The 123,481-nt window shown below is 39.8% G+C and overlaps 4 protein-coding genes and 1 non-coding gene across 7 annotated transcripts; 3 read left to right on the top strand and 2 right to left on the bottom strand.

Annotated features, from left to right (window-relative positions):
• The first annotated feature begins 2,305 nt into the window (after nt 1-2,305).
• col2a1a (collagen, type II, alpha 1a) lies at nt 2,306-23,055 on the top strand. The gene is made up of 53 exons (XM_055223311.1): nt 2,306-2,638; nt 4,469-4,686; nt 5,454-5,492; nt 5,940-5,972; nt 6,069-6,122; nt 6,242-6,343; nt 7,056-7,133; nt 7,509-7,553; nt 7,644-7,697; nt 7,778-7,831; nt 8,582-8,635; nt 8,716-8,769; nt 8,859-8,912; nt 9,012-9,056; nt 9,830-9,883; nt 9,975-10,019; nt 10,109-10,162; nt 10,662-10,760; nt 11,302-11,346; nt 11,432-11,530; nt 12,870-12,923; nt 13,001-13,108; nt 13,195-13,248; nt 13,877-13,975; nt 14,062-14,115; nt 14,398-14,496; nt 14,737-14,790; nt 14,896-14,949; nt 15,058-15,111; nt 15,221-15,274; nt 15,362-15,406; nt 15,526-15,624; nt 15,727-15,834; nt 15,969-16,022; nt 16,113-16,166; nt 16,251-16,304; nt 16,409-16,462; nt 16,726-16,833; nt 17,216-17,269; nt 17,816-17,869; nt 18,449-18,610; nt 19,015-19,122; nt 19,375-19,482; nt 19,619-19,672; nt 19,775-19,882; nt 19,952-20,005; nt 20,082-20,189; nt 20,279-20,332; nt 20,490-20,597; nt 20,681-20,969; nt 21,122-21,306; nt 21,379-21,612; nt 21,696-23,055. The coding sequence occupies exons 1-53, from the start codon at nt 2,548-2,550 to the stop codon at nt 21,840-21,842; spliced, it is 4,458 nt and encodes a 1,485-aa protein (XP_055079286.1). The 5' UTR covers nt 2,306-2,547; the 3' UTR covers nt 21,843-23,055.
• Nucleotides 23,056-24,164: 1,109 nt separating this feature from the next.
• aaas (achalasia, adrenocortical insufficiency, alacrimia) lies at nt 24,165-29,836 on the bottom strand. Of its 2 annotated transcripts, XM_033969059.2 has the most exons (18): nt 29,727-29,836; nt 29,350-29,408; nt 29,110-29,237; nt 28,623-28,750; nt 28,490-28,545; nt 28,254-28,345; nt 28,111-28,157; nt 27,946-28,044; nt 27,280-27,423; nt 26,794-26,914; nt 26,593-26,717; nt 26,020-26,080; nt 25,851-25,941; nt 25,377-25,473; nt 25,222-25,289; nt 24,702-24,783; nt 24,520-24,604; nt 24,165-24,384 (listed from the first exon to the last, which is right to left on the bottom strand). In XM_033969059.2, the coding sequence occupies exons 3-18, from the start codon at nt 29,215-29,217 to the stop codon at nt 24,229-24,231; spliced, it is 1,560 nt and encodes a 519-aa protein (XP_033824950.1). In that variant the 5' UTR covers nt 29,218-29,237; nt 29,350-29,408; nt 29,727-29,836; the 3' UTR covers nt 24,165-24,228. The 2 variants fall into 2 exon arrangements, with proteins under 2 accessions (XP_033824950.1, XP_055079285.1); XM_055223310.1 differs by lacking the exon at nt 29,350-29,408 and having other exon boundaries at nt 29,727-29,808.
• A 2,110-nt stretch (nt 29,837-31,946) lies between these two features.
• Nucleotides 31,947-41,232, top strand: map3k12 (mitogen-activated protein kinase kinase kinase 12). The gene is made up of 13 exons (XM_055223309.1): nt 31,947-32,397; nt 33,293-33,476; nt 33,899-34,090; nt 34,631-34,789; nt 34,896-35,054; nt 35,702-35,810; nt 36,063-36,172; nt 36,758-36,874; nt 37,491-37,622; nt 37,756-38,470; nt 38,540-38,607; nt 39,430-39,715; nt 41,083-41,232. Exons 1-13 carry the CDS (start codon nt 31,947-31,949, stop codon nt 41,230-41,232), a joined length of 2,832 nt encoding a protein of 943 aa, XP_055079284.1.
• Nucleotides 40,719-40,791, top strand: trnak-cuu (transfer RNA lysine (anticodon CUU)). The gene has a single exon. It is a non-coding gene; the product is annotated as a tRNA-Lys (tRNA).
• A 1,941-nt stretch (nt 41,233-43,173) lies between the features above and the next one.
• On the bottom strand, nt 43,174-49,994 carry pcbp2 (poly(rC) binding protein 2). Of its 2 annotated transcripts, none has more exons than XM_033969132.1 (12): nt 49,832-49,994; nt 48,928-49,067; nt 48,817-48,849; nt 48,266-48,382; nt 47,570-47,701; nt 46,773-46,901; nt 45,450-45,524; nt 45,198-45,257; nt 44,848-44,920; nt 44,709-44,764; nt 44,457-44,626; nt 43,174-44,318 (listed from the first exon to the last, which is right to left on the bottom strand). In XM_033969132.1, exons 2-12 carry the CDS (start codon nt 49,018-49,020, stop codon nt 44,282-44,284), a joined length of 975 nt encoding a protein of 324 aa, XP_033825023.1. In that variant the 5' UTR covers nt 49,021-49,067; nt 49,832-49,994; the 3' UTR covers nt 43,174-44,281. The 2 variants fall into 2 exon arrangements, with proteins under 2 accessions (XP_033825023.1, XP_033825021.1); XM_033969130.2 differs by having other exon boundaries at nt 45,216-45,257.
• Between the last annotated feature and the right edge of the window lie 73,487 nt (nt 49,995-123,481).

The following is a 123,481-nucleotide window of genomic DNA, read 5'->3' as shown; positions in this document are numbered from 1 at the left end:
CAGAGTTCAGATTTTAGATAATCTTTTAAATAGACTTTTTAATTGGTTTCCTAATACTTGGACGGGAGAGAGCTGGGAACACCAGTGCACAGTCAGGTGGAAGGGGCTCTATAATGTACACTGTTGTTGTGTCCTTAGGCAAGACACTTCTGGTGAATCTGGTGATTGTGATTGGTGCTTGTTAGAGGTGGCCGATGGTGCAGATTGGCAGCATCACATCCATCATTCTTCCTCAGGGCAGCTGTGGCTACAGTAGCTGACCACCACTGAGTGAATGAAAAAAGCTATTTATAGCACTTTGGGTGATATATACATTTCCTATATAAATACACTGCATTATTAGTTTTACTATAGTTACTAATAGTCGTAGCAGTGGTACTACTAGTACTACTACTTACCTGCAATTTCTTTACCCCACTGGTATATTTTTACTTTAAAACTCTTTGAAAGTTCCCCCTTTGGATCTATTACAATCAAGATGGATATTGTAAATTCAGATCATGTAAATAATATTACAGATATTACACTTACATCTGAAGACATCACAGGTGTTACTTGCTAATTTGCGTCTAGATAGGTTAATGAACTCTACAGCAAAGGCCAAAAGTTAAGATAGCGTCTGGAATGGTTGAGTTCTGTATGTGGAATGAGGGGGGCTCGGGAAAAGGTCATGACCCTGGAATTACTTTGCCTCAGCGAATGACAAAGACCCCCTTTCAGCCATAGTCACCTGGGCCTTGATCTGCTAAAGAGGTACAAGAGTCATCACGTGTTTAATTATCCCTTAGCCCAGGTACAGTTAATGCACACTGAGATGACAACACGTGGGTGGCAAAGAAATACAATTACTTAAGAAAATGCACTGTATAAAAATATATAGATATCATATTAGAGATAATAATTAATTCATTCATTATTTTTTCAACGTATTCTACTTGAATATCATTGCAAATGACCAACTCTTACATGACATTGGTTACATAGTTTGTCTAGTATGTCTAGAGGCAGATAAACATGTTGAATAGAGACTAGCTGAAACTGGTATCCAATATTTGTCTTACTGTTGTGGCCAGTATTTGCCAATATTAAAAGTTGAATATCCACAGCAAAGCCCACAAATGTGTCAGAAATGTAACTTTTCATTTTTGTAAAAATCACAAATTTGATCAAAATATTTTTGCATGATTGAAAAAAATATTTATCCTTAAAAATATTTATCAGTCCCATTACAGGACCAACCCAAGTCTCTAAACTGGACTCAAACCAGGGCCAAGGTAGAAAAACACCCTCAGGATTTAGGACCAAATATTTACTTCAGTATTTTTGCCACATACTTTTTCATTCTTAAATATTTATTTGGTGTGCTACCTTTATTTTGAAGTAATGATACAACCCACCATGTGCATGCAAGTTAATCATATCATACAACTGACTGTACTGCACTGACAAAACCCACTTCCTACGTGATGAGCTATCCCACTGGTTCTTTGGTTTAAGTGTTTTTCTCCAGTATGTGTCAGTTGCTTTTGTTCAAACACATTGTTAATTTAAGGGCTTTTAAACAGAATGACCAGCCATCAAAAGTTCAGCTAATTATCAGTGTTCAAGTATGGTACGATAAGCTGTGAAGAACACTAAAATCCCCCAATTGTTTTATATTTGAGTTCTTTTAACATTGTTTAATCTCTTTGTTCTCAAGTGTGGGCCTAATACTATGCTAAAAACCTTGGCAGGAATGTGACAGGTCAGTATAAAGCTGTTTTACCAATAGAAGAAAAGGTTTTTTTATATCTCGCTTAATTCACATTACAATGAAAGGAACCCAGTTGGTGTAACATCCATATACATAAAACTGAAAGAAACATAAAATATAATATACAATAATAGTTATCAGTAAGTCTGAAATACATGAATAGTCAATATTTTGGGGGAATTTTGACCTTTCAAGTGATGGAATATTGTGTTTTGAATTGTTAATTGGTATGTCAACATTGCTGATTATGTATCGCTCTGAAATGATAGCTAAAACCACACTGACGCTAACATATGAGTTGATATTGTTATTGTTACCATATATCTGACTGTCATGTTTGCTTGTATCTGTGTTGAGGCCCAGTATGTCCCTGGAGGCAGTAGTCATTCTAATGTAAAAGTGAAGGTGCATCCAATGGGCAGCCCAGGCCACGCAGGTCAGAGGAGGAACCTAAAAAAGTGCCTGGGAGAGTGATGCTGCTGCTGGACGAAGGGGAGGGGAGGGCATCAGGTTTCAGCCTCACAGGGGGTCAGGGGGAAGGACTGGCATCTCTGAATATACCAAGATCCATAGAAGGCACAGTGGACATAAAACCGCGGTGCTTGCCCTGACGCGGTGGGTGCAGAGTGCCAGCCGGGGCCCCTTTTCTTTTTGGATTCGTCTTAGGTTTGGGAGGTCGGTCCATGGTCCCTTAAGTCTCTGGATCGCCCACCATACTCCACTGACTGACTATCACCTGGGCTCAGCTCCCCTCCGATTCTTACCCTGAGCTATTGCATGTCTAATATTTAGACATGTTTGGCTTTGTGGATTCACGGACTCTCCTGCTACTTGTAGCATCCCAAGTCTTTTTACTATCTGTGGTGAGATGTCAAGATGTCGATCGTAAGTCTGATTTTATTCTTGATTTCATGTTTTTGGACTGTCACATGTTTTTCATTGTCATATGTGTCGCATTTTTTTATGTTGCTTTCTCTGTCCTTATTGTGATGGCGAAGTTTAAGGGGGGGTCCGAACTTGCGAAACTAAACTGGGACTAAAACTAGATAAGATTAGTACTAAACCGAGAGTAGAACAGGACCAAACCAAGGCTACATCAGGACAAAGCTCAACGCTTAAATCATGAAAACTGTGAGCACAGCGTAGTCTAATAGCCACCTGTTGCTGCAGATTGACAGCTGTAATAGGATTTTTCCAGACATTTTAAGCTATTCGCATTATAAAATCTGTTTGTCTCCAAATCTAAACAACCTCATTACATATATGCCACAGGTGTCCTATGTGCACTCTATAGTAGTTTTATCTGGTCATATAGCAGGAATAGCGATTTCAAGGACAATGAGAGTAAAAATAAAATAAAATCTAAGTGGAGTATTATATTATTATAATTTTCCTTGGAAAGGTGAGGATATCAGAGCACTGAGGAGGTGAACAACAGTCTATATTCACCTTATTTAGCCTTATCAATCATCGGTCATCTGGTCAAAATTCTTAACCCTAATCTTTTCGGAAATAGTTAAGCACAGATTGTAGGAAGTGATCTTCACCGTGAACAGTGAGTTTATTGTTACAGTTTGGAGCAGTGAAATTGGCTCTCTTTGGGTGTGACTGCAGCTGATGTGAAGTGATGAGGTCAGGCCAGGCTTGACCTCAAGTCCTACAGGCTCACAGGGAGCAGAGACACAAGACTCACTCAGCAGGGGGTCAACAGATGAACGCCTTATTATAGCAGCACGGACAACAATACCTGCCTTACATTTACTCCTAAATCAGAGCACCTGGCTTGTGGTCATAAAAGTACATAGACCTGTGTACTGGGATTTATTTGGTCTATGGGGGATCCAATTAACAATAAGCACATAGAATAAAACAACCTTTACTTGGAGCACAGTGGGGAAATGTCACTGTTGCAATGCACTCAACAAAAACAGAAATGAATCAAAAATACGCTATCACAAAAACACTTTTAAGTACTAGAAGCAGGACTAAGTTAGGATTAAAATATGAGTAAAACATGCATATTGTAGCTGATAGAGGAAGGTATTAGTAACAGTCCATACATTAAACAAATCAGCCAGTCTCATTAATTCCCTGGTGTGTTTGAACTGGCACTTCACACCAGCCTGACTTCCAGATAGAGAATTTTCGAAGGACCCCATGTTTACTTAAGGCAGCAGCTTGTCAATTGGGCACAGTATCTGGATGAGAGGGCTTCATTCATACTCAGCACAGGGTAACATTTACTCAGGCAAGACATGGAATAACTGCCCACAGCACAAGAAACAGACGCTAACTGTTCTTAACCTAATATTTATCCATTAAAAAAAATATTCTGTATACAAGTGTACGTTTAAAGCTATGATTGGATAATTTGGATGCGCATTTTGGCTTGCTTTGCTTTGAGTGTCCTGCTTCATATTTTGTTTACATTAACTGCTGTTTAATGCTGCTTTCTTGATATGTTCATTTAAAACAGGATTTAACCTCAAACCTAAATTCTTACATATCTTGACCACCTTCTTAGTGGCTCCTCCCTTTTTGCTTTAACCCCTCCCCACCTGCCCTCTGACCCCATTTTGTGCTTCTCTCATCTCCTCTTCATAATTGGCCCTAAATACCCCCCACTACCCCCACCCTTTGCACATATTTTAACATGCTCTGCTATTATTCTGCCTCCCTCTGTGCCTCTCTTGCTCCCTCTGCTGGTCGGTGCAGAGTTGCCATTTGGCTGCATTCAGGACGGACAGCAGTACAATGATAAAGATGTGTGGAAGCCGGAGCCGTGTCGCATTTGCGTGTGCGACAGCGGAGCGGTGCTTTGCGATGAGATTATCTGTGAAGACGTCAAAGAGTGCGCCAACCCTATCATCCCGCCTGGAGAGTGCTGCCCCATCTGCCCTGCTGATGCAACTACACCCATTGGTTGTAATTTATTTATTCACAAACCTATAAATAAATTACTGACGCTTTAAACTCAAAAGAAAACATCAAATGGCATGAAATGTGCAGAGTGACCATTTCGTTTGTATTATGTCACATTTTTATACAGCACTCTTTGCCAAGTTGTAATGCTTTCTATTTGGGTGTGTGGTTTGGATGGCTACCAGAGCACCATCAGTGGAAGTGCATTTCATTACAATGGAAGTAGCCCATGCGATGCGTTCACTGGTCCCCATTCAAACTAATACAAAAGCTTTTACTCAATTTAACAAGCTGCGATCTACACAATGTTTGCACTTATGTGTGTTGTTATATTTATGAATGAATGAATTTGAATGAGACAGGTCTGCAACTGCAACGCTTCCAGCATTACGTATTCTATATAGGCTTGGTGCATTGCAGGGATTGGGAATACATAGAGACTTCATCCAAAAATACATACTGTTTTTGTTTTTATTTACTAAACTGCATTGCTGGGTTGCTTGACATAAACCTTTTCAATTACATGTCACCACTGAAATATTGTATGTGGGCTCTATTTGATGTGGTGAAAGGTTTTGTAAGCATTGTCTACTACTTAACTACAAATATCATTTACATGTTTAATTTATTTATTTTTTCTTTTTTGTCATCTACCTGCAGTAACTGCAACACTTATTGCTAAGGTAGGTTGTTACCTTACACATAAGTACTCAGGTGTCAGTCATAATGATACACTATAGCAATTCATTTATGTGTGTGTGTGTGTTTGTTTTTTTTTTTGAAGGGCCAAAAGGGTGAACCAGGAGACATCTTAGATGTAAGTAGTCATCAGTCAAAAGTTCACAAATCATACCTACAATAATAAGACAAAAGGAAAAAAATTGTACCTCTTTCCAAGTTGTATCTGCTTTATTTATGTCTACACTTCACTGCTGCATAATAGGACATTGCATTCCCAACTTTATGTCCTGGTGCAATGTTTTGACCCTCATCTTGTATTAGGAAGTTAATTAAGTATGATAGGCCTTTAATTTGATATCTCATTAGGGGGACATTCAACATTCCTTCAACATAATGAACCAGGTTAAATCCTCTTAGATCTGCTCAGCACCTGTCTCACAAAAGCACATGTCAAAATAACAATGTCTGCCAAAGCAGAGGTTAAGCCTGCCCTGCCAATTCACATTCATATTACACAGTGTGATCGCTTATCCCCAATATCAAAACAAGAAAGTATTTAGGGTTTTTATTTTTATTTTTATAGGTTATAGGACCAAGAGGACCACCAGGCCCTCAGGTAAGAAGACATAATAATGATTTGTATTTATTTAATGACATTAGCAATACTTGATTTGAAATGAATCATTTAAATTAAACCTAATATAACTTTCAGGGCCCATTAGGTGAACAAGGATCAAGAGGCGAACGTGGACCAAAAGGTGATCAGGTAAATAAAAAAATTAGCTCAACAATTTACCATTTATTTCAATTTATAATGTGAATCAACACTAGCTCCAGTGATATTGATGATCCTAATACAGTCTGTCTCTTCCTTTTTGGTCTCAGGGAATTCCCGGACCCCGAGGAAGAGATGGAGAGCCTGGCACCCCAGGAGACCCCGGCCCCGCTGGCCCCCCCGGACCACCCGGACCACCAGGACTTGGAGGGGTGAGGCTGAGCACAGGAGTAAAAATAGGATCAGGACCCTCTGTAGCACTTATTATATAGACTCAAAACAGTATGTGGTTGTACGAATTGTCAAAAGATCAACACCCAGATACTAATTGATAATAAGACGAGTATTGAAATAGATACTAGTAGGTGATTGATACTGGACAAAAATCATATAGGACCAAATTGGACCTTCTTTGAAATAGTATTGTGACATAAGTGGTAATGCTCTTGAATGCCATGGGGGGACTGTCAGGTGTGCCACTATAGCCATTTTTACTCAGCTTTTATGTTTCACACTGTAATTGTATTAGTCAGATCAAGTGGTTGTAATAAACATAACTATCACAGTCAAATAATGCCCCAAACACAGAAGCACAGGTCATGTATTGGTACAAGCAGTAGCACTAAGGAACCTTTTCAGAGGATGTTGTACTGCAGCTATTTAAGACCAAATGTGCCACAACTCAAAAAAGGTTGAACAAAGTTCTACAAAATGTAATTACATTTCATTTTTATAAGATAATCCATACATATACCTCTTGCACGTTCCCTCATGTTTAATTAATTTCTAATACAATACATCACAATATGACACCTAAAATTACATATGAGTTAGGCTTGCTAGTTGTTTAAGTGTTGTGCAGTTTAATCTATCACAAAATAGCCTCCATAGTTCCTTGTCTCATCTGAGTTTTGTCTTTTACAGAACTTTGGTGCTCAGATGGCTGGAGGATTTGATGAGAAGGCCGGAGGTGCTCAGATGGGCGTGATGCAAGGACCAATGGTAAGAACCACAGGGCGTTCTTAAAACTGTCTGAACACACTATAAATATATTCACTTTGATTGGCAAAAAGGATGTATTTTTAAAAATATTTCTCAGTGCTGCCCCCTTGAGGCATTGCATTTCCTCACCTCACAGATGGTTGAAAAGAATAAACATATAATTTGTAAGTCAAGAAATGTGAAGCTTAAGAAAATAATTGCATTATAGTAGACCATGCATTTTAATTTTATATAAATAAAGCTATCTTATATATGTGAGCAAAAATTTGCTGGTATTCACATTATAAAAGTTCTGATAAATAAACTGAATGATTAAATAAATAAAAATGAAAATGCAATAATACTTTATAATAATCATTATGTTGTTTTCTACAGGGACCTATGGGACCACGTGGACCCCCTGGACCAACTGGTGCTCCTGTAAGAATCTAACTTACAAACTGTCAAATAATATATATATATTTTTTTACTAAATTTACTAAATATTTTTTGTTTTGTTATTATCTTCAGGGACCTCAGGGTTTCCAAGGTGCCCCTGGTGAGACTGGAGAGCCCGGACCTGCTGTAAGTACCAGTACATCTCCTTGAATGCTCATGGTTTATATTTCTTATATTAATTCACTCTTTATTTGATCTAATAACAGGGACCAATGGGACCCCGTGGAGCACCTGGGCCATCTGGAAAACCAGGAAGTGATGTAAGTGTTTTCTCTGTCAACCTCAACATGGGCAGTACAACACTGATGCTTTAAAGGGACGGTACCTAGAATTTGTAATTAAAATTTAGTTAATATGTGTCCCCAGATACAAGGTAAACATGTTCAAATTAAATATTGCTTTTACAGAAAATAATAGTTACGTTGATTATCTTTATTTCAAAACATTGGACATGATTGTCATGTTATTATGTTATTGTTTAGTGTTTTGGTTCTTAAGACAATTCTCCAATCAGAAGCAGAATGATGCTCAGACGAGTGAGTCTCTCATTTGGGTTGCCAATTTCAATGCTGAACTCCATTTGGTTTAAGCCTATAAGGACTCTCTGATCTGAATCCTGTCTACATGAACCCCAGCACTTGCAGACAATCATTAATCAGTGCTAGTGCAGCCTTTGCACCTCATTGAGATAGGATCTGAGGTTTCACATGAGACATTGCCTGTCCCTATACTGAGAATGAGAAAAAACAAACTTGTATTAGTCCTCAACATAAAGGTTAAGACACTGGCAACATAAGTTCAACTGTGATTATATTACCTCTTTAAACCAGTTAGAGCACAAGCTACACACCCCACCTTTAAAATGAATGAATTTATGGTTTATGTGCTGATTATATGAATGAATGTTCTAACATATAAATAATAAAGTTGCTTTTTCACATATCTTGTAGATGTGTAATGCTTTTCACACACAAATTTACAGATCGACATATTGATTTGATTGTTTTCAGGGTGAGGCTGGAAAACCTGGCAAGGCTGGTGAGCGTGGACCTGCAGGACCTCAGGTGAGGACCCAAATGTTCAAATACACTTATCATAAATTTTGAGCTGGACTGAAATATTGACCTAAACATTTATTTCACAGGGAGCTCGTGGATTCCCTGGAACTCCTGGACTTCCTGGAATTAAAGGGCACAGAGTAAATTACCTCATTCTTTCTATATTTTTATTCTAGTTTTATGTGATAAATGATGAGTCTTATTGAGTCCATTGTGATTTTTTGTGTAGGGACATCCTGGTTTGGACGGAGCAAAGGGAGAAGATGGTGCTGCTGGAGCCAAGGTAGAAAACAGGAACCATTCAAACCAGTATAGTTTTGTTTTTAGTATTAAATTGTATTGTATCATATCTCATCATTTGTCATTGTTTCTTCCATTTTAGGGAGAGACTGGTTCTGCTGGAGAGAATGGAGCCCCTGGACCAATGGTAAGATCGAATTAAATAAAACAGATGCTTTCCTATTGAAAACATACAAGATAATTCCATTGTAGCTGTGTCACAGGGTCAAATGTCTGTGCAATGTTTACTGTGAGAAGAAACTGTGTAATTTTATGACATTGAGTATACTGACACCAGGGCATAAACACTTGCACAAAGATTACATCAAAACTGGAACTAAACCCTGAAATAAAATTGGACTTGACCAGGACTAAACAGAAACTGGAAAAGGGCCAAACCAAGTCTACATCAGGACTAAACTGGGCTGAAAGCAGCATAATAATGACAGTATTTTTTCAGTTTCTTTGTCACACGGTGTAATAGAATACCCTGCTCCTTATGACAATAATGCTTTCTGAAAGTGATCTACAGATGTAAATGTAAATAGAATACATATCATATTGCTGGTGATATACTGCGATATATTACAGCTTTTCCTCTCAGTTGTGAGGGGACGCAGATAGAAATGGTGGCTAATTGCTAACGCTAAAGCCTAGAACAACACTGACTGTAGCAGAGGCTAAAAACTATAGTACAGTACAAATATAATAAAAGCAGCCTTAGGTTCAATCATCAATTATTGCAAATCTTCATGATAAAATTGCCCTGCCCTAATTATAAACTGTTCCAAAATGCTTATATTAATTTCGTGACATCTCTAAATAAATTAAACCATAACATGGCTACACAGCTTATGTCTATCTCTGAAGTAACTGTAGTGAAGTTAATTTACTGAAGTTAAGTTTATGTGTTCTGTTTAGGGCCCTCGTGGTCTGCCCGGTGAGAGAGGACGTCCTGGAGCTGCTGGAGCTGCTGTGAGTAAAACAATTTAAAAATATTTCTTTTAATATTCACCTGTTTCAGAAAAATTCTAAACTTAAGACTTATTACATTTTGTCATCTTAGGGTGCCCGTGGAAATGATGGCTTGCCTGGTCCTGCTGGCCCACCTGTAAGTGCCCAAATCAAACAATATCTGCGTAAATAAATCATAAGTAATACAGTATTTTTGAATCTAACCAATGACTCTTTTGTGTTCAGGGCCCTGTTGGTCCTGCTGGAGCACCCGGTTTCCCAGGATCCCCAGGAGCTAAGGTTTGTTAAATTAATGGATATTTGTCAGATTTGAAAGATGTTGCTCATATCCAAAAATGTTAGACCTGATTAATTAAATCAGTGTCAAGCCCCAATTTGACACATTTATCAAATCACAGCACAAAATCAGCATATTCTACTATAGACCACAATATCAATAGTCAGATTATTTTAGCCACATATTAGTTTTATGTAACGTGCTCTTGATTGTAGCAAACAACAGCATGACCAGAAAACATGAATTTGTGGCTTAAGCTCTTTGATTGTTTTATTTCCTTTCATCTCATTGATAGATTTTGTATATTTAAGCTGTTAACATATTATAGGAATGTTCTGTCTTGTTTTTGATGCTGTGATTGGCACATTTCAGGATTAGCATGTAATGATGTCTTCTTACAGGTTAATCGTCAATAAATCGAAATCTTATCTAAATATTCAGGTTTAGTCTGGTATAATAATGAAGTGTATGATTTATAAACTGTGTCTGTTTTGTTTTTAGGGTGAAGCTGGCCCCACCGGTCTCCGTGGAGCTGAAGGAGCACAGGGACCAAGAGGAGAGGCTGGCACCCCCGGATCTCCAGGACCTGCTGGAGCATCTGTAAGTTACTGCTGTCACCTATCTTTGACTTCAAACCCAAATATAAATTATTGTCCACTGTTCAGTTTCAGTAATAAGATTAGAGACTAGACTGTGTGCCCAAGAGCTATTCTCAGGCACCGCATAACCCACCATCGCAACTAATCACTAAACATGTTCTGTGCAGATAAACCCTCTTTAGAAATGATTATTTATCATATATCAAGTTGGGATTGTAAGTCATCCTCATCATATTTATCATTATTTCTGGTAACAACAACCAGTCAACTGTTGGTGGTTTTCAAATTCAAGAATGGAAATAAGAGCTAGTTCTCATATTGATTACATTCTACTTTCTGATGAAATATCCAGAAGGTAAATTCACAAATATTGAACCTGACCATTTCTGTTTGTGGCTGAGCTCTAGGATTAGCTATAACTAAAATCTCCACTGTTCATTTTAGCTCCTATCTATTAAATATTATTATTATGTCATCAGAAACCCAGCAATGTCTTGACTAAATCTGAATTTCATTGTATTTCTTCTCCTCTTGTGTTATAGGGAAACCCTGGTACTGATGGTATTCCTGGAGCTAAAGGATCTGCTGTAAGTAGTAACTTTTTGTCTGGTGATATTTTCTTTTTGTTTTAAATTTTGCCTGATGTTTTATGTTATTTTCTTTTTTTTTAAGGGTGCCCCTGGTATCGCTGGAGCTCCCGGTTTCCCTGGCCCTCGTGGCCCACCCGGACCTCAGGGAGCCACTGGACCTCTGGGACCAAAGGGACAGTCTGTGAGTCTTTATATGTAACCTTTTGCACCAAGGAACATCTTAGATTCGATTCAACTTTGTCATTACACTTGTACAAGTACCATGCAACAAACTGTGGTTTAGCACCTAACCAGAAGTTCGGTGAAGTAAGCCCTCTCGGCTTGTGGAGATCCAAAATGAGCATTCAATAGATCTAAGAGAGCTAAAAAGCAGGACAACGGAGAATCTGAACCTAAGAGAAAAGGTTTAACTATTTACTACACAGCTGGTGTGTTTGAAAGGCTTCAGAGGAGTTTCAAACAGAATGAAACCCTGGTCTATTTCAAACCTACGAACACTTTAAGAGAGAAACTGGTTCACCCAAAAAACCCCGAGCCACAAACAAAGCAATGTGATCTACTCCATCCAGTGTAGTGAAAACTGTAGTGAGCATTATATTGGAGAAACAAAACACTCCATGAGAGAATGTACCAACATTGTTGCGAGACCATATTGGAACACCAGTGTGCTGTACATCTGCATCTCAAATCCACTAACCACTCCTTTCAAGAAAGTGAGGTACAGATCTTAGTCAAAGAAAATAAATGGTTTGAGAAGGGAGTTAAAGAGGCAATTTTTGTTAAGAAAGACCATCCATCTTTGAACAGGAATGGGGACTTAGGCATCATCTATCTGCTATTTATAACTCCATCCTCCTAAACCAAAACAAGGAAAACAATAGTGGCCATTAGGGGCCTGAACGATTGTGCAAAATATGACTCAGACGCAGTTTAGACTTCGTGCAATTTAATAGACCAAGCCAACAAACAACAAACTGTAAACAAATAGGTCTTTTAATTTTAGTGTAGTTAGCTCCTCCCTTCACTCTAAAACTCTTCCATTATTTTTGTTTTTGCAATGAAGTAAGCTCTAGATACAAATTAGCATATTGTGGGAATGTGCACTATGTAAGTTTGTCATGCTATGTACATATGAGTTAGTGCTATAACATTTTTACTGTTATAGTTCAGTGTTAAAGTGCATTAAGTGAATGTTCAAGGATGTGACAGCCCTGCGAAAGAAATTATATATTATATGTTTTTCATATCTACATTAGGACTAAACCAGGCTAAAGGACTATTAAATCTAACTAAATGAAAACTAACTAAATCTAAACCACTGAATCAGGAGAAAACCAATAGTAGATCAGGATTAAACAAGGACTAAACGAGGTCAAAACCAATCTCATGCCTCATCTAGCCAAAGGATTATCACTAGACGTAGCAGTAACAGCAACATTAGAACCACAGCGTCAGATAATTATTTGGTATAATTAGTTTCTTGTATGGCTTTAAACTGATCATGCTCCTTCTCTTTCTAGGGAGAGCCTGGTCTTGCTGGATTGAAAGGTGAAGCTGGTCCCAAAGGAGAACTTGTAAGTGTCTTTTAGGATTTTAAATGTTATTTTTTCTATTTTATTATCAATATTTACCTTAATCTTGTTCTTTTCAGGGCCCAGCTGGTCCTCAAGGCCCCCCTGGTCCCGCTGGTGAAGAGGGAAAGAGAGGAGCCAGAGGAGAGCCTGGTGCTGCTGGACCCCTTGGACCTCCAGGAGAGAGAGTAAGACATTAAGATTTTACATGTATTTTTATGTATATTTATTTGATGACTGACAACATATTAATAATTTCTATATTGTGTTTTAGGGAGCTCCTGGTAACCGTGGTTTCCCAGGTCAGGATGGTCTTGCTGGTGCTAAGGTCCGTCTTATCGCATTTCATAGACATAAATTATAGATTATTTTCAAGATTTAAACACATGAAGGCATGGGCCAATATTACTATACCGAGGAGACAACATTTTTTTAGACTGAACAAAATGCATCTAAAATGTTAATCATTTTGGGAAATGGCTCTATTCATGCCTTAATAAATTGCTTACAATCACACTTGTATGTCTGAACCAGGCCAAAACTATAGAGCTCAAGATTCAAGAGATGCATTTGCAAAAAAATATATAAAAGCCACAGAACAGCCTGATAAACTGCTGCGTCACCACTGCGTTTATTACTCTATAGAGTCAGACTGAATGAATTTTGAATGAACACTAAATCTAGTATATAGCATCTTAAAATCTGCATTGGTTGAAGATTAGGCTAAATGAAAATTCTATGAGGTGTGATGACACAAGCTCAAGCTCTATAGGCTTTTATACACTTTATACATTACGTCAGGATCTACCATATAATTCTGATCTGTACAACAGCTTTAACTTGTAATTTCTTTAAGTAGTGATGACTTCACATTAACACAAATCATACTTTACCTTTTATTCAGATCATATGTCCCTGTGTCATGATTAGTAACTCACCTTGTCTCACTGGATTAGGGTGCCCCTGGTGACCGTGGTGTTGCTGGAGCAGCTGGACCCAAGGGTGCTACCGGAGACCCCGGCCGCACAGGAGAGCCTGGTCTCCCTGGAGCCAGAGTGAGTGGGGGATTCAAACATCTCTACTGTGCTCATGTTAAGTTATAATGAAGGAAAATATAGTTAAAACTAATATCTTTTTTTAGGGTCTCACTGGACGTCCTGGAGATGCTGGTCCTCAGGGCAAAGTTGGACCTGCTGTAAGTTCACTCCCTGTATTTGGAATAATACAATATATATAATAACAATATATTTTATAGTTATTATTAGCTTTTAGCAGGGTAAGGTAAGATAATCATGTATCAAATACAGGGCGCAACCTACTTAGAAAACAATATATTCTGGGTAAAATATGCAAACATTAGGCTATATACAAACAGAGTGGTTAAAGAATAAAGATAGTCAGTAGTCAGTTCTAAGTGTATAAACTCATACAGTACCTTATTTTAGGTGATTACCTGATAGTGTTCTTTTTCCTTCAGGGAGCTCCTGGTGATGATGGCCGCCCTGGTCCTCCTGGTCCTTTGGGAGCTCGTGGACAGCCTGGAGTCATGGGATTCCCTGGGCCCAAAGGAGCCAATGTAAGTGCTAAGGAGAATATGGGGTTAAACTGTAACTTTTTCTGACAGAAGACCATAAGGTATATTTAGATTTGAGCTATGTCAGACTCTGTCCTTTAGGGATGGTTACTCAGCCATTCCTTCTTTAGACATCTATAATTTATATCCATTTAGCAAAAGCAACTTATAAATCATACAGACAGTTGTAATGTGACAGCTCATACTTTGCACTTTGTAATTATTGTACATTTTCTTTTCAAGGGTGAACCTGGAAAACCTGGTGAGAAGGGTCTTGTGGGTCGTCCTGGTCTGAGAGTGAGTACAACTAACATTTTATATTTTAAAACTACTCTATCTCTTTTTATTATAGAAATGATAAATACTTTCAATTTGTAACTGAAGGAAATCTCTGTCTAACAGGGTCTGGCTGGAAAAGATGGAGAGACTGGCCCCAGTGGACCTCCTGGCCCCGCTGTGAGTCTTTTAAACTGCCTTTTGGAAAACTGCATTAAGCTTTTTTATTTGTTAATTGTCAATTGGAAACCAAACAACTGCCATTAACTGGTGATATGCTTATTATAGGGACCTGCTGGAGAGAGAGGAGAGCAAGGACAGCCTGGACCCCCTGGCTTCCAGGTACAAGTCTAACCTGGGAAGAGACAGAAATATATTGTGTTATATGTGTGATATGTATTATTTTTGATATATCTGTGATAGTATCAGTACTCACTGTTTTTTTGAGTAGGGTCTGCCCGGACCAACCGGTGCTCCTGGAGAGAGTGGGAAACCCGGAGACCAGGTGAGTTTATAATGATTTCCCAATATCTTTACTATCCATAGAGGTGTACAGAACATGCAATGTCTAAATTCTAAATGGTCTTTTTAGGGTCTTCCTGGAGAGGGCGGAGTTCCTGGTGCTGTTGGACCTAGAGTAAGTAGACACATTATCAATAACCATATTCAGTCCTATATATTATTGTATTCAAACAATTGACAAACACACTGATATTAAATGACTGCACCTGACGCTGACTTCATGATATCTCTCAGGGTGAGCGTGGTTTCCCTGGTGAAAGGGGTGGAGCAGGACCTCAGGGTCTGCAGGGACCACGTGGACTTCCTGGAACTCCTGGAACTGATGGACCCAAGGTCAGAGGGGGATTATTTTTAATATATCTAATTTTTTTATGATACTCTTCTAAGGAAAATTTCCAAGAAAGTCAAACATAACTGATGTTTCCTGTTCTTCAGGGAGCTATTGGACCAGCTGGTGCTCAGGGCACCCAAGGCCCCCCTGGTCTGCAAGGCATGCCTGGAGAGAGAGGAGCTGGTGGCATCCCAGGACCTAAAGGAGACAGAGTGAGTTCAAATGTGACTGTGTAAGACACTGGGAAGCACAGATGTGTTGGAAGGAGCGGGCTGAAGGCCTGTACCTGTAGTATAAACTGAGTTTTGAATCATACATGGGATTAACAGCTGTTCTATTTCAACAGGGAGACAATGGAGCAAAGGGACCTGAGGGAGCTCCTGGAAAGGATGGTTCTAGAGTAAGTGTCCAAATCTTTGGCCATTTTCACAGTGATGTCGGTATCTCATTTTATCATCCATCTTAAACCCTTAATCTGTGATCTCTCCAGGGGTTGACTGGTCCTATTGGTCCTCCTGGTCCATCTGGTCCTAATGGCGCTAAGGTAAGATTCTGCTACAGTATATTACATGTAAAGGTTTACCATTGCCTGTTTTCTTATATGGATTAACTCTTTTCCTGTAAACAGGGCGAGACTGGACCTAGTGGCCCGAATGGTGCTCCTGGAGCTCGTGGTGCCCCTGTAAGTACTTTCTCATCACAATATGAAACAAAATCACTGAAATCATAATCTTAACCTGAATAATACAGTGAACTGAAAACTCAAACTGTGCTGATGTCCTTTAGGGTGATCGTGGTGAGGTTGGTCCTCCTGGTCCTGCTGGCTTTGCTGGACCTCCTGTAAGTAAAATGTTGTATGTAATGTATATGATCAGTATTATCATTGATTTCATATAGTAAACTGTATTATCAGTATTATCAGAATCAGAAGACTTTTATTGCCATCGTCTGTGAACACAGTTCACAAACTAGGAACTTGCTGTGGTGATAAAGTGCAACATAAAAACACACTGAATAAATACAAATAAGGGCATGCACAAAGTTAAAAAAGATTAAAAGTTATCATTGCTTTCATGTATTAAACTGTATTTTGTACCTCACAGGGTGCAGATGGTCAGCCCGGAGCCAAGGGAGAGGTGGGAGAGGGCGGACAGAAGGGAGATGCTGGTGCCCCTGGACCTCAGGGACCCTCTGGAGCTCCTGGACCTGTTGTAAGTAGTGGAAATTTATGTATTTGTCTGAGGCACTGCGCAGAAACATTGAACATTGACGGCACAATTGCCAAGTTGCGACTGTAATAAACAGGTCTACTCACAACAAGCCAGACCTACACAAAGTTCAATGTTGTCCAAAATGAGTAAAGTAATTTTGTCATAATTGGCATCTGAAGCAGGGATATTATTCAATAACACCATATTGTGTAGCTGCCAAAAATTGCTGTTATCAACATATAATTGGGTTCAAAACTGCAGATTCAGATGGGTTCAAAACTGTTCAAAACTTGTCCTTTATAAATTATAGCCCCTGTGCATCCAGCATGCAGCAGAGAGGAAATCCTAAATGATAATGTGATTTTTTATTTCACTGTTCTAGGGACCCACGGGTGTATCTGGACCAAAAGGAGCTCGCGGTGCTCAGGGCGCTCCTGTAAGTAACAATTCATTTAGTTAAATCACACCTTTGTCTTTGTTGCTTTAATCTTTAGGATTATGACTCAAAAGCTTCATAACTCACCTTGTAAATTATAGACAGAAACTGTTATGCCATTAAAAACTGAAAGATTTCTGAAATGTCAAACTATATACTACAGAATATATATTGCAAAAGACTATTTCAAGAAAGTGAGTCCTAAACAGATCCAAACAAATGAGTGGAGTGAGAGTAATAGTTTACTAAATAAATAATCATTATTGAGTTGGGGGCTTTGTTAGGGAAAATATTTCCTTAGGACTAAGACAATAGTTTAGAGCCAGGCTGTGGAGGCTGTGGAGATGTGGTGGAAGTGGGTTATAGCTGAAAATCAGGAAGGAGTGATGCAAGGGGGCATTTAAGTCAACTTAAAAGGTGCAAAGATAGTGACAAGTGACACAAAATGCTAACTATGATTATTGGGAAATAAGTCAATGTGGTAAAATGTACACTTAATTTAAAAGTAAGTGAAAACAGTGATTTCTAAAAATGTTTTCCTTACAGGGTGCGACTGGTTTCCCTGGTGCTGCTGGCAGAGTTGGAGCTCCTGGACCTAATGTAAGTACACCAATGCTGTAATTATTATTGTATAGTAGTGTAAATAGTGTAATTATTATTGTATACTTCTATGCTAAAAACAATCCATTAGCTAAAATAAATACAAACACAAAATGCCAAATCAACAATAGGTTGTGTTGATCTGACATCCCTAGAATCCCTAGAAACTGAGCTGAAGGAAAGGTTAGACTTTGCTGACCTGGTTTATGGTTAATATCTCTGGGTCTAATTACTAGGTCTATCCATATGAAACAAAAACTGGCACAAAGTTCAATATCTTCTATAGCAAATGAACCAAATTAAAATTATTTTTAAATTTACAATACAATAGTTTCAGAAAGTGGTGCCATTATTCAACCCCAAAGACTTTGTCCTGAACAAATAATAAGGTTCAGCATTTGCAGATTATAAATTAGTTTTCGTGCAAAAACAGTACATGTCCCATAGAGATGTATAGGCCTCTGCTCTTGATCTGAAATTATGAAATCATCAAATTCGTGATTGCAATCTATTAAAGCTTGCAGTTACAGGCTCAGTTGTACTACAGTGGTGTTCCTAAATTCAACTTCTCCATTTCAGGGCAACCCTGGACCTGTTGGGCCTCCTGGCCCTGGTGGTAAAGATGGACCTAAAGGTGCTCGTGGTGATGCTGGACCTCCAGGGCGACAGGGAGATGCTGGTCTGCGCGGCCCACCCGGAGCTCAGGGAGAGAAGGGAGAGGCAGGAGAGGATGGACCCCCTGTAAGTGCAAAATAAGCTCATCTTAGTTACAGCAGTTAGTTAGTTAGACTTAGTCCCCCTGTATAAATAAAGAAAGAAAGAGCACATGAACTACAGTACTTTACTTCAGCATTCTCCTCTAGCACTCAGCAGCAGCTTCATTACTGCATGAGGACATGTAGAGGATATGTAAATAATAACAGCAATATGACCTTTATGGTGTCTCAAATAGTATCAGTAGTATCAATATGGGGTATTATTATCCTCTGCAGAGTTTACTGGATGTTATAAGGAGGCTCTGATAGTTCTTGTTAAATCCCTGATCAAATCTATTATAAAAATGACAAGTGTTGATCAGTGTTTGTGAAATTATGCTTTAGTTCATTTGTAAAAATTATAAGATACTGATTGTTTGACCTGTGTAGGGAGCTGATGGACCTGCAGGACCCCAGGGTTTGGCTGGATCTCGTGGTATTGTGGGTTTGCCAGGACAGCGTGGAGAGAGAGGCTTCCCTGGTCTGCCCGGACCCTCTGTAAGTGTCTCAGTCTCTACATGTTAGCTTAAACTTTTGTTTTAAACCACATCCTCCTTAAATGTGACTGTGTAACTCTCAGTGATTGTATATGTAGGTGGTAGTGCAAAAAGTGAGAAAGAAATCTTTGTCTTGAACTTGTCATAACCACACATTTTACAAATGCAGCAATAACAATTCTATGCTGTGAATGAATGAATTGTACTTTTGATATTTTGCTTATGCATTACTAATATCTGCTGTTGTATTCAGGGTGAGCCTGGTAAACAGGGAGCCACAGGAAGTGCTGGAGACCGTGGACCCCCTGGACCTGTCGGACCCCCTGGACTCACTGGACCTGCTGGAGAGACTGGCAGAGAGGTCAGTATCAGTATCAGTATCAGAGGTAGTATCACATTATCCAAACATAAACTTTATACACAAGATACAGGAAAGGAATCTCCAAACTCTCTTATTGTGATAATTGAGTTATTCAATGTTGGTTTGTCAATCTTAGGGAAATCCGGGATCAGATGGGCCTCCTGGCAGAGACGGAGCTGCAGGAGTCAAGGTGGGTGTCACTGTTGTTATCAAGCACTATTATTGCATTATTCTGATTATTGGATTATTGATTAGGATCTTTATCATTGACATTGATTTTGCTGTACTTCAGGGAGAGCGTGGTAACACTGGACCTGCTGGAGCTCCTGGTGCCCCCGGAGCCCCCGGTGCCCCAGGACCTGTGGGACCTTTGGGCAAACAGGGAGACAGAGGAGAGGCTGTAAGTAGCACACTAAAAGTCTGAGGAAAGAATAAAACATGGCAAAGCTAACTGTTAATCCTCATACAGGGAGCTCAAGGACCTGCTGGACCCCCTGGACCTGCTGGAGCTAGAGGCATGGCTGTAAGTATCATGTAATTACCAATGATTTCTTTAAATGTTACAAATGGCGCTTTAATAATGGTCACCCATCCTGCAGGGACCCCAAGGACCCCGTGGAGACAAGGGTGAGGCTGGAGAGGCTGGAGAGAGAGGACAGAAGGGCCACCGTGGGTTCACTGGTCTGCAGGGTCTGCCTGGACCTCCTGTGAGTCATTCAGGCTTATATCTACATTCACTCTGCTGTCTTTATTCTGTTATGTATCAGACAATATTAATATTATCTGTTTAATACAGGGCCCCGCTGGAGATGCTGGATCTGCTGGACCTGCCGGACCAAGTGGAGCTAAGGTGAGACAAGGAAACAACATATAATGTAACTAAAATCAATGATAAAATATCAAAACAAAATCACTTCACAAATCACACAAAAAATACCTGAACAAACACTTTTGTCCTTTCCTATGCTCTATATATAATAAGATAAATCTGTACTTTTGGTGCTTAGGGCCCTGCCGGACCTACTGGACCTGCTGGTAAAGATGGAGCTAATGGACAGCCGGGTCCCATCGGACCCCCTGGACCTCGTGGTCGCTCTGGAGAGTCTGGTCCTGCTGTAAGCAACAGCCATTTTTGTGGCTTTTATAAAGATAATTTCACCCACACTTGTTTTGTGCTAATCTGCTCCTCTGCTCTTAGGGTCCTCCTGGTAACCCCGGCCCCCCTGGACCTCCCGGACCCCCTGGCCCTGGGATTGACATGTCTGCTTTTGCTGGACTGGGTCAGACTGAGAAGTCTCCTGACCCTCTGAGGTACATGAGGGCTGATGAGGCCTCTACCTCCCTCCGGCAGCACGACATCGAGGTGGACTCCACTCTTAAGTCCCTCAACAACCAGATCGAGAACTTGCGCAGCCCTGATGGTTCCCAGAAGAACCCATCCCGCTCCTGTAGAGACCTGAAGCTGTGCCACCCTGATTGGAAGAGCGGTGAGTGCTGGATACACTAGTGCTGCTTAGGGCGTGAGTGTTACCTGTTTACCTTATGGATACTTTCTGTACAAAGTGCCATCTAATATCAGAAAAAGAGGTTTATAACTGCTTTGTACAGAATGAAAGGTTCATTGTACAATTATCCTCAGGTGAATACTGGATCGACCCTAACCTGGGCAGCACAGCTGATGCCATCAAGGCCTTCTGCAACATGGAGACTGGAGAGACCTGTGTCTACCCAACTATCGCCAGTCTACCAAAGAAGAACTGGTGGACTGCCAAGAGCAAGGACCGCAAGCACATCTGGTTTGGAGATATGAATGGAGGATTCCAGGTACATAAATACAATATTATTCATGTAACAGTGGATATTTATCAAGCAACTAATATGACTGTGCTCCTACAGTTCAGCTACGCTCAGAACAGCCCCTTCGCCACCGTGCAGCTCAACTTCTTGAGGCTGTTGTCGACTGAAGCATCTCAGAACGTCACGTACCACTGCAAGAACAGCATCGCCTACATGGACCAGGCCGCAGGAAACCTGAAGAAGGCTCTGCTGCTCGGAGGCTCCAACGAGGTGGAGATCCGTGCAGAGGGCAACAGCCGCTTCACCTACAGCGTACTGGAGGACGGCTGCAAGGTACGGGACAATAACCAATAACAGCAGTATTGCACTTATTATTGTAACCTAGTTTTAACTTGTGCTTTTGTCTCTACTTACAGAAACACACAGGCCGGTGGGGCAAGACTGTCTTTGAGTACAAAACAACAAAGACCTCTCGTCTGCCAATTCTGGACATTGCTCCTCGAGACATCGGAGGAGCCGATCAGGAGTTTGGAGTAGATCTAGGCGCAGTCTGCTTCTTGTAAAGTGAAAGATCACAAGCCCCTCCCCAGACAAAAATACAGGAAATAGATAAGCTCCACCATGAACTATTAAACCACATTTCGACAATAAACAAGACTGGAAACTCTAAAGAAAATTGATACTTTTTCTGTCAAAACGAAGTGCTCTCCAAGTTGTACTCCCTGGATGTTAGCACTGAAGGGCACCGGCAATATCTGTACATTAAACACCATTCTCTGTCAACCTACTTCCTGAGATCCAGTCATGTTTCCCATGGCAACTGTTGACGGGAATGAGCCAGAGGAAGAAGAGGGACCAGGAGGAGTCACTGATTGGAGAAACATGACTCGATGTCACTTATTTATTGTCTATCATGAACAGGCAGAGTTGAGGTAGGACTGGACAGGTACATTTTGTAAGTAAGCCACGCCCCTTTTCCACTACAAGACCGCAGCACCGCCTCTGAGCCTGTCCTACCCCAGCTCCCTTCCTCCCTGTGTTGCTCCTCACATAAAAATGGCAGAAATCCAAAAGAAAGCCTTAAATGTGTATGATAAACCCTGTTGTTGTAAAGGTGCGTGTTTATAAGCAGCCAGATTGTTATTTGTGTCTATATGCACACCAACACTTTTTTATGAAAGTGAGGTCTCATTGGGATGTATGTTTCAACTGCTTAGAATAAGACATTTTTACCCAATTCCCAAACAAATTTAGATTGTAAAATAATTAGAGACATTTTGCTGTTTTAATCCTGATTCCTTTTAATGCTACCTCACGCTTAAAATCAAAGTGAATTCCATCCAAAAAAATTTGCCTTATAGTGAATTCGGCGGCTGCTATGCCAACTTTGCTTTGGGTTGCTCACTTTCGCATTTCTAAAGGTGCTATGAGTTCATTTTCCCTCCTCAACCCTTCTCCCCTGTGTTCCATTACCCTCACATTTTACACGGACACTCCACTCTAGACCAGGAGGGGGCGCACTTTGCTAACTAAGAGGGAGGGGTATGTTAAATTGCATTACTTATGCTGTCCAAATCTGGTTATGGGAATTGGAGCAAACTAGGGTGGGGTGTCTGTGTTTGTGTGAGGGCGTGTACATTTTTTAATTAATTTTATTATGGTATTTTTGTTTTTATTTTGTTACACTTCTATTTGATGTAAATTGGAAATAAAAGGAAAACACAACTAAGCAGGATGTTGATTTTTTGAATAAAACAGATTTGGCGTGGGGACATATTGCTTTTGTCTATAGATTTATTCATGTTTCATAGCTGTGATTGCCTGAGTGTGTGTGTGTGTGTGTGTGTGTGTTAGTCACCATACGTCTGGTGTAAGTGTGCTCTCCTCCTAGCATTTATCTAAAGTACTGTATATCTCCAAAGATGAATGAAAACAAATACTATCACAACAATTCTGTAGACTGACGTAACATCTATAACAGATAAATTGTGCATCACTACTTTTCTGTTCTGAGCAATAAAAGTCTGACTAAAGCCTCAAAGGACCATACTTTTATTTACTCGATATTAAAGGGAGTGCACTTAGTGCTTTAAAAAAAGGAACTATAATGGCAATGGAGCGCCTTAACCTGCAGATAGAGGACATATGCAACGCCTTATGGGAAAAGTCCAAACCTCTGGAATTCACTCACTGAGCTGCAGAGGCTGCACTAGCACTGATTCATGATTGACAGCAGTTGCTTAGGTATGTTTATTTGGTATGTTTAGGTCATGTTTGTAAAACTTTAAACAAAAATCTAAATACCTCCCATTAACATGTTGCAAATCGTTTATGACATTGTATAGCAGTTCACTCAAGGTATTTGAAAAATTATGCTTAAATAAATTTTTAGATTATATAAATTATACTTGAAGGTGATAATTACAGTCACATTTAAAAAGAAAGCACTTTGCTTTGCTTTGTTTGCTGCTGGAGGCAACAGCAGAAATCAAAATAACAGCAACGGCAGAAAATTGCATCTTTGGCCCAAATAGCCATTTGATGTATTAGAAAAAAGTCCAGAAATGTTTAAGACTTTATTGTGCAATATCAACACTGTCCATCTCTAACTAAACACCCTACCAAGCTTCAACCATACTGTTGTGTCCTTAGGCAAGACACATCACCTGAGTTGCCTGAATTGTCTAGTGATTTGTAAAGCATGTAAATTACAATATAAATCCAACTTATTTTTGTTATATTATTATACAAATGTGTATTTTGCCAACAATGTAAAAAAAATTGAGAGTTGTGTGATTGTTAGAGGAGCAACTTTATGCAGCAAAGAACCATAAGTTAAGTCTCACCTAGAAGACAAGGCAAATAAAACAATTGACAAAACCTAGTATATGTAACGGTTTATTTAGAAAATTTACAGTGCAAAATAAGACATTTGTTGCAGTGAATATTTTATGAGAGCATTTCTGTAAAAAGTGATTGGTTGGCAAAGTCAGCTGGTCTTTCTTGGGGGCGTGGCAGTGACGGACTTCCATTGAGGCCAAAATGGGGAACACCGGCGCTCAAAAAGTAGAAAGGAACATGAGTGATTTTTCCACTGGACCAACACTGAAAGAATAATGAAACAACTGTGCTTAAGGTGGCAGAAAAGAAAATCTAATCAATTATTTATAAAGACTTCATGATTTAGTAATACATAAAAGAAAGGGGATTTTATTTAAAACAAAAAAAAAAGCGACAAACCACAGTGAGGAGGGCTCCATGCTGGAAATTTGGGTGAAATTGTATGAGCCTTGGTTCAGCTCCAGGCTCCCCCTGAACAAATCCACTACAAAAGAAAAAAGGAGGGAGAAGGAAGAGATTATAAATTAAATATAGCTCACTTGGATTGGGAAAGAAAAGGAAAAGTCGACAAAATTACAAACCAAGGCAAAAGCTCAAAGATGGGGCTGGTTCTGGTCTTGAATACTGCAATCATGGCAGGACGGTCTGCAGCCTGTGGATCTCCTAAAACCAATCACAAGGAATCATCAAGAGATGAAATTTCTCTGACATATTTTCAGACACAAAACTTTATTTTCCTGCACTATACTAAGTTAAAGTTGGGTTTTAAATGAAAATAACATTTTAAATAATTATTACAACAAGTAAATGTAATTAAATTTCAAATTTTATGCATACAAAATGCCAGCAGAGGGCACAAGGATTTGCATGAGGTGTGGAGAAGGCTAAAAAAGTCAGATAGCATTGGAGTTAAAATCAGTTCAAATGCTGAGTATATGGACCACTCAATTATTACCAACTCTTTATGTAGATTGAGGCCTACTTTATGCAAAAAATACAAAAATGTATAGTTTGTAGTGTTGTTTTCAAGTGTTACAGCAGCAGTTTTAATACTGAAGTACAAACCAAATACGCCAGACAAAAATAAGAAACACACAGTACCTTTTAGAAGCACTGCAAGTCTTTCTCCTTTAGGGTCCCAGACTAAACACTGAATCTCACCACCAACACTAAATACGATGAAGCATACATTTATACATTCTTACAACATTCTTATAGCAAATCAATTTTTTTTTGTTGAGAATTAGAAACCTTACACTATGCATCCATCTTGGGTGTTGAAAGTTGTCTCTGAAAGATCAGCCACTACAGTCGCTGCCTGAGGTCCAGTGACAGGAGAGTTTGAAGACAGGCCTGAGGAATTATAAAAATTTTCAATGTATCTAGGCTTGGGTGAGAACTAGGGATGCACGTTTATTGATAAAAAAAATTTTTTTAAAAGACTGAAATTGTGATTAGATTTGTAGCATACATTTAAAAAGTAGGATTCTGTTTAGAGTGCACATAGTAAACAAATCAAGAGGAATGAACATTTGACAGAAGAAAATATGAAAAAATGAATTGATAAACAAAATACAAGAATGTCATGAATTTCAGCCTTTGTCTTTTGATAATTGCATCAACAGGAATTGCAATTTTGATTTGATTGCAATGAATTGTGAAAACATAGTTAGACCAATCACATCTATAAACATAAAAATAAATACCGGTATTTAAGTGTATGTATTAACCTGGGCTGGAGCTGAAGGTCAGGGCATAGATGACACTCTCTCCTTGAACAGAGAAAAGAAGTCGACTTCCATCTGGACTCCAACATCCCGACTAAATGACAGAAAAAAACAAAAACAGCATCAGAGGAAGGCTAAAATCATACATAAAATAAACAGCAGAGATTCTTACCTGGCAACGTCCCTTAAGACAAGGCCACCGCTCACAAGTCCACATTCTTGTCTCCCACACCCTAATAAAATAAAGTAATTGTCGCTTTTTAATATCATCCTACAGGCCTGTAATGTTTAATGAAATGACTCCAAGCAAACAGTTATTTCTTTCAATACACACTAGTATTTTTGGTGTAGCAGGATGTAGACATAAAGGGAGCAATTTTATTTAATTAAAACTGTTATATTACTTAACAATATGCCATAATATTGGCTTGTGTCGGAAGTAACCTCTTTTAAAAAATGGGAAAACCTTCAAATGATGTTTATCTTTGTAAAGCGACCTAAAAATAAAAATACTTATTCAAATCATATTATTTGGAAAAAATGGTGCACCGACTGATATTATTTGGTCTGTTCCCTGATCCCTGGTCTTTAACGAAGTCCACATTTCTTTTGTTTCTGTCAATGGAACTAGGTGGACAATAATGTCACACTTAACACATATAAAAATCTAAAACAGGCACACACAGACTACAAAAATATTGATGCTTAATATTAGCCAAGTTTTCCAACCAATCAATAAAAGTACCTAAACAGAGCAGCAGGGGTAGAAGCCAAAACATGACTGCCATCAGGAGACCAGGAGAGAAAAGTGACGCCTCCTCCTCCGACTCTCTGCAGAGGAACACAGCTTTCTGCAGCCACATCCCAAACCTGCCACAGAAAGGAAAGTCAGCACCTGTATGCCTCGTGTGATGGGTGGGTAAAACAATACTATGTTTGCTCTTACCAACATGGCGGTGTCCATAGGCGAGGCAGAGACCAGGAGGGATCCACTTGGAGACCAGACAATGGAGGTGACAGGAGAGTGACCCGGGTGGGAGAGAACTTGAGCACATCCAGAAGAGGGCCTGGAGATGGGTCAGTGTATATTGTTTTTGATGAGAGAAAAAAAAATGTAATTGAAACTCGTGATCCTAAAATGGGCCATCATGGATATGCCCAAATCATTGCTACTTATTAATACTGAGTAGTACTTTGGGCTGTAACCGGGTCAAATGTCACAATATGGATCAAAACATTTAATCTTGCACTATACTATGACCCTAGTAACCACAGAGTAAAACGTGTCATAACAGGTTCTTGCATAGTGAAGTGACTGTGTACAATACATTGTCACCACAAATGCATAGGAGCTTAAATACATTTCATTTCAATCAGTACAGGTATCATCTTTGAAAAACCACATTGGGTGAGAAAGTACAGGGGAGGGTACCTTGTAGATAAAGAGCAGGGGTCCACGTGCCACACCAGGATAGAGCTGTGACAGGCCACGGCCAGAGCAGACGCACACAGAGGCTTCCACGACACTGCGGCAACGCTCCTCTGTAGTCGGTGCTTCAGTGTGGGCGTGGTGGCACTGACGACAGTATACACACAAATTCTTTCAAATATAATTCAAGTCAAAATAGATGGCTTTGTAATATGAGTAATATTTGTATAAATCTAACATTTTCACAGTAAGTTCAATTTCAATTACTATGTGTCGAAACAACATGTCAGAACTGGGCAATATTAAAAATGCTTTATCTAACTTTTCTGGTGTGGGTCCTACACCTGTTGCCCTGAAAGTTCGTAAATATGACATTAAACTAATATGTTTTATATTTATTTTGACCCTGCTCTCCACAGATCTGACATGTAACTTAGCCTGGTGGCACTACCTGCAAGTCTAAATGGACAAAAGAGAGTTTAATACCACACTGTGAAATATTTAGGCAAAGCAATAGCATTATCATGTAGATAAAGACAGCAGACTCTAAACCAGTTACATAGCGCTCTTCCAAGTAGAAATTACAACTATGACTAAAACGTAGACGAGGTTAAGTCATAAATGTCTATCTTTATTTTATTTATCTGTGAGCACAAAAACTTTTTATACCTTTTAGGATTGTAAATCTTGATGGAGTCGTCCAGAAGAGCAACAGCAAATTTGTCAGTGTGCGGGTGCCAGGCAAAGGCACGCACCACACAGTCAGGCCTATGAAAACATTTTAAAAAGTGTGAACATTAAGTTTAAGAAAATTTTAAAAGATGACCATCATACCAATTTAAGACTTGTGAAAATTCAGTTATCATGTCTTCACTGCTCAGCTTTGAAAACAAAGATGAAACACTGATTATTAATGTGTTATAGAATATTTTATGTGTTTAATAAAAAAAAAAAATTGCAAATGTAAATGTCATTACTGTAACATGAGGAAACAAGGATCCATGAAAGGAGGCGATCCGCTTGAGCAGCGCAAGAACACATCCGGCGCTCATGGCCAGCCACTTGGGAACTAAAACAGACAAAAAGTATTGAACACAGTTTAACAAATATAAATAAATATTCAATGTTTCCAACGTTTTTATTTATTTGCTTGCTTAAAAATTCATGTTTTTTCCCGTAATTTGTGCCTCTAAAATGTAGTCGCAGTGTTCACCTTCTGTGTCTGAATTGGATATTTCATTTAGTAGCCCTGTTATTCCCCCATCTCTCCTGTAGAAAGATTAGACAGACTCTGTTATTATTATTTCTATTTCATATAGAATTTGTGCATGCTCTGTGTTTTGTACCAGGCCGAAGCGCTCCTCATCCACAGTGTCTCTGAATGATCCAGGAAAGCTGCTTTACTGCTACTCTCTGTGCGACTGTGAAGCTTCAGCGAATCCCGAGGAAAATACAAGTTCAAAAGATTATTGCCCTGGGGAAAAAAACAACATTAATTTAAGTGTGTACATAGATCAAGTAACATATTGGTGAGACAGGACAGATATCAGTAAGGCTGCATTGCAAAGAGAGACTTATCTGTACGTGAAAGTTATTTTGTGTAAGGGAGGAAGGCAAGTGTAATGAAATTTGTATTTGTCGTTTTCTTTTTTTTTTTTTTTACTTTTATGTCGATTACAACGTGTTACTTCATATAGAAGAGGCAAAACATCAACTTAAAACCAGATTAAGAAGCCAGAAGCAAGAAACCTTTAATACAACAGAACACTTCTGGATTCTGACAAAAATCCTCTCATTTAAATCTGACATCACAAAAGCAGTTAATATAATGACCTGGACAGTCTCCTCGTATTTGCGTCCTGACAGTAGCTCATTGTTGGATTCGCAAAGAGTGGTGTTTCCTGAGGGCAGCGGAGGAGGGAACAAAGCTAGGGAACACATCTTTAGATCAGCAACAGGCCCTGAAAAATACAGACAATAAATGTACATAACAGAGAGACTTGTATTTTACACTTGTTACTGGCTATGTCACTTCTGTCTGTACTGCAAATACAATGTTCCACAGTATGCTACCTGAACTTCTATGGAATTAAGCCAGTGATGCCACCAGGCCAAGTTGCAGCAGGTCAGATCTGTGGAGAGGCGAGAAAAATATACGATGACAGTTAAGCAAAGCAACCCTACCCAAAATAAATGCAATGCAGAACTAGCATTTGTGGGAATATCAATACTTTATATATAAAAAGAACTGTATCTGATGATATTTTTGAGAAACGGCCATACTAATAATAATAATAATAATAATAATAGGTAATCTGACTGCACTTTCTTATATCAACAAATCAGCTAACATCTCTCAAAGCTAAACAGCTACTGGCTAGTTTTGTAAGATTTTTGTTTTTATTCTCAATTTGCCACTTTGTCTCTTCTCGCAAATCAATAAATCTTACCCCTCTCTCTCCCCGCTGCGTCTCTTGATGTTGATTTATTGCACAAAAAGTTTTAAAAGTATAAAAAATAAGCGCAGTATAGATGAAACATTTGAGTGGAGTGAACCGCGCCGAGCAGGCAGCTACAGGAAGCGAGAGGGACAAAAAGTACCTCTCGCGTTTTTGACTCACGGAGCTATGCAGTGTCCTCTGGTGGACAAACAGCAAAAACAGAACCGAAACAACCATAAAAGACAAACAGTCAACACTTAATTGGATTTTGATTCAAACTTTATGAATGTATAATGCAGCATTTACACGATTAGGCTAATATTGTTTACAAAAAAGTAAATATTAGTTAAGATAAAATAAATAAAAGGCATGCATGAAATAAGGTATTAGAAATAAAATACACTTTCGCTAAATATATAAAAAGGAAAATATAAAGCATGAACAGTGGAAAAGTGTGAAAAAAGCAGAGAAATTCAGTCGATCATTTCTTTATTGAAGAGATAAGGTTTTACTGTTACTATTTTGATCTCACACCGGGGAAATCCCCTAATGAAGGCAGCTAAAACATAATAAACTGCAGGCAGAAGTAAGACAATATAAAGATATTTTTTTCAGAATAGGCATAAACATCAAACATAAAATTTGTGGAAAAAAAATAAAAATAAATCAACAATATGCTAAAAATACCAGTTCCTAAACACAGCAGACTATCGCTGTTTGCACTCATATTGACATAATTATTGTACAGTTGCTAGGTCCTAATTCACGGCACTGTGATATTACAGACGTTTGTGTTTGTAAAGTTTAAATCTAAACTTCCCTCACCTCATGGACCAGTGGTATGTGTCCGTCTGTCAACAGCGCCCCCTTTAGGCGAACTTGCATTTCCGTGACGTCAATTCAGCACTGGGAAGGAGACAGCTCCCTCCCCCAAAACCCAGCGCGCTCCTCACGTTGCATGGCTCCGGTTATTGATAACACAATTTGCCCACTGGGATCTAGCCCAGAAACGTGAAACTCGTGGATCTATGGGCGCTGGATGTAGGCCTACTACACGAGAGACAACCGAGGGGCCGACGAACAAACAACGAGCTGTCCATGCCAAATACCAGGACGGAGCCCATCCTTGCACTTGACACCGCGACATCACCCGGGCAGAGAGGTATGGGACTGTCCTAGTATCCGCGTAAACCGCGCGTGGACCAGAGACCAGGCTGTGATGTGTGTCTGTTTGGTGTAATACCGCTGCCGCTGGTGCCGCTCACACTGCACCAATCAAAGCAGCGTGCTCGATCAGCCGCACAAAGTCTGATTTTTGTGACCACATAATGTCTCATAATGATGTATATTTGCGTTAATGCCTGAGCCGAGCAGCGCACAGACGCTGCGGCAGTGGAGTGGACCATACAGGACTGGACCGGGCATAGGACTCGCATTCACGTCGGCAATGATGCTGCCGAGTGTCATCGTCACATCCTCGGTTATTTAAAGATTGATCTTCCTGCGTTAGCGTGTGCGCGCGTGTGCACGGTGCGCTCGCGAGGCCCGCGCTTGTTTATTGGCCGTTTTCACGCCGCTCTCGCTCCAGCCCGTGCAGTGGTGCAGTACAGGACACGCTGCTGTGTGTGTGAACGTACCACGGTGCTTTCGGTTTATACAGTTTTCCTCCCCTCACTTCACGCACTGCCTGGTTACGCAATTTGGCGTGTTCTGCTGATGCGTCTTGATGCACGACGGACGAGCAGAAACGCCGTAAGAACAGGTGATAGTGAGGATGGGTGCACCGTGCACCCTCCAATGACTGACTCATTCATAAAGCCCTTGTAGTGAGAGGGTAATGCTCTGTCCCATTCACACTCACAAACACATGACTTATGTACACTGCATATGGAGCAGTAAACAAGCGGGACACAGCTTGCTGCACGTCAGCACCGGATAACTACTGCCTCACAGTGAATATAACGTCTTTTATTTATTTTGTCATGACTGAATTTATGTAAATTTCCATCACATTAGAGTAAGTGCAAGAGAACATTCTCATCAATGGTCCTTGAGTTAAGCAGCCGCAGTTAGATGAACTGTGAGTCCTCTTCCTGTGTGTATACGGTATGTGTATCATGCTTCTCTCATGACTGTCACTAAATCTCATGTTTGGTTGACTTCAGGTGGTCCCTTGTTGATTTGAGGTGGTCTCCGTCTGACGCCGCTCCACTCTGCACCTCTGTGTTGATGAGTGGGACTTGTCTTCATGAGCCCCGCGCCCCCTCCCCCTCCCTCTCAGGCTTCAGCTCACCCCTCTCAGAGCCCTACCGCAGACTGGACGCTGGCACACCTGCCCTCACCCCTGAGACGGACCTGACCCCCACACAGTGTGTGCTGCGCAATGTTCTGTCTATAGACACTGGGGCCCAGGGCGCCCCCGGGGGCAGCAGCCCCACCCCCAGCGATGGACCCCAGTTTGACAACAGTGTGTTGACTCTGCATGAACATGATGCGTGCCAGTGTGGAGGGGCAGAGGCGGGCCACAGTCCGGAGGCCGGCGCTGTCCGCAGGCAGTCCGAGAGTTTCAGGTTGCAGGCCGGAAGTGGAGGCTTTTTGGAGGGACTGTTCGGCTGCCTCAAACCTGTGTGGACCATGATTGGAAAGGCCTACTCCACTGAGCATAAACACAACCAGGAGGGTAAGAGATCCTTGCTTTGTTAAACTAGAGCTGGACCAGGGTTAAAGAGCTGCTGCTGTGACTTGTTACTTCTCTCAGTACAGAGAACACAGTAGGCTGTCTCCATCTGGTCTTGGGGCAGTAGACTTTGGCTGTGCACTTGTCACTCTGAGTGTGAGGAGCACAGAGACCTCAGTTCACAGAGCCCTGACTCCAGCACTGGGCTTTATAAAGAATTGATCTCAGTCAGTTCAGAGTTGATTCCTCTGAAGTGACCACTCTGTCTGTGTCACTTAGCGCCAGACTCTGTTTGATGGATCACAGGCAGAATAAGACACTTCTTTTACTAGTCCTTGTACATTTGATTAGACTGCTACAAATGTCCAAGTCCAAAAACAAGCCTTAGGTCACTGATCATGGTCACATACACCATCATGTGTGTAGTGCACTACAAACATGTTACCTTCAAACAACAATGCAGATAACAAACAAAGTTGCATAGACCTTTGAAGCCCACATAAATATTCAGTATGTTGGGAGAATGAAAGTATGAAAAAAAAACAAAAAAAACACATGGAATTGCACTGGCAACATAGTACTGCAATAAAGTTGCATTGTTGACCTTGGAATTTCACATCATAAATATTTAAGAAGTAGTACACAGAGTTGCACTGGTTACAAAGTTACACTAACTGCTGTGTTACTAATTCAGTGTAATACATACATACATTACATAATACATTTACATTTCATAAAACAAGTGTGTTTGAGTTTTACTATTGACAAACTAGCCTCCCATTTTTTAATGCATTGAGGTTTGACAACTTATTCCTAATACTTATTCTATAGACAAGGTTGCTTGATTACTTCAACGTTACTAAATAAATTAATTTATTTGTTGTTGTTGTGTGTGCAGAGTCTTGGGAGGTCCCATTTGAGGAGATCTCCGAACTGCAGTGGGTGGGCAGCGGGGCGCAGGGGGCTGTGTTTTTGGGGAAGTTTCACGGAGAAGAGGTGGCTGTAAAGAAAGTGCGGGACATAAAGGAGACCGAGATCAAGCACCTGCGCAAACTCAAGCACCCCAATATCATCACATTCAAGTAAGGACCCTCACTGTGCCTCTAGGGCCATTCAGTCAACAAGGCAATCAGTGTGGGATGTAACTAAACCCAAATCTCACACTATGGTAAATTTACTGTTATGTTGATCTGTTGTCATGGAAACAAGCAAGTAATGTCACAATGCCAAGTTATTGGTCAAATCTGTGGAGAGGTGACTGTGTTCATAGTAAGCATGCATGTCAAGATAATGTGCATACAAATATCTGTAAGTGAAGATAGAAAAAACAATTCAAGGACATGCAAGTAGTCCCTCCCATAACAAAAGTGACATGGTGTACCTTTAATATAGTCATTCATAATGTATAATGTTACTTTTCTAATTGTAATATCACATCATTTCCTGTATTAATCCATCCTTTGTCATCTGTATTTCTATCAGTGACAGCTTTGTTTGTTTTTAGGGGTGTGTGCACGCAGGCTCCATGTTACTGTATCCTGATGGAGTACTGTGCCCAAGGGCAGCTGTACGAGGTGCTCCGGGCGGGACGAAAGATCACCCCGTCCCTCCTGGTGGACTGGTCCATGGGCATTGCAGGAGGAATGAACTACTTACACCTACACAAGATTATCCACCGAGACCTCAAGTCACCCAAGTGAGATCATAAATATGCACACAGTTAATCCTGGATTAGTCTTTTTTTTTTTTTTTTTAAACCAATACCACATGTCTGACTTTACTTTCAGCATGTTAGAAAAGTATCCAAAATTTCCTGGATCCCCTACCTCTAGAAAACCAAACTGCTTCACACCCAAATCCAAGAAAGCAGGTTTTTCTGATCATTTGTAGCATTTTTAGCATTGAAAAACATCAGTACTTGAATAAACCTCCCCACAAAAAGTTACATAGTGCATATTGAAACAGTCTTAACTGGAATTAAACATGGACCAAATCAGGACTATATCAGGACTTAACTGCGCTGAAACAAACCAGGACTTAGAAAATGGTATGTTACATCAAATGGGAGAACAATCTAGCCCAGATCAGAATTAAACATGGACTAAACCAGGACTAAACAGGTCTTAATTCCCCTTAATTATCCCCTCTAGAATCCCACTACATCCCATCAGACAGAACTACAACATTTTGAAAACCTCTGTCTTAGAAAAAAAGCATAAATTGTCTGTTTTTGCAGCATGTTGATAACGCACGACGATCTGGTGAAGATTTCTGATTTTGGCACTTCGAAAGAGCTGAGCGACAAAAGTACAAAAATGTCATTTGCTGGCACTGTGGCTTGGATGGCCCCAGAAGTAATAAGGAACGAGCCAGTCTCTGAAAAAGTGGACATTTGGTGAGTCAAATCATCACGACTCAAACAATATCTCTTTTTATTTGCTTGGCTTGTATCATGACTTTATTACCTGTGTTGTATTCACTTTTTGGTTTCATTTTTGCAGGTCGTTTGGAGTGGTTCTATGGGAGATGTTGACAGGGGAGATTCCTTATAAAGACGTGGACTCTTCAGCGATCATTTGGGGAGTGGGAAACAACAGTCTGCAGCTGCCTGTCCCTGAAAGCTGCCCAGATGGTTTTAAGATCCTACTCAGACAATGCTGGTGAGTACAAATTATATATCTGACTATAAAAAGATGATGTTTTGTTTCAGATTACCGGCCTTGTCCACATGAAATTAAAACTGACATGAAGTTCAATGTCTTCTCTGTTAGTATAAATAAAGAAAAGTTAGATTATCTTTTCTTTTTTCAACCCCAAAGACAGGATTATTGTCAGTTGAACAATCAAGAAGCCATGTTAAGCTATAAGATTGATAAGGCAAATGAGCGGAGCATATTCCTGACAAAAAACATTCAGTATTTGTGGAGCAAAAACTGTGAATCTGGCCACAAATGTAAAATGTCAAATGCGATGTGTTTACTTTTATGTGGTATAATCAGTATAATGGTTTAATTATAGCAACCCCAGGGTCAATTCATTCCATTTAGTTTTTGGAAAGAGATCACAAAAAGAGGAGAAATGGTTAAATAGTACAACTTTTGGACATCTGTATGCTGAGTATGCTTGTACTGTAAGATCATCATTTTATATTGTATAAGAGCTCAATGGTTATCGCTCTTGCCAAGAATGTCCTATATCAGAATTACAGGAACATTTGATTATGTTTTCATCCGAGAGTATGAAATAATCTTATTCTATTCCGTTTTCCCTCCATTGTTACATTTATGTTTATTGTTCAAATTTGCAGGAATTGTAAACCCAGGAACAGACCCTCTTTCCGTCAGATCCTTCTTCACTTGGACATAGCATCTGCTGATGTTTTGTCCACACCTCAAGAGACCTATTTCAAGTCTCAGGTATATAACGTGTGCATTTAAAATCACTATGGTTACAGTGTTTTATGTGTTCATAGTAAACAACATAATGCACAGAATAATCCCAACATCTCCTAAATCAGGTGGTTGCATCTCTAAACCAAACTATGACACGATATCAGTTTGTTTTAGAATTTGCTCTGCCTAAATAAGCCTGTGGTGGGTTCAGGCTGTGCATTGGGCACTATAGATTATGCACAGAAGGCCATGTTAACAGAAGTGTGCTTTGAACAGGCCGAATGGAGGGAAGAAGTGAAGCAGCACTTTGAGAAAATTAAATCGGAGGGCACTTGTCTTCACCGACTGGACGAGGAGCTGATCAACCGCCGAAGAGAAGAGCTCAGGTCTGAAATCAAGACCACAGTATAGTATAGAAAGACTGTTCATATCGACCATAGACTGTATATATAAATGGACACAGCTAACTTGCTAGGCGCCACGTTCCAAATAGGAAGTAATCACGGGCGTGCTTCCAGCTCCATCGGCTCCAATTTACTTTACACTGAAAAATTGTCGCCCCTCTCTCTGTGACTTTATTGAATTTTATGTTGCTAAGTGTCTGTAAATCAAGATATGACAGACAAATCATGCGGCTTCTTTGCCCGAGGTCGCTCCTGCTAGCGTTAGCAACAGGTTTGACTGACAGCGTTGCTAAGTGTCTGCCTGGTGCTAAACCAGCGGGGTGGGAAGGGGTGTTACCTTCAACAGCCTCGCTCCGGATTGGCTCTTTGGTTGCTATGATAATCACGGTCTGAATTCTAAATGTGAAAATCGGCTCCAAATTGGCCCCTTTAACTACTAGGCTTGATGAGCTTCATTTGCCTGGAGCTGAACACTATGGGTGACGTCACACTCACTCAGTCCATTTCTTTATACAGTCGATGTATTGGACCCATAGGGCACATTGCAATAACAGTATCTAACTGCAGACATGCCCTGGACATCCGCGAGCACTACGAGAGGAAACTGGAGAGAGCAAACAACCTGTATATGGAGCTGAGTGCAGTCATGCTACAGCTAGAGCTCAAAGAGAAGGAACTGCAGAGGTAACATCATCATCATCATCATCATCACCATCACCATCATCATCATCATCATCACCATCATCAGTACAGGGGCTCGGGGTCAAATGGCTATTGCTGTAGAATTAAGTGAAGTAGCCCAAGAGTTGCAAGTCAAGTCTAACTTTATTTCTATAGCACATTTAAAAACAACCAGAGTTGACTAAAGTGCTGAACAGGCCATAGTAAAACAGTCACTAAAATATTTCAATAAAAATTCAAAAAGTTAAAACAACATCAGTCAATAAAGAGAGTGAACATTACCAAGAAAGGTGCTTGCTTAAGCACTTGTCTTTTCCAAGAAAGGGCATAACACTGTAGTTCCAATGCAGGAGAAGTGTATTTACCATCAGTACAGGACTAATGCAGGAGCTGGAGTAGTATTGTTTATTCATCTCTGGGTATGCTTATGTTGCAGTTAGTATTATACCTCTGATGATGTAGACCAACATAATGAGGACTGAGCAGGCAGTGTCCTTGACATGGCACCACAGCGCACTTTCTCTACCAGCTATTTACTGTTTCTAATGATTTTCTGGTTGAGGGGTAGAGGTTATAGAAAAAAAGTGTAGTTACAGGATCAAATCTGTGTGTTTTGCAGAAGAGAACAGTCTTTGGACAAGAAGTATCCAGGTTTGTTCAAACATCACAGCTCGAGACAGAGCTCCACTAACTCCATGGACAAACTCATCAAGAAGAGGAACGTCCCTCAGAAACTGCCGTCAGGAAAGAGGTGAGCCATGTCAGCAGTTTTATTCATGGGGCCTAAGTACGTTACAGTGACGCCAACGCTGATTGTTATGGTTTAAGAAAACTGTTGAATAAATAGAGTGACCACTGTGACTATTTTTTCCATCATGTTGTAGGCCTGACATTCTGAAATCGGAGGTGATCATTCCTAAAATGGACTCCTCTGTGATGCAAGTGACAATCCCCACATGTCAGAACAGGACGTCTCCAAACCGCTCAAGGAGAGTAAAGACTCGGCACCGTAAGCCTGGTAAAGGGAGCAGCGGAGACCTGGCCGGGCTGAAGGCCAGTCAGTCGTCCCCCCATCGAGATGCCTCCTCCCAGCCTGACCCCTCCAGTACCACCCCCTCTCAGCAGCTCCTGGAGCCCTCGGCCGCCCTGAGAGGCCTGAGCCACGAGCAGCAGCAGAGGCAGCTGTCCTCCTCCAGCCCTGACCTGCTCAGCACCACGCTGGAAGCCGACGCTCAGGGCAAAGGGGAGGGCTCTGGGGGGGCTTTGGAGCGCGGGGGCAGTCTGAGCGCCTCTGCGGGGCTGGGGGGCTCAGAGCTGGGGGCTTCTGGTCTGGATGACCTGACAGAGACACCTCCACGCAGTGACACGCCCAGTGAAGACCCCTCTTTCCCCTTCTCCAGCAGCCCCGACTCTCCATGTGGGAGGGGGGCCGGAGGGGGGCGGGGGTCGCTAGGATCCCCACGACTACCTCACGACGGAGAAGACAAGGAGGAAGGTGCTGGCTCTGTGCGGATACCACGAGGAGCGTCGGGGGGCATAGGGAGTCAGCACCTCACCCCTTCAGCCATCCTGTACAGGGCCGCCATCACACGCAAACAGGTACAAGCATTAACAGTATCTAACAACACAGAGCACAGAGCACACAGAGATGACTGCTTTCTCACACAGAGGCGTGGAGTGTCATCAGAAGAGGAGGAGGGTGAAGTTGACAGTGAGGTTGAGTTGCCACGGAGACGGTGAGTAACTTGCTGTCCTTTTGTCACTGCTTTATTCTTTCACTCATTTTCTTAGCTTGAACCTCCATGAGGCTGCTAGCGCTGTGGACTTTGTGGTTATGTTAAATACTATACTATACAATTAAATCTATTGTTTTTAGTTAGTCAGAATAATGGAATGGCTTTTTGACCTAACATGCTGATTACTACATCAAACAGCGCTATAGTGTTTGAGATTGGAGCTTGTGAGGTTGTGAAGTGGTTGGATAAATAAAGCAGAATAATGGTCACCGTAAAATTAATGATCTGGTTAAATGCTTTTGTCTTGTGGTCTTTGCTTTTGAAAACAGTGCATTATTGTATGTATACTGATACTGATACAGATCAATCCGTGGGTCGAGAATGATAAAAATTAGGCCCATTGTCGTAGGGATTGAACATTTAAAACCAAATACTATATATTCTGAATGGGAAAAACTAATAGTCCTCAAAATGTGGCATAAAACAAGAAGTGTAAACCCATGAATACAGGAATACTGCCCCCTGCCCCCGTCTAGTAGTATATATTCATAAAATATATTGTTTTAAGTATAATAATTAATGAGGAATAAATATTTTTGCAGTAGACTAGTTAAAACCAGGCTTTGTGTCCTAACATTTTTACATTGCATTGTCTTGTAATGTTTGAGACTGGAGCTGGTAAAAATACTACTGTATTGAAATGAATATTGTGACATGTTTTCATTTGGATTTGACCGAGAATAATACCATTCATAAAAGAACATATAAGGTACTCCATCATTCTATTGTGTCTAATGTTTTCCCTCCTGCAAACCCGCGCAGACGTCCCACCAGTATCACCAAGTGCCAGTCCGTGTCCACGTTCAGCTCGGAGAACCTGTCTGTTTCGGATGGGGAGGAGGGTCACACCACGGACCATTCCCACAGCGGCACTCCGGATGTGGTCAGCACCAACACAGACGACAGGCTGGACGACCGCAGCGATGACCTCCTCTCCCAAGGCTCCGAGATTCCCGCCGACAACACGGATGGACTGTCGGAGCGAGAGGGCGCGGTGGGAACTGCCAAAGCAGTGCTGGACCTGGGGCAGACTTCAAATGAGGTCAGTGTTTTGGGGTTGGTCATGCTGAACTGACACAGGCAAAAGGCAACGTGAGCTCAAAGTATTCATAGGTAAAAACAGTCAACCAAACGCACAGAAAAACAATAGAGGCAGCTGCAGCTCTAATGGAGGAAGCTTTATCCTACTGACCTGAAAGTTGGCGGTGCAATCCCAGCTACTAGAATGCATGTTAACATTGTGTCCTTGGGCAAGACATCACACTCATCTTGAATTGTCTGTATCCAATGGTGTATTCAAATGAGGCGTGAATGTTAAAGAGTCCATGTTATGCTCTTTCTGATCAGTTATAATGTTGTTTCCTCATCACAAACATACCTGGAGTTGTATTTTGTCTCATTTGCATATTTATGTTGTTATGGTGTTTTCTTCTCTCAAACCGAAAACACTCTGTTCCACCTTGTGATGTCATGTGGTGATACAGGAAGTGCTCCACTGTGTTTTTAAACTCCAGCTTCACTAGAATCATTTGCATTATTTCAGACCTGGTCTCTACTAAACAAAGTTACAAGGTAGATGTTAACTTGAAAACTACCACTTCATGACATCACAAGGTGGAACAGAGCATTTTGAGCTTTGGAGATGTAGACAGACTAATAATAAAGGATTACTCACATTACTAACATGTATGGATGAAACAAAACACAACTCCAGGTATGTTTTTGATGAGGTATTTATATATTTTATATATATTTTATATATTTTAACTTGACTTAAAGCTCACAATAATCAGTTTTGTGTAATATAGGACCTTTAAACTGTAAGTGGTGTTGCTTCATGATAAGGTTTTTAAATACAAAATTACAGTAAATAAAAAACAATGTTGTCCACTGACAGTTTGCTTAAGAATATCAGGTAAAACTGGCTTCACTTGGATTACTGGTGCTCTATACATGATCAATATATGTTATGTTACAGAAATTATTAGATGAAAACATTAAAAAATCCAACTTTATGAGCAATATAATGTGATGAGCCCTGATCTACAGAAGCCCGGCTAGCTCAGTCGGTAGAGCATGAGACTCTTAATCTCAGGGTCGTGGGTTCGAGCCCCACGTTGGGCGCAGAGTTTTTTGAGCAAGGCATCTTCAGTACTTGTGGTTTCTCAGTTCTCAATGTGTAGAAAAAGCTGTATATGAAATGTGCCTTGAAGGTGGAAAAGCACTATACAAAAATGTGGAAATTTAACCATCTATCAATCAAAATGACAAGTAATAGTGTGATGTTGAAAGACTGATTGTAAATGAGTAAAGTACAGAGAGGACAAAGTTTATGAAGGATGGAAATGAAGTATAAGCAGGTGCAGTACAACTAATAAAACAAAGATTTAACCTGTTGCCCTTGTTTCCATGTAGAGATTATGTGACGACTCTGACTGCGACAGCGCTGAGTTGGACCAGTCCGGCAGTGGTGAGCCCAGCCGTCCCCCGAGCGCCGGAGCCTGGTCCTCCCCCTCCCAACCACAGGGCTACCAGACCCCCCACACCGCCCCCGGACCCCCATAAGGACCCCCATAAGGACCCCCCCTTCCCCCATAAGGACCCCCATAGCTCTGTATCCCCAACAGAGACTCGTGCTGCCCTAGAGAAGAACCAACAATGTTACACCAAACAACCTGTGCAGGACTGAACTGTTGCCACGACGATTTTATGAAACACTAACTATAAGAAGCCAAACGAAATGTTCTCCTCTCCTCTCTCTCCTCCTCATAGATATTTGGCAGCTTGTAACATCACATGTCACGTGTCATTTACCGTCACTAGGGTCAGTTTTGCCAGAGCTGTTACCATGTAGTTGGATAAAGCGGAACTTTAATGCTCATCCGATGTTTCCATATGGATATTTACTGCAGTTACAAATGAGTTGGCATTGAAAGAGCATAACAGAAAACATGGTAACTGAATCTGCTGCTCGACTTTGGCAAAAAACCCATTTCATTGACGCACGCACAAACTTTACACTTTAGTCCTTTAAAAACACTAACCCTCACAATGAAGTATCCTGAGTACTTCACCACTAATGCATCAAATACTAATGAATAATAATGTAAATACTCATTCCATACCACATGACAAATATGTAACTTTATTTTATTTGTATAGTATATAAGACTAAACGGTATGCAGCCCCTGTGAACAAATGCATGATATAAATGTTTATAATTTACGGTTCAGATGTGTCCGTTTTATATTTTGTGAGAGTTTACACTTTTTTAAATCCTGAAAGTATTCTGTTATTTTTGATTTTGTTAATAATAAATGTTGACACTGAAAAAAATCTAAATATATATATGGGAATGAAAACTACACCAAGTGTCATAATGCATATTTAGATGGTCTTGGTAAGCTTCTACCTAGGAATAAAACACACATAGGTTTTTATAGAGTTTATCTGATGTAAACAGGAAACTTGGGGTTCATTAAAGGTACTTGGACTACAGTAAATTCACTTACGGAGGCCTGTACCTGCAGAATGCATGTCTGATCGGGGTGCAAAAGTATCAGATGTTTAAATATATGGTGCTCCACTGATGACCCTATGTTTCCTGTGGGTGAGCTTGATAAAAACACTTTAACCCTTTAAGAGGTTAGCCAAAAGGCCTGACTAGAGCACTCTGTGGTGGTTTCAGTAGAAGAGTATAAGTATCCTTTGGGTTTGAATAGAAATGTTCTGTTTTTATACGGCATTGCACATTGTACCTGTAACATAGGAATTATATCAAAAAGCAAAAATACTATGAACAATAAATAATGTATTGGTTTAAAAAACAGTGTGATGTTTGTTTAAAAATCACAAGCCTTGTAATAGCTGCAGTTTGTGCTGTTGCTATGTCACTCAACGACAGATGGATGAGAAATAAATGACTATTTTCAACGACTTTAAGCATGTGCACAGTGTTGGAGTGTCACTTTTTTGGTTGTTTTTGTGTGAGATCCCACTCTCTCAGATGGAGTCAGTACATCTCTGTTTAACATTACCATATGGCATTATACTGTTAAAGATCAAGGCCATTCTAAAAACAGTTTTTGTCCAGTTATTTCAGTATTGATACTTGATTAAATTAGAATACTAGTTTTAGTGTTTAGTAGTACCTGGATATTGATACTGACAACCTCAATACCTTCACAGAAATGAGTGGACCTAGGTTGAAACTCGGTGTTTGATCTCATCTCAGACCTGGTATAATCCTCATTAAGCCCAGTTTAGATCTGATCATTTCTATCATTTATAGGCCTGGATAACGCAGATCCTGCTATCTTTTGTGATAGACCTGTTAGAAGAGCCATACTATGACATCATTGCTGTATAACTCCATTTCATGATGCAACTGGTCAAATATATTCCTATGATTACATTAGCATGACTTACAGCAGTGAACTCCACAGCCCTCCTAAATATAATACATCTATTAATTTATACTGTTTTGAAATAATAACCAAAGGCCATTTCAGCATTTCACATATTTTTTTTTATTTCTGCATTTCAATTCTTCAACAATTCAATTGCACCCAGATCTACAATAGTTTTGAAAACGTGCACAAAAACGTGTTTCTTCATCCTGCAAAGAATAATAAAAAATAAAATCTGACCCAAGCAAAAACAGATAGCAGGAAACTAGTGTTATTTCTATATTTCTCATTCTAGTTTATCTTAATTTAATCCTCAGCATAATATATTTATAAAGACCAATATGTTGAAGTTCTGCCCCGGTAGCATTCCCCAAACCCTGCAGTTAAAAAAAATATTTTCTCTATTTAAAACAAACATTTCAATGTTATTCTCATCATTATTGTGGTCTTGTAATTGCTGAAAAAGAAAATGCTTCCTCTCACTCGGGACCTCCGGCTGACGCGCGGCCCTCTCAAAATGATCCAATACAACAACAACACTCAAAAGTCCTGATCAATAAAAAACAAGGTGGAAACAGGAATGACACAAAACAATTACTTTGCAGATTAGAGGTGAGACAAAAATGTTGCTTAATTATTTCTCCTTAAAACTCCACCAAACACAAGTTAAATTGCCTTCAACGTGAGATTTCTACCCGCATACAACTTCAACTGGAAAAATCATACACCTGCTGGCGTCTTCCCCCAATGCCATATCCAAAAGTACAGCTCCAAATAGGTGGCAAATATCAATGCACTCTTACTGTGTAGACGTTGTGTATTAAATAAAATAAATATTTAGTTAAATGAAAGAACAGTCTATCAATGTTATTGTGAGTTTTTTCTTCATTTTTTACATTTTCTAAGAAAAATCTGACATAAAAAACATTATTTTCAGATTTTTCTAAAACTTTACCTATTATAAAGATCATACAGATATACAGCAAAATATGAGAACACAGTAGGAAGGAAATTTCTGGAAACTAAATGGAAAGTAATTTGAAATAATAAATAAATAAAATATCCATATTCTTATGCGAGGAGGATGTGATTACATGTATCCAAAGCAAAGAGAACAGTGAGTTTACTTGGTTTTTGCATTAATTGAGTGTGGGGCTTCGGTAAAAAGGAGAGGGGGGAGTCAGGTGCAGATGAGACCTCCGCGTCAGTTGGCTGCCAGTCCAGTGGCTTCTGAGGACAGCCTTAGGAACATAAACATGAGCACATTTAGAATAAAAACACAGACACAACATTCACAACAGTCATTATCACGATGATAACGGTGAAGTGAAGAAATGCACTGAACAGTATCAAGTGTCAAATGGTTCTGTCTGTTTTACCGGGCATTGATGAGGTACTCGGCCAGGCTGATGCTGGCGTGGGAGCCCGTGATGGTGACCTGGCGGTCGGTGGAGCCCTCCACTGGATTGGCGATCTTGATCTGAGCCCCTGACATCTGACGGATCTCGTTGATCTTTGCCCCTTGGCGTCCAATGATGCATCCAATGAGCTGAAAATGACAAAAATGTTGAAACAAGAGCCTTTGATTTAGCACATTAAATAAGACTACAGTCTAAAGGAGGATGACATACATCATTTGGAATGGTTAGCTCATGAGAGCCCGTCTGTGCAGAGGCATCCATCCCAGCTGAAACAACACAAAGATCTCACATGAGACTTGATCATCAGGATTACAAACTGCATCACATTCTGCTCAGAGCGTGAGCCTACCCTGGAAGCACTGGTTGCCGTGTGCAATGGGAAAGGGGCTCTGCTGCATGGCCAGCTGGTGAAGTTTGGTGAGCTGTTCCGACAAGCATCAAACAAACAGAAGGACTCATGAGCACAGTCATCTTAACACCATTAGTGCATTGTATATTGTAAATCCCTTTAAAGTGGTGTGATTATGGAAAGAATAGTGAAATGGCACGTGCTGTAGATAATTATAGAAGATTAACAATAGTGGTGTTTTAGAATGAATGCAGAAGGTAATAGAAGGTAAAAGGAAATAAAGTGAAAGGTGGTGAGATAGGAGGACATGGCTCCCCAGGACGGTAGAGCAGATATATTGGATCACTTACAGAGGGCCCTTCACTTACATCAGGCTGTGGAATGGCGTGCTGCCCTTGGACAGCGTAAGCCTGCAAGGAGAAAAGAGCACTTAACCAGGCGTGTCAGGCCACTTCAATATCCATCAAATACAACCCTTACTCAACTAAAGAACAAAACCTGGAGAGGACTGGACTACAATCGGCATTTCTAAAATAAAAAAGGTACTACCACTGTCTGCAAAAGGCCACATTAGAAACAAAACAAGTGAAAACTGTCCTCACCTGACCACCTGCGAAGATGACAGGAGAGCCTGAGGGTTTGGGTCTGTATGGGATAGTCACGCCTTTGGGTGGGGACTAAAATAACAAAAACATAGTATTTTATTACAATAAAAGTCACAACACACAAACAGCAAGAAAATAAATCCAGCAACTTAAATATATATGAGTTATTACAAATTGCAATCTAGACTGAGATCAGTCATGGGTGTCAGTCATTTCTAATAGTCATGCAGTAAAAGCATGTGGTTTGAAACGTTAATATTGAAAGATATTTGTATTGGTTTTGAATAAGGTCGTTTTCACACCTAATAGTCCAGTAGACTCGGTTCGATTCGGGACCAAAATTGAAACATTAACATTTTCAACTGGAGCGGTTTGCTTTCACACTGCTTTTTGTCAAACGAACCAAACCTTTTGAGAAGCTTGTCTAATCCTTCACATGTGGTGACGCTGTACCAAAAACCATGGAAGGAAACGAGACAAAAAAACCATGAAGAAGAAACGCCGCTCGTCTATTACATGTTATGTATTTTTATCTATTGTTGACGAAGTTTTTTTACTTTTGTCCGACACTGCACTACAGTGCGGGGGAATCCTACTGCTTTCATTTTTTCACTTATTAATTTATAAACCTCGTTGTTTTTGTGCGTGGTCACGAGTAACTGACATGTATTTTTGTCAGACCATATTTCTATGAGGGCTTTTACCTCCTCTTCACTCCACGTCTGACCACGAGCCATTTCTCCGCTCCGCTAGCTTTGCACCCGTGTTTGTTTTGGTTTTATTTACCCAGAATGCTCTGCATGTAATCCGCTTCCTGTCTTTGGAACGGCCTGTGGTCCGCTTGGCGTTCACATATGCATTCGAACCGTACCAGAGTTCACTTCAACCGGACCGAGACCTAGGTATTTTGGCGGACCAGAGTTCGCTTTTTTGGACCATATCAGAGTTCGATTGCGCATTCACACCTGACCAAACGAACCGGACTTTGTGGCCAAAAGAACTAGAGTTCGATTAAAGCGTACTAACCAGTGCTAGTGTGAATACGACCTAAGACAAAAAAAATCATGATGAATCAATGTGACAAAAACATGATTTTTTTCGCATATTGCTCAACCCTACTATTTTGCTTTAAAATATTTTTTTCTCAAAATATTTCCAAGTTCATATTACTGCTTTTAATGGTGTTAGTGGATAATTATTTCAAGACAAAAAAAGGTCAAAAATACTACTTTATAACTACAAGACAGTTATTCTAGTGCCTATAGATTTTTACATTGTGCAATTAAAAGATAAACAAATAAATGCTGTGAGTGTCTGTACCTCTAGCATGACGACACAGATCTGTTTGACACACTCGATGATGGACTGTGGGGTCCCTGCAACAGTGATGGCACGCTCTGTGGAGTTGGGCAACATGTCCCCTGCTACTTGTACCTGAGCTCCGGCCGACTGCAACAATAACACACAAATAATGTTAGACATGAGGATTTTATGGAGGGAGATACAGTAGCAGGTCTAGTTATTTTTTTCTGTCTTTCATAAGACATCCAGTCTCAAATAAAATGTTCAAATAACAACCCCAAAGTGTTCAGAAAGTGTTCCACATTATGATTTAGGGCCGTAACTACATTTAAATGAATCGTCTGTCCAGGTGCTACCATTAATTTGTTATATGATTTAAAAGGTAATATCATCCCGTTTGTAGCACCGTATGGCATCTAATTGTCCTGAGATTGGGAAGCAAAAATGGTGACATTTCTGGCAAACTACATTCATTTTGATTTATTTGCCAAAACTGTATTAAAAAAGCAAAGAAAAGAACTGGTACACTAACACACTCTAGTACCAGAATACTAAATGATAATTCAAGTAGCTTGCAGACAAACTTTCCACTGCTTTTCAGTTTTGCTATATTTGTTACACTTTGACAACACCATCTCCATCTCTAAAACAATACATGGGCAGTGAATATTGTTGGTAATTTAGGTTCAAATTTGTGGATTTTCCTTCTGAATGTTTATCATGAAAACCCCATATACGGTAACTGACACAGGAATACTGGCTCCTGCCCCATTGTAGAGATGACATCACCACATACTATAACAGTGAGCACAAACCTCGCGGATCTCCTTGATCTTGCAGCCTCCTTTCCCGATGAGAGAGCCGCACTGACTGGCCGGCACGACGAGGCGCATGGTGACGGGAGGCTTGCTGGTGGCCGTACTGTTTGACATAGAGTTGCTTATGTCCTGGAAAGACAATAAATCGCAATGTCACTGGGATCGCTTTAGGAGTTTTACAATTTTTACAATGCAGATGAGTGACTCTTGACTCTGACTTTTCAGCCAAAATAATAACTCTTTAAATATTCGGTTTCCAGGTAGGCTCGCTAAAACTAAAAAGGCCAAATAATACATTACGATAATAATTAACATTTGACTTGGTGCAATTATCTAGATAATGCACTGCAAAAAAACATATACAGTCTTTTAATAGAAACATTTAGTTGTACCTCTAGTACCTCATGGGATTCTTGTATTATTTTTTCAGTTCAGATTTCAATCTTTTCTCCAATGTTAATACTTTTTAAACATACATGACAAATCTAACCTCCATTGCAATATTTAGATGGACTAAGTAATACCTAACTGGGTATAAACCAGATTTAAACCTGCAAAAGGCCGACCACAAATGTACTGCTAAAACATCTAGGAAATCTAACTAAGCCTAAAGTGGCAAAGGATCCATAGTACAATGGGAAGGGCCCACGTGCCACAGTTTGAGAAACACTGGTGTAGGTGTTTGGTTCTTACCTCCTCTAGTTTCTCGATGATCATGGAGAAGGCTTTGAAGATGGAGGTGGTGGGCCCTGCAAGTGTTATGATCCTCTCGGGACAGTTGCCCTCTGAGATATTGATGCGAGCTCCACTCTGCAGAGAAAACAGGATACACCACATTACTCTCATTCTTATCATGTAACACACCAGTCAATGCCATTGAAACTCTAAACATGCAGCATTTCCCATTACAACAGGACTACAGTGGAACCTATAATAAAATAATCTTCAGGCTGGAATAAGTTAGCATAACCTTTCCTGTGAATCTCAAATGTAATAAATAAGATTTCACAAAAAATACTATAGAAGTAGGGCTGCAGCAACTTATCAAGCTAATCACTAATTGTCAACTAATTTAGCCTTATCTAAACTACATACATATTTCAAATCATGCCATGAGCTGACACTTTATGTCTCAAAGAGTGCAACAATTACATCAAAATGACACAGGAACATTACACTTTAAAGTTAACTTTAGTTGCAGTCTGATATGGAGGATTGCATCATGCATGTAAGCACCCTCTTACCTCCTCTCTCATCTTCTTCACCGACTCTCCTTTCTGCAAAGAAGGAATAAACATTTTAACATAAGGGCTGCAAGAGAGAAATAAATTGTTATAAGAGAAATCAAAACATACTTTGCCAATGATGCTTCCAACCTCCTTCCCATGCATAAGAAGCCTGATAGTTAAGGTGACATTAAGTCCCCCTTCAACCAGACTGGATTCCATAGTAGACACTGTACTGGCCGACGAAATAAGTCTTTGGTCACTGGTAGCTGCAATAGATCAAAAACAACCCAGATTATAATTAAAACAATAATCAACATGGCTGTGCGTAACTATCCTAGTTCTGTTTACTTTACAAAAAGTGCCAATTGCGTATTTATAGACTCCCGTTTTTCTATTGTTAACATATAAACATTAGCAGATATCGTGAATTAAAGAGCTGTACTCGTTGCGGTAATGCACGACTCACTGGCCCGAGTCCATTCATTCAGCATCAGCACAATGAGCCACTGTTTCCGAGGGGCGCCGTCTATGTGCTGGAAAAGCGGGGGAAGCGACGCACGTTTCACTTTTTAACCTTTAAGCCGTACTTTTTAATCAAAAACATCAGAGTGATATAATGTATTAACTTTGTAATCAGTAGGGTTATTCACAGAGCTTCGTGCATCCAGCTACACAGCCAAATCCTATTGTGGAAAGAGCATCACCGCTAGTCACGCAAACCAGATTTACGCCATGCGAGCTATCACAACAACTACACAATTACACAGCAAATAAACGCGAGGGGAAGTAGGGGATAAACTATTTCAATGGGCGAGGTAGATAATATAACCCCCGTACAGAATAAGTAGATAAAAATTGGTCATTCATTTCATTTGGAGTAATTTTCCATTGAGCACGCTAGCGTTCCAGGAAATAGTCGGCTCCTGAGGCCTAGAGAGCGCACTGAAGCATTATGAGTTACCCGCGTCCTTCATTGCAAAACCGAGAGCGAAAAACTAAACAAACGCATCGTTTTTGGCGGTGCTCTTACCTTCCGCGTCCCGTAGAGAGCGTTCGGGGGATGGGTAGGGTGTTAGGGTAGAAGGGGAGAGGTTCGGGAGGGAGTTTAGAGAGGACCCGGGGAAGAGGGAAGAGACACCGCTGATCGCTCGGACTCCACTCTCCTCCTGCTCCAGAATCAGCACAAAAGACAAAACACGATCAACTCTGACCCCGCAGGCCCCGCCCCCTCAACGCCTGGACACGCCCCTGCCCGCGAGCCCCCATCACCCCCGCGAGATCGCCTTTATTTACCACTTTTACTTACTGTTGTTCTTCAACTTAAAAGTGCAAAAGGCGTGTGTATTTTGATATCACATCTACGTCATTATATTTAATTGTTTTTGTATGTGTTATTCCTTTTTCTTTTTTTTTCTTTTTTTTTTTTTCCCTACAGCATTATTTTCCCTTTACAAATGTTTGATTTACCTTAGTTGTTTGTCGCAAGTTTGCAGTTGTTTTGTCCTGTGCACCTGGCGAATCATTTAGGATTTTAAATTTCCATGTTTTAATGTTTTAGCACTGACCCTTTGCGCTACGTCACACGATCTGACCAGCACTAATTTATGTAAGAAGCTGGATCCTGTGTACGCCTAGACAGCGTCAGTGGTTGGATTTTTCCATCCAAGGCTTAGAGACACATATTTTGTCTAGCTCCATTTTTTATTTCTCCTTAAATGTGCCTAATTAAATGTGCCTAATTGAGGCTTATGAAGCGCACCACAAAAGCCACGAGCCTCTTTTTAACACGGCGCCAAAAAGCAGCAAGACTTAAGTGTAACCACTAGATGGCGCCATCACGCCGCACAGTGGTCATTTTTGTACAGTAAACTGCATTACTTAAGCACATGGGCCGCTGGGAGGGATGTTATTATAGCAATATTGATGTTGATGCACCATTCAGTCCTGAAGAATATAGCCTGGGTCTATGAGTAACAGAAAAATATGATGTTACTAGGATGCAAACCCTGCTCATGTACAGGCCATTTAGACTACATCAACATCTCCCACTATTAGCCCATTTGTGTCTGTCCCTTATTCTATTGGCAAGGTCAGTAATGTGCATTATTTTGTGAATCCATTATATTTACATTAAGCCAACCTAAGTATGGACGTGTGTGAGTACAGTAGCCTCATTGCATTCTCTAATTGACACAGAAATTGCTGATATATTGTAAACTGTTAGTTAAAGGGGAGTCATGAAGATTTAACCTTTTGATGACCTTGAAATAATGAGCTCCATGTTTATCATTGCTCTGCATTACATAGACCATATAATTAACCACGCAGATGACTAACCTTTTATGGCATATTGCTTTTTGTGCAGGGGTAGGCCAAATGGGCCGAGGAAAGTAATTCACAGATGTCCTTATCACAGGTGGGGAGAGGGGGGCAAAGGTCAATAATAGTATGTGGATATGAAAGAAATATTTATTTATTTATATTCTAAATTTGTATATATTTAGTTGTGTTATTTATGTAATTTATTTATTCGTTAATTCATCCAAAAAACAGCATGCTATTTTCAGCTAGTGGCTTAAATCCTGTGAGTAACTGATAATCAAGTTGTTATGGTTGAGTCAGTCACTGTTCCAGTTTTAGTTTCACCTCAGGGACTGGCTTCCTGCTGGTGCCCAGAGTCAGGACTAAACATGGGGAATCGCAAACCAAGTGAGTTTTTCAGTTTTATGCAACTAAAATACGAGACAGGCCTCCATCTAGGCTCAGCGCTGCTCTATGTCGCTCTGTGCATCTGCATGAAAACGATTTTATATGTACTCTTTTCTTTTTCCCATTTCACTTTCATATGATTTATTTATGATTTATTATTTCACTATATCATAAAAGTTAAGAAATTGATTTGTTTTGCCACTGTTGACCAAAATATGTATAGTTTTTCATCAATGTCACTTTGAGAAATTAATAACTCTATCAAAATCTGTGTGGAACTTTTTCATGCAATACATTTACTTTTACTTGAGTAACTTTTTGCCTTTCACTCAGGCCTATAACCAGCTGATCTCTGTTATTTTGCTGTAAATATATGGACACTTCAGCTGCAACGACCACGGAATTCTGACCTGCCCTCCAGCAACGTTTAAAACCACGAGTCAAAACTGAACATTTAGACCAACAACAGCAGAAACAAACCAGAAATAAATGTAAAATGTAGTTAAAATGGAGCAGCGTAGCCCTAAAACCACATGTTCATGGTCTGTTTGACAAAGTCTTCTGCTTGAGCTGAGGACTCATTAATCTTGTGCACATTTGAGCACACACAACACAATTAGTCAATGTCAGAGCTTGCTATTGTCCCTGCCCGCTGTCGGATTCTTTTGCTTTGTTAAACCCACTGTTCTTTCACAACTGGCACGCAGCGTGGAGCAGTGTTCAGACACGTTTTCACCACAAAGATAAAAGAAAAAAATATCACCTTCTTCTCAGACCAAGTATCTTCATTTCTTCTGCGATTATACACATGCACAAATCTGTCCAGTTTGGCCCTTCTGTGTCTGTTTTTTCCACCTTTATCTTTTCAAGGCCGCCCTACCAATGATGTTTTATGTCAAGAGCGGGATTCAAACCGGCAACACTCTACTAACTGAGCTACTGTTTCCATGGAGATGCCATTGGTTAATCTAGAACGTCCCACAATATGGAATTAAACGTATCTATTTTGTATTAACTTGTGTTTTTATTGTACTGAATTACCCAGAAAAATGGCTGCTTGTCTCCATGGAGATAGATAAGAGTAATGCCATACAGTGGAACGTTTCAGGCAACACAATAACATCTCCATGGACACAAGCAGGTCGCAGACGCTCCACCAAAAAGTTACAGATTACAGACTTCCTATATACTGTATGTAGCCTTCCATGTGTCACTGTTTTGAACTTCTGTCGTAACTATACATGCTTTTTTGTGCAAATCTTTGAGCAAAATAAGATAATATTCACTAAACTCCCTTATTCATCTCCGGTTGCAACTAGTCTCACCTGAATGCCCCCACATCACTGTTTCTTTAATACCGGTTTCTACATTTGTGTTTGTTTTAATAGCTGTCTGGTACATCCCACTGAGCGAGAAAACCACTATTGCCTGATATGATAAAAAAAAAGAGACCAAATCCAATTAATTGTTCATGGCTGTAGATTTTCTTTGCTTATTAAAATGATTAAAAAGTAATTATCTGCATTACAGCTGACTGACGAACATCTAAAAGGCAAAGACTGAACATTTAATACTGATGCCAATTCCCTAGTGATTTATTTATTAATGGTTTGTTACATTTGGAAATTATAATTCTTCATTAAAACATAAACATTCAAGTATTGCTGTGTAATAGGATACTGCTGAAACTAACTTTTTATCAGTTATGTGTTAATGAGTTGCTTCTTATAGTATTATTTATACTTATCGCATGAAACCATCTGCCGATCATTTGATATTTGACATATGTTTTAAGCTGAATGTCCTTTAATGCTAATATCTAATGTATAATTGGCTCCCCGTCCCATTGTGCACACGTCCCTCTATAACCTGGCCCCCACCTACCTCTCTGAGCTCCTCCACCACCGCAAACCTCTCTGATCAGCTGATGCCAACCTCCTGTCTCACCCTGTCAGGACTAAACATAAGACCTGGGGGGACAGGGTCTTCTCCACCGCTGCTGCTGCTGCTGCTGCTCCCACCTCCTGGAACTCCCTGCCCAAACACATCAGAAACACTCACCATTTAAAAAAAAAACAACCCTAAAAACCTGCTCAAAAAACAGCATCTCCTTTTTATGTGTTTGTTTCATTTGCGTTTTGTCTGTCTTGAACTGTGTGAAGCGTCTTTAAGTGTCACGAAAATAAATCTATTATTATTATCATTATTATTAGAATGTATCTTTCGCTTCACCTTTTTTCTCTTATTCCCAAAGGAGTGTAGAGGCTGTATCCCCTACAGTCCAAACACATATTTATCACTGAGCAAGAGGGACCTAACATCAGCAAAATAATAATTAGAGACAACATTCAGAAGAGCTGTAAACAAGTTAGCAGGGATTAAAAGTGCACAACTTTTGCTACTCGCTTGCCTCCATGGAGATGTTATTGCTTTGCCTGGAATGTTCTACAGTCAGGCGTTAAATCTTGTTTCTTATTGCTGGTGGCATCGCCTGCTTTGAGTTTAAAGGAGCCATATTACACTGTTTTCTGATCTATGTTATAATGTTTCCTCGTCAAAAACAGACCTGGAGTTGTGTTTTGTTTATGTTTAACACACAAACCCTGCATTTTTATCTCGTGTTCTTCTCTCAAACTGAAAAATTCTGTTCCTCCTTGTGTTGAGGTAATCCAGGAAGTGCTCCACTGTGTTTTTAAACTCCATACACCTTCCCTAGATTCATTTGGATCATTCCAACCCTGGAATTGCCAATCTCTACTGAACTAAAGGTAAAAGGAGCTGTCAAACTAGCACTTCATGACATCACAAGGTGGAACAGAGGATTTTGAGCTGTCTACATTAGGGGATGTAGACAGATGAATAATACATTGTTACTCAAACATGTGTGAATGAAACAAAACACAACTCCAGGTCTGTTTTTGAGGAGGAACATTATAAGATGGTATAAAGGTACAAGAGTGTTATTTTGCATAATATAGGACCTTTACTGTCTTATTGTAGAACACTCTTCAGTGGAGACGAGCATGAAAGAAAAGTGACAAAGTGCACCTTTGATTGGAGAGTGTTCACCCACCAATCAGAAGGCTGCTGGTTCTGGTGCTGTTCATGGGTTTCACGTAAATTATTCGTAATTATAATGATTTTGTAGGGATTACTCCCCATTTAAAAGATCTGATCTATTTTTATTTTAATTTTGTAATTTCTATAGTAACAAAGGACTGTTGCTGTACTTTGAAAGCCATAAATACTGTTGATGTCTCCATGGGCAGGACACTTTCTCATCTCGTCTGCGGTGTGTATAAATGGAGTGTGGGCTGACACACATAGGCCTGTATTTGCAGAGCAGTGTGATGTTCTCTTATCTCCCTAAAATGGAGATGTGGAGAGCCACAGCGGGACCGATTCTCTCCACAGGGGTGTGAACTGAACCAGGAGCCTTCACCAACGTCACCGCACTTCCTCTGCCATTTCAGACAGCACCCTAGGGTCCCCTCCACCCGTGCTGACACGTGCGCACTAACTGTCCACTCAGGGACCAGAGGGTGAAGCGCAGGCTTTTTTTTAGGTCCATATTCTGCAAATAGGTTGCTCCCACAGAGGCAGATAATTGGCGTGATGTCTTAGGGGCACAAACAGGAGGAGGGGGTAAGGTTTAATGCCAGCCCTCCACAGGAAGGAGCAGGCCGTGCATGCCACCGGCCACGTTCTGTGGACTGAAGCTGGTTAGTGAAACAGAGCACGAGCCAAAGGGAAATTATACTGCAGTTTCTGTAACATAAGTTGAGCTTTTTCTTACTTGAAATGAGACAAAAGATACTGAACTTGAAATAACACAAAAACTGTTTGTCCTTTTGTCAAATCCTTTTTAAGATCAGTCAAAAATATACTCAAATCAAGACAAATACAACTTGAAGCAAACACTTATTAACATGTTACCTTATTTAAGAGTCATTTTTTTCTTCTAAACTATTGTCTAAAACTATCTCATCTTTGTTAAAATGATTTTGATATTTGGTCACTGATATTTGGCTGGTGAGTTAAATATTTGTGTAGAGGTAGTACTTTATGTGGAATGCGAAAAGTTGGAGAACCACTGGAATAAACTATTTTAGTCACTAATTACTTGCATTTGTATTTACGTCAGGATAATCCAACTAGACCAGATTTACATATGGTTTACCACATCATAAAATTCACAGGTGACAACAACTGTGTTTGGACTCATAATAAACCACAACAGGACTACAGGTACACACAGGGAGGTTGAAGTTTATGCGGTACCCAAACCTTTTTTGTCTTGTATACCAGTTTTTATTTATTTTTTGTCAATCTGTTTAGTGTATTACCATTTCAAATTATATTATTATTTTCTTGTTTATGATAAAAAATTATATCTTTGAAACGTGAGGGCGCATAAGGAATATTTTGTATTCAAATACTATGGTCTATGGTCACTAGTTAGATTTTTATATAGCGTTTTTCCACCTTCAAGTCACTCAAAGTACTTTACATCAAGAAACCACGCACCCATTCACACACACACATTCATACACCAGTGCACTTGACACTGCGGGTGAGGTGGGTTAAGTGTCTTGCTCAAGGACACCATGACAGTACTGTATTCATCTGTGGGAGGTGGAATCGCACCTAGACCTGATGTTTATGTCGAGATCGGGATTCGAAGCGCCAACCTTAAGATCAGCGGTCTACAAACTGACCTACTGTCACCTACTATTCAGTTCCAACAATCCTGTAGAGCTGAAATCATTCCCAGTGCCCCTAGAGTGAGCTTACGTATGGTTTGCTCCTCCGGTTCTCCACCTGCACCAATCTGTTGATCCACAGGGCGGTGAAAACATCTAGAAAAATCACCGTGTCCGACCTCTTGGAGACTTCCACTGTAAACCTCCCACCGCCAAAGTTTGCCTCACAACATGATCAGACACTGCTCCCACCCTGCACCCGCCTGCCCCACCCATGGACCTCTGGAGAAGATACAGGTATAACCCCAGCTACACCCACCAGACCCCACCCACTGATGATCCGACACCTAAATAAACCCGTGTCTCCTTAAGTACCCACCCCCACATCCCATGTCCATCATAACAATATTAATTAGTACAATATTAAACTTATGCACAGAAAGAAGCAGGTAACAGGCCAAGTCACAAGCCAGGTCTGTGAAGAAGCGAGCCAGCTCACAGTAAGAATGTGTGTTTTTCAACCCCTTCTCCCTGGCATTTAACACAAGCTACACAGAGCATCTTGGTGTTTTGTTGTTCTTTTCCTGTGTATTATGTTATCTATATATTTCTTTTTTGCCAGTAAAGTTACACAGCTCGTCTTTAATTGGTCAAAGTTCAAAATGATTACTCCTGCTACTACTACTACTAGTCCTGCTACTACTTTTATAACTTTTCTGCATTAGTCATTCTGTTGTGCACATAACCAGTCCAAACTTTGAAAATTAGGACAGATCCCAACTGCTTTTAAAATTCTCTTTATTTTTCTTTTTGCTTAAACCCAGTGGAGTAGAGAGACTGACACTGCTGCATTGTGTGAAACTGAGGCAGATTTGAAATGACTAATCTAGGGCTGAAATATGAAAGATTAAAGCACTTCACGACACATCTGGGAGTGATCATAGCGACTATACGAAGCCGTTTGTTTGAAGGGGATCAGAATAAAAAGATGTTGACGTATCCCACCACCATTTTGTAAATCCGGCTTCAAAATACGTTCAAGAGCCCCCGGTCCGTAGACGATGAGAAAAAGCGCTAATGATCCATTCTTATTAAGCGTAGAAAAACTAGACTTCCTCCTCCCCAGACACTTCTACCATCAGATCCCAGTTCGTGAGTGCCCCTTGAGTAATCACGGTTTGGAATATGTTAAACAAATTGTCACTGAACAAATGTCACAGTTGTGAATTGGTTTTAAAGGTGACGTATCTGATTTTTGCATATGACTGGAAGGTTTTTATTCTCCACTCCTGAATTACTTTGTGTAACCTGCCTTGCCTCTATTCTATCATTCATAATCAGAGGCAGACAGTACACAGCGGCTCCATTTGGACTGTAGTAGCAGCGTAATATACCTGTACTGGGGCAATATAGGTTTATTGCTCGAATAAAAATTTGGTACAGACCCTTTAATACAGATTTGGCACTGAAAATAATAGCACAGGGATGATTTGAGTAATGTATTGTACAGGGATATTGTGAATACCATCCATAGACTCCGATGTGGTAGACAAGTTAATCTCCAGCTGTAATGTGTATATGTGTGTATGTGTAATGTGTGTAATATGTGTATGTGTAATGTGTGTAATGTGTGTAATGTGTGTATGGAGCCTGTCTGTGTGATGTGTCTCCATTGTTGGATCACATTCAGGGAAATTAGTCATGCTCTTATCCAATGGGCCATCCTTAACACTGAAGCTCCCAGGCTGTTCTGTGTGCAGAGAAAGAACGAGGGAGAGGGGGAGAGGGGAAGAGAGAGAGAGAGGGAGGGGGAGAAAGAGAAAGACAGGAAGAGGGAGAGGAAGGGAAAAGAGGGTTGTAATGCAGAGAAAGAGATGGTGAAAGAGAGAGGGTAGAGGGATGGGAAGACATGTATATAGAGAGATAGAAAGAAAGGGAGAAGAGAAAGAGAGAGGAAGGAAGAGAGGGGTGGGAGAGAAGGGAGCAAAAAGAGAGAGAGGGAGTGTGTGTGTGTGTGTGTGTGTGTGTGTGTGTGTGTGAGGGAGAGAAAGAGAGAGAGAAATGCAAAGAGTAGCAAAGAGGAGGAAGAGAGAAAAGGACAGAGAGAGAGACAGAGATAGGGGTAGGGAGTGAGAAGGAGAGGGAGAAAGAGGGAGTGAAAGAGAGAGAGAGAGAAAGCAAAAGAGAGAGGAGAGTGACAGAGTGTGATAAAGAGAGAGAGGGGGGAGGGGAGAAAGAGAGAGTGAAAAATAGAGAGAGAAAGTGGGAGAGAGAGGAATGGAGTAACAAGAGGCAGAGAGGAGGAAGAGAGAAAAGGACAGGGAGAGAGACAGAGATGGGGGTAGAGAGTGAGAAGGAGAGAGAGAGAAAGAGAGAGTGAAAAAGAGAGTGGCAGAGAGCGAGAAAGAGAGAGAGGGGGAAAGAAAGAGAGAGAGTGAAAGAGAGAGAAAGGGTGGAGCAAAAGAGAGAGAGAGAGGATGGAGTAACAAGAGGCAGAGAGGAGGAAGAGAGAATGGAAAGGGACAGGGAGAGAGACAAAGATGGGGGTCGAGCGTGAGAAGGAGAGAGAGAGAATAAGAGAGTGAAAAAGACAGAGGGAGAAAGAGAGAAAGAGAAAGTGAAAGAGAGAGAGAGGGAGAAAGGAGAAAGAGAGAGCGAGAGGGAGAGAAACAGAGAGTAAAAAAGAGAGAGAACGAGATAGAGAGCAAAAGAGAGAGAGAGAAAGAGAGAGAGAGAGAGAGAGAAGGAAAGAAAGAGATAGGGAGAGGGAGAGAGGGGACATATTGTCTTCTATTGTCAGAGGGGTTTAAACTACATTAGTCATACGTGCCGTCGCTGGTGGCAGACACTCGACCTTTTATTCCCTCTGTGAGTAAGAAAATGTGTTACATCAGGATTTACTGTGACATGTATTTTAGCAGTAATATATCGCAGTGAAAGCAGTGTAATACTACACAGTGGAACATACTCATATTGGCATGTAATGATGAGGATGAAGAAGATAATGAAGGGGACACAACACATTTTTGCTCACTTCAACCACACTCTCTATTCCACAGTAATATTTCATTTTATTTTATCTTTATTTCACCGGGCTTAACATTTAGAACTAATTCCTCAATATCCTACTGAAAGGGCATCTTGTTTAATCTGCCAAATAACCTGGTTAACTGCACAATCTCCAAGCAAGAAAAAGGACAGACGAATGAAAACAATATATGAGATATCAAATTATAAAAGCTGCAGGCCCTTCATTGCAGCTTTGTTACAGTGGCATGAAAAACGTTAACTCTGGACCATAATTCTTGGCTTCATTCCAGTGCAGTCAGATAAACGACTTTTGTTAATCACCTCTAATATGAATAAGCGCACAAAGGACTTGTCAGGGTATTTTTAGAGCATATGTGGCATTTCTACAATACTGCACTCCTTCAGAACATGTATACACGCTAAAAATAAAATCATATATCACCTTTTTCAATTTCATTATTTCACGTTGATCCAAAGTAAATAATTTTTCCCCCTATGATTTCCACCCTCGTCTTTGTAAAGAATCTTTGATCATCCAAAAAATAAGTCTGATGTATTATTATTATTTTATTTATGTATTTATTATTATTATTATTATTATTTTTTTTATTTTTTTTATTTTTTTATTTTTATTTTTTTGCCACCTGCTTATGTTCATGAAAACATTGCCTTGTCTGGAATATTTCACAGTATGGCATTAAAATCATGTTGTATGGTGCATTACTAAATAAACACATGCGGCATAGTCTCCTCTCCACAGATTTGACCTGTAACTTGGCCTGGTGGCATTAAATTAGTTTGATACATGTGACACATAAGCAAAGCAATAACCAGCAGGGGGCAGACTCTCCACTAGAAAAGTTATATATATCTTTAAAATACGCATGTTTAATTATGAAAATATATTGAATGAAGGTGAATATTTCTGTATTTTGCGTGTACGGGCAGATTTGGAGCACGGCGACTCACTGATGTTATATGTTTTTAGCGTCTGGAGCAGCAGCTGGTACAAGGTCGCAGAGGTCACATGTTGATGATGTAGCACAGAACCTCAGAGCATGTTTACACTTTTAAAGAAGATATATTGTGTTTGTGTCTGCTATATAGTTACAATCTACGACACCCGGGGATCATTACGTTATAATTTGGACATTTTAAATTGCATGGAGTCCAATGGGGGCAGAGGTTGCGGTAAACGTCCTCACAAAAAAGAGCCAAGAAGGTGTCGGCCCCACAATTGAAAATCACACGAGTAAGCCACAGATTTTTTTTTATTTTATTTGAACCAAAATAGGTAGATTGAATACGGTTGTTAAGGCTGAAACTGGAGACAATAGCTGTTTCCTGCAGAAGTAGAGCTTGGTGAGCAGGAAAACGTCTTCACTTGTACAACGTTCAGTCCAGTTGTCAGTTTTAAACTTCGTCTTTTGCAATGAATCAGACCTGGTTGACTGAGGGACTACACAGACATTTGAACCGAAATGACTTTGCGACGCTGCTGAATCCTGCGCATATCACTAACTAAAAAAATTAAATTGGAGAACAAAGTTAGTACAGAGCAGCGGGCGTGTGCCGGCGGTGCAAAGCAAGTGTTGATTGGCAAAATGGCGTCTTAAAGATTGTATGACGCACTAAAAATACAACTTCGGGTGAGTAAATAGTGAGCGGAAACGACTATAACGTGGTTAAAAGCTGGTGAAAAGTTGATTTTGCAGAATAGGTAGAACATAAGAACTGCAAATGCAAGAGCTGTGGACCCTTAACACTAAACATCGTCCCTCACCCTGTCTTGCCATACACAGTCAAGACCTTTGACCTTTGAACCAAGCGATCAATAGAGTTAAGCTTAATTACAGCCATTCTAATCACCTCGAGCTTAATTTAGGCTGAGGCGCTGACCCCTCAGAGACCTGCCGCAGGGAAGTGTTTGTCTTCACATAGAAATAATGGTGACTTCTTTCAACACCGAGTAGAACAGTTTTGTCAGTCTTGTTCACGTATAGGATGGCACAGTATCCAATCATGATACCTGCGTTGGCTCTGTGCTCAAACAGACACTTTTTTACATCTGCTCTTCTTATTGGCCAGCTGTCATCATGCTCCGAGTGAGTGACAGCTGGATTTAACCAATCACAGTGAGGCGTGAACTCTATTTATGAGTTTCATTCAAAGATTTTGTGAGGACCCTTCATATTGAAATGTGTAAGTACAGTATGTGGTCACAGGGACATAGTTACCTCCTGAAGACGTAATACTACAATAATCATGATACTGTACATTCAAAATCATTCACTACACTTACAAAATAATTGTGATATAACCTTTGGCATATATCATCCAGCTTTGCAAAGTTAATATATTGCTAATAATTACAGCATTGGCAAAAAGCAATACCTATTTATATCCTTATTTCTTGACATTTTAACTAGCAGATACACAGTGCTTTTTTGGAGAGTAGAATTCTGTAACTTTTTCCACCAAGAGTTGTTGCCATGTTGAATCCATCTTTGAAGACATTCCAGTGCCCACTTTCAGAGAGAGCTGAAAAAATTACCCCAATTTCAGAGTGCCATCACTGTGGAAATGCACCTCCATCAGCACAGGAAGACTGCAGCCTCACACCAGAACATGCTCAGGACGTTGCCAGATTGGAGTGCTTTTTTACTCAATTGAAGAAGACAGAAGAAAAACAAAGATTTCCTCGCCTCCAACACAGAGCTATTTAGGGCATTTACAGTGGAAAGGCAACGGTACAGACAGCAGACTGCATCTCATTCTACTCGCATGCATAATGTTCACATTAAACCGAGCATGGACGTCTCTCAGAGCTCTGGAGAATAAAAACAGATGCTTCATGGTGTAACTATGCTTTTAATGTACAAAAATGAAGAAGAACCTCATCTGAAGAAAGTGTGATTGGCTAAACATTGGTACAGTGGTGTTCATGTGTTTTTAGAGCATGAAATAGAATAGAATATGCAGGTGAAGGTGAACTCAGGTTATTGCATCTGAGGCGGTTGTAGCTCAGTTGGTGGAGTGTTTGGCGATTTGAATCCAGGTTGGCAGTACAATTCCAACTCCCACAGATGTATGCTGTCATTATGCCCTTGGGCGAGACACTTGACCCCCCAGTGTCTGCGTACACAATGGTGAATGGGTCAGTGGTTCCTTGATGTAAAGCAATTTCAGTGCCTATATATAGCGTACAAAAGTGCTATATAAATATGACCATTTACCATTTATTATGATTAAAATGATTGGTTTTGTTTATTATTAGTAGATATATTAAAACACTGTGTAGTTAAGTGCAGGTAGTTAATTAGCCCCACAGCAAGAAGGTCCTGGGTTTGATTCCCAGGTGGGTTGGGCTATGCTGTGTGGTGTTGCATGTTCTGAGTGTTCCAGTTTCTCCTAAAAAAAAACTGTGTACAATAGGGTCCTTCAAGTCTGCGCCCCTGAAAATGAGATCCTGAATGCCAATCTGATTATCCTGCTAAAATAAATAAATAAAATACAGGAAGTAACTCTTGTATGGTTTCTTACAGTACAACATTAACACATTACAGACAGGGCCGGTCCAGACTATAATCACACTGAGCAGCTGCTTAGGGACCTGAGGCCACTAGAGGGCCCCCAAGAGACTGTACATTTATACTGAAAATAATATAATATATCAAGTTTTATTGGACACAGGGCTTGTGTGTTTACAGCAGCCTAAATATCCCTCTAAAACTATTACATTTGTTTTATATCTATAGTAGCAAAATATCTGCTGCTGCTGCTACATTTGTTTTTGAGTCGGGCAGAGGTGAGGGCAGCTCTGTGTTTACGCCGGTGCAAAGACCCGACATAATGTAAATGTAAGCCCACTGTCGCAAACTGGAACACATTAAAATCCACCGGAAATTAAGAAAAAATGTCCAGAATTACAAAAATCTTGACCCCATCTTATGTTTGTGTTCTGTTCTTGTGACTGTGGTAGTTGTGACATTTTGGATGTTTTCAGTCTGATGTTTGTCATATAAACACAAATACAACTGGTCAAAGTGATGAGAGCAGAGTCATAATGTTGTCAAATGTGAATCACCAATAGCTGAGTCAGAAGGCATCCACTGCCGAAGGCCCCAGAGACGAATTCAGCTTAGGGCCCCCTGAAAGCTAGGACCGGGCCTGCCTACAGATCTGTGGTGAGGACATCCACATAAAGATGCTTTCCCTTTTACTCCAGACCAGTTATATGTCACACTTGTAATTACAGTTATTCAGGTTCCACAAGCTGCAAACTGTAAAACTTTAAAACTGAATGTCCAATCATGTCAGACAGGACGGTGCCACCTCCAGCTCCACCTTTCTCCGACTCAAGGCTCTGGAGCTGTGATGTATGACCGCTGCTTTTTACTGCTGCTCAGAACTCTCTGCCCCTCACTGTGCTCTGGCCGACACATAACTGTCTCCAAGTATCGCAAAGAAAAAGGACAAGACATCCCCTTATCCTCACCTGCTGTATACAGACATGTTATATTCACTACATATTCATTATTTTTTCTTGGACATATGCTACAAATCTGTATATTTGTGCTTTATTTGCAGTGGTGGTTGAAGTACTCCTTACATTTGTAAAAGTATAAGTAAAAGTACACAGGTAAAAAGCTAATCAAGTTAAAGTAAAAGTATCACATTAAATATACACTAAAGTAAAAGTATTTAAAAAACCTGTTAAAAAAAAAAAGTAAAACTATTTCACAGAGGTGTTGTTAATTTGTTTTAAAGTGTTAAATGCAGCAATATTGATTTAACAGTAACAATATGAGTCAATTTCTTCTTTTTCTTCTTCTTCTTCTTCTTCTTCTTCTTCTTCTTCTTATTATTATTATTATTATTATTATTATTATTATTATTATTTATTTATTTATTTATTTTTTTTGCTCACAGCCAAATCTTGACCTCAAAAACTGTTGAACATGGTAAAAAATAACCTCAGATCAGATGAAAATTACTTTTTGCTTTTCAGTCCAGTTAAAAAATGCAGTGGAGTAGAAAGTACAGATACCTGCTCTCAAATGCAGTGAAATACACGTAAAAAGTACTTAAGTAAAGTACAGATACAGAGGTAAAGAGTTACTCAAGTAAAAGTAAAAGTATCACATGAAATATATACTAAAGTTTCACAAATGTAGTGGAGTAGAAAGCACAGATTCCTGCTCTCAAATGCAGTGAAATACAAGTAAAAAGTACTTAAGTAAAGTACATATACAAAGGTAAAGAGTTACTCAAGCGAAAGTAAAAGTATCACATGAAATATATACTAAAGTTTCAAAAATATAGTGCAGTAGAAAGTACAGATACTGCTCTCAAATGCAGTGAAAAGTAAAAAGTATCCACTGTAAAATGTACTTAAGTAAAGTACAGATACCTAAAAAATCGACTTAAATACAGCACTTTACTACTTGTAGCCTATTTGGTTTATTTCTATAGTCGTTTTACTTTCTTTGCATTATATTTTGCTGCACACTGCTTGTTTTAAAGTCATTTCCCTTGTGCACCAATAAGATTGGTCAGAATAAACATCCAGACTGACATCACGCATCAAAATGTCAAAGCAGCAGCTCCTCTATTCTATTTAGGCATGTATTGGGTTATTTTTAATACCTTAAGGCAGGTTACTTATTGAATCATCTTGAATCACAGTAGAATCTCCCCCTCCTTGTAACACGTAGGCCTGTGCGCGCTCCACGTCCAGATTTTCACTAGACGTCACCGCAACGTCATGTCTTTTCACCTTCCACCTCTAAATAGTAGTTTCAGACGCCTCTTCACGAGCTGCCATCTGCTCTGGTTCATTCATAATCTTGACAGCAGCTATTCCGTGTGAGTCTGCGTAACAAAAATCTGTAACGAGAGGGCTCAGATGCTGGGGAACAACTTTTACGCGGCTAATTAAAAATCCCATTCAGCTACAGCCTCGGTAGTCTACATTTGTTTTCCCTCCACGGCTGCTCTGTCTGTTTTTAATTCACGGTGCGCACTTCCATCAGTCCCTCTTGCTTCTTGCTGCGTGCGCATCGTGATTCACCAACCACCGTTTGCTCGTGAGCCCCGTGCTTCTTCTCCTTCTCCTTTTTCTTCTCTTATGAGTTCATACCGAGTCCCTCCGACGCGGGTCTGACTGTTTGTCGTGGGCCCTTGGATGCCCCCCCCCACACCTCCTCCTCCTCCTCCTCCTCCTCCTCCTCTCTCTATCTCTCCTCCTCTCTCGCTCGCATCTCCATCCTTCCATTCCTCTCCTCTCCTCATCTCGTGTCTCGGCGGTGCGGCAGCTGCATAACCGGCAACAGCCTCTTCTTCCATCGCCAAAACCAAAAAAAAAAACCCAACTGCGTTGTGACGGATCCCTGAGCTGATCGGACAGTCCCTCTCCACGTTGGCGGGACAGTGGATAGAAAACTGGACATGACCGCAGCGGAATGACGCCATACATCTAAAAGGATAAAAGGGAAATTACCGCGCTTCAGTCGTCCCCGGATCCGCGTCTTGTTTACCTTGCCAACAGCTGGTGACAGTGATAGCGCGGCCGACATGTAAAACCTGGATAAAAACTCTATTGTATTGTCTCAACGACTCCCATTGGCAGTTCGTACACCGAAAAGGTAAGCTTGTTGACACATTTATAGGGGTTTTTACAGCGGGCGTTGCGGCTTTCCCTCAAAAATACGCACGGTTTTAGGACGGAGACATGAGCCTGCAGTGTGCCATAATGTCTGCCAAAGCTTATAGCATCCTCACCTGTGGGAACACGAGTGAGAGAATTGGTCTTTTGCGTGGAAATGTCACGTCAATCTTGTTTTTTCATCATAAATCCAAGAGATACACGGTTGCTAGGAACTCTGCCTGCCCACAACTTAACTTTGATAACAGCTTGAGCTATGACAAATCATTATTTCTTGCTTCAAAGTTATTCTCCGTGGACAATGTGGAAGGAATACGGAGATTTTGGGGGGGAATCTGTTTCAGCTGGCTATTTCTATTCATATTTTTGAATTAATCATAGCCATTACGCACTCAACTACGTGTTTGGTTTAACGTAACCTCATAGTGTGCATCTGACATCCAGTCCCTCTATCATGAATGTGGAAGAAGCATGCATCACCAGCCCCTTATACATCATATTTTAATGTAATAGTGTAGCTCCATGGTTTTTCATTAGAGGCACTGTGTTCAAACAAAGGTATCCAATTAAAAGCTTATTTTAGTCCCTGAACAATTAGTTGAATGGCAGCACAAGTCTGTTAAGAATGCCAGTGTAACAGCAATGATTGACAAGTGTAGCTTTAACGTGTGGGCTCATTGCAGAAACAACGATTATGTAATATTAACCTGAGCATGTTTTATATAGGACTGCATAGTGGGCATTACTCACAGTTAGTGCAGACGGATGAGGTGCGCTTGTGCACACCTCTCCAGGGGTGTCCTGTGTGAATGTGGGGTTATAAAAGTGTCAATGTCATCGGAGCTGTTATAGAGTCACAGAAGGAGTGAGGAGTTTGGAAGGAAACCCAACTGGAGCAGTGCCAAGGTGGTGGGTGTATAAAACGGGCTTAGTCAGACCTACCACAGGCACTGATTAGCTAACCTGTGCTGTGACATGTACAGTGACGCTAAGAGTGGATTGAAAAGGAAAGTGATACCCAGGATAATGCCATATGAGTTCATTTCATTTCATTTAGCGTTATTTATACAGTGAGAGTCCAATGAGAGTACTCAGACTCTCGTATTCATGAGCACCCTGTTCAAATACAGAACAATACAAACAAAAAACAAACTAAACAAATAACTACATAGGTCCATTTAAAACATTAAAAACAGTATCTAATGTATCCAGTTTTCATGTCCTTGAAATGTGTTCCGTTTTTGGGAAGCAAAATAACCAAATAACCAAATAACCTTTTTTCCCGTTTCCGTTCTTGTGCGGCAGTTTTTAGACGTAGACAATCATGTGATCTTGTATTAAAAGTTCAACAAACAAGTGAGATATTCAGGCAGGCCTCAAGGTGTCACTTCTAAATACATTTTATACAGTGTTGTTCTCTTTTAACAGATAGAGATGGACAACCTACTTTTTCATAAAGTTTACGGTGGTGGGTTTTATTTCATCACCTGTTATGAAACAAAGGGCTGAGTGAGAGAGTGGATCTGAAGGTTTCAAAGTAGAGGGTGCAGTCTGTGTGTGTTATATCTCCATAATCAGGTACAGAAGGAAAGGTTACTTGAACTATTTCTTTTCTGTAATTCAATAGGATACAAGTTTTTTGTCTGTAATAAAATTATCATTTTGATTTTAAACTGTTACATAATCCAACGATTTTAAAGGATAAGTTTTCGTCAAGATAGGTGGTGACTCTTTCAGTCAATGTAACATTTAGTGTATAAAGATTTGCAGCTTACACATCACTTCGATGAAAATGTTTTGTTTGTTTGTTTGTTTGTTTTTTTAAAGAAAAATAATAATTGATGATAAAGATTTTTGAGGCAATTTTAGATTTCATTAAAATCTTCCTGCAGTTTTAAAATGGCCTGATCAGCAGAGGGAGCACTTGCATACAAAACAGCACCTGCATATAAATGTATGAGGCTTTCTCTTAAATTGCAACCAATGGAATTAATAAATATAGTTAAAAGTAGCGGGCCCAAAATTGAGCCTTGTGGCACTCCTTTGCTTAAAGTTAAAAAAAAAAATTAAAAAAAGATTTATACCCATCTGCTTTTACTGCCTGGGTTCTCTTTGGAAGATCATTTTGGAACCAATCACATGTAGCAATGAAGCAATGTCAAATCCAATATGTTTCAGGTGTTCAAGAGGATTTTATGATCCACTGCATCAAAAGCTTTAGTTAAATCAATAAACAGTGCTACATAATGTTGTTTGTCATCAAGGACTGTGAAAATACCATTTAAACTTTAGTGGTTGCAGTGACAGTACCATGTCCTTTCCCAAACCTGACTGATAAGACTTAGAAGCAAAATGAAGCATTTATTTAAATAAACTTGAACTTGATTTGCAACTAACTTTTTAAAAACTAGCAAGACAAGGTAATTTAGATATTGGATATCAAGGTCATCAGCTCCTGTAGACCTCTTTGGGTCTATGGAGTGGAGAGCATTTAAGACGTCCATGTAAGTGAAATGTGTTAAAGAAACAATCTGACTGTATGCCAGAGGTTCAGATTCCACATAATTAATATCAGAGGAGTCACCATTATTATCCAAAAAAAAAAAAAAACACCACTTGCACAGTAAAATGGCCATTAAAAGCATCACATATTTCCTTTTTAGAATTTGCAATAGCTGAATCCAATAAAATATTTGTTAGTACATATGAATACTAGGCTCTGTCTTACTTTTCTGACATGAAGTAGGATGTTTTTGCCTTTCTAACTGTTGATACAGATTTATTCCTTTTTTTTCAATGAAAAAATGCCCAATCTAATTAAACTTGCAATTTCTGTGTTGAACCAAGTATTGTCCTTATAATTTTTCTTTTAGGTGCATGTCAATCTGCAATTTCATTACATTTTTAGGCCATATCAGGGTCAGGGAATCCTGATGTTAACCCAAAATCACTGTAATACAGGTCAGAGATGAAGGCTTGCTCATTGACATGTTACAATCTTCTCACCTTTACACATATTTATTTTGTATGTTGAATACCCCCAATTAAAAAGTGGTTGTTAAAATCCAGTGGGGAAACACCATTTGCCTTATAATTATGAACTTTCCTTGTCAAGATTATATCAATGAGTGCACCTTTATTTAAATTTCTAGGGGCAGGTCTAGTCAGAATATAAATTAGTTGTGTGAGACTCATTGCAAAGGTCTTTCAAAGTTTTGGACTCTTTCTCCAGCCACTTAATATTGATGTCACCCATTATTAGGACCTCGTAAGTTTCCAGTGTAGAAAGCGTCATGAATAGATCATTAGGAGCATTTTTAGGGGCTGAAGGTGCACAATAAATACCAACAATAGGATCACTTACATAGCTAACAGACAGAGACAGATATTCAAACAATTTACAGCAGGCTTTAAGCAGGAGAATAGACTCCAAAGACAGATCTTTAACATAAATGGAAGCACCACCTCCTTTAGATCGCCTGTCACAACTAAAAAACTTTGTAATTTTCTTTTTTTTTTAATTACCTTATCACTTATTTTATCTGATTTTGTGAAAGCCTCACATGAGACAGTGTTTACTCTATACTTAAGAAATCATTATGTATTGTTTTCCCAACTTTAGCATCGTGTTTATATGTGATTTGAAGTCACTTTTCAACACGTCAGACTGCACTTCCACAGTAGATATATCCGCATGACTGGACAGTATGTGCTTGAGTACGGTGTTCATGATTTCTCGATTTCAGTCTGTTGGTTGGCTGCATGGTGTACCGTAGATGAACCAATGAGGAACCGTGGCAGGTCTTATTCAGTGAAGGACGTTCCCTTACCAACCGAAGCTGAGCTGATTGATAATTAATCACATGTTGTGGTGGGGACTTTTTGCCCTCTTTTCCATGTTTTGTAGTATCTTTATAGACATGTGAATTACTGTTGTCGTAATGCAGTGGGTGCCACTGTGAAGCCCTTCAAGGATCGAAGAGAGGATGGTAAACCCGTTCAGGTCAGGAATGTTAAATCTATTTGACAGCTTCAGTGGCTGCCTCTGATTAGGACTTGCATGATGATGTGAGCACTTCCCCTTTTGTTTACTATTCGAAGCGAGGGACCAGTTGGGTGACAGAGTAGAAGAAGTTGGACATTTGGTTTAGCTGCACCATGATTAACCCATGTATCATGCAGGGCATGAACAGAGGTTAGCTAACTGCAGGAGTGGAATTTACACCAGAAACAACTATGGTCACCCATCATGGCAGTGGACATGGACTTAGATTTTCCCACTGTCACCACCGAGTTAAAGAGCTGCTCACGAGACTGGCTCTGTAAGTAAGGAGATGCAGTTCTCTAGTTCTGTCATCCTCGCTTCCAAGAGTAGACAGCTGTCACAGTGCGTTAAGCCGGCAAGCGACGCCATACTTCGCACTAGGCTCAAAGAAAAGCGTTCCACCACTACGACCAGACAAGACTAGAGCAGCGGTCAAGACGTCAGCCTCCAGTGCAGGGACAGCTCGGAGCAGAGGGACACTTAGCGCCGAGTTTGTCCCAAAAGCATGCCACTGAGCTGGACTGCACGATAGTAAAATGGGGCATCACTAACATCAAGCAGCAGCGGTGCTGATGGAACCAGCTCTGTCCACCAACACAGACAGCCTTCAACACTCTGCATTTACTTCCAAAGTGGGACAGAGTGTCTAGCAGGTGGCACACGCTGCTCTCCATGTCCCCGAAGTGGGTGGGTGCAGTCGTCATCCGGATAAAGGTCTGATAGTTGGAGAAGGTGAGCTCCTGGGTCTGCTGCAGTATCTAATTTAAGAACTCGTATGCAGCACTGGTTGCTGTAGGACTTACCTCACAAAAAATGTGTCATCTGATGTGAATGATGAGAAATTAGGAGTACCACCAATCATTCACTCACATACTCATCTTAGTCAAGATGGGTGACGTGTCTCAAGGACACAACGACAGCACTGACTGGATGAAGCTAGAATGGAATCACCAACATATACCTATAATTGTTATTAACATAGGAATAAAATATGCCAGTCTAGACCAATTCCAAACCAAGTCTAGATGAAACCACAATCTAACATCTAAACATAATATATTCATTTATTTGCATATTGATTTGCCAAGGATGTTAATGGTTGTCTATACTCTGCAAACCTCTCTGTTTACTCACTATGGTGTATTCCTATTAGCTGAACTGACTTTCTATTTTCAAGTCTGCCTTATTCCAACTTTAAAAACACATAGAAGAAAGTGCTTTTTGAACTAAGAGCAGCTAACCACAGTCTGTACTGGCCTGATAATGAGCTTGGTGGTGTTTGGAGATTTCTACTTATTTAAAACAGCAGAAAACTCTTTGTGCATAACCTAGAGTTCTGCCACTGCCGCATTATAACTCCGTATGAAGTCTGACTATACCCTTCACATGAGAGGAGAGAGAGGGAGAAGATGTCACAAGGTATCGCTCTAATTGGCATTTCTGTTGTTTTCTGTTCTATCTTTATTTACTTACTCACTCCTTTTATTTTCCTATAAGCTCCTGGCACGTATTCGCTCAAACGCTTCCCTCTGTAAATGGTGTGCATGGGGTCATTTGTCAAACACAACAAGGTAATTACAGAGTAGTGGCTTCAGCAGATTTCCATGTCAGTCGTCATGCTACACGGTATTGTTGCAGAGTGGAGTGGGGAAAGGGAGCTTGTTTCAATGGGATACAGTTGATTTTGCTTACGACGAAATGAATGGCAAATTACTGCTATTTGAAGTACGTAGAGTAGTTATAGAGTAGATGTGCCGTTTTTGTGCAAGTTTTTTGTCAAATGTCTTAGAATAATATTGTGGGCAGTAGAAATACATAGAATTACAAGGCGCTTTGCTTAAATACATCGTTTTATGGCAAGAACAGCTAAAGAACAGACGTAATCCATGATCCTTTGCTCAGTTTCGGTGCAGAGAACATGATGAAATAACTGTTATTAAGCACTTCTACATCTTAATTCATTGGAATATGACTGTAACGGTACCGCGAAAGGTTCATCAAGGGAATGTATAAAGAAAAAGTAGCATAACCACAATCCTTCCCGAAATGCTATAAATATTGTACGATGAGATGCATACTGTGATAATATTGTACTGTGTGTTGCCTCTTTGAATGTAAAGGTTTTACCTAAATGTTGCCATGGAAGTTCTGGTTGGTTGAATCTGCCACTGCCAGTACCCTAACCCTGACAGAAGAAGCAATGGAGATGCAAAAAATATAACAAAAAAAGACCTCATAAATGCTTTGTCTCTATGGGCTATGTGCGTATGAACTGAAATGAAATTACAAATGAAATTTGTAACACATATTAGTATACTATTTTTTAAGCTACCATGAATGGAACTAATTTGGACATGCCAAAAAAAAAATTAAAAAAAATTGTGCTGTAGATGTGGTAATTGTTAAATATCGGAAAAGCTACACTGCTGATGCTCTTTCCATGTGTTTACAGACTCAAAAGAAACCTAAATGAAGTGTAATCCTATTTTTCAGGATTAACCTTAAATGGCAGGACTAAAACAAGGACAGTTTTTTTTTTGAATAGTCTAACGCACGGCTAGAAAAGAAGACTCAGACTCTGCATATCATCACCACTCCATATGCCACATTTTGAGCACCACTGTGGACTATTTTGATCTTGGCTTCCTGACTCGCTTAAGTATTATGTCATAGAAATCACCAGGCCCATTGCGCTCCATTGTTTCTGGTGTTTACCATAGCAACAGTGTTACTTTAGTTCAGAATAAGAGCGCGCTGAACTTAGCCATGTGTACACTTCCTCCTTATCACTGCGAGAGTGTCTTACTGCCCCATCTGCTGTGTTATTGTCTCATCACTGTCGTCTCCGCACACAAACGGCAAAAATATCCACTTTTACTTTAATCCTGAGCTCTCCCTGATCCATGTGTCCTCATTGGGGTAATTTTAGAAGGCAGTGCTGGGCGTCTCTTTGACAACGGAACAGGAAGTATTCAAAGTTTGTAATATAAATAAAAGTTAGATAGTTCAATTTAATGTTTGTCTTTTAACTTTAGATTAAATCAGGCAAACCCACATGCTAAAGAGCTGTCCGAGTACCACCGGTGGTACATGAAAAACTGCAGTTGCTTCCACAGTCAGTATGACAGTTACTCACTTGCAAACACTTCCATCAAGGTCGTCGAGTGTAGTAGTGAATGGTAGAGGCGTCAAAGGTCGCTCGGTCAATCTCTACCACCAGTGCATATTATTGTTGTGTCCTTGGACAATACACTGACTCCAGGTGTATAAATGTGATGGGTTACCAGATGTAGTGGTGCGAGTGTCAACGGAGGTAGAAAAGTATGAAAGTTACCATTTACAATATTTAAAGGCTCAGTATGTATCTTTTTAAAGTATAAAGTACACTACCTGCTTGTTTCCATTGAGATGTTTGTTTGGAAAGTTCCACAGTAGCAAAAGAAGACAAGGAGATGATGCCAAGCGGCCAAGTGACAGTTCAGATCTGCGGAGAGGCAACAGTACTCACTCTAAGACAGTAATAAATGAATGTTGAATAAAAGTAGGTTTTTATTGTCATTCTGTGAAACATTCTCAGGCTAACTAATAAAATCTCCATGGAGACAAAGCAAGGCAAGTTTATTTGTATAGTACAAGGTTATTCAAAGTGCTTTACAGAATAAAAAAGACATTAAAATCACAATAAAACAAATCAGAACATAAATAATTACAAATAATTATCATAAAATTTACATTAAGAAAAGTGCAGAATAAAAACCTTTCAGTCATATTTCACAGCCAAGCAGAACAGTTTTGAGTCTGGATTTAAACATTGTGAAAATAAAGGCCTGAAACTCTGATTCTCCATGTTTAGTCCTGACTCTGGGATCAGCAGGAGGCTGGTTCCTGAAGTCCTCAGAGTGTGAGATGGTTCATATGGCTCTAAAATGTGGGAGATGTTCTTTGGTGCTGGTCCATGGAGAGACTTGTTCATAAGCAGAGCTGCTTTAGCAGCAGTGTTCTGGATGTACTGCAGCTGTCCAAAGAGACAAGAATGTGGCAGACCTCCATTTTTCAAAGTTACATAGTGCACCTTTAAAAGATTATATAAGTATCAAAAGTAGTTACCATCATCATTATCATCATCATCATCATCATCATCATCATCATCATCATCATCATCATCATCATCATCGCAGTGAACCAGATGATACAGTGAGTATCATAGTTTTGTTCTTATATTGTTGGGGTAATGGCCTCAGCTGTTCTATTTACTGAATAGATCAACTTTGGAGCAGTGATACAAACATTTCACACTCAGTTTCAATGCAAAAGATTTTGATTCAAGATTTTGATAAAAAAAAAAAAAAGAACACAAAACAAAACAAAAAACATTTTAATGCTTTTTTTTTTTTAGACAGTGCACTTTTCTTTTTCTCATCATTCGTTTTCTCTTATACTTGTTCTGATAAAGCACAAGATCAGTTCAGGAGAGATTACAATTTTGACACTAGTTTTAGAATGAATTTGTATGTGCTTTTTGATATTTTTGACAGCCCTACTTTGGAGCTTAGAGATGGGCAGGAAGATGCTGGAATGAACAGATGAAATATTGGCTCTAGTTTCCGGTTGAACTTCCATCCCTGTCTTTATCAAAAGTCGTGGTTTCTCCCTTGTGTTGTTTGGCCTGCGTTGGTGCTACTGTGCTGAGGAGAGGCTCTGACACATATTTGCATGTTAAGCTGAGCCCTCCACTCCAGGGACCATCCATCTACACACTGCAATTAACCAGTGCGTCCCGAGTGATTCATTATGCCTCGTGTGTCCAATCTGGCAACAGCTGTTTGTTCTTGTCGAGATTCTCACACGTGTCATATTTCTTCCTCTGAGTAAGGACAGACTAATGGTTTTCTTGGGAATGTTTGACATTAAATTAGTCTGAAAGCATCAGGGATAAATAGAGTGGTGAGTGTGAGTGTTGTGTCAATAGGCCGACAATGAAAAGCATAAACAAGAATGGTGCGATGAGGACAGGGCGACAAGAGATGGGACAATATGGTTTGGTGTTAACATTGTGAGACTTCTATTCTGCAAAAAAGCGAAACTAACCTCAACTTCCTTTGTTTACCATAGTCGCAAATAAATATTGATAATTCACAGCTTTTCTTCATGCATTTTTTCATTGACACATCTTATATTCTCCAAACAATTTCAAAGTTAAAGAGAAAAAAACAAAACAAAATGAAATAGGGGGGTCAAAGCAACCAAAGAGCCAATCGAGGGTCAGTTGTTAAAAGTAGCAGGAGCAACCTCGGGGAAAGAAGGTACTTGATTTGTTATTAATGTTCATATCTTGATTTATGGATACAATAGCAAAATAAAAATACCAGGTTCAAGATAATCTGGTTAATATGAACATTTTAAGACTGAAATGACAAACCTGACATCAGCAGTTACGGAAAGAGGGGCAATAGTCGATTGAGCGATGTGACAGCTAGCAGGTTAGCTATGTCCATTTATACATACAGTCAACGATAAACAAGCTTTGCCAACTTTCTGAACTCCTCTTACACCATAAGTCTGCACACAGCACTCTTATTTGTGTGATATTTTTGCCCCGTAATCTGGCCAAAGCAATTAAAGTCCCCTACACTATATGCAAATACTCCAGAGGACTTTGGATATTGACTTTAAACTGCTGAGTTGGAAAAAGCTCTGCTAAACAAACAGCAGGGACATTGGACAAACTGTGAGGAAATGACTTGTGTTTTACATGGTCCATGATTGATCACACATTCATCGATCCAAAGCTTTAAACGCCTCCAGGTACACGCCATCACATTAACGTCACTATCTATTGATTACACATTATTTTATACTTACAGCTTGAGGTGTCAGAATGCACATAAATTCACAGTTTTATGTACTACTTTTATTATTTCATGTGTAAGGACTGTTGGATACTAGACCAGAAAAATGCTAAACACTATTATTATTTTATTGTTTTTACTGACAATTATATTAAAATGCAATTCAGTTTACAGTAAATGTGATTATGTAGGAGGAGAAAATTATGTTATATTTAAAGGTGTGTGTATTTGTGTAACTTTTCTGGAGTGGGGGTCTCCTGGAATGTTCCACAGTTTGACAAAAAACGTATTTTGTATTTATCTATTATTGTATTTATGGGTGCTTTATAGTTCAACAACATGTATTCTTATAGTGCAGGGGAGTCAGACTCATTTTCACAGAGGGCTACATCAGCAAAACGGTTGCTCTCAAAGGGCCAGATGTAAATGTAAGACAGTAATGTAACTAAATAATGTAAAGTAAATGTAACTATTTTTTTAAATCTTGTTAATTAACTGTTTCTGTATTTATTACTTATTCAAGTCACGAATATTGCATATGAATTTGCGTAGATATGAAAAAAATGGCTGTGTAACTGTATATCTCCTGATAAACTGATATTTTAAAACAGTCATAACTTTTAAATTACCTTGTCGTGGGCCACATAAAGTGACGTGGCAGGCCACATTTTGCCTGCGGGCCTTGAGTTTGAAACATGTGTTATAGTGAGGAGACAAACAAGTGGTTGAGTTTGAAGTTTGATTTACTGGTGACATAATAACGTAGTCAGTGTCATTGTCAATTGAAATAAATATTGTTGTGTCCTTGGGCAATGCACTCCTACATTACAGGTTCCAATCTAATCTATTTTGTATGTGCATAAAAATGAGCTTTTGTTAGGCAAACTGAATAGAAAGATAAGCCAACAAAAATGGATTTCACATTTGTATTTTATGGCGTCAGTAACCATGACAATCACATAATCCATGCTGTTTTTTTGTCCTCTTTTATACATGTAAGCCGCCATTTTTGTTTTAACACAGAACGGAGCGAGCGTCTCTTTGAATGGTTAATTTGCCAGTCAATGACGTCTATCTGAAATCAGGGACACAGGATACACGTCTTCGTAAACTTTTGTCCGTTGTATCTAAGGATAGCAGCTGCGTCTGATACTGCCCCTTTCAGTGCATCACGTGTTAAACTCTCAGAGGCAGATCTGCAGATTAAACAGCAGGAGACAGCGCCTGGAGACCCCACTAATGATCACCATCCGCACGGACACTGGTGCCGCTCTAGTGGGTCACAACCTCCTCCGCTCGCCTCCGCATAGACCCGCTTTGGTCAGATTATTTTCACCTCCCGACACGCCTGGCCCCACACTGCTGCCGTGGCGACTGTGGCAGGTGTCAAACATGTGTCAGGCGTGTACAGAGAGATCAGGAGGAACATCGAGGAGCCCTTATAATGATTGGGCTGGTGGGTCAAAGGCAGTGGAGCAGGAAAGGGTTTTCTCTTGGAGTGAATGGTATTTGAAAGTAGAGTACAGGGACTAAAATAGAACTGCAGTCATTTTTTGTAAGTCGACGGATCATTTTATTTTGATTTATATGGAACAACAGCAGAAACGAGAAGTTGGTGAGTTACGCCTCCGTTTGAGTTGGCTAATTCATGGGCAGAACGTGTTTTTAGTTGATTACAGACCTACAAAAAAACACACACACACACAAAAAATGAATAAACTGGAAAAAAGAGACTTGACGATAGAATTTAAATCATGATTTGAGGAATGATCCAAGCTGTGTAGACCAGCCATTCCTCATCCTACCTTGAATTTTACATATTTTTTCCATGCAGATGAAAAAGCAGAACACATAATCAGATTTGTTAAAAGTCTATATTAAAACTAGTTTCAGTACTCATGTGAGCTGGTATTAGTGATGCTTGTGCAAGAGAGAGGTAATGATACAGATGAGGGTTTTCTTTCTTGCAGGGGAATGTATTTCAGAATCAGAATCAGAATCAGAAGATTTTTATTGTCATAGTCTGTGAACACAGTTCACAAACTAGGAACTTGATTCGGTGAAAAAGTGCAACATAAACACACTGAATAAATACAAATACAAATAAGGGCATGCACAAAGTTAAAAAGATATGCTTAAAAAAATCAAATGAAATACTTAAAGGGAGAAATATGTACAACAGCAGCATCAGAACAACAGTGCAAAGTGGCTTATTAAAGTGACCGGTGTTATTAAGTGTCCAGTTTAGTGCAGATATTATAAATTTGACGTCGATTATGGCTGTAGAACAAAAATTTGTGAATTGGAAAAAAATTAAAAATAAAAATCATGAATTTATATCTTGGGCACTAACCAATCTTGATTTTTATTTACTTTCCTCATGCAGATAAATATCCGTGGGTTTGAGAATAATGAAAAATCTGAATCACTGCTATAATATTTTAAAATTTAAGGCAAAATATTATATCTTTGGAATGGGAAAAGGTCAAAATGTTAAAAATAACAGTAAGTTAGAACCCATAGCAGTACAGGGTTGTAAGAAAATATTAAAACTAGTATCAAAGTCAATTGAGCAGGTACAGATACTGGACAAAAATACATTCACATTTACTCATTTTAACCTTTTGTTGTTTTAGACGGAACTTACTATATATAGCCAAACTTGTACAAGGCCATGTGGTATTTGCATAGAAACTACTGATGTTTTGTGTTGAAAATTGCATTGTATTGACATTGATTATCATCCCTTTGCAAGACACATACGTTTAATGCCATACTGCGAAGCATTCCAGGCAAAGCAAAAACATCTGCATACAGGAAAGTGGCGGACCCTTTGACTAAAACCTTCTCCTTCTAAAACAATCAATGCATTCTATTATTTAGCAGGAAAGTAACTGAAATCTGTTTTTGTGATAGTAAACAACAAACCGCCCACACAGAGTCACATGACCGCGAGGGATCCAACATCTGGAGATTCTAACACCTTTCCACCCACAACACGCTGGTAATACGCTCTCTTTACTATTACTTCAAAATTCACGTTGTACTTTGAAATTATCCATGTTTTAGTCTGATCAAAATCTAAAAAGCTTTTTGTTGAAAAGTGAAAAATGTCAGTGTGTGCCTCTTGCGCTGTGGTGGTAACTGCCAGAGCTTTTTAAATGATTTATCAGGAAAACACGACTAAGAGAAGTGGATGTGGAGGGAACAGACTGTACTTTGTAGAAATATGCAACTTCTGCTGAGTGTCTGCGCGCTGTGTGAGTGGCAGAGGGAGCGACTGTGGGTCTTTGTGAACTACAGATTAGGCTTACACTGCAGCGGCAAGTCCAAAGCCCCATAGGCTTAATCCCGACATGAGACCTTATACTATATACAGTACCAATACAGGCAGCATTGCTGTCAAAAAGCCTGAAAAACATTGTAAAGTAAACAAATGGATTGTGTCACTCTTTTCATATAAAAAAGTAATTGATTTTTGGAGCTTTCTACTACCTCATCAAAAAAACGCCATGTCATCCACTTGAGTAATCGAGCGATCTCTCCCGGGCCCTATTCAAACCCACCTTATGGTTAGCGATACGATTCTGTCCAATGCTCCGCCCACAAGCTAATGCTACCCGTGCTCCCGCACAACAGTTCTCCATAAATATACAAAAGCATGATACAAAACAATACACTACAACACGTGTGTCAAACTCAAGGCCCGGGGGCTAAATGTGGCCCGCGAGAAGGTAAATTAAAAGGCATGACTGTCAATTTAAAATAATTCTATGCTGCTTTAATGTGTGCATTGACCATAAACCAATGAGATTTTCCCAACAAGTGGAAATGAGAAAAATTTGAAAATAATGTAAAATAAATAAAAATAATGTCCAGGAAGAGGAAAATTGTGGGCATGGAAGGCATTCAAGGCATTTCAAGAAAGGTGAAGGTGAATACAAGTTTGTGCTTCAAGGAGAAAAACCTGTATGATTTTTGTGTTATGAGGCAGGGTCGGTTGTCAAAGAGTATAATCTGCGTCGGCATTTTGACACCAAACACGGAGCTAAGTATGCAAAAGTTAGCCTTCAAGAAAAACAACAAAATGTCCAATAATTAAAAGGCTGTAAAAGGCTGTTTTTGAAGCAGAGCTGAAGGTACACACTTTTAAAAATGTCAGTTTATCAGGGGATACGCAGTTACACAGACATTTCATATTTGCAAGTTCAATAAGTAATAAATATAGAAACAGTTATTTAACAAGTTAAAAAGTAGTTACATTTATTTTACATGACATTTAGTGACATTTATACTGCTGCACAGTTACATCTGGCCCTTGATGGCAAACATTTGGTGATGTGGCCCTCGGGGGAAATGAGTTTGACACCCCTGCACTACAACTTCACAAACCTGATGTAGTGTGCAGTAGTTTCATTAGTGGAATGTATGCGATTGTGTTGTGATAGTGCTCTGAAGGGGAGAGACTTAGTGTGGAGAGGAAAGAAATCAAAGCATCAAAAATGAAACAGAAACTTATTAAACATGTTGATAGGTTGTTTTAATAATAAAACGTAACATGATGCTCTAACTATGCTATGTGTTAGCAATGAATACCCCATTGTAATACCCCCTCTTTAAAATTACATTAAAGCTGGTTTTGTACTTGATTTTCAAACCATGGGATCTGCAGCTCCCACAAACCCTTTGGCACATGGCTAACATACATGTACTAACATACAACTAACATACATGACCATACACACAGACAGTGGCCCCCTCTTTTCTGCATCACTCGAGGAAAAACAAAAACCAAAGCACAACACTGCCCACACCAGGCCATCCCTCCCACAATCAGGGAATAATTTAGCTTCTTTATAAAAGAAAAATATATATTTATATAACTGTATATAATAATCATGCATGTGAATACTCATGCATGAGTATTTTGATTTAGAACAGCTTTTTCAGACAGAAAAGTGAAGCCAGGTGGATCACCCATGGACAGCCAGTCAACTGTGAATCACATGGCTCTTTCTTACAAGTTGGTAAAAACTACAATGATTTTTTTTTTTTTTTTTTTTTTTTTTTGGTGAAGACAACATATAGCAGCCTGATTTTATATCATTTTTGTTATTGTTTTGCTTGTGATTTTCTACAGTGAGGAGATAGATAACTGTAATAATGCATTAGTGTAAAGCATTTCAAGTCCTAACATCCTCATCGACACAAACAGGTGATGGACCCCCTGTCAGCAAAGTGACACTTTGCAGCTTTAAAATGCACTCCATACATTTCATTAAAATCAACAAGTTCAGTAGTTTGAGGGATGTTGCCAATAACATTCTACGGATTATTTTTGATACATTAAAGCAGACCTGTTATGCAAAATTCACTTTTAAAAGCTTTTAACCATGTTATAGTTGTTTCCCCTCACCATTTCCCCTCTCAAAGTTGTATTTGGAGTGATTCGTGCATGTTTAAGTAAACTTTAATCGCTTATTTTCCAGACGCCATGTTGCCAATAATTCCCTGTTTATACGCCCAGTATACACCCACTGCCCTGTACTTACTTTGTTCTACAATTTTTTTTCTTAATTGATGGTACATGTAGGATTTGGCAGCACTGCACAGTCATTTTACTACAAATGACAAAAAATTCACTGCTCGCTAGCGTAATGTGCCGACTCTTTGTTGTGATGACGTTTAGAGTGATGTTAGCTCCCATTGGGCATTGCATTTTTCTAATACGGAAATCAATGGACATGTTTCTTTTATTAAGTCATTTTAGATGAATATTGTGATTTAAATCGTCCAAATTATAACATAATGATCGACAGGTGTCAGCCAGAATATACCAAAGTGCTGAACAACAACAATAATACTACAGTGGTATATGTAAGAATAAAACCACAGTGCAAACACAGAATTGTATATATATAAAAACCAAGATATCACAGTCTCTCCTATAATGCCAGTGAGAAAGGGTATGTCTTCAGTAGCACTTGAGCTTCAGTGCAGGAGCAGTGTTAGCGCTAGTGTCACCTTTAGCAGTGATGTCATCTGAAGTCTGCCTCCTCGCTCCCCGTGGACTGACCAACAAAAACACCGCACTGCCCTCAACCCTCAGATAAACTGCAGACTTTGGCACCTATGCTTATACTTTGACTTTGAAAAACAGGTGCAACTTTCTATTACAAACACTAACACTACTTTCTATTTCTGGGATTCAGAGGACATCATCACATTCTACAGGACAATTATATATCATACAGATGGGGGCAGCTTAAATTTATATTATCAAAATGCAGATTTTCTAGGTTACCTTTTGTATATTTCATGGCAAAGTGCAATATTATAAATAGGAAAAAAGAAGCTCTTGCCCCTCATTTGGGAGTCCTGTATTTTCCAGACTATAAGTTGCACTTTTTTTCATAGTTTGGTTCAGGGTGCAACTTATATGTGGAATATAACTCACATCTGAGCAAATAATTTCACATCTTTGTTACTGTCACACTGATTAAATCTCAATATTAAGTTAATTTAAAAGACACCGGAGTTGGTCTTGGATTTTGTAAAATAAATTTCCCCCAAAAATGCGACTTATAGTCCGACACCACTTATATATGTTTTCTTCTTCAGTATTATGCATTTCTTGGCTGGTGCGACTTATACTCCAGTGCGACGTATAGTGCGGAAAATACGGTATGACATTCCATAATCTGAAAACCACTAATAAATAGTGTTGATCTTACTGATTTAAGGCACCAATGACAAAATAAAGTAATTATAGTTTACAGACTGATTAATTCGCAATTTATGCGCAGATATCCTGCCGTATTCTACGTAAAAGAAGCTCAGTCGGTAGAGCGGTCGTCCTCTGATCCAAGGGTCAGAGGTTCGTATCCTGCTCTTGATTTAACAAAAAACATGATTGGTAGAGTAGTCAGATCCACTGAGTGCTCTGCCAATACTGTTGTTGTGTCCTTGGGCAAGACACTTAACCCACCTCGCCCCCAGTGTCTGCGTACACTGGTGTATGAATGTGTGTGTGAATGAGTGAGTGGTTTTTTGATGTAAAAGCACTTTGAGAGTCTTGAAGGTGCCATTTAGTTGGTCATATTTCAGTGTTTTTGGTCAATAGTTTTTTAATAGTTTGTGTTTAACAGTGATTTGCTTTATTACTTCATTAGGAGGACTTGAATGTAAAGATTAACCTCATTTGTTTCTGCTATAGCACCTGCACCTCATCACTAAGCAATAATCTGTTTACCAAACATCAATGCTATCATCAAAGCCATTTACTCATGTCACTGCTTCATGTATTCATATTTAATCTCTACATTGTATATATTACAGCTAGTCTTTGTGGCTATTTTTAGGTGTTTTATGGCAAACAAAAAAAAGAAAAGAAAAAAGCATAAAAAATCATGCATTCTTACTATGAGTGAGGTGGCTTCTTCACAGATCTGACAAGTACCTTTGCCTCTTCATAGAGAAAAGTGTCCAATGCTCCACCCACAAGCCTACATCACACACAGCCTCCACCATGACAAATAAATACAAAAACATGATACAAAACAATACACTACAACTTCACAAACCCGATGCCATGTGCTGTAGCTTCATTAACAAAATACACGCCATTGTGTTGGGTTAGTGCTCTGAAGGGGGAGTGACTTAGTACAGAGAGCAAGGCAAGGCAAGTTTATTTGTATAGCACAATTTGTACACAAAGTAATTCAAAGTGCTTTACAGAATAAGAAATACATTAAAATCACAGAAATCAAAACATAAATAATCACAAATAATGACTCAAATGACTCAGAGCATCAAAAACGACACTGAAACATATTAAACATGTTAATGGGTTGTTTTCAGCGAATAGAAAAATAATAGTGATGGCATAATGCCATACTGTGAAACATGTGAAAGTAACAACATGGAGACACTGGTGGACCTTCAGTTACAAAGCACCTTTAAAACTAACCCAGAGGAACACAGGGAGGTACTGCAGCATTCATAGGACTGACACATCTCGTACAGAATATTTTTTATTACAATATTCTGTATTTAAAATGAAGTGTATGTGCTTGTTCAGATGAACAGTGTGTCATCCTTACTCCAAACAGAGTAATCCCTGTAGATTAAAAGGACAGTGCAGGCTTTATCTTGTGTTAATTAGCAGAAAAAGAGATTTGCATAAATATTTGTCCACACTGGACGTTTTACCCTTCACTTAACATTAAATGCAGAGGACGAGCTACTGTTATTCCACTACATTTACTCATCCCTTTGAGGTGATGTTTGGTACAGTCAAAGCATAATCTATAACATTATTAGCTGGACTTTCTGTTCAATTGTTCAAATGATTTAGTTACTGATGTAATCATTGGTACACAGTACTGTGTGTGTATTTATCTTCTTGACCCTGTCTCCAGGTGTTTGTTTATTTGGTATTTGAGAACAGTTATTCATTCTGCAAATGGTAAATGATCACATTTTTGTACAACTCTTTTCTGCCTTCAAGGCACTCAAAGCACTTTACATGAAGGAACGCACACATTCATACAAGGAGGATTAAGTATCTTGCCCAAGGACACAACATCATCTGTGGGAGCTGGAATTGCACTGCTGACCTGTGTATAAGTGGATCTGTGAAGAGCAGGATTTGAACCATCAACCTTCAGTGAGCTACTGTTGAAAAGTACTTTACCTCACATCAATAATAGCTGCCTCTCTAACTGTTTTGTGAATCATTCATCTTCTAACCTTTGCAATGAAATCTAACTGTAGTTGTCAAAAATGAAAACACATTTTAATAAAAAATATAATTGAAAATAGATGCTTGTTTTAGAAGTGTCTTGCTCTTTGTGCACTTTTATTGTACCAATTGTCATTGTATTATCGAGTTTCAGTTTAGTATTGTGTCAACATTTGTAATTACAACTTAATAGCATGCAGTAACTGTGAACAAAGAGTAAAGGGGAACATTTCCAGAAACTCCAGCTCTAGGTGGTAATGAAAGTAAAATTAGTAAATAGTGAAGGGACTGTCAATGTACAAAAAGACAACAAAAAACTAAAGCACACTTATAACTGTCTTTGTTAATTAAAACAGGCAGTGTTTCAAAGTGTCTATATGGCTAAGTGCCTGTTAAGATTATTATGTATATGTAGCAGTACTGCAGCCGTACTACACTAGACCACAGACAGTATAAAGACGTGGACTAAATGAATGTGACGTCACCCACAACTTTCAGGTCTAGTCAAATGAAGCTCATCGAGACTAGAGGTTATAACGGTGAATTTGGAACCAATTTCCATATTAAGAATTCTGACCGTACGTATCATAGCAACCAAAGAGCTGTTGAAGGTAACATCCCTTCCCGGCCACACCGCTGGTTTAGCAGGGAGCGGGCGCTTAGCAACACTGTCAATCAAACCTGTTGCTAATGCTAATTGGAGCAACCTCAGGGGAAAAAGTTGCCTGATTTGTCTGCTATTAATTAATCTTGATTTACAGACACAAATAAAAACACCAGGATCATCTAGAGCGGGACCATATGAACATTTTAAGATCAAAATGATGAGTCTGACAGCAGCAATTACAAAGAAAGAGACGACAGTTTTCCAATAGAAAGTGAATTGGAGCCAGAGTTGATGTAACCCGAAGTGTGCCTCTTCTCACCTCCAATTTGAAACGTGATGGCTAGCAGGTTAGCTATGTCCATTTATATAAACAGTCCATGCACTTTCCACTGCACATGTGATGAATGAGCATTTTCACAACAGTCAGTAGCCACATAGTCTGACACATTGTGCTCTTGTTTGTTTCCGTGCACATAAACCACAGCACAAACAGATGCCGCACATATGGCTTAAGACTCCACTAAAGCAGCATTGACCTGCTCTGTCTCTGCGCTCTGTGGCTGAAGAGCTGCAGTCGATGAGTAGGTCACCCTGAGCTGTCCATCGTAAATCCCCCTGTCGCCCCAAGTGCAGGACCCGTGAGGACCGACCTAAACACGAGTGTACACCTCTGTGCTTTCTGTGCTTTTATATAGATTTTTAACAGTGAACTCTGTCAGTTATATAATCAAGACGCTTATTTGGTGAAAGTAGAGGTGGTGCTTGTGGTTTTCACAGTATAGAATAAAGACAGTTTCCTCATTGATTACATTGCACTTTCATAAGAAATATTCAAAAGGCAAAATCACAAAAGTTGAACCTGATCAGTCCTGTTTGCTACTATGTTACAAAAAGAAAATCAGTATAATAATGGTCAAATTTTGCATATCTCCACAACAAAAATAGCAATTTTATTTATTTCTCTATAACTTCTGCCCTATTGCATTTCATATTGTAGATCATTAGATTATCAGTGCTTCCATGATATAGTGCAGCATAAAACAAGAATTAATAAGCAAAAAATAAGATATAATCAAATAAAGGTATACATACAATAAGATGTTTGAATAGAATATCTTGTAAAACAGGGATTATTATAATATTACCATTATATAATTTCACCAGTGTCCATCTCTTTGCTTCATTCTTCTGTGGCTTGCCCTTGTTTGTGTTCCTTAAGGTTCTACCGTTGCATAATTCACAGTAGTGGCAGAGCAGCTGTTAGCATAGACAGTCCAGGAGGTAATGGGCTAGCCAGAAGCACTGCCGAGGCTCATGGGAAAAAAGCAAGGGCAAATTTGTGGATAACTTGGGACTTAGCTCTCTCACTCCCCCCGCAGGTACAAGTAAGTGTGCTCCCAAAGGACTGCTCTCTACAACATTTGGCCCCTGAATAAGAAATCTAGGAGTATATTGACTTGGCAAAGAGATCACACTGGGGGTTTTTGGATGCATGTCTATGGGAGTATGTTCAGCTGTTACCATGGTGACGCTCATTAGCAAACACTGCCAAAAAGATTTTAAAGACCGCCTGAAAACGACAAACTTCACATAGTGGCAGTGATTGGCCCTCGCCTGCATTTACGTCGTGCTTTGCAAGTGGAGGGGGCCCTGGCGCTCTCAATTTTTCTCCTTACATTACACCCACTGCCAAATGTGAGGCGCTATTGCATCTCTTTGATACAGAAATGGGGTCATTTTTTACAAATTTCAATTTAACCGCAAATTGTGTTAAAAATGTCAGATATTTTTGAAAAACTATTTTCATGTTTAGATGTTTGGTTAATGCTAATTAGCTTGTGATCAGCTCATCTGTTGTAGTTCCATCTAAGTAATCTTTTTATGGTCAGATTGTGTTAAACAAAGCTCAGATTAAAGTCTAATTTGAGTAACAGAGCTTCAGACAGAGCAGTGCCTCTAGTTAGCTTTACCCTCCAGAATATGTTGATGAACTCAGCTGCAAAGTAGTTCCTTTGCTGCCACACATTGTACAGGGACTCAGAAACACTGAGCACAGAGGGATGGTTTAGATAAGATTTCTCTCTAAAGGACATCTGCGATCGAGGCGGTTGTATCCGAGGGAATATGATGTTGGTGATAATGGATTTCATTCAGATAATTGCTGGTCCGTTTAAATGTCAACTTCGGTTTTGGTGCCTAATTTTTTTTTTTTTTTTTTTTTTTTTTTGCCTAATGTAAAACAGTGCTTTGATGCTGCATATCACATTCAGAGTGCTAAATCAAATGCACTGATAATGGTCCATGATAGTCCAGTTCGGGGATAAAATGTGTCATCTGTTGGTTTGACAATAACAAGGAAGCGTCAATCATTCATTACAAATATTTTTAGCTGTTCTGTTGACCATATCTCACAATCGCTACATACTACACAGTACTGGTCCAGGAATAGAACGAAAGAACCAGGGATGTCACTAAATCAAATCAATCAAACTTGAATATTGTGATACACTTTGGGGAAAACTCTCTGTATGGAAATGTTAGTATTATTTTTATTTGCAGTGAGTTATAACTAGCATACACTGTCTTATTATAACATTGCATACCTCACACACTGCGGATGAATATCGCCCTCGTTATCTACAGCATTACATCCATAGGAGCAGCCCTATACCTGACTCAGCACAGGTGTGGCCCACATTGAGTCATGACTTCAGCACAATCCTACACAAACATTTGACACTTTACAAGTTTGAGAGTTTTTTCCTTAAAGTCATTTTCTCCTTCATTGCAACCCAAAGTAAACAAAGGACAATAAAGGGTCTGATTCTGCCAGTCCTAAACCCAAATAAGCGCAGGAAAGGGCATCAGTGGAGTCAGCGTGCAGGTTTAGTTGTTTACAATGGGGCTCCCTGGGCGATGTGTTTGGGGTCCACATTTTTTACAATTAATAACACAATTAAATAAACAGTGTTAGAAATGTATTTTGACTTACGGTTCTAAACATGCTTTGCAGTTCATAATGTATTGTCATCTCATGGTGGAAAATGATAGGGGGTCCTTGGGATATACTTTTTGAACAATAAGGGGTCCTCGGCTTAGACTGTGTTTGTATTTATTGCAATTTTATAATAGATATGTAAAAGCTCTATTAAAAAGTAAACCTCACCAATTATATTTGTAACAAGGTTCATTATCTCACAATTTATAAACAGCCAAACAAAAAAATGTAGACTCTGCTCGCAAAAAGTGTTGTTTTCCTTGATATGGCCACTGCATTTCAAAAATAAAACCACATGAAAAGTCATAGAACATTAAAAATAAAACATAAACTGTGTAATGTTGAGTTAAATGCCCATTGCAGTGAGTGTGAGTCCACCCCTACAGCCTTGTAAGCTACTGTACTCCTCAAATCACCGATCAGGTCTGGTCGTTGCTCCGTGCTAACAAGATTGATGTGCAGTCTTGGCTGTAACCCCTGCTGTCCTGAATGCTTAATGTCTACCAGGCTTGTCTGTCAGAGAGAGACCCAAAGCGACAAAAGCGCGTAACATTCCTCCTTTGAGACCAAATAAGGATTTTTTTTTTAAGGCTAGCTTGTGTGTGTTAGCTGTGTGATAGTTTGGACCACTGCGCTGTACACTGCCTCATTAGTATTTCAGTCAGGGTTCTCCTTTAACACAACCTGTCAGGGCACTATAGTCTACTCGGGCTGTGCTTTGCTGTGCCTGCTGCATTGTCCCTGGATGGCCACAGAAACTGCCAGCTCCTGCCTCTCCTCAAGGATGACTGAATTGAAGAGGATAGAAGCAAAGCAAACGTCAAAAGAAAGATTGGAAAAGAATAGAGAAAATACATTGCTGGTAGATGACATCACATCATATTCACTGGTCTTGTAGGGTTGTAAAATCAGATACTACATTTGAGAAGGTATCGAAACTAAAAAAGTCACATTCACAGGTCAGAAATGAACCTTTCCCTAATAACTTAAGAATGATCTTGAACTGTATTAGAACAAGGCAAGTTTATTTGTATAGCACAAGTCATACACAAAGTAATTCGCAGTGCTTTACAAAATAAGAAAGACATTAAAATCACAATATTACCAAATACAAACATAAATTAAATGTGATAAAGGGCCCTTGCAACCCTTGTGACCACAGAAGAGCATGCTTCTGTGGGACAGCTGCCTATCAGTCCTGGCTTTGATTCAAAATTGACACTGCCAGACTGGAATAAAATATTGCTTTCCAAATGGCTGCTTTGCTAAGACCTTGTTATGACCACACCCTCAGACTTATGCAAAATCTTTTAAGAACTTTTATTCCCAGATATGTCCTGATGATGCTGCCTCAGTTTGCAGTCCATCAGGTAAAAATCAGAGGACAAGTTTGCCTTCACATTGGAGATAAGGTGCAGTCCCCCTAGACTTTTTTTTCCCTCAGTGTCACATAAAGAATGAATGTACCAAATTTTATTAGTTCATATGGCACTAAGACATGTTGGAGATGTACTTTGGAGCTAGGCCATGGAGAGACTACACAAGCAGAGCTGCTTTAAAGGAAGCCAAACCTGAGCACAGAGCCCATCGAGGCAGAATGTAGATCAACTCAGATTGTGACGATCTCTTGGACAGTTTTGTCAGTTACAAGTACAAAGTGAGTCAGCTCTAAGTGTATAGATAGCTGCAGGGTTGTTATTTGCATTGTGGAATTTATGACATTTTTAATGCCCTGAACCTTGTCATTAAAGAATTCATCAAACATAGCATACACCGATAACAGAGGAATTACACAGAAGTGGTGTGTTTTTTTCTTATAATCGTGGTATCAGAATAGGAGAATAGGTAATGGGTATCGAGTTCTACTATTACTATTCCTTAGTATCGAAATCAAGTTTGTTTTATACGATTTTAATATCGTGACTCGTCTTGCATTGTGTGTAGGTTGCTTCCTAACATTGATTTAGCTGTGTAATTGGATCATATTATTTCATAAAAACATTAACAAACTACCATCTGTAAGGTGCAAGTCAATTGAGATTCATCTAGCATTGATTTTCTAAATACTGTGGCAGGTTGTTTTCCTGGCTTTAGAGGCGCTTCATTTCTGTTTTAAATTGGGAAAGCATCTGTGAACTTGGACGTGGTAGTTAACAGCCTATCTAGCTTATTTGTTTATTTGCTCTTACAGTTTGAATTGGTGTATCCTGACTGCCTCCTTAAAAAGCAACAGATGTGTCCGTGCATAATCCAAGGACAGAGCTACAGCTGAGATGAGTTATAATGTCCTTCCACCGTCAGAACAAACTCTGGACAAACTATAAGAGGAAGAGGACAGGACAAAGACAGTGTAGCACAAGCTGACAGTGTAAACTTTCTTCTAATTGGCAGAATATGAGTTAAAATTACAGTAAACTATGGATTGGTGGAGTATAGACACTATTTATGCAATTGTAATAGTGGTTTTCAGATTATATAATGTGCTGATGTCATACTCTCAGAGGGGGGGAAAGAGCCACTTTTCCCCTTTTAATATTATTTATTTTGGCTACCTCTATCTGCATTAAATATTATTGGCCTATAGAATGTTGTGATATCATCCGAAACCCAGCACTGAAGAATAGTGAGGCTAAGGTAAAATCAGTTTACAGTAATCTTCAGTCTTATTTGCGATAAAGCATTGTTATTAATACTGTATTCAGCGTAAAACAAACATAACTTTGCTCCATCACGTCTGAAGATGAAAGATACAGCCCGTTTAAGTCTTAGTTTCGAACAAGTTTTGACACTTTTACAGCTCCAAAATAGCATCCTATCAGATCTAGTTTTAGTGAGGACAAACAGACAGATCAGAGTGTAGCACTTTGATCACTAAACCTTGGTGACTCCCTCTGCCTCATTTCTTTCTCAAAGTCTTTTAAAGCTGATGCCAGAGGGTCTTTTCTTTCTGCTCCTGCTTTGCTTTCTCTGACCGCTCAAAGCATTCTACCAAAGTAACTGTGCCTTTTACTGCCTCTGAATGGGAGGAGGGGGCTAAGCGAAGCAAAAAGCTGAGTACGGAGGTGTTTATGCAGTCTTTCAAAGCCGGATTGTCCTTTGTCCACTCCGAAGGCCAGCACAGAAACCCTTACTGCTCCGTCATCACTATTGGCTCTCATTTAATCAGCCACTCCCAATGTGACAATAAGATGAAAGTGCACTTCTTTGCAAAGTCACCTGCTTATGTAATGCTGTTTCAGCCACTGCAGCAACCCCTCATCTCATCAAACTGTCTCTTCCCAATTGTTAATATACACTGGAAAAAGGATTCTTTGAATGAGATGAAATGATTAATATTTTGCAGTGTTTGTATTTGCAGCTTTGTTCTCAAATGGAAATCTCTGCCTCTTAATTTGATTTGGTCAGGATTGCACAGTCTACTGCTTGATTTCAGATAACAGACACCTTTATAGTGTGGAGATTGGGGCAGGTAAATTGCTACGTTGGCAGTATACTGATTATTGAACAAGGTACTAATCATAGGTCCGTGTTTTTTTTAGTTTTTTTTTTTTGTTTGCAATTTACAAGCTTTGTTATTATTATTATTTATTTATTTGGCCTGGGCAGTGCATTTTAATGAACTTGCATGAGATATATACATGCAAACGTGCTAGTCATTGCTCATAAATGCACTTTTAATCATAAACCAGCGTACACGGACACTGACGGCAAGGTGGAATGGAGTGTTTTGCCCAAGAACACAATAACTATGCACTCCGACTTCTGGGCAACTGCCACCCCACTGCGTCACCTGGTCCTCCCGCTCTTCCATACTAACCAGGCCCAAAGCTTCAGAGATCAGATGAGATCGGGAATTCTCAAGACGGCCTTGACAAGTTTCTAAACGCTACCGTCGACCATTATTCATTCTCTGATAGCAAGCTTCATCTGTTGCCTCAGCTGCCCTAGGATAGACTGATCGAAAGTGCATGCCGAGTGTTTTGCCTAGTGACACAACAACATTATGCAGTGGTCAGGTCTGGGATTGAACCTCCAACCAAAACAGTGTCATCTCATTCAATTTCCTTTATAATCACATTTTCCAGCTGACATTTTTACCCTATTATTTCTCCTATACTGCAGTTTATTGCTCTAATCCGTGTCTATTGCTTGTCCTTGGTCCTTGTTGTTGTCCTTGTTTCTGACTGTTTCTTTCTGTTGAACATTCATTCCTTCCTGCACTGACAAGCCGCCCTCATCTAAGATTTCACATTGACTTTACCCTTTTCCTTAACGTTGCACATTGCACCATTTTAATTATAGAGGCCCAGGGCTGAAGACTAATGTGTTGTTGGCGTCTTATATTGGTAGGTGTGGAGAGAGGGAGGAGGGAGGAGAAAACGAGAGAAGTAAACACCTGATAGAAAATGTATTTAAAAAAGGGGGGAGGTAGAAGGCTGGAAATTAGCTAGTTTAGTGGCTCCTGGGGGTAAACGAGGGGGACAGGACCGTTTGTCACAGGCAGGGCTGGAACACACAACAGGTGAATGTGCTGTGGTTAATAAGACTGGAGTATGTAACATGACGTCTTTTATTAAAACAAATCACACAGCCATAACTAGAATAAAGGTACAGTATGGAACATTTCCCATGATTGATATGTTATACACCATACTGTGAAGTATTATACCCAAAGTAAGGTAGAGATGCAAGCCCGTTCAGAGTAAGGACGTATTTTTTTTCAATGCAATAAGCACAACCAAAAAAAATAAATAAATTCTTTATGTTAGTCCATTTTTGGCTAAAAAGTTGCATACTGTGGCTTTAAGAAAATATGTAATTACAAATAACAGGAGAGGGGGTGTCTGTCTGGCAATTGTATGCATAATATATGGAAAAACAAGGAATCTTTTGTTCAAGAATAGCTAATATTTTGATTTTTATAACTTTAAAGTGTAAAAAGTGTTATTATTAAACATATTAAACTGTTCGCAGTGCCTCACACTTATCTCTCATGCTATTAATGCCTTCCTAGTATCCCAGTTATCCACCACAATGAGTTTATAAGAGCATTTCACCACTTTTGGAGTTTTGCTTCCACCGCTAAAACAACTAGCATGCTAACAGCGCATCAGCTTTACTTCCTGGTTTTAGCGATTAAAACACTGTATTGGATAAATGCATATGTAATGTCACACTGTGGAACACTACAGGCAAAGCAGCGACAAAGCAGTAATGGACCCTTTACCAGAAAAATGTGGTTTTGACTTGATCATAATAGTCTTCCATGCCTATACATAAGTCTTTCACATCAGCGTCCATTTTGCGTCTCGCCCTGAGTGTCCATCCATCTCCTTGTCAGATGTTGATCTACAGTGTCCCTGATGGATGCCACGTGTCAGTCCTGCTCCTGCTTATGTCACATTCCCATTGTTTTGCTTGTTGCCTACACATTCATTATCTGTCCTGTTTTTACCTCTATCATTAACCGGTCACACCTCCATGAATTCACCGTTAAATCGATGGCACCGCTCATCAGCGCTGGTTGTTGTGTTCTGGGTTTGATTCATGGCATTGGAGCCGCATTGATTTGAACAGCCTTTGTCCACATGAGGGCTCAACATGGGGCAACCATTTACCTTCACTATGTTATTACTGCGTTCATTCTCTTGTTCTGGCAAAGTCTGATATATACAAGTGCTGTTATGATGCTAAAATTTCAGACTTTATTTCAATACTAAGGAATAGACTTCATATTCAAAACTGAGCCCAATATCATGACAATAATAAAACACACTTTCTGTTTAAACAAATAGAATGTAATTTTCAATATTAAATGATAGTACTGTCTGTTATATTCCCATGTGGCCTTTAGTATCGATTATTATTATATGATTTCTGAGGTTTTGAGGGGCTGATCCTCATATGAGCCAATGTAACAGCCGATATATTTAGTGATTTAATTTTTTTCTTTCTTTCTTTAGTCTTTATTTGTCAGGGACCATGTACAAATTCATTAATCTTACAATAGAAACAATGATTTTATACCAGATTTATTTACTTCTACTTTCCATGTTTGGTCCCTGGGCAGGTGAACACACATTAAAATACACATTTAATCACAATTACATTGTAAAACTAACAGTTCATCATTGACATTAGCAGTACAATACAATAAATAATTCACTGTGAATCTTTTTGGCTGTTATTTTTTACATTACCACTTTCATTGTCTGGTTCTGGCAAGTTCAAATGCTGACGTGTACTCCACCACAGAAAATGCAACTTTGGTGTTATGTAAACAAGCAAAAAAAGAAGTATATGTGCTCTGACAACTTAGAGAATTGTTGCTTTGTGCATTTAATAACCATTCTCCCTATAGGCATTTGATTTCATTTGTACGGCCTAGTACGGACGTAATCGCATCAGCTGCAGTTAGCATCACATTTTGATTTCTTGTTGTGTTCTTTATTTGGGGAAAATGAGTTGGGACACTTCACAACAGTAGTATTCGCTTTTGAATTGAATTTGATTTCTTTAAACAAATAATAGAGCCTTTAAGTGGATATTATCAAGTCAGTGAGGTTCATCTCGTCTTCCATTTATGTATTTTAAAAGATTCTTTTTTCAGACCAATGTTTAGTTTGTTTTCATACCTCGTCGCTGGATTAAGGAGACAATCAAAAAACCTTAAACCGGGACGAGGGGGCTTTTTTACTCTCACACACCTGGGGTACTGTTCTGAAGAAGTCGGACTGTAGATGGCACTGTCCTCCTGCCTCCACCAATAGAAAGACAGTGTCAAAATCAGCTGACCAGACACATCACAGCAACATCACATGTATGAAAAAAAGAGAGAACAGTTATTATTTCCTGCCATTTAAAATAACCAACATGATTTAATACACATAGGGGCAGCTTAAGCCAGTATAGCTAAAATGCAGATTTTTGTTGTAATACTGTGAGTTAAGGGGTCTGGTAAATGGTCAGGTTCAACATCTGTACATTTACCTTCTATTCTCTTCTATATATTTCAAGGCAAAGTCAAATTAAATCAATAGTGAAATGTGTGTCTTGCCCTCGATGTGGCAGTGTGACATCATCACATCCCAGAATCTAAAACCCACCAATAGAAATTGAGGATACAATTTTGTCTTTTCAAAACAAATTCATAAAGTCAAGCACAAGCGCTCTTAGCCATTGTTGGTAAGAATGGTCCGGTTCTCCAATCATGGCTGCAGCCCCAAACTGAACAGTGTGGTAACAATAGCTGTCAGATTACTGCTTTAAGCCAATTCCTCATTCTCATTCAGCCCACAGCCTTCGGCCTCTCTTTGATTATTGTAACGGAATAATGGAAAAATGTTCCATTATTTGCCTGATTTGTAATCCCCTCAATATCAAATCTCACTTAAAACTCACGCAGGGCTCAGACTTAGAGCTACAATAGAAATGTCTTCACCGATTGGATCATTTGAGTTCAGGCATTCAGCTTCAATGGCTGGTCAAGGGGAGGCTGACTGAGATTATTATTTATTTTATTTAGCAATTAATTTAACAGTCTATCCATGAGTTTCAGAATAATGAGCAATTAGGGTGGTTTCCGTAGCAATTACCAATTTAAAACAAAATATATAAATCGAATGATAAAAATGTCCTCAAAATATAACATATAAGTGGAAGCTGAAATAAAGGAGGAAAAATAACTTTACTTTTATTTATTTAGCTATGTTATCGTTCTTTAGGTTCATTCATGCTTGTCTGAATAATCCTGCAGATTTCTCCAGAGATGTTTGTTCCACCTCGTGTGTCATTAGTTGGAAGTAGGGCTGCAACAATTACTTGGAATAATCGTGACTAGTCAACAACTGTAAAGATATTCCGATAATTGTAATCGCTAACTGGACCATTTCTAAAAATAAAGACTAAAAAACACATGCCAAAAGACTTTAGAACAAAGACAGTGACAACATAATTACATCTGTGGCCAAACCTTCCTGTCAAAGCCTGATCTTGTCACATCTCAGAGGCTGAGCAGGGCCAGGCCTGGTTAAAACCTGGATGAGAGGAATGAGAAATATCACTTGCCACAGTGGGACGCCAGGGCAAAAACTGACACTGTGTCCTTAGGCAAGACACTTTACCCAGTTTGCCTAAGATGAAGTATTAATTTAACAACTGGCTTTACATCAGCATTCCAAAAAAGAATAAACATGTTTTTATCAATAATATCCTACATTTGTGTACATTCTCTATCTAGATGCCCTCAGTCTTCATATTTCATCCTCGATTTGGTTACAGATGTATTTAAAAATTCTCATTGCACTGAAAAAATAATCCTTTGACTTGCAGCTTGATACACAAAATAAAATAATTCTAAGTCAGTGCATCATCACCACATACCCACAACCAGCAGCTATTGCTTCTAGCCTCATTTGAATTGCTTCACCTCTTAGTGCTCCGGTAGGACTTCACATCCTTCACACTGATGATTTGGCCTTTTAACATCACCTATAGCTTTTTGTTTAATTTAATTTACGAGAGTGTCAACAGAAACACTCTAACATACAGTACATTACCGTAAATGGCAAAGGGTAGAGCAGGTAGTATTTTGAACATGACATTTTGAAGTTTCAAATAGCTCAGTGTTTTAATATGATTTGACCTTTTGTGTGTGTGACTAACACGTGTATCTGGGAGGTCATGTGGTGTGATTGAGCAGAATCTACTGTTATCTACTCTGCTTATACAATGAAAGGTCAATGCATGAACCGATGGATGTACACTGTTCTCACTCATTTATCACCAGAAGAAACATGCAGTAATAACCTTTTAGGCTATAGATAGTAGGGGGTGATATTTCTTGCTGGTGTTCAGGTAGAGTATTGATTGTATTGTTCTTTGTATGTACTTTTATGATCCCATAGTACGACAAACAACAAAATGGCAAGAAAACATTGAATAGATGTTGCATGTCCATTACATTTACCGATTTTGTCTCGACTTAATCCTTGTGTGAGTCTGATCTAAATTACAAATGCAAAAGAAAAATTCTATTCTGCCAACTGGACAAAAGTTTTAGAGTGAAGACTTTGCTCATCTAAGCCTCTTCTTCAGTTCTAGTCAGATTACTGCTGGACACTGCCTTATATCTGTCTGAAGGAGGAGCTAACTACACTGAAACTAACACGCCTGTTTGTTTAGTTTCTGTTTGTTAGCTAGGTCTATGGAACTGCACTAAGTGTGAACTGTGCCTGAATCAAATTTTACATAATCATTCAGGCCCCTAATAGATGCTTTCACACCTATTAGCATAAAGGCTAGCCCTATTGTTTTCCTTGTTTTGATTTAGGTCTGAGGATGGAGTTATAAATAGGAGATAAAAGATGTCTAAGCCCCCATTCCTGTTCAAAGACGCATTCTCTTTCCTAACAAAAATTGCCTCTTTAAATCCCCTCTCAAACCATTTCTTTTCTTTGACTAAGATCTGTATATCACTATCTTCAAAGGAATCATTAGTGGCTTTGAGATGGAGATGGACAGCAGATTGAGGTCCTGAGCTGCTCTCACGACTCTCCATTTTCTTATAGTTTGGCTGTTGAATTGAATTTTTTGACGACTGAGGAATTACACAGACATTGTATTTTATTTTCCGGACTATAAATCACACTTTTTTGTTATAGCTTGGGCTGGGACTTATACTCAGATGCGATTTATATGTGAAATATCTGTTTTTTTTCTTTAGTATTATGCATTTTTGGCTGGTGTGACTTATACTCCGGAAAATACGGTGTTTAGTGCCCAATTTTTCTATACGAAGAGGAATCTCAATATAGAAATTTTAGCAGCTATTGTTTTTTTTAACTTAATTCGAATGGCTTTTTAACATAAATTTGACTTTATATAAATGCAATCAAGTTCAAAAGTATTCATTACCTTCATTTATTTGGTACTTCAAAATCCATACTTGTGTTCAATGAAAGTCTGGCTAGGTAAAAACAGTCAAAGTAGATAGATTGTGAAAAAATAATGTTGCAAATGTTATGTTGGTCGCTACGGATACCGACATTTTACTGTAAATATGTTAATGTTGATTTTGCTTATTTTTACCATCTGCAAATCACAGCTGCTTGTTTATTACTGTAATTTTACAAGCATGTTACAGTATTTTTTTTCCTTTTTTACAATGCATTTTGCGTTTAACCGTGTAAGAAAAGAGGAAACCCTTATGCCTTTGTCCGTTCTCTCCTTTACGTGCACATCTGGTCTGATAGTGGCTGGTGGTACAGTGTATGCTGAGTGATTGAGTGCTCAGCGCGGCCTGACCACAGTAATAAGAAGAGGCTGCTCTGTGCTCCGCTCCCTGCTCTGTGAGATGGATACCCACTCATGCTTTCACGCTAATGCAATAAAGTTAAAACATTTTAGAGGTCGCTCATATCACTTCATTTATCACAGTTTCTGACCACCACACCACCTCTCCTGCAGACTTACAATGAGATCAGAGAATGAGGAATAAGGTCCACTGATGTCGGCTACAGCTATGTGTGTGTGTGCGTCATTTGAAACAGATAACTAGATGAAATACTTTAGCGTTTGTACTAATTTGAATGTGACATATTTTTAAGCCTGTAGTTATAGTCTCATTGCATTTGTAAATTTATTCTTTCATCATCTTCCAGGCATCAGTATGTATCAGCAGAATGCATGACTCCACAAATCCTGCATATTTAAGCTGTGTTCTTCTCTCAAATGCAAGACACTGTTCCACCTTGTGATGTCATGTGGTGATACAGGAAGTGCTTAAAGTGTTTGATTAACACTTCTGCTGTCACTAAAACATAACTACATTTATAATTTAACTAAAATCATTCCTCTTTCCTAATTTTACAGTTTTGGTGGAAGCGGAGTGGAATTTTAGTGGAATAATTTTACTTCCTGGTTGGACTTTCTGTTCTCTCAGTCAAGTTATGGTGAGGTTAGGAGAAGGTGACATGTTTATGAAGCAGGTCTTGGCAAAACGGTGTAAACAAAATGCAGCAGTGACTTTTATAGCAACCATTGTGTCATTTAAGTGTTTATGTCTCACACACAAAATGTACTTTTATTGTGAAGAGGTTTTGGGAGGAAGCTGTTGTCAGTTGGATGGATGTGCTTGCTCAAATGGTTTTCTGCTTGTCAGTTCATTGTTTTTGACTGGAGGTTTATTAAAGCAGAAACTCTAGCCATGTCCCAGTTTGACGGCTGCATCCTTCGAAGGAGCCGACGTGGAGTGTGGAGGTCATGCTGAAATGGGACAGGTCTAGCTCATGGAGCCACTCTTGTTGCCCAACAACCGAGACACACTGGTAACGCTAATGCTAAAACCACAAACCACACATTACGCACATGGGCCAATTAAAAAGATGATGCACAAGTGGAATTTGATCTTAAGTTACTATAATAAATCTCATCCAGCTCTTAAGGCTGAAAACACAAACATGAAAACTATTTAAAAAACATAACAAAATTGCTTTATTTGTGTGATAAATCTAAACTAAACTTGAAGTTTCACCAAAAGTGATGCCTTATTAATTTAATTTTTTTTATACTGATGAAGGATTACCTTTATATACAGAGTCTGCATTTAAGTCAATCAAGAAAGAGATCATCTGTCATTTGAGAAAAGAATGTTTATTATACAATATTTAAAATACTTTGTCAGTAATGTTAAAAGTGAAAGTAAACAAAAAATTTAATTCTGTCAAGTGGACAAATAGTGAAGACATTCTGGTCAGATTACAGGTGGACACTGCCTTATATCTACACTGACACTAACACACTTTTTTGTCCAGTTGACAGAACTGATTTTTTCTTTTACTATGAATCATACCTGGCCTGGGGGATTACACAGACAAAGTCAAACAGTAAAACCTTTATGGATATAAAACACATTATAAGGTTAGCAAAAAACAGTTGTATGTCAATATACTCTTTTTACAGAAACATGTGACAATCTAAAACAAACTAATTATCTTTGCAAAATGTGATCATTTTGGATTACTGCAGCTTAACTGCAGTACATTCTTGTACATGTAATGTAAGAATTTAGAAGTTATACCTAAACTTTACAGACAAATGTAGCACTGTCAGGACACATTATGGGCAGCAGCAGCACATGCAGGAGGAGGCTTGATACAACCATAGAGGCCCCACAGGTCCTCCTCAGTCTTGACCACCACCTCCTCAAAGGCTCTGGACAATGGACAGTGGAGACATGACCCAGCGCGCTCAGACCACTTGGTATGATGCATCCCTTGTCTTCTGGAAGAGGAAGATCAAGCCAAGATAATAAAAGTTCTGAGCCAGCACTGGCTTAAACACAAGACTCTGTTGCACAGAGGGATAATGGGCCTTATGTCTGGTTGGTTGAAAGTCCTGTCTGTGAGAGCCAAAACCTGTAATGCCATACACATTAAGAAACTTACAAAACTATTGCAGGTTGGCCTGAAAATTATGCTCACAGTGTATTCAGATCCACTGGCTGTTTACATGAATATAAACAGAGAATTGAATAGAGGAACCATACACGTTTGAGAAATATTTTTTTCACATTGTGATTTCAATTTGAACATGATTAATTTGGCATCCCTTATTATTACTACATGAACCCTACATGATCAGTGGCAGCACCCCTTCAGTGCAGTGTTAGGGTCACTTTACTCTCATGTACATTTGACCCATTTCATGAATCATCTGCATCTTGTCAGTTCTGAGCCCAACAATATGTTCTATCTTCATACAAGAGGCTACAGATGAGAAAAGAAAACGAATATGAAATATTTCAAGCAGTTTTATCATGATTATACTATTAGCTTATCTACATCAGTGTCAGCACAAATCTGTTCAGTGAGGCTACTGTCCATCTTAACTCTGCCCAGACACTATTATTCACTTTCATTTACAAGCATTCATGGATTGTACAAAACAGATGACTTATTCCCAGAATTAAATGCTGAAGACGTTTATTGTGTGATTTACAAGTAAATAAAAGTTTAGATAAGTGAGATGAAAACATCCACAAAATGCATGTTATTATCCTACCTCCAAGATACATGCCATGTGTTTAGTCCCATGGCCATGAAAACATGGTGTTTCCTCATCATAGCTTTATTAAATACTCCGTGGGCTCCTTTTGCCTTTATAGTAAAAGCATAATTAGTGTTTGTTGGCAGTCTGTCCAAATATGAAAGTCTGAGTGGGTTTTTCATCGCTATGGCTGCAGATTACTAGACAAACTTTTAGCTCAAATCTCTGAGGCTTAATAACAAACTTCTTTCACAGTTTGGTGGGTGTTATGCTCTTATTTTACATTAGCACTCACAGTGGTAATTTCTTTAAGTTACAAGTGCGTACCTACATATTTTCTGCCCTTTCTGGACGAGCTTTACGCTGAGCATCTGCCCAGCGGTGCATGATGGGATATAGGACACCGTGAAAGATGCTGGGATGTGTCCTTTGCTCATGGCCGATCTCAATGGAAATACGGGCCGCATTTTGTGGTTTGTGTGAAATGGGACAGCCTTGTCGCGCTGATCGTGATGCAACTGGCCTTCAAATGTAGCTGTCGAAGGATGCAGACGTTGAACTGGGACATGACTCCTGACACTTCTCCCATCTATTTTTGACCAACTTCCACATAATAAACAAGGTCTAATTTACACAACTGAACACATAAATATATATGACAGTATGACAGTTTTATTTTATATTTAAACTGTGTGCAACCCAATAATTGACCTGTTGTAGAAGCAATGAGTAATTTTCAAAAGTCGCCCTCCTTCAAAAGTAGATATCTTTAGAATGAGACATGGTGGTAACACTGAATACTACGGAGCCACTTCAGGACCATAATAGTGCTTGAGAGCAAGGACGTACAGTAGCTCTATTCAACACACTTCATTCAGTGGGAAGTATTCTGTAAAATCAAAAACTCTGAACAAATCAAGCTAATTAGCATCACAGTTGGCTGCGGTGTTTCCTTCCAGTCCTCTGATAGTATTATTAAATCTGAACACATCCAATTTAAAGGTCTTATATTACATAAAACAGACTCCTGTGAGCTTTAAGCTGTGTTATAATGCTGTTACCTCATCAAAAACAGACCTGGAGTTGTGTTTTGTTTCATTCACACGGTTGCATAACCCTTTATTATTAGTCTGTCTACAACTTTAAAGCTCAAAATGCTCTGTTCCACCTTGTGATGTCATATGATGGTAGTTTTCAAGTTAACAACTCCTTTTACGTTTTGTTCAGTAGAGATTGGCTATTCCAGGGTTGAAATTATCCAAATAAGTCTAGTGAAGGTGTAAGGAGTTTAAAAACACCATGGAGCACTTCTTGTATTACCACTTCATGACATCACAAGGTGGAACAGAGTGTTTTCTGTTTGAGAGAAGAACTCAGCCTAAATATGCAGGATTTGTGTGTTAAACACAACACAACATCACTGTTTCTCTCTCTCTCCATCTCTGTCTTCCTTTCTTTCTCTCTCTTTCACTCTCTCGCTCTGTGCCTCTCTCTCTCCATCTCTGTCTCTCTTTCACTCTGTCTCTCTATTTCTCTCTCTTTCTTTCTGTCTCTCTCTTCCTCTCTGTCTCTCCCTCTCTCTGTGTGTTTCTCTCTCTCCATCTCTGTCTCTCTTTCACTCTTTCTCTCTCTTTCTCTCTCTTTCTGTCTCTCTCTCTATCTCTGTCTCTCTTTCTCTCTATTTCTCTCTCTCTCCTTTCTGTCTCTCTCATCCTCTCTGTCTCTCCCTCTCTCTCTGTGTGTCTCTCTCCATCTCTGTCTCTCTTTCACTCTCCCTCTCTTTGTGTGTCTCTCTCTAACTCTCTCTCTGTTTCTCTCGTTCTCCCTCTGTCTCTCTCTCTGCCTCTGTCTCTCTCTCTCTCCCTCTTTCTTTCTATCTTTCTCCCTGTCTGTTTCTCTCTCTCTCTCTGTGTCTCTCTCTGTTTCTCTCTGTCTCTCCCTCCCTCCCTTTCTCTTTCTCCCTCTCTCTCTCATATTTCACTAATATGTTGGTGACATGATTATATGAAGAAAAAAAATTATAATTAAAAAAAAAGAAGCTATTAATCTTTCTTCCCGTTTTCCATCGCGGTACAATTTTACTTCCTGGTTGCACATGGGCAGCAGTATGACATGTACAGAGGTCATTTGGTAAGAATAATTCAGTTTTAGTAACTTAATTAAGGGATTAGGTCAAGAGATAGGGTTAACATATTAATTAAGTAGTTATTAATCATGAGGTATCCTCAATAAACTCTTCTGTTCATTATGAATTAAGTCTTTGTTCATGCTTAATTAAGGACAATTAGGTGTAGGCATTGTAAAGTGTTACCAATGCAACACTGATTAAACATTTTGGAATGATTTGACTCTGAAAAAAGACTCTCATTTCAAATCACAACAGTAACAGTAAGATAATTTCACGTTAACTTTCTCCTCTTAAGCAGTATTGTGCGTGCGGTGTAGGATGTTAATGTATTTCTGTAGTTCAAAGTGAAACCATCTCGCGCGCACCATCTCTCAATCTTCATCATCCGATTCCATCTGAGCAGAAGATGAAACGTTTCGCTCTTACTTTGAATTTCCCTCTTTGGACTTTTTGCTAGATATTACGTTTTTTTAAGCTTTAAGAAATCAAATACATTATCAGACACGTACACCAGTTGTATTAGTATATGTGTTTTATACGTAGGAATTGTGTAATGTTTTTATTTAACCCTTTTGAACGTCACAGGACCTGGTCAGCATTACACTGTATTATGATGATTCTTTCTCCAGACCAAGGTTTAGTTTGTTTTCATACCTGACCGTTTCAACCGTTCACTAGTGCGTCACATCATGTTGCCGTGATGTGTCCTGTCAGCTGATTCAAGAAGTTTTTGGCAAATACGGAAACATGGGAAATGTGTCCACAGGACTCTAAACCGGGACGAGGGGGCTTTTTTACTCTCACACACCTGAGGTACTGTCCTGAAGAAGTCGGACTGCAGATGGCGCTGTTGTCCTGTTTCTTCTTCTGCAACATCACATGAAAAAAGAAGACTGTTATTTCTATTATGAAGTTGTTTTAGATGAATATTGTGTATTGCAATGAATATTGTGTAATGTTTCGACACAAAAACCATGGCCTCTCCGTGTAGCCCTCATTTCCTCTCTGATCAGTGACAGTTGCATTCTGGGTATTACACAGAGGGAGTTGGCAGGACCCTAAACTCATGAGTCTGCTGGTGCTGAGGATGTACAGGATCAGCGGGGGCCAAAGCGACGCCTCATGTGGCTAAGCTCTGTGTCGCTCGTCACGTTCACTGGGGATATGTGAGCTGTCATCAGAATGTTTTTTCTCTCTGTTTTCTGTTTTTCTCTTGCTCTTTCTCTTTTGCTAACTCTCGTACCCCTCTTTCTCTCTCTTGGTCTGTCTCTGTCTGTCACTGTCTCACGCACGCTCCCTTTCCCTATTCTACCCCCCTTTTTCTCTCTTCTCTGTTCTCTATCTCTTCTCTCTCTTCTCTTCTTTTTCTGTCTTTCTTTCACTATCTGTTCTTCCCTCTTTCTCTTTCTCCTTCGCTTTCTCTCTATCCCTCCCTCTTTCTATCTCCCTTTGTCCTCTCTCTCTTTCTTTCTTTGGAGTTCTCTTTCCTTCTTTCTTTCTCTCTCGGCCTTTTTTTCACTGTCTTTCTCTCCTTCTCTTCCTCTCTCTCGCCATCCTTCCTATTTCTTTTTTCTCTCTCCCTCTTTCTTGGTCTCTCTCTCTTCCTCGCTATCTATGTCTTTTTCTGTCCATTGTCCCTCTCTTTATTAGTCTCAGTTTCTCTCTCTCCCTGTCTACTCCCTCTCCCCCTTCCCCTTTCTGCCCTGTCTCTTTCCATCTCTGTCTCTCTTTCTCTCTCTGTTTCCCTCTTTCCCACTACTCTCTCTCCATCTCTGTCTTCCTTTGTTTTTCTGTTTCCCTCTCTTTCACTCTCTTCCCCACTCTCTGTCTGTGTCTCTGTCTCTCCATCTATCTCTCGTTTTCTCTCTCTTTTTCACTCTTTCTCTCCCACTCTCTCTCTCTGTGTTTCTCTTTACATATCTCTCTCTTTCTCTCTCTTTTACTCTCTTTCTCTCTCCCCTCTCTCTGTTTCTCCCTTTTTCTCTCTGTTTCTCTCTCTCCATCTGTTTCCCTCTCTCCATCCTTCACTCCCTCTCACCCTGTTTCTCTCCCTCTCTCTGTTTCTCTCTCTGTCTTTCTCCCTCTGTCTCTTTCTCCCTTTTTCTCTCTGTCTCTCTCTGTTTCTCTCTCTGCATCTCTGTTTCCCTCTCTCTATCCTTCACTCCCTCTCACCCTGTTTCTCTCTCCCTCTCTCTCACTCTGTCTGTTTCTCTGTCTCTGTGTCTCTTTCACTCTCTTTCCCCCTCTCCCACTCTGTCCCTCTGTCTGTTTATCTCTCATTCTCCCTCTCCCTCTCTTTCCCTCTTTCTGTTTCTGTCTTTCTCTCTCTCAGGTCACTGTCACATTAGTATCACAGATGTTTACAGACATGTAGAATACCCTGTGTGTGTGTGTGTGTGTGTGTATGTGTATGTGTGTGTGTGTGTGTGGGGGGGTGCGTGCGGGGGTGCGTGGGGGTGTGTGTGCGTGTGTGAGGACAGGCATATTTCTAATACCTAACATTTAGCTGTGTGTTTATTCTAGTTTAAGTGACACTGTGACCTTGACTGAGCGTGGTGCTGCGTTCTGCACAAACCACACTTATAAACCACATTACAACATGATGAATGTTTATTGATATTCATGATGGATCACAGTTGTGTAAATGTAAACCAAACTTCAAAACATAAGATAATGATTACGGTAAACAACTCCATGCTAGCACTTATATAACACAAATATACGGTCATGTTGAAGTGTGTGGACTGGTTTGTCTGCTGATCTGAAGGTTGACGGTTCAAATCCCACTTCTGACATTAGCAGTGTTGGTTCGGTCATAGCTATAACAGGTGCATACGGTTGTTGTGTCCTTGTGTGAGGCAGTTTTGTGTTTGCGTACACTGGTGAATGAGTGTAAGTGTGAATGACTGAGTGGTTTTGTGGTGTAAATATTTTAAAGGCCCATTACAAAAGTGTTAAAATATAAATGTGATGGTTTCTTGTGTCTTTCTACACATTCTTCACTTGATTTCTGCCTTTTGTGCTTTTATGTTAAGAAAATAATTATGATAAATGCTATAAATCTATACTTTATATCTATTACAGTGTTCACATCCAACAAAACTAAGTAGTTGAGTTGGGCAAGACTGTTTACCATAATCATTTACCAAGAGGAAAGCAATGCATTCATGGTCAAAAAAACATGAGTATTGCAAGCTGTTTCAACTGTCTCCAGGCGATATAACACGACAGACCTGTACCACATGTCCCAAATATACCATCTATTATTAATGATTCTCTCTTCATCTTACTCACAATGGTGCAGCTTTGTGATATTCTGAAATATTTTTACAAACTGGCCTGATGTGGTCGAAGTAGGAGACAGAGTCAGGAAAATGACCAATTAATGCAATTTATTACAGCTCACAGTGGTAAAATAATACATGTTTACAAAAATGAACAGAGCGCAACTAAAGCAAAAGCTGTAATGAAGAAACTAAAGCAAAAATCCACTTTACCTGCCTGCCTGGTTCGCCCTGAAAGACTGAGCCCTATACCTTCTCAAACCAGAAGCACCTCCACGAAGTAAACACCATGTACTTCACAGATACAGTAGGTACAACTTTAGCAGGATCTCATCAAACACTGTGGACGTATGAGGATCTAAAATGAAACTATAACACTTAAATAAACACTTAAACATTACAAAATACACAAAGACATTGAAACAAACAAAAAAACAAAACAGTTCTCCCCTTCACATAGTCCAGCCCATGACCACACCCAAGGCTTTAAAAATGGCCGACATAGGACACGCCCCCTCTGTGTCTGGACTAGCCATGTTTTGTAACTGAAAGTAACTGAATTGAATACATTTAACCAAATAAAATATCTCTAAAGTAACAGGTGTTTGTGGTGTTTAAAAAGTTAAACTAACTGAAAAACTAAACCAAACAAACTCGGGATAGTTATGATTAGTTGTATATTGAGAAATTATTCATAAATGAACAAACGTGAATATAAACAAAATGATGGTGATATTAAAAGGACAAAGGCTCACTTTGTCACTCAAACTTTTCACAAATAAGGATGTTTGTAAAAAATAAAATTCAAAATATGACAAAGCTCCATCTCGTCTGCACAGATCCAGTTAAGGTCTTGGGAGGATAGAGCTGATTTGTGCATGACTGACACTGCTACATTTTCTTATGTAATCCCCTGAGAGCGCATGCATGCAGCACATTGCCACGCGCGTCTTTTCTGTTGTCATCCGAGTAGAGAGGTTCCTCAGGGCTTTTTTCACCTTTTTGGCCCTCCTCTCGGGGTCGTAATTCAGCGAGGCTGTTGTCATGGGCTGAACACGATAATAACAGGACTGGACTGATGCATCAGGACACAGGGTGTTGTGCACATACAACAGAGCAAGGTTCAAGGACACATTCTACTTCTTTGTTTATTTTTTTATTGTCATTACAATTCTTGTGAAAATCTATTACAAAAATTGTGTCATTGTAAAAATAATATTTAAAGAGGGGGCATTATACAAAATTGACTTTTTGGAGCATTCTACCATGTCTACCTCTCTCTTTCTCTCTCTCTCTCCCTCTCGCTGTTTCTCCCTCTGTCTCTCCCTCTCTTGCTCTCTGTCTCTCCCTCTCTATCTCTCCGTGTCTCCCTATCTCCCTCTCTTCATTCCTCTCTTTGTCTCTCCCTCTCTCCTGCTCTCTCTCTCCATCCCTCTCTTTGTCTCTCCCTCTCTCCATCCCTCTCTCTTTGTTTCCCCCCTTTGCTCTCCATCTCTTCATCCCTCTCTCTCTCTCTCTGTCTCTCTCCCTCTATCCATCCCTCTCTCTGTCTATCTCCCTCTCTCCCTCTGTCTCTCCCTCGCTCTCTCTGTTTCTCTTTATGTCTCTCCCTCCATCCCTCTTTTTCTCTCTCTCTGTCTCTCTCCCTCTCCCTGTTTCTCACCTTCTCTCCATTCCTCTCTCTCTCCCTCTCCCCCCTCTCTCCCTCTGTGTCTCTCCCTCTGTCTCTCTTTATGTCTCTCCCTCTCTCCATCCCTCTCTCCCTCTTTCATCCCTCTCTCTCTTGTCTCTCTCCCTCTCTACATCCTTCTCTCTCTCTGTCTGTCTCTCTCCCTCTCTCAATCCCTCTCCCTCTCTGTATCTCTCTCTCTCTCCTTCTCTCCATCCCTCTCTCCCTCTCTCCTTCTCTCCATCCCTCTCTCCCTCTGTCTCTCTTTCTCTCCATCCCTCTCTCTTCTCCCATGTTACATCATTGTTCGTTCATCAGAAACACGCCTGAAGATGTTGTAGATGTCGTCTGTGCATGTTCCACCACGTCACCCACGCAAACACACCACAATTTTTCATAAATATATAAAAGCATGATACAAAACAATACAAAATGATACAATACGACTTCACAAACATGCACACTGACTGTGTTGTGATGTTGCTCTGAAGGGGTAGTGACTTAGGACAGGGAGTAATGGGAGGAGGAACTCAAAGTATCAAAAAAAGAAAGTGAAGCTTATAAAACATGTTAATACATTGTTTTTCAGTGAATACAGTCTGTACAAAATAATTAAGCTAACACTGTGATCTAAATATGTCATGTGTGAGCAGTTAATTTCACGTCTTTAAAAAATGGTTACTTGGTTAATCTGCCTGGCAACAATGCCCATCAGAAATTATGTTACGTATAAACTTCAAACTTTTGAGTATATAAAATGATCCAAATAATTGTGATTGTGGTGCATGTTGTATATAAGAGGGTGTGTGCATGTTGTATATAAGTATGAGGGTGTGTGTGCATGTTATTTATAAATATAAGAGGGTGTGTGCATGTTGTATATAAGTATGAGGGGGTGTGTGCATGTTGTTTATAAATATAAGAGGGCATATGCATGTTGTTTATAAATATAAGAGGGCGTGTGCATGTTGTATATAAGTATGAGGGGGTGTGTGCATGTTATTTATAAATATAAGAGGGCGTGTGCATGTTGTATATAAGTATAAGAGGGCGTGTGCATGTTGTATATAAGTATAACAGGGCGTGGGCATGTTGTATATAAGTATAAGAGGCGTGCGCATGTTGTATATAAGTATAAGAGGTGTGCGCATGTTGTATATAAGTATAAGAGGTGTGCGCATGTAGTATATAAGAAGGCATGTGCATGTTGTATATAAGTATAAGAGGGCGTGTGCATGTTGTATATAAATACAAGAGGGCATGTGCATGTTGTATATAAGTATAAGAGGGCGTGTGCATGTTGTATATAAATACAAGAGGGCGTGTGCATGTTGTATATAAGTATAAGAGGGCGTGGGCGTGTAGTATATAAGTATAAGAGGGCGTGGGCATGTTGTATATAAGTATAAGAGGGCGTGGGCATGTTGTATATAAGTATAAGAGGGCGTGGGCATGTTGTATATAAGTATAAGAGGGCGTGGGCATGTTGTATATAAGTATAAGAGGGCGTGGGCATGTTGTATATAAGTATAAGAGGGCGTGGGCATGTTGTATATAAGTATAAGAGGGCGTGGGCATGTTGTATATAAGTATAAGAGGGCGTGGGCATGTAGTATATAAGTATAAGAGGGCGTGTGCATGTTGAGGATCCAGCCTGACTCTCATACATAATGCACTTTCATACTCTGCCAAAGAGAGCTGTCAAAACTATGCAGAGCCGAGTCTGTGGCCTACATTTACAACTCCACTCAGAGGCACGTTTGGGGCTTGGATGAAAACACAAAGGAAAAACGTGAAGATTACTGCTTTCCAAAGATGTTTTTTGTGTGTGTGTGTGTTTTTATTTTTTTTATCTTTTAGTACCTATAGGACCTCATATGCAGGAATGGGTATTGTTTTTGCAATTGGTAGAAAATTATAAATGTATTGTAATGATGCTGTGGACAAAGTAAGTTTCTATTAGAATACCTTTATATTGACATAACACTGTCCATTCTTTATGTGTCTCATAATCTGAGACACTTCTGGCAGTGTATTTTTTGCCTCCTGGTCATTTTCACGCAAAGTTTTCTGTATTTTGACCAAACAAATGACAATATATTGACCTTTCACTGTTGAGGTGGATAAAAGTGGTCAAAATAGGGATCCCTGGGACATTTCTTGTATACTGGGACATTACTTGTAAACTGGGACAAATCAATGTTTTGGGACATGGGACATGGGACTTGGGGTTCAAAACTGGGACTGTTCCAGGTCAATAGGGATATCTGGTAACCCGACTTGTACCTCATTATGAAGTCAAATAGTTGTATTCTATGGTAAAAAATACACGGGAAAGTTACCTTGGTGTTAAATATATGCTCTAATCACATGTAGTTGTCTTTATTGCAGTATTAGTATTAGTATAAGAATTAGTATTAGTATCAGTATCAGTATCAGTATTAGTATTAGTATTATGCCTGTGCACCATTGACCTGAGCACATGGGCCTTTGTACTGCGTGTAATGAGTGCACTGTGTAGTAGTTAGAGTAACATTCAGTCTTAGAGCTCACAGTGGCGGCTCTTTAACGCTCCACTGCCCCTCAGTCACTGCTCTGGTCCTCTGAATGTCCCCACACAACTTTACACATGTGTGTGCTGCAGTCCACTGTCACTGCAGAGACAGAGAGACAGAGAGAGAAAGCAGGAGGGAGAGATAGATAGGGAGGGGGAAAGACACCAGCAAAAGAGTTGGAGAGACAAAGCGCAAGAAATAGACAGAGAGGGAGAGAGACATAGAATGAGAGAGGGAGAGAGACAGATAGACAGAGGGGGCAGAGAGGAGAGAGACAGAGAGAGAGAGAAAAAGAGAGGGAGAGAGAGAGAGACAGAGAGTGGGTGGAGAGAGAGAGGGAAAGAGATAGAGAGAGACTGAGAAAGAGTGGGAGAGAGAGAGGGAAAGAGAGGGAGAGGGAGAAAGAGAAGAGGAGGAGCAGGTTTATACTGGTGTGTAGTCAGGCAGAAGGAGCAGTGGGATGCACTTGTAATCACTCATTTCTCCTCCATTTAAGAACAGACAGAATGAACCTGGCAGCTCTTTTGTTCTCGCCACTGCTCCCATTATATATATATATATATATATATATATATATATATATATATATATATATATATATATATATATATATATATATATATATATACAGTTTCATATATATAGATGCATGCATTTTAGACTGAAACCCATCATTTTAATCAAATACCTTCAAATAAAAATGGAAATTGAAGAGCAATTAGGCTTATGTTTACTGAATCATACAAAAATATACCCCAGATGAATACATTTTGTGAAGTTAATCTGTGACTTTATATACAGTTTAACATGAGTTTAAGGCCTTTCCTGTAGACATTAAAATCTGAATATCAGTATCAGTCACTCAAACTTTGCAAACAGGCTTCAAACTTGGGGAATAACAAGGAAAATCTAACGCAGCACCTTTATCATTTTAAGTGCGTGGGAGCTGAGGGTCTAAAGCCTTTAACCTTCCCACTCCACTGCTGCGCTGATCAAAATCTCTCCTTTTCCGTAGCACCGTATCGCTCCCATAATAAACTCACAGATCGAGCATTCAGCACATGCCTCCTCTCATCACGCACTCAGCATAAGTCCCATCATGAATATGGATAGTAATGCGCTTTTCCCCATATATCTGAGCCCCGGCCGCTCAACCGGATTGTCCCATATGAGCCCGCCGCGCTGTCATCAAATGAAGATATGCAGTTCATCTAATATTGAGCACCGCCCCGGCTGCGATCCATAATTCATTATCTAAGTGAAGACAGTGAGGAGTGGAAGAGATTTAAACATGGGAGGGCCCACACATCCAGCTCTGATTCATAAAGACTCGTATCAGATCATGACAAGGGCTGTGGCATTGGTGTTTCAGCAGCGGGGGGCATAAGTTCAAATCTTGTCATTTTGTGACGCCATCTCTACCCCTGAAGATATATGTACTGGGAGATAGTCACTACTTAGGCTAATTAACAGGAGCACTCCAGAGCTGTTAATGTGCACAGTTTGACACGCAGCCATATGTGATTGGGTTAATATCCTGTCTGAGGACTAGAGGGGGGCAGACGAGATAATAACTGTACTCAAGTAACTGTATTAGCACTTCAAAATAATATTACCCAAATAGAAGTACACAGTAGTACACAGCCAAGAAATCACTCAAGTACAAGTAAAATGTATTTGGGGAAACTACTGCAGTAAAAGTAACATCATCTGACATAAATAGCAAATGGTCACATTTCGAGGCACACAAAGCGCTTTACATCAAGGAACCACTCACCCGTTCACACACACACACACATTCATACACCAGTGTACACAGACACTGGGGACAAGGTACTCCTCCTCTGTGCGTCCCTTAGAGCACGGTGCGCTCCAGAGTTGTACATTAGCGCCAGCCCACTCTGCTCTGTACATGCTTCCCCTGGGAGATGTTTTTAGAAAGCACGATGTTGCATTTGATTGTTTTGTAGATGACATTCAAATATATCTGTCAGTGACCGACAAAGACAGTCAGACCACAGTCAGAGCTCTGTAGGACTAAGGATGTGCAGTCATGGCTGACACAAACTTCCTGAACTTAAAACAAAATAAAACTGAGATTGTGGTGTTTGGCCAAACAAATCCACTGACAAAAACTAAGAGACAAGAGCACATTACACCTGTGCTGTGTAACCTGCACTGACTCCTATTTCATATCAGTGCAATTCAAAATGATTGAGTTTAAATATGTCACTCTATGGGTCCTATTTATGTGAGGGAGTTACTGCAGCTCTACACTCCACCCAGAGCCCTGAGGTGAGAGGTCAGCTGACCATCTCCTGCTGCTGTGCCCAAAGCCAGACTCAAGACCAGAGGTGACAGAGCCTTTTCTGTGGCAGCACCCAGACTACCTGTCAGATCATCTCAGTCTTTGACTAGAGTGAAAAGCCACCTCTTCTCCCTGGCATTTAAATCTAGCTAGATCTAACTCTTGGTGTTTTATTCTTTTCATCTGGTGTTTTGTTCTTTGCCTGTGTCATATTTTCTGTGTATCTGTTTTGTTGACTTTTGTGTGAAGCACTTTGGGCAGTTTAAGTTGTATTTTAAATGTGCTATATAAATAAAATTGAATTGAATCTGTTTGTCTTCATGGAGATAGATAGGTTAAATGCTTCCAAATGCTATACTGTGGAACATTCCAGACAAAAGAATATCTCCATGAAGACAAGTTAATAAGCAAGCACTCTAGAGCAGAAAAGATATGGTCTTGGTTTGGTCTTGGTTTGATCCCAGTTTAGTTTTGGTTTGGTTTAGTCCAGATTTAGTCCTCTGTCATAAGCAGTGAAAGATACTGACACATTTATTACTGAATATATTTGACTGTTGAACTCATAGCAAAACAAACGTGGACGCCCTGTGTATGCTTGTGTACTGTTTGGTTTATAGCCCTGTTTAGCCATAATAATACAAAACCCAAACAAGCTCAGATCCATCAGACTGCACCAGTGCTTTTACCCAGTCCACCCATGAATAATTCAGCTGATAAACAAGGAACGCTTCGAATTTAGAGATCGACTGTGTTTAGCTGATCCCAGTCAGCACTTTCCCTCTGCTCGAACTGCAAAACAATGCGTGCACAGCAAAGGGACTGAGTATTTATGCATGCGAGCGGGAATCGGATGGGACAGAGATTCACACGTGTTCAAATCCGCAACATCTGTGTAGCGACGGCACCAAACAGGGTTAAGGCTCAACTGCAAATCTATTTAAAGGGCCGGTACTCAATTTGTTCTTTGTTTTTCTCTCATACAATATTTAGTTGAAGAAGCTCATAGTGACAAATTGGACAACTGTGTGCTGTGTGCTAATACTGCATCCAGGCAATATTATTGATTGTATGAACACCAGGGTCACCTCTCCACAGATCTGACCTGGGATTTGACCTGATGCCACCTGCTTTTTTATGGAGCAAAGCAAACATCGCCATAATATTTCCATGGAGACCAGCGGATGGCAGAACCTTCACCAGAAAAGTTCCCAAGAGCAGTTTTAAAGGACCCATATTACAGTGGTTTTGATATGTTATAACGTTGTATCCTCATTAAAAATATACCTGGAGTTCTGGAGAAAACATTCTGTTCCACCTTGTGATGTCATGCGGTAATACAGGAAGTGCTCCACTGCGTTTTTAAACTCCATACACCTTCACTAGAAGCTTTTGCATAATTTCAGCTCTGGAATGCCCAATCTATGCTGAACTAAAGGTAAAAGGTGGATGTTAACTTGAAAACTACCACTTCATGAAATCACAAGGTGCAACAGAGCTTTGGAGATGTACAGACTAATAATAAGAGGTTACTCAAACATGGGTGAATGAAACAAAACACAACTCCAGGTACGTTTTTGAGGAGGTAACAACATTATGACATGGCTTAAAGCTCAGAAGAGTCAGTTTTGCGTATTGTAGGACCTTTGGATAAATTATTTTCTTCTTTTTCAATGGCATTTTGTATACCGCAGTAGCAGATAAAATAAAAATCTACTAAAAACTAATATTATAGAACTATATAGAACTAATGTTAAATCTTGCAGTACTTGTTTGCAGTGCACACCCCCTCTTGCACAGACGTCGTTGTGCCTCTGCTGGACCTGTAGAACTGCTAGCGCTGCCCTGAATTAGCATGCTAATTACACCCGCGGCTCCGTCTGAACCTCCGCGCTGTGGGGGGCGGTGTTTTGTTTTGTCAGCACGTCGCACCGCACAAATTGGACTGATGATGGTATTTACTTTACTGTACAATTAATGCAAGCAAGAAGTGCTGATGGGTTAAAGGCTACACGCACCAGTGACTGCGCATTTTGTTTGGTCAATTGTTTAATGGACTTTGCACACGTTGTTGTCGCATATGTTTAGGGAATTTTGCTGCTGACTAACCAAAGTTAAAATGTAGTTAGATATCCCCGCCCACTGATCCTGTCCGCCATAGGGTTTGCTTATAAAGTCAGATAAGGTTAAGGTTGAGGTACACTTAATTATCTCTGTGGGGAAATTTGTCCTCTGCATTTGACCCATCCTTCAATGCCCCCAGAGTACCTCATCAGGAGGGACCCTTCTCCGTGGTGTTGTTGCTCGGCTTGGTCAGGACTACATTAGCTGGAGGACTGTGCCTGTTGTGCATGTTTTTGGTTGATTGGATGCAGAGCGCCCGTGTTTCCCTCACCCAGACACAGGTAGGACATGGAAACTCCCCATAGACAGCCCCCCCTTTCAAATTTTATTTTGTTTTCATGAACACCAATCTATCTGTCGTGGACTTGTGAATGAATTTACAGAGATTTACAGAGAGGCTCTTCATAATGGGGAACAATGTGAAACAATGTGAAAGTCACATCATTCTAACTTTTATTATTTGAGTGTAAAAATGGAAGAAAAAGAAAGACTATTGTATTATTATTATTCCTTTCCACCAAATAAATCACTCCTGCTCAAAAACTCAGCACAAAAATAAAGATTGACTCAAAGTTCATTTACATTATGTCAACAAGACTCTATGCCTAGAGGCGCCCTCTGGAAAATGTAAATACGTTATGAGATAGGAAGGGGCAGGTTCTATGTTCACTGTGGGCACATAAAATGTGCCAGGTAATAGAGCATCCCAAGACAGCCAAAAAAGTATATAGTATACACTCACCTAAAAGATTATTAGGAACACCTGTTCAATTTCTCCTTAATGCAATTATCTAATCAACCAATCACGTGGCAGTTGCTTCAATGCATTTAGGGGTGTGGTCCTGGTCAAAACAATCTCCTGAACTCCAAACTGAATGTCAGAATGGGAAAGAAAGGTGATCTAAGCAATTTTGAGCATGGCATGGTTGTTGGTGCCAGCCGGGCCGGTCTGAGTATTTCACAATATGCTCAGTTAATGGGATTTTCACCCACAACCCTTTCTAGGGTTTACAAAGAATGGTGTGAAAAGGGAAAAACATCCAGTATGCGGCAGTCCTGCGGGCGAAAATGCCTTGTTGATGCTAGAGGTCAGAGGAGAATGGGCCGAGTGATTCAAGCTGATAGAAGAGCGACGTTGACTGAAATAACCACTCGTTACAACCGAGGAATGCAGCAAAGCATTTGTGAAGCCACAACACGCACAACCTTGAGGCGGATGGGCTACAACAGCAGAAGACCCCACCGGGTACCACTCATCTCCACTACAAATAGGAAAAAGAGGCTACAATTAGCAAAAAATTGGACAGTTGAAGACTGTCTAGCTAGTAACTAGTCTAGCTGCATCTACATCTGCATGGCTACGCCTAAAAAAAGTCAGGTGAAAAAAGTTGGAAGCAATAAAAATGGTGGCCATTTTGAATATAAAATGGGGATGTCCAAAATCTAGACCTCATATCTCTAACTTGTCCTAGAGTTGTCAAAAGCTTTGCATTTGAGTCCCACCAGAGGAGCTGGAAGTGTCTGGGGTGAGGGAAGTCTGGAAGTCCCTGCTTAGCCTACTGTCACTGTGACCCAGCCCTAGATAAGCTAAATAAAAGGGATGAATGGATGGACTCTTTATGTAATTCTGAACAAAAAAGCCAATGAAGATCACACCCCATTTACATCCAGTTTTGCATGACAACACCATAAAAAAGTCAATGAGAAGTGAATAGTTGAACGAAAGCCCTTCCATTGAAACGTGCCCTTCTGTGGTGGCAAGGGTTGAGAGGGACCTTTATTGCTGCTTGCAGTTTCAATTGGGATTCAAGTCTTGTGGCAAATGGCTCCCCACCACCCCCTGCATAGTCAAAATGGGATGGATACATTTACTTTCACTGTGGCAGTGGCCATTTTGAATCAAATGTCAAGCCAGGGTTGATAGGCAGCCCTCCCATAGAATGAGCCCTTCTGCTTTTGTGAGGGTTATGAGGGCCCTGAATCACTGCTTGCACTTTTAATTCAAATTGTGATTTTGAAGTAGTGGTGATTTTCTCTGACCTGTTGCACTGGTCACAGACATATATTAACATAGTAATGGTATTTAGGATTAATGATACATTTAATTGATGGAATTACCTTAAATTCCATAATTTAGTTTTTCTTCTTCTTTTTTTTTCTATTTAAAATTTAAATAAGGCATTATAATCACATACAAAAAGATGTTACCAAATATATATATATATATATATATATATATATATATATATATATAAGCTAGGTTTTTGCTAGAATAGCTCTTTTTGGGTGGTGTCGGCCATATTGCAGAGGTGGTGGAGACGACAGATGCTTCAAACCCCCCAAAAATACATATTTAACCATGACATGGACTTACAGAGATGTTCAATGAGCTAAAAATGTTATTTAAGTCAGTTTTAATAAACAATTATATACATAAATCATTGATATGTTGGCATTCTTGTGTAACTATAGCAACACACTCATGCTCATATATGGAATTATTATATGTGACATCATCTGGCATCTCCTAGCAATGTGTGACTATACGTCTGAAGACGACGAACTCCTCTACAGCGAGGAATTCCACTTCATGGATGACCTGGAGATGTCTTCCCCCGATCCAGACCAGACCTCTGGACCATCTGAAGAGGTGGTCCAAACCTCTGTAACTCTTGAGGAGTTGGAGACAGAGGAGTTAGGGCCTCAAACCCAACAGAGGTCTGAGGAGGAAGATGAGACGAGCATGGCCTCAATCATGTTAGAATTTGAAATGGCCTCTAAAGCCGTTCGGGATTTAGAGGCCAGAGAGGAATGTCTTCCCCAAGAACTGGAAGACCTCAGGTATGTTTGAGAAATAGATCATGAACAGCACCAGGAGGAGAAGCTCCAGTTAAAGAAAGAATCTGAGCTGATCATTGAAGCTCAAAAGAAGCAAGTGCAAGACCTCAACTCTAAACTGCACTCAGTGAAACAAGAGAACAGACTATTAGTGAAAGAGTCTGAGGAGCTGAAACATAGGATATAAGCTCAAGAAACTCAAATGGAGAGAAAGGACAAAACAACACAAAAACTCCAAGCTGAACTAGACAAAATGAAAGAGGAGAGAGGAGCACTCATAGACCAGTCGGATGAACTGAAACTCCAGCTTCAGTCCAAAGATGGCACCATTGAAGCTTTGCAGAAACAGGTCGCAGAAATGAAAGAGACATTAGAGCAAAGTCAAAAAGATTCCCGCCAAAAATCCAAAAAGTGGGAAAAAGAAAAGCGGAATCTCTGGAAGGACGCTGCCGACATGAAATTCAAAATGCAGGAGAAATCTTCGGAGAACGCAATGCTGACGGAGCAGAACGTTAAACTGGAGCGTGCTCTGGTGAGACGTAAAGCGGACATGTCTGCTCTGAAACAGGAACTGGAGACCAAACAACAAGAGACGGTCCAGATGTTCCAGCAAGTGAAAACCAAAGAAACACAGATCCAAAAGATGGAGGAGGAGAAGAACGCCATTTTGAGGACCTGTGAGGAGACCAAGGAGGAGCTGAGCAAGTCACAGGTAGAGCGCTCCCAGCTGGAAGAACGATGCAATACCCTAGAGCAGCAACTGAGGAGGTCAGCAGGAGAGCGCTCCCTGCTGGTCGAAAGGAACAGCGCACTACAGCAGGAGATGGAAGACCTGAAGGCAGAGCGCTCCCTGCTGGCAGAAAGATGTAGTGCACTGGAGCTGGAGCTGAGGAGAACACAGGAAGAGCGTTCCCTGCTGGCGGAAAGAAACACTGTATTACAGCAGGAGGTGGAGCAGGAGAAACATGGCAGAGTTGTACTATACGAAGACAACGCTGCCATTTTGAGGACCTGTGAAGCCGTAAAGGGAGAGCGCTCCCTGCTGATGGAGATATGTAGTGTGTCAGACCAGCTACTGACAAGAGCAGAAGAAGAGCGCTCCCTGCTGGTCATAAAGAACAGTGCGCTACAGCAGGAGTTAGAACAACACAAGCAAATCAAAGCCGAACTAGAAGAGGAGAAGACGGCCATCTTTAAGATCTGTGAGGAGCTGAAGGTAGAGCGCTTCTTGCAGATTGAAAGATGCAGTGCATTGGAGCAACAGCTGAAGACCACAGAAGAACACCGCTGCCTGCTGGGGGAGATGAGTATAGCACTGGAGCAGGAGCTGGAGAAGAAGAAGAGGAAGTGGTACACGAGGCTCCTGTGCGTCTAGACCCTCTCTCAACCCCCCTCACTGTTCTGCACATGAACAATAAAGCATAGCAAAAAAAAAAAAAAAAAAAATGTATTTGAGTTCTTGTTTAATTTAGACACAAATCATTCATTTGTTTGTCTTCTTCTTGGAAAAGTTTAATATAAGTCTGTAGCGGATTGTTCTACAGAAAATTTGCATAATGCACCTTTTTTTTAATTTTTTTAATTTAATGCAAAAGTAAGACTACTTGAAATAGTATTTTATTAAATAACAAAATGATACACATTTGTGTATTCATGGGTGTCATTTGTTATCGCAAAGGCCCTATTGTTTTATGTCAAAACGTGGCTTTAAGCTGGGACCCAAAAAACACAAAAGAACAGTTCCCAATTAGAGTAGTATTTATTTAAATGAATGAATACTTGAAGGCAGTTTAATGAGGTCTAGAAATGTCAGGGTGTAGGTGTATGTGTGACAGTATGAGTAGGTGTTGAGAGATGCAAGTAAACATTAAACATATCATTATCAAACCCATGGACATGTTCCTCTGGATATGTCACTCTCCGGCCTCTTGCTGCTACTGACATCACCCATCACTCTCTCTTTAATTTCACTGTCTGTCCCGGTGAGAGACAGGCCCCTTCACCTGCACCCAACCTCCTCGGCCACTGAATCAAACTGAAGCCATGACAGACGCTTTTACACAGCCTTCTGCTCAACATGTGCCCGAGAGGAGAACACTCACCCAGAGAGCACTGTCCACCTCCATCTGCAAAAACAAGACACAGACAAAACCCATGTGGATACTGTCGGCACTCAGAATCCTTCTCGATGTGGCAGACCGCTTTTTATTATTGAAAATGTTCAGTTGTCAGAAAATATGGTGCCTGAGTAAGTCGAGAGTGGGCTGTTTGTCATTCATGGATTATTATGTACTTCAATATGTGATAGAAGCAGTAGTTGCAGTCGCAGTAGCAGTAACAGTAATTGAAGTAATAATATCTGTTGCAGCCTTATAATTTTGTACATGTAATATATTTATATTTTTTAAAGTAGTAGTATTATGAGTATTGGTAATAGTAATGATAGCAGTAGTAGTAGTAGTAGTAGTTTGAGTAGTAGTTGTAGCAATAGCAGAAGTCATCTTTGTGGTAGTAGTATTGGAAGTATTCGTAGTAGTAAATAGTAGTAGTATTAGTGATAGTGGAGCTGCTAGTAGTAGCAGTAGTAGTAGTAGTAGTAGTAGTAGTAGTAGTAGTAGTAGTAGTATTGTTAACTTTCTCACCTCACAATCAGAAGACCATAACACTGGTAGATATTGTTGTATATTGTATTGTATCAGTAGTAGTAGTAGTTGCACTGGAAGTACCTGTAGTAATGATGCTATCAGTTTTGACCTTTACCTCAGTATTTGAAGTAACACTGTATTTTTCCCCTCTTCAGATGAGTCAGGTGTTGCCTTCAGGAGGAAGTGTATCTTGTTTTCTAAAAAACATATTTCAGAACATAATGATTTATTCCTGTCAGAGCATAAACAAAAGCTTTGGCAGTAAATAATTGTTAACCTCAGAGCCTGTTGGATTGTTTCACAGATAATACAGGAAGTTCAATGTGTGGAACAACATGTGGAGTCACAGAACAGACAACACACAAACACAGTAACACACAGCACACAAACAGAGTAACACACAAACAGAGTAAGCCCGGGGGTGGCACTGCTGCGCTCTCTAATGGACGCTGATACAGGCAGAAAAGGCTAAAAATAATTATAAACAGTGATTGTGCTGGTCAGACAGTTGTGTGGATATTGTGTGACGGTTGCTAAAAACCGGCTGGAAGTGGTGCAGTGAGCTATGCATTCGCCAACCAACCAGTGAGTCAGTGGTTTGAACCCTGTTTATATTGCCTCAGTGCAGTCACATTACCTACTGTACACACTCATCATTGACTGTGAATATGTTACTTATTATTTTATTTTGGGCAAGTGAGAAATTGTATAAATAAGGTGTTATAAATAATATCTTTGTTGCATTCTCTCTGTATCTCCCGTAGTACCCCTGCTCTCTCTCTCTCTCTCTTTCTCCTTCTCGTGTCTCTTCTGTCTCTCTCTTCTTCGTTATCTCTTATCTTATTCTCTCTAGCTCTCACTCCTCTCTCTCTTTCCTTTACCCTCCCTCCTCTTTGTCTCTCTCTCTATTCCATAAATCTAAATAAGAACTATGTATTGCTTAGGTGGAGACCATAGACTGTATAGATAAATGGACATAGCTAACCCGCTAACCGCTGCGTTCCAAATATGAAGTGATCATGGGTGTGCTTCCGGCTCCATCTACTCTGGCTCCAATTCACTTTCTATTGAAAAACTATTGCCTCTTGCTCCGTAACTGCTACTGTCAGACTCGTCATTTTGGTCTAATAATGTCTGTTAATTTTCATTTATTAATCTGCGCTACATGATCCTGGTATTTTTATTTGACTATTTTGTCCATAAATCAAGATATGAACTTTAATAACAGACCAATCAGGCGCCTCCATTCCCTGAGGTCACTCCCTCTAGCGTTAGCAACAGGCGTGATTAACAGCTTTGCTAAGCGTCCTCTCCTTGCTAGACCAGCGGTGCAGGCGGGAAAGGGCGTTACCTTCCACAGCCTCGCTCCAGATTGGTTGTTATCATGCTTGTGGTCGGGATTCCAAATATGGCACTTGGGTCTAAATTGGCCGCTATAACCGTTAGCCTCGATGAGCTTAATTTGACTGGAGCCAAACGCTGTGGGTGACACGTCTTAGCTCACGTCTTTATGCTTTAAATCTATGTTGCAGACTCAAGAAGTGGCCCTGTATCATCACGAGATAGCGCCAGTTGCCTTGATTCATGCTAGGTCTCGCAAATGTTGATGTTTGAACATGAAAAGGAAGTGATGGAGCAAGCAGCGCCTTGTCACAAATACTTAGGTGTAGCTAAATGTTTCATAAATTATACAGAATATGGAGAGTTCAACCAAAGTTCTCGTGATTACCAACCTGCAGGTACTCTGAAGCGGCACTTTAGACCCACAGGGAGCACCCGCGTTAGCCCCCTCACTGTTATAAATGGAGATTGTAATGTATAATTATCACTGTAATGTCTCAAAATGACCTCTGCCCCTCCCCTTCTCTCCCCTAAACCATGGAAACGAAAGCTGTGACAGATCTGTGGAGATGACAAATAGGCCTGCCCCGAGCCGTTAGCCTGGTCATTAGCACAAGCTAAAGACAAGTCCCATGTAACAGTATGGGACAGGAGTGATGCATGGGCTTCACAATTATGAAAAATGAGCATCGTTGCCATAGAAATTGACAATTTAAAATGTATACCGGTCAAAAGTTTGGACACACCTTCTTTTTCAATGTATTTCCTCTATAGGTTTATCACTTGAGGTGAGAAGGAAAGAGAGAGAGAGATGATAGAGTAGAAGAGAGAGGAGGAGAGAGGAGCAGAGAAGAAATGGGTATGAGAAACTGAGATGAGGAGAGAAGAAGAGGCAAGAGGGAGAGGAGCAAAGGAAAGGAGAGAAAAGAGAGGAGAGAACAGAAAGGAGAGGAGGAGGAGAGAGTGGAGAGCAGAGAAAGAGACGGGGAGGAGGGAGAGAGAAGAAGATATGAGCAGAGAGGAGAGAGGAGGAAGAGGGGAGAGAAGGAAAGGAGAGAGGACAGAGGAGGAGAGGAGGAGAGAGAGGAGAAGGAGAAACTGAGATGAAGAGAGGAGAAGAGGCGAGAGGGGCTGGAGGGAAGGAAAGGAGAGAGAAGATAGGAGAGAAAAGAGAGAGAGGAGGAGGAGGAGAGAGAGAAGATATGAGCAGAGAGGAGAGAAGGAAAGGAGAGAGAACAGAGGAGAGATAGGAGAGAGGAGAGGAGGAGTAGAGAGAGAAGAAGATATGAGTAGAGAGGAGAGAAGGAAAAGCAAGAGAGGAGAACAGAAGGAGTGAGTATGAGAAATTGAGAGGAGAGGAGAAGAGACAAAAGATAGATAGGAAAGAAGAGAG

This window comes from Periophthalmus magnuspinnatus, chromosome 7, assembly GCF_009829125.3.
Source record: "Periophthalmus magnuspinnatus isolate fPerMag1 chromosome 7, fPerMag1.2.pri, whole genome shotgun sequence".
Lineage (NCBI taxonomy): Eukaryota > Metazoa > Chordata > Actinopteri > Gobiiformes > Gobiidae > Periophthalmus > Periophthalmus magnuspinnatus.
This window is presented reverse-complemented; position numbering and strand designations above follow the sequence as displayed.

What these genes read in the sequence shown, in the direction of transcription:
- col2a1a (XM_055223311.1), top strand. Translation starts at nt 2,548, where the DNA reads ATGTTTGGCTTTGTGGATTCACGGACTCTCCTGCTACTTGTAGCATCC. An exon ending in CAGGAGAGGATGGACCCCCT is followed by an intron (nt 18,611 to 19,014) that starts GTAAGTGCAAAA and finishes TGACCTGTGTAG; the next exon opens with GGAGCTGATGGACCTGCAGG. An exon ending in AGGGTCTGCCTGGACCTCCT is followed by an intron (nt 20,190 to 20,278) that starts GTGAGTCATTCA and finishes TGTTTAATACAG; the next exon opens with GGCCCCGCTGGAGATGCTGG.
- aaas (XM_033969059.2), bottom strand. Translation starts at nt 29,217, where the DNA reads ATGTGTTCCCTAGCTTTGTTCCCTCCTCCGCTGCCCTCAGGAAACACC. An exon ending in ACCCAAGATGGATGCATAGT is followed by an intron (nt 25,290 to 25,376) that starts GTAAGGTTTCTA and finishes CATCGTATTTAG; the next exon opens with TGTTGGTGGTGAGATTCAGT. An exon ending in ACTTGCAGTGCTTCTAAAAG is followed by an intron (nt 24,784 to 25,221) that starts GTACTGTGTGTT and finishes GATTGGTTTTAG; the next exon opens with GAGATCCACAGGCTGCAGAC.
- map3k12 (XM_055223309.1), top strand. Translation starts at nt 31,947, where the DNA reads ATGAGTGGGACTTGTCTTCATGAGCCCCGCGCCCCCTCCCCCTCCCTC. An exon ending in AAAGAGAAGGAACTGCAGAG is followed by an intron (nt 36,875 to 37,490) that starts GTAACATCATCA and finishes TGTGTTTTGCAG; the next exon opens with AAGAGAACAGTCTTTGGACA. An exon ending in CCGCCATCACACGCAAACAG is followed by an intron (nt 38,471 to 38,539) that starts GTACAAGCATTA and finishes TTTCTCACACAG; the next exon opens with AGGCGTGGAGTGTCATCAGA.
- pcbp2 (XM_033969132.1), bottom strand. Translation starts at nt 49,020, where the DNA reads ATGGAATCCAGTCTGGTTGAAGGGGGACTTAATGTCACCTTAACTATC. An exon ending in TCATCGAGAAACTAGAGGAG is followed by an intron (nt 47,702 to 48,265) that starts GTAAGAACCAAA and finishes TTGTCTTTCCAG; the next exon opens with GACATAAGCAACTCTATGTC. An exon ending in TCTGTGTCGTCATGCTAGAG is followed by an intron (nt 45,525 to 46,772) that starts GTACAGACACTC and finishes TTGTTATTTTAG; the next exon opens with TCCCCACCCAAAGGCGTGAC.